The sequence below is a fragment of the Stegodyphus dumicola genome, chromosome 11 (genome assembly GCF_044657685.1).
Source record: "Stegodyphus dumicola isolate Sdum_Otavi_A_Nest chromosome 11, ASM4465768v1".
Lineage (NCBI taxonomy): Eukaryota > Metazoa > Arthropoda > Arachnida > Araneae > Eresidae > Stegodyphus > Stegodyphus dumicola.
This window is the reverse complement of record NC_140778.1, coordinates 70440716-70584894: the sequence shown is the minus strand read 5'-3', so window position 1 is coordinate 70584894 and position 144179 is coordinate 70440716. Positions and strand designations below refer to the sequence as shown.

Genomic DNA, 144179 nt, shown 5'->3' with positions numbered 1-144179 from the left:
TATAAGAATATTATAATTTTCAGTTAGTTTTTTTATTGAATAATAAATTCTGACAGTCCTATGCTATAAGACTAGGGTCTAAGTTTGCATAAAAATTCCTCTGTTAAATAAAAGAATTTAGGTAATTTCTGTAGCTTTTTTGTCAATTTTTTAACTAATTACACGTCCTCGCTTGCAATCATAATTAAATCCCTATTTTATCTAATCATTTCCTGAACATTATCATGCATATAGATTGACCGCGTCTTTGTAACTGATAATTATTACTTGCAAATTATTCTCTTGCTGGTGAACTATTAACAGCCCTTTCTATTGCTGAGTTGGGATTAACAACCTTCGCTCTCGCTACCGCCTGCCTTACGGAAATCAGCATAAAACCCTGGTACCTGCGCTGATTGTGCGTATGCGCTAACGTAGGTGATGTGAATAGCCTCTTAGCTATTCGCACCGTCGGGGCGATTAGCTACTACTATGCAAGTACTATGCAAGGTACATAAAAGACTACGCGCGTACTGAGGTACCTCTGACAGACGCTTTGAAGGGCAAAAATAAAAGAGAAGAAGTAATTTGGACAAAAGAGTTCTACGATGCTTTCAATCAAGTTGGCCAAACTAGTAAAAAGTCCGTTGCACCAGATTATTCTAAAGAATTTATTGTACACAAGCTTCTATGGTGCAGGTATTGTGTTGTCTCAAATCCAGGATGGGGAGGAACGCCCTATACTGTATCTTAGAAAAATGTTTTCTAAAGCGGAGCGAAATTATAGCACCATTGAAAGGGAACTAGCAGCCATTATTTATGGACTGAATAAACTAGATCATTACTTAGACGGACAAAAATTCAAGATTCAAACGGATCAGGAACAGTTGCGTGGTTTAGGTGGCATGTAGCAGCCTCCGCTTCTTTGACCACCGCTTTTGAGTAATTGCCCTAAGGCGTTGGTAAGATTATAAAATTACGCGTATATCGCCGCGCCTACTAGTCTAAGCTGGAAAATACATTAAGTATATGGAATGATGAAGCATTCGGAAGCCTTCGACATATTGATCCGAACAGTCTGATTGGCCGAGGCCTGTCACGTGGGTGGTCGACCACCCGGGTGCTGACCCGGAGATATGCAGCTTTAGTAGCGCGCTTTGAAAAAACTAAAATTAAGTCATTTGAAGAAGACGCAAGGTTTTTGAAACACGTTCATCTAAGATCATAAATACACTAGTTATAGATATTAAGTGGCACAGTGAGGAATTATCAGCTTAAAAACTAACTCATTTACACTTATATGTAGTTGAACATCACACTGAAAGTACGGTGGCAGTCACGTGGAGGTCACCCTCTCGTGAGCTAACCACGGCCGATGCTGCTTGAAAGGTAGGACTCTTATCAGAGAAGCGATGGAGTACACACAAAAATTTAAGAAAACTGTTTTTCAAGTACGCACACTGTTCTCACTATGTCAGTAAAAGTTCACACTTAAATCGGAGCACAAAGCTCGAGGGCGATGCACGCAATCACAGTTCACTTGCAAGGTGTTACTTAACGCACACTGAACAACGTAAGTCACATTTTGAAGTTAATGGTAACGGAATGGTGAAAACACACATAAAATCATTTCTACACACGTGTGACCAAAAAGAGGTTTTCAAGTCCAAGTCCGATATTAACAAAATCTCTTGTAAGGAAACACATAATACGAATACTAAATGAAAATAATAATATACTAAATGAACAAATTATAATAAATGAAGATAACCATGTGAGCTTTTAGAGTCCAAATCAAGTCCACATATAAAAACACAAAGTCTCTAGTGGTGCTATTTACAATATGTACGCTATATACACCGTTTTCACCATTTAGGGTTATGAAAAATGCTCCTGGGACGTTTAGCAGCATTTTCAACTGTTGGATCATAGTCAATCAGTTCTTTAATGTGATTGTACTGTGACTGTTCAATTTTCCTATAGAATTTATGGCATGTTGAAATAATCTGGTCAGCAATGGGTCGAATTTTTAGTTTCTTATGGTTTACAGATTTTTAACGAACCAAAGAGAATTAACAATTTCTCGCAGAATTTTGTTTTGGAAGACTTGAAGTTTATGTCTAGGTTTTAAACACCGTAGCCCATATTGGGATAGTATACAGCAGGGTCGATCTAATTAGCATTGTGTAAACTCTCTTCTTAATGTTGATATTTAATTTAGAATCTCTTTTGATTAGCGGATAAACGGCCATTTTTGCAGCAGTAGCTTTTCTCATAGTATATTTCGTACGGTCTTTAAAGAAGTTGTGAATCGAAAATAACACCCAGGTACTTCGTTCTATTGACGACAGGGAGTGGCTGATCATTTATCTTGATGTTAACGTTAACTGGGGTAAATTTTTTACCACTTCTAAAGAATAAAATTTGGCATTTAGCGGGGTTAACTTTGAGCTTCCAGGAATTATAGTAATGAACAATGATGTTAACTGCTTCCACTAGCTTGTCAACGGCGAGCTGCGGCTTTAAGGATCTTGTAACAATAGCAGTGTCATTTACATATTTCACAATTTTAGTATTTACAGGGATAGGCATATCATTAGTAAAAATGTTAAAGAGAAGCGGGCCAAGGACACTTGCCTGAGCAACGCCACTTTTGATTCTTTTTCTGGAGGAAAGAGTATTATTAATCTTGACATGAAAGGTACGGTGCTTTAAGTAGCTTTGCATGAGTTTGATAAAATTAATAGACAAGTAAGCAAAGTGCAGCTTACAGAGGAGACCCTCATGCCACACCTTGTAAAATGCCTTTTCTAAGTCCCAGGAAGCAGCTAGCTATGGTATTTTTCTTAGAAAAGGAGTTTGCTATGAATTCAGTAACTTTAAGTAGCTGATGCACTGTACTATGTTCTGGGCGGAAGCCGTTCTGCTCATTCCGAATTATCTCTTTCTCTTATAGATAAGTCTTTTTTGTAGAACACGCTCAAAAACGTTACTTAGGCTAGTTAGTAAACTTATTGGGCGATACGAGCTAGCATTTTTTTTTATCTTTACCCGGTTTAACAAAAGTTATGATGTGAGCATTCTTCCATTGCTGAGGAAAATAATTAAGTCTCATGCATGTGTTGATTATGTTGGTAATTAAATATATATAGCCTCTGGGTGAGAGATTTTAGTATCCTGTTAGTAATCCCATCGTAACCGGGGGGCTTTCTATCCTTTAATTTCTTGATAATACTGTCAATTTCCATGGGTGAAGTGGGGCTAAAGTGCTGGACTTCGGTTCTGACAGGAAGGTGGGTGATAAAGTTAAGTACCTCTTCTTCCGTGTCATCATTCTGGGAATTATTATTCGTAAAAGTGCTCTCTAAGTGCCTAGCTAGAGCATCGGCTCAGGCAGCATTGTAGCTTACATTGACGGGCACCAGCGTACGTAACGCAATCCCAGGATAACATTAAATAGCCGTTTTCGAACGCATAGTAGTTTCGAATGTACAGGAGAAAAGTTCGAACTTGAATTTTGCATAAAAGAAGACACATACGTACGAGTGAGAAAACATATAAGATACATCTACTCCTGCAGCGTGCAATAACTATTGAAGTCGAAGGCTAAGTGTGCAAACAAAAACCGTGATATAAAGAAATGCCAATAATGCAAGTAACTGTCAATTACAATTAATGTGCGGAAGAAGTTGCATGAGCACATAAGAAGACTGAGGGAATAATTAAAGTAAGTTAGGGATCAAGGACTTAGGAGTAGCTTATTGGATAAGGAATAAGGTGAATTGTGGAGTTAACTAGTGAGACTCATAATGAGTACAGTAGAAATAATGAACAAATTAAGGTGTATTGTTATCAAGCTGGTGTATCTCCTCTAATATGAGGTACAGGATTTGAATTCTGTTTAATATACTGTCACACTTCCTAAGTTCATCCATTTTGTTTTTAAAAATTGAAATAATTTTACTGATATTACGGCCAAACATATTTTCAACGTCTCTCATGATATTTAATAACTCAAAAATATTGGATTGCGTGCAATTAGGTGAAGCAGAGTGTATCACAGAAGCATAATTATTACTGGGTACTGCATTCCTACTGGTGTGTGGAAGATCGGCAGCAGCCACTTGACTACTGGTAGTTTCAGGTAAGTGGGTTTAGGTTGCAGTGCTTGCGCATAACTGGTGCCTAGTTTAACTGCGAGTATTTTTAGACTTTTCTTAGCCTTAGGAAACTTAGGGAAACCCCTATAGGAGGCCACGTGCGGGCCTTGGCAATTTACACAAATGGGTATATTTGTGACCCTTGTCACAATTGCCAGTCTTATGCAACCCTGCATACTTCACACACCGAGGTGCAAAGTGGCAGTTCTCGGATGAGTGATGCGTTTCTGGCAATTGTGACATTGGGGAACCTGTGTTTTAGACACATATTTTTCAATAGAAATATGAAAATGCATAAGATATTTTTTGAGATAAATATTTTCGATCTTCTCATTGGAAATTAATTGAGCCTGAAATAGAGGCATGGGAGCCTTGGTCTTGTATTTAGTTAACTGAACAACTTTATGGATATTATATCCAAGATTGCGAAGGGACTCTGAAATTCTATCAATGTTAGATTCTGAGAGCAGACCTTGTATTAAAACTTTAACATGCCTTTTGTGCCTAGGCTTAATTAGGTAATGCTCAATGGAATTATTATCAAAATAACTACTAAGAATGCGATGGTCATCTGGAGCTGCAGGTTAAATTTTTAGAAACCTTCCGCTAGTGCGGCCAAAGAACTTGTTTGCAGAGAATGTTTCCAACAATGGTTTTAAAAAGGTCATAATAAGTGGTGCCTTGCGGATATTTAACCATGATAGGAGGTAATTTACGAGGAGTAGCATCATTCTTATTAGCAGAGTTTACAGGAACATTATTATTAATCACGTTACCAGAATCAACATTATTACTAGGAATAGAACACTCATTAGGAGATACATTATTACAAATACTATTGTTAGGAGTATCGTCAACATTTACATTATTAATAAGATGAAGTATTATCAGCTAATTTAGCAAATCTATTATTCAGTGTAATATCAATTTTAGGAGGAGGACATTTAACAGCTTTACCAGTTTTGGTTGGTTTTTTTAAAAACAACATCTTCGATACTGGAATCACTGAGATTCCCATCATTTTTACGCTTATTAAGTTTAGGTTTAACACTGGCATTTGGCTTAATAGTACCAACTCTAGAGCAAAGAAGAAATGCACACTTACCAGTTAATGAAGAAATACAATTCTTGTAAAGCTTTTGTTTGCTATTAACTATTAGCTGTAGATCACTTATGCAATTTCCGATTTTCTTAATCACACGGTCGATGCGTGAGGGTTCGAGACGCTTGATCAAGGATGCATCGAGCTGGATTATTTTCTTGATAGTATCCACATCGGAAAGGTTTAATTTATAAATATGTTCGATTATATCCAACACTGTCTGAGCACAGGGTACGCAGCTTGAGCTAGCAGCAGAATTCGTGTCCGTATCATCGATCCGGTCCATAATTTAACCCCACGCGATAGGGCTAGTAACACCATTTTCACATGAGGCAGAAACATCAGACGCAGTATGACCGACAGTATCCAGGATAAATTCACACAATTTAGTTTTCTCCATAATAATCCACAGGTAGAACACAAATCACTCAAAGCAGTCGAAAAAACACAACTCCAAAAAAGTATAATTCAAGAAACGAAATAGCAGTTTCTTCTGACATTGTTAGGCTTATCAGGTTCAGTGTTCCTCCTTACTTGCTTGGGGAACATGCAGAGACCTGACTCAGAACAGGGAGCTCACTAAAGCTATGTTCAATAAATATGGGAAGTAGACAAGATACACAGGAAGGGTATATGAACCCCTTTACAAATGATTTCCGGACTTCGGAATACAGAGACCAACCACTTGTGGTCTGAACGTAAGAATATAAAAATATTAACTACACTTTAACTTAACTTTCGAATAACAAACAAGGGCCTACGCGGAAGATTGGCCGTATATTAACAGGAAGCCGTATGTAGTACAGAGAACTGTTAACACTACAATACGTTTAAAATTATCAAGAGGATTACACCTCTGGCCTGGAAGGCAACCAACAACCGAGTAAAACTGCTAAGGCAAGCGGCCTGCTTCTACTAACTCCTTCCTCTTCTCTCGCTTGGCAAAAAGCCACAACTTAAGTACTTGGCGTTCGCCAGACAAATTTGCATAAATAAGTTAAAGCTTTTAATTCTGGCCGGAAATACAAAATAAGAAGTGATAGTAAAGATTTAAAATAAAATAAACGTTAGTAAAATTTAAGATCCTTACATACTTCCCTCCAGAGTTAATTAGTTTGAAACTGAGGTCTAAAACGATCTTGTTGAAAACTTTTAGCTCTAGAATCTAACGCGAGGCCAATCTTTTACAAAAATTTCTCACTAGAAACTAGAAATTTTAAAAAAAAAATTGTTTTTACATTATCAGCTCCATGGACAATTACTTTTCATCTGTACTGCATCTAAACAGGAGCTTTTAGTTGAAATCTGGTTCCTTCCAGATCTCTGGAAGGAAAACTAGTTTAATGAAATGTTACACAATTAAATGGAAAGTCACATGAATATTTATATTTCTCCTAACATTCTTATTTCATTCATGACTTTTATTTAATTATCTCTCCCTGTGCTCTCTGACAAGTGTTGTAAAAGAAAACACCGAACACGAATGTGTTTATGTACTAGTGTTCAACACTGCCTCCTACAATCAAAACACTAACGTGTTAAAATTCAACATAACAAGACCTGGTAAAACACCCTATCTTCAACTCTGAGGTACTATTCTGAAAGTGGCTAACTCTGAAGTGTAGCGTCAGAGAGCCTAACTACATTCATTCAACCTTTAACACATATTCACAATACTTTTCTCTTTTTTTTTTCAGTCACACGAATAAGTTTAAAATTTTTGGCATTACTTTCACTTTTACCATATCACGGTATTTCTTAACATTTAAAATAACAGTTCACATTGTATATAAGAACATATTAACATGCCGTGAATTTTACGCAATTTAAAACATACATTAGTAGTACATTGTTAACTTCTATTCTTTTCCAAGCAAGTGCCAATTCTTCTACATTGAAATACTACATTTCAAAAGTCTTTCAGACTAAAACTTCTTTCTTGCCAGAATGTTTTAAATAAAATTTATACAATAACTTTTACAATATTCAAGTATTTCCACATTCCTATTATACATCAACTTTAGTTTTACTCGCGAGTAATTGAAAAACATAATACCAAAATAGGTAAAAACTCATTTCTCGCCTTTTTCGCGATAAAGGTAGACCTCACATGAGGTAAAACGTCTTGAAATCTGCCACTTGCAGTAAGAATGAAAGATTAACTTAAGTTTGCAAAGTAACATAAAATTTTACTTTTCTTTGTGATATTCGGACATTCTTTTCTCTGCCCAGTCCTGGAAGGTAGCTAAGATTCGTGTTTGATTTATCCTCCTTCTTGTGCGGGCTCGCCCTTCAGAACCTTCCTCTAGGAGCTTCTTTTCCCTCCAGTTCGGTCACCCTTGAATACCTTCTTTTTCGCCTCTGCCTGTGGTGTTGGCCGTTTGATGGCCGCTGGTCTTGGCAGAACCGGGACACTTCTCTCTCGTTCCTGCTTGGATCTCGTTGCTGGCCGTTCAAATTTTCCTTGTATCTTTTCCTCCGCCGCTGGTGGTCCTTCCGCAATTCGGCGACATTTGCTGCGTAGAGTCCTGTCCGATGAGTAGATCTTCCGTTTGGGAGCCGGGTTATAGTTGCTGTTATTTCTCCTGGCTCTCTTTGCATTCGTCGTACTTCTCCCTTCTTCATTCTGGGGGTGGTCCTGCGCTCTCTTTTGTGGTCGGTGGAACGGCTTCTTTTTCTTGTTACCTTCAATTTTCCAACGGGGAAACTTTCTTTTCAATTGCTCCTGCCTCCTCATGGCTTGTCCTTATGCTTGTCGTTGTTCCACCTCTGGAGCTTGTGCCTGCAGTGCCTGCCATACCGGATCCTGCAAAAGATCTTTAAATATTTGCATTTTATTACGGTCATAGTATGGTTTTATTTTGTCAATGTTTGCGGAGCATGTTTCACCATTCCTGGCTTTTAACACCACTACAGAGTGAGTTATTTTTTCTATGATATATGGTCCTTCAAATCGTGGAAAAAATTTGGCGGTTTTATCTTCTGGTGCTGAAGAAAGTCAATGCTTAATTTTTAATACTTCATCTCCTACTTTATAAGTTACTCCCCGTCGTTTCAAATCATAATAGAGCTTCTGTTTTCTTTGTGCTACTTCAGAGTTCTTTTTTGCTTCTTTAATTAATTTTTCTATATCACCCATTTTAAATTCTGGGGCTCTTTGTTGAACATAAAATAATTTATCCAACGGCGTTATAATCTTTCTGCCTAAAAATAACTCAGCAGAAGTTTTGCCCGTTGTATCATGTTTTGCGGTCCTAAGGGCGAAAGCAAATTCATTGACATAGTTATCCCAGCTTTTATGAAAATTTTTAACATAACTACGGATAATTTTCACTATATTTCTATTGACCCGTTCCGCTATATTTGATTGCGGCCGATACGGGACCATTTTTAAATGACGTATGCCCAGTTTTTGGCACATGTCTTCAAATATATTACTTACATATTGAGGACCATTATCCGATATAACTTTTAGGAGCGCCCCGTATTTTAAAATATATTTATTTAAAATAGAATCAGTAACTAATTTCGCGGAGGCTCGTTTTAAGGGAACAATTTCGGTCCATTTACTAAAATGATCGACCATAACAAGGAGATAGCGACTTTTATTTAACTGACTTTTTGGGAAAGGGCTCAATAAATCGATGCCAATTATTTCATTTGGAAATTCGGATTTAATACTATTTAGAAACCCGGCCGGGCGGAAATTAATATAATTAACTGCTTGACATGTTGGGCAGGACTGGACATACGCCCTTGTTAACTTTTGCAGTTCAAGAAAATAGACTGTCTCGCGTACGCGTTGGATAGTTTTTCGAATACCAGCATGAGAAGCTAAAGGACTGTCATGCAACTCCTGCAGGATATTTAATCTAAGACTAGCTGGGATAACAGGTCGAAATTCGTTGTTGCAATTTGTAGTTTTTGTATAAAATAATAGACCATCTATTAGTTCGTAATGCGCCGCCCTATTTCTTATCGCCACAATATCTTGGTGGCTAAAATTTTCAGGATCCTTTAAATACTCATAAATGTTTCCAAACTCAGGATCCTTACCCAGTTCGGTTATTACAGTTTCTCGGGAATTTATTGTACATGCTGTGAGCATTGCCACCTTTACATTATTACCTTCTTCATCTATTTTTATTCTGGATAGGGCCTCTGCTACGATATTTTCCCTTCCGGGAGTATGCTTGATTACCAGATTATATTCTTGTAGCTTGAGTGCCCATCTTATTAACCTTGGGGATAAGTTTTTCCCTGAGTACAATCTAGTTACCGCCGCATGATCAGAATACACTGTTATTGGCGACCTTCCTAAATAGACTCGGAACTTTAGCACTGCTAACAGAACTGTAAGTGCCTCTCTCTCGGTCGCGGAATAATTTCTTTGTGTTTGATTTAAAGTTCGACTAAAAAATGCTACGGGCTGCTGATTTTGCGAAAGTACCGCTCCTACCGCATAATCCGAAGCATCCGATGAAATTTCTAAATTCTCATCCTTTTCAGGAAATTTCAAAACAGGGGCTTGCGTTAATGCTTGCTTTAATTTTTCGAAAGCACTATTGGCTTCGGCCGTCCACGAGAATCTTGCCTTTTTCCTTTTTAATTTTAACAATGGTTCAGCAATAGCTGCAAAATCTTTTATAAAGGACCTATAATATGAACAAAATCCTAGAAAAGAAGAGAGCTTCTTCGCCGTATTTGGCGGCGGATACTTTTGTACAGCGATTATTTTTGATTCGTCTGTCTCGATTCCTTTCTGAGATGTTTTGTAACCTAAGTATTTTAATTCAGGGGCTGCAGATTTGCACTTTTCGACATTAACTTTTAGACTGGCCTCATTTAATAATGAAAACACCCGTCTTAAATCCTGTACATGTTGGTCCAGATTATCACTAGTAATAATGATATCGTCTAAATAGATAAATGTGGACTTTCCAAGATCAGGCCTTAGCACAATGTCCATACATCGCTGAAATATTGCAGGTGCCCTTGAAAGGCCAAACGGCATACGCAGGAATGCATAAGTGCCAGACATGGTTATAAAAGCAGTCTTAGGCACGTCCTCCGGTCTAACCCCTATTTGAAAATAACCAGTCGTTAAGTCTAAAGTCGTCATATATTTGGTCGATGTTATGTTCCTTAGAATTTCTTCAATAATAGGTAACGGATATACCGGATATTTAGTTATGGAGTTTAATTTACGATAGTCAATCGCGAAACTCCACCTTTTTGGATGTGTTAATGGATAGTCATTGTTTTTCTTACACAAAACCACCGGGCTAGCATAACTACTTGAGATGGGCGTTATGATCTTTTTACGTAGCATATCGCTAATGTGCCATTCTATAATTTTTTCTTTATTCTTATCATACCGGTATGCTTTGTGGCGAACTGGCAATGATTCTCCGGTGTCGATACTATGGTTAGTAACTTGAGTAAATCCTGGAATATCACTAAATAACGAAGCAAATTCACTTACCACTTGTCGGATTCTTTGTTGCTCTTCCTCAGGCAGGTGGTCAAGGTTTAACATTGGCGGTTCCGTTTTTTCTTCTCGAACTGGTTTCATCGTCAGCTTAAGGGACGCTTCATTAAAATCCAGCGTTGCTTCTGCCTCTGAAAGAAAATCTATTCCTAAGATGATATGTGCTTGCAGATTCTTTACTATAAAAAACATAACCTTTACTTGTTCGTCCTTGATACGAATGTATAGCGGTAATTTACCTATGCACTTACATCTTTCTTCTTGCGCAGCTAACACTGTCGTATTATCCGAATTATATATGCGATATTTACGAAAATACTTTCTAAAAAATCTTCTGCCACACAGGAACACTGCGCGCCTGTATCCAGGAGTGCAGTGGCGGGGATGTTATTCACCAACACTTCAATCTTCGGAAGAGTCAAATTTTTCACCATTACTGTATTTAACTTGAAGGAAGAGGGGATTTCTTGGCATTCGGATTTCCGCACCCTCCCGTCAGCAGAAATCCGTTTTAGTTTAAATCTTTTTTTCTTTCCATGCTTTCCTTCTTTTTCCACTGACCTTGAGACTTTTTTCCTAGATTGCTATTGAACTGTTGACGTTCGCCGGCTGTTTTTGGATGCTCGGGTTTCCTTGCCCACTGATTCGCTTTGCTTCCGTAGCCGTGTGCTTGACTTTGCTGTGGTCTTGGCTCATCAAATTGGTTTCGTTGTTGATATTGGCGTCTTCTTTCAATGTCCGCCGTTGTTCTACTTTCAAACTGGATTGCTAGCTCAAATAACTTTTCCAGTGTAGTCGGATTCCTTAATTCAATAAAGTCTTGCACTTGGGGAAGTAACCTAGGCAAAATCACTTGAATTATCTCAGGATCCGGACGATTTCCATACAAGAGTTTTAAGACATGAATTTTTCTTAAAATAAAGCTTGAGAGATTTTCAGTTGGTGTCTGGTATATGCTGAAAAGTTCCGCTTCTAATTTCGCACGATACCTTACGACAGGGAAGGCTTTTACTAAGGCAGTCTTGAAATATTCGTAATTATAGGTGGGACTTCCTGCTTGACCCAAGAGACTTCTGCCTATGCATTTGAACCAATTAAACGCTTGGCCCCTCAAAGCGCTGGTAGCTAAGGTGACTTTTTGGAACTCTTGCACGGGATACATCATGAAGTGGTCATCTAGTTTTTCCAAAAAACTGGTTACCGGTGAGTTTCCATTAAATGTTGCTTCTGGTTTCATCGCTGTGCGAATGGTCTGGACGATGTAACCAAATCCTTCCAGGGCGGCAGCTGGCATTTCTGGATTCTGAGCCGCTTCTGAAGGCAGCACAGGTTCTTGTTGAAACTCGGCCATGGTTATTCTTCTTCGTCGGGCGCCACTATCAGGTTCAGTGTTCCGCCTTACTTGCTTGGGGAACATGCAAAGACCTGACTCCGAACAGGGAGCTCACTAAAGCTATGTTCAATAAATGTGGGAAGTAGACAAGATACACAGGAAGGGTATATGAACCCCTTTACAAATGATTTCCGGACTTCGGAATACAGAGACCAACCACTTGTGGTCTGAACGTAAGAATATAAAAATATTAACTACACTTTAACTTAACTTTCGAATAACAAACAAGGGCCTACGCGGAAGATTGGCCGTATATTAACAGGAAGCCGTATGTAGTACAGAGAACTGTTAACACTACAATACGTTTAAAATTATCAAGAGGATTACACCTCTGGCCTGGAAGGCAACCAACAACCGAGTAAAACTGCTAAGGCAAGCGGCCTGCTTCTACTAACTCCTTCCTCTTCTCTCGCTTGGCAAAAAGCCACAACTTAAGTACTTGGCGTTCGCCAGACAAATTTGCATAAATAAGTTAAAGCTTTTAATTCTGGCCGGAAGTAGAAAATAAGAAGTGATAGTAAAGATTTAAAATAAAATAAACGTTAGTAAAACTTAAGATCCTTACAGGCTTACTCTCCGAACGAACGAACTAACTCTCCAAAAGTAAATATCGGAAAAAAAATCTGCCATGTCTTTTTCCGAATAAGCAATGCCTGTATCTGTGTAACGGACCGATATTATCATTATGGGTTTTTCTCAACGCTTTACGAATATTCCACATTGTGTCTCGGCTAAAATCCATTGAGTCTAAAAGGCTATCCCAGCAATCTGATCTGTACTCATTTAAAAGGTTTTTGATATATGTTCTTCCTATTTAAGTTTCTTTTAACTACTGGATCGGCAGTTCTGCGCCATATTTTTGCTGTGCGGTTCTTGTCCTTAATTTTGTTTATAATGTAGTCCGGAGATGTGGCAGGTATTAAGCCATCCCGATGTAAAGAATTATTATGCAGCAAAGGGCAGTCAATGGAGGTATATCATCGAAAGAGGAGCATGGTGGGGCGGATTTTACGAGAGACTTGTGCAATTCGTCAAAACAATATTAAGAAAAATTCTTGGTAGAACATCACTGATACCTGAGAATTGGAAACTGTACTGACTGAAATTGAGACTGTGACAAATCGTCGACCCTTGACTTACGTCTAAGATAATGAGCCCCAAATTCTGTCACCAGCTCATTTTCTGCTAGGGCAGAAACTTGCTAATTTGCCTCCTGTCAAATACACTCATGAAGTGTGCAGTACTAAAGAAATTCTCTTGAAAGCGCATCTATATCGTGAAAAATTATTAAGTAAATTTTGGAAAATCTTTTATAAAGATTATTTGTTGAATCTGAAATCTGCAAATTGTGTGAACAATCACCGTGCAAAGAACTACTTAAGTGTGAATGATATCGTGATTTTACAGGATGAACATTTGATCGTAATGCTACTAATGTTGTATCTATTTTATTTAATTGCTATTTAAAGTACTGTATATTTAATATTTGAATAGAATTTCATAACGTGCGCGATTAAGCAACTAAAACGGCCTTATTCAGCCCACAAGTCAGCTTTTGCCTACACTGGCTTAGATATCAGTTAAGTCAGCAAAATAATCTTTGATCCTGAGCAGCAATTTAAGTAGGAACTTTCAGTAAGAAAGAAATTTGCACTAAATAATTAACTATTAATAGAAGTGGCTCCTTTTAGAATCCTTTTAAAATCCTTTTAATCAAAATCCTTTTAGAATATATCTAACTTTAATCTAAAACCAGAATATATTAAAAAAACTACTTAAATTTATAAAATGGTAAAATAATTTTAAAAAATTAAAAATTATCAAAATATTTCGATACTTTTTAAATTAAAAATTTTATATCAAAATATGATATTTTTTTGTTTTAACATGTAGATAATATAAAGATACACGTATGATTCAATTTTCATGTATTTATCATATATAGTTTGAAAGCAATTATGCGCGCAGTCTTAAAATTTAACATTTTGAGAAAACTCAATTCAAAGTTTTAATATTAATTTTTCCTTATTTATATTTTAGTAACATTAATCAAAATGCTCCAGGTGCATAAACAACTCCTTCTTTTAGCTTATTCATTTCATCTTGTTTCTTTTTCTCCCTTCGCTTAGCTATACGAGCCTCTAAACTGTTAATCAGCGCTCGTTGCTTAGCAAATTTTAAGCGAAGTTCATCTGCGTTTTTAGCAAATGTTTTGCTTTCAGCACCAGATGTCAATTGTAATTAACTCATCAAAGATAAAATTGCACATTTTCCATGATTGAAGCTTGCTACAGCTAAATTTACTGCAATTTCCACAATGTTTTTGTAATTTGTTGTTTTCAGGCAAAATGTCCAAATCAATGAATTTAACGATTCATTCGCATTTTGGGCCAATATACCTTTTTAACAAGTCTGGGTGAGACAAATCTTTAAAAATAGGCTTTATGGCATCCATAACAGCCACAGGTACAGATATTTTATGTTTAAAATTTTTTAGTGCACCAATAAAAAGAGCTTTTTTGTATTGATACCAAGAATCTGCTCAATCTGGACAAAAATCGTGAATTGCTTCGTCATCATTCGAGCTTTTATGATACCATATAGCCCATATTGCTTTCTGCATATCACGATAGTTGTTACAGTGTTTTCGTATGGCATTACCATAATACGTAGTAAGTTGGTCGATCAAGACATCGGTAAGACGACCTTTACCACAAAGAGGTTTTCCGTCACTTAGCTTTTTTCCACGAAATTCACTTTTTAATTTTCTTAAACGTGTACCCATTCTTTTTTGAACATGACCAACACATTCTATTTTAGAAATGGGATCACTATATGTGTTATTATTCGAAAGTGCTAAATAAGTTTTACAGTCACCGTCACCAATATAGTTCACATAACGAACACCATATTTTTCTTCTGATCGAGAAAACATTTCAACCATCCCATTCACTTCCATCTTGGCAGATGATCCCGCATGATTTTTTGCACACACTTTCGCGTGAAGACGTTTCCATTCTAAATAGTTTTCTGTTGAACGAAAATCTTTCGCAGTTTTACAATCTTTACAATTCGCACTAGAAGTATATCTGTCTATAACTTTGCCTGTCTCACTGCCAATTATAGACGTCACACCGAAACGTGACGAATGGCCCCTAGTTTTCCAGGTGCCATCGCCACTAACTGTCAAATCCATGGAACCAGTCAACTGGACCTCTTCATCAGCTGCATTTTTCACACTTTTTTCTGCAACAGTATATGTAGCTGCATGTATATGATTTACAATCTTGTCATAAGATTTTTGTACGACAGGCGATGGTAAGTCCATAAGTCCACAAAAGGTTTTACACTCTGCTAGTCCTTTGCCAATGCATCTCATGGCCAGAATAAATCGTCTATTTAAGTCAGAAGCATTCTGCTTTTTCCAACCATCTTAGAGGTTTTGAAAGAGGAAATTATTCCACAAGAACTGATTTTTATCGTCAGCCCATAATTTATTTCTGAATTTATATGTATTTTATTATGGCATATCGAACAACATAAACGTTGTTCTAATGCTGAAAATAACAGTTTTTTATCGATAATAGCATAACCATCAAAATTATCATTCATGTTATCCACAAATTCAGCTGACGCAGATGAATCGTTACCGCTCTTTCTTGCTGATGCAGAAATGTTTAAGTCTATGTCAACGCACTCGCGCTTTGTATGTTGATTTCCATAATACTGATGCCTCTTCCGTATTTTTGGTCTTTGACCAGATGCCCTTTTAGATTAACAGCATTCATTTTGCTTTTAAAAAACCAGTTTTGTTTTGTGAAAACGGCAATTCAAACTTTCAAAATTGAAAGAAAACGATAATGCGTAATTCTAACACGAGGTAAACAAACAGCTAACGGAAACGAAGATATAAAGATGAGTAGTTACCTTCCTGTATCTCAAAAGAGGAGGGAAAATAAAAAATTGTGAGGCACCAATCATAAAGAAAACATTCGAAAGGAAAGAAATATCGCAGCTGCAGATATGGAACGTAAACAGTCACGTGGGCGTGTCCGCCCCTTTAAATGGCAATGGCTGCCCTTTTATCAGATTGTCTCTTGCATAAGGGTTTGCGTAAATGGTCATAACTAGAGAAATAATAGGAATTTTTCAATGCGGTTTTTTGCATAGTGCTCAGAAATGTTAATAGAATCGGAAAAATAAAAAAAATGATTTTTTTTGAATGCTTAAGGGTGCTGTGCCCCCTTAAGTCAGCAAAATAATCTTTGATCCTGAGCAGCAATTTAAGTAGGAACTTTCAGTAAGAAAGAAGTTTGCACTAAATAATTAACTAGTAATAGAAGTGGCTTATTTAAAAGAGATCTTAATTGTAAATCAGATTGGGTCTTAATTTCGAAGTGAGTGAAGGATGATTTTGTGACAGAATTCCTGTACTTCCCACTCTGTGGATCACTTGTTTGTTAAGACTATATTACGAGTTTCTGACAGCAAATATTTCATTGTTGGCTGATTAACCTTTTTTGGGCTGGTGGCTAGGATATGTAGCCATCTGATTTAGAAATTCTGATTTTAGAAGTTAAGAACATGCTTCTTCTGCCTCTATTACAAGATAACTAAGATAAATAAATTGAAGAATAAATTGTAACAACGCCAAGAAATTAAGAAAACAGGCTTAGCACATGAAGCTCCTCATTTCGCAAAAAAATTTTTGTTTTTTTCTGTCCGTGCTTAAAAGCTTATTACTTATTCCTGTTGTTTAAATATTTTTCTAATGTAAATGTAAAGCAATTTTAGTGAGTATCCTAAGTTTTCATAAAGAGCATGTCTGATGCAAATCACATTTTTTAAAATTTATATTAATGGACGGAAGTTAGAATTACGTGTATTCGAATGTTGGCTATAGTATTTGCGTATATATTGTTAAATATTTCCTAATTAATGAAATTCGTGTATTTACCAGATTTAAAGTCTTAATTTGATTCTGCTTGATTTATGCAAATCGCATTATATATATTTAAGTATAACCAGTTTGTAGTGTTCGTCTCTTCTATTCTACTAAACTAAGTGCTGAGGAACCTAGTGAACTACTAAGCAAATAATCGCTTAAGTCCAAGAGCAGAAACGTAAACTCAAGAAGGGTTCAATACCCTTTATTTATTTCAAATAAAGATGTACAGAAGGCTCCTTTCTTAGGACGGAAAACAAAGCCTCCACTTGGGCTTAACATAAAATGTAAGAAATAAGAACTAATTAATGACCAACTAAAGAGATTTAACCGAAGCTAACACACATTATAATCTACTTGTCCCGTAATATTAAACTAGCCAGCAATGCTTTCTACTTCTCATTTGCATTTAATGGGATTCTAAAAACTCATTCTAGTAAGGAATTGTATGCTGAAGCTAGAGGAGATAGGAAAAGATCATGAACTTAACTGTTATAAAATCAGGATATTCCTTACAAGTTAATAAATTAATTTAATCAATTATTAATTCATCCTAGTGCTAGATAAAAGCTGAACGCTGTTAATGCTGATATTGGCAAAATCAGTGACTCAGTTTCACTTATTATGTTGCGAATACTGTTGGTATTTATACATGCCAATGCCAATGATTAAAAATTACGGAGTGTCTATGGTTCAAAACCATGTACCTCCACATCATAATTAATAAATAGTGAGCAGAAATAGGAAAAATGCATAAGTGTTTAACTTGGTGCTCAATAGAGGGAGCCACAGGTGTTGCAACTTATGATCTTTTTTCTTATTCTTATTATTTACATTTAACAACATCGATAAGTGAAATTTTGCTTACCTTTCTTAATGAATATCCACAGGAACGCTTGGAATTCCTTTTGATTTTTATCACACAGAAGCTTTATTTATAGCTATGTACAAGAATCGTATGCTTACATTAGAACATTCATCATGTTTTTTTTGGTTGCCACTACATCTATCTCAAAAATCCGCAATGCGGTAAGAAAAATATAACAAGCTAAAAGTAAAAAACGCTGCGCCCTCTCGTGGCCAGCTACATAAACTGTAACATCCTCCCCTCGATGAACTCTTGGTTCATCAAAGGATTGGATTCTGAAGTTATCTTAAACACTAAATGTTTTTAATGTTCTACAAGTTTAAATGTTCATAGATGCAGTGTTCGCAATTTAAGTTAGTCATTTTTAATGGGTACAATAACTGCACAGGACGACGAAGATGAGTTCCATTATCTAAACGGACAGTGCAAGCCCTTATTTTCCCATCTCGTCCTGGATGACACTCCTGTACAACTCCCATCTTCCATAATAATCTTGGTAATTTTTCTTCATGTACTAGAACTACAGAGCCTTTCAAAAGATCTGTTACGGCATTACCTCTCTGAATTTGTTTTACGTTTATTTCAAGTAAGTATTCTCTTTTCCATCTTTTCCAAAACTCTTCTAATAACCTTAACCGGTATTTATATCGCCTTGTTAAATTTTCTTTAGTTGAATCAGGTTCAAGAATTTTGCCAGATGGTAAGGATGTCAGTCTTCGTCCAACTAGAAAATGAGCTGGCGTCAGCGGTTCTGGTTCTCCAACTTCACTATAAACATACGTCAGTGGATGCGAATTCAATATCGCCTCAATTTCAATTAAAACTGTTTCCAGCTCTTCAAATTTAAGTGAAGCCTTCATGAGTATTTTCTTCAAACATGTCTTGATAGATCTAACAAGCCTTTCCCAGAAACCGACCCACCAAGCCGCCTTCTCCACATTGAATTTCCACTCAATACCTTTATTACCAAAATAATTTTGAACTTCTGTGTCCTTGATGGTATTCCATAGTTTTTGTAAATCCTTGTCTGCTCTTTTGAAGGTTTTTGCATTGTCTGAATATATTATTTTGCATTGTCTGAATATAAATTTTCCTTACAATAATTAAGTATTTCCTTTCCTGGCATACCAATAACAGCTTGATTAATTTCTGGAGTTTCAAGAGCTTCAATTATTATTTTCCCAGGTCCACACATATCTTTAAGAATAAGCTTAACCTTTTTTAGCCTTTTAACTGTAGGCTCAGTAGAGCCGAAGGTGTAAATCTGAAGTTCTTCTTCCCCCACAACACTTAATTGTTTTGATAATTCTGTCAGGATGAAAGATTTATGAGAGGCAGAATCGAAAATGAGTCTTACATTTTTTCTTCTACTCTGACCTAAAGCTATTGCATTTGCAGTTTGTAAATAAACCCTATTTTTGTTATCTCTTTCCGAAATTGACGCCACTACTGTGTCTGTTTTAAGCTCACCATTATTTTCCCGTTTATTTTCAAATTTATTATCATGTAAAATAGTATTATGCCTTAATGAACATAAATCACAGCGTATATCCGAGCTGCAACAGGCAGATGTATGAGACTTACGAAAGCATAAATAGCATAGTTAGGCAATTTTAATTTTTTTCTTTTTCCCTCAATTGGAATTGCGCAATTTGAAGTAGAATGTTTCAAAGATTCATTTTCTATCTTCCCACAAAATATACAATCGGCTGTTGATGTATTCGTATTCAACGACGCAACTGCTGGAACAAAATGTTTGTTTTTGAAGGCAGTATGATATTTCTCACTTTTAATAAGGTCTCGCGAATGATGTTTATGTTGTTCGGTTCTAATGTTAAACTCGGAATAGTTTGGCGATGTTTGGAAAAACGTACGCTCTCTGTTTTCAACTTCCTTCTTCAGAAATTCCAAAATGTTAGTCACTGTGGTTTCTGTGTCAGGGGTTAAAGATCGATTAAACTCTAAAACCAATTCGCTAGGAAGTATCCTCATTAACAGTGGGCATAACAAATAACTGTAAGAATTCGAAGTAACGTTAAGGGAATCAAGGCTTCTAATTTCAATTTCTAAGCTATCATATAAGTTACGTAATGTTTTAATATCATCCATTTTTTAACTGGCTTTAAATTCAGCAGACGATTCATATGTGCATTTATTAAAATGTCCTTTCTACCAAACCTTTCTTTCAGAATATTTATTGCCTTAGCATAATTTTCGGCAACTAACGGTAATCCCTTTATTGACATTAAAGCTGTGTCCGTTAGTAAAGATTTGAGGTAATTAAATTTGTCTACATCCTTTAAAGCAGAGTTATTATGTATAGCAGATTCGTATTGAGCCCAAAATCTTTGAAATTCACATATTTCGCCTTTAAATTTATTTATGGTTAGTTTCGGAAGTTTAGCGCCATTTGTATTTGTGTTCTCTACCGTATCTATAGTAGTAGAATTAGATGGCATCTCATTTAATTTAACACATTTTCTATTTCTAAATATTCTACTGATCTTCGATTTACACAAGGTAATTTTATTTTTATATTCCAAGCTATCCTGTATTTCAGTTTCGTACTCTTTTTCATCTGTTAGGATAGATTCGATTTCAGAGTTCAATATTAGTATATCGTTTTCATTTTCATTTAAGATAGATAAATCATCTTCTAATAAATCAAATTTAATATTATCTGATTCTATTTCCTTTTCCATTTTAGCTATCAGTCTTGTTACTGATGCTCTTAACATTCCTCGCTTCTTTTTTAGTGCTTTTAACTTATTCATCTTAATAATCAATATTCAATCACTAATCGAAGAATAATAAATACTTAAATCACAATATATCTAAAGATCACTGTTATCCCGGGTTTCGGCACCATGTTGCAACTTATGATCTTTTTTCTTATTCTTATTATTTACATTTAACAACATCGATAAGTGAAATTTTGCTTACCTTTCTTAATGAATATCCACAGGAACGCTTGGAATTCCTTTTGATTTTTATCACACAGAAGCTTTATTTACAGCTATGTACAAGAATCGTATGCTTACATTAGAACATTCATCATGTTTTTTTGGTTGCCACTAAATCTATCTCAAAAATCCGCAATGCGGTAAGAAAAATATAACAAGCTAAAAGTAAAAAACGCTGCGCCCTCTCGTGGCCAGCTACATAAACTGTAACAACAGTCTCAAGAAAAACAAAACTTAAACATCGTTAGTATTTTTATAAGTTTTGAGGATTTTGTAATTTTTTTGTACTTTTATATTTTTGGTATTTATACATGGTATAAATTTACGAACAAATATATTTTCAGTTTCGAGGAAAAAGTAGAGAATATTCAACTCAAATAATTCGTAAGATTATTCTATAGAATTTTGGAAAAACTAATATTAAACAGATAAAATTTCTCTGAGCTCAGAAAGTACGTAAATAATTGTTAGAATGAATCTTTCCAAATATTTACTTGGATATGTTGCAATCTCACAATACAGGTAACTGATTTCACAATTTTCGATAACATTCTGTTCAGGGGAAAAATATCTCTTTTTCTTTTCCTTATATATTGTCTTTTTGTGATTTGCGACTGTGCTTTTCATTGAAATAAACTGATAAGTCGCTATTTCCTTAATAAAGTTTTCATATGATTTCTGAGTGAAATCTATAAAATCATTCCTAGCGATAAGAAATGCGATGCTAAATTTTGCCTACATGTTTTACTGTTAAAGTAATCAATTTTGTTTAATTTTATCTATTCGTGTAATCAGCAGACTGACCAAGACCTTAAAGACAGGTTCTTGTTTATATAGGCATGTATATCACTTACCAATCGATTTGATATTTTATTGCTTTTGTTACTGTATTTTTTTTTAAATACTTTGAAATATTTTCTTTTCTTATTTTACTGAAAATCTATTATTTATCGATGGTATGTTAAACATTCTAAACTTATTATTGCCAGGATTCAATTTTTAAAATTAGAAAGGCTGGAACTGTGTAGAATGCCGCTAAAAACGGAAACGAAAATAAATATTTTAAGTAATAGCTAAACAATAAATAACGAATAATTAAATAAAATATAAAAAGATAAAATAGCGTCTAAATAATTAAACAAATGAAAGATAATTATTAAGTTCATAATAACAAGACATGAAAGAGAGAATAAAAGGTAGTTTTCTTTCTCTCTTGTTTTCTCTAAATGGCTGGACAGTTATTTCTCTCTTATTTTCCCCAAATGGCTGGACAATTATTTCTTTCTCATTTCTCTTGAATATCCGAGCAGATCACTCTGCGCAACATTTTTAACACTAAGTTGTAAGTGCACTTTTTTGGCTTCTAATATATTTAAAGACCAAATGAGTATAGTCCATAAAAATCCTTCTTCCTCATAGGTTCCTGATTTTGACAAGAGAAAATTTTCTTCTCGTTAGCTGACATTTTCCCACATAATTTGCTCTTTCTAGAGAAATTGAGTCTTTCATTTGTATGTCTGGTAACAAAATCAGTTTTATTAACTGCTAAATAACATGGCTATAAAATATTATAATAACCGTCAAGAACTTCGAGTTATCCTGGTTCAAAAAACACTAATTCAATCGCACATAATATCAAGGTAAATTAACACTACGAATCATGTTTCAAAACTGCCAAGTTTATTCACGTCTAACACACTTTCAACTGGCGCTGCCAGATTCAAGAACAAGAAGTATGCATCATGAAAGATTTACGCCCTCTTTGGCGATTAAAATATATTTCCACATAAAATTTCTTACACGCTGGGCCCGGCTGAACTGTACTTCAGAACAATCAAGCTATTCAGCTAAAAAGTAATAATTCCTTTCTCACAGTTTCAGATTTATAAACATGATCACATATATCGCATGACCTAAGACTATGCCGCTGAGTAATGTGTTCTTACCTGAATTCATTATGTTAAGAAACATGAAATGATAACGAATTTAGTTTGATTTTTGAAAGTTTTTATAAGTGGTTATGTTGTTCTAACTATCCCGCATTTTGATCGCAGAAGATAACAGCCGTGATTTTCAGTTTGTGTTACTTTCCATTTCAAATATTAATCACATTCTTGTCAGAAAAAGAAGATAATTTGTATGGATATGTTCTTTGCAATAAACTAAAACTAAAATTCATCGCAAGCATTTTTACTGTATAAGAACTTGTAAATTACTTGTGTAAAAATTCTTTTGGATGCCAAGTGTAATTAAACTGTAAATTAAAGAATGTAACATAATAGTAAACCACGAAAACATATGAATAAAGGGCATTAAAACTGAAATAATCACACTAGAATTATTCTAAATTATTTTTTAAACCACGTCTTCAAACAAGTTGAGAAACATGATAAAACTGCCCAATTTTGAAAATAAATATCTCGGTCAGAATTTGTCATACAAGGGTTAACTTTAGTGTTTCATGTTTTACAATGAGGTTCGTTTTTATAAATATAGGGACCAAAAACCATACAAAAAGTTAAATTTCGCATTTCTCCAAAACTTAGTTTGAAATTTAACAGTAAAAAAGCAAGAATATTTGCTTTAATAAAATATCTTTGTAACTGCATAAAATATCTTTATATTAATAGTAATTGTGTTTTACAATTACTATTAATATAAAGATATTTTATGCAGTTACAAAGTGTATGTATGTATGTATTAATTGGAGTATGTGTTAATTGGAGTTTGTGCGGCTCCAGGGAGTTGTTGCATCTGGTTAGTGGAAGGCGTGGGACATATGCCTGCTTACCCCTGTTAAACACCAGGCGTCCCCGTCCTCCGTCACTAAAAACGTTCAAATGTATATACAGGGTGATCAGCAAATAAGCCCGGATTTCAAAATTAAATATATCTACAACAAAGATCGATAGAATTATGCGGTAAACTGTACGTTTATTAGCAAAACTTTAAAAATGGTGTACAAAAGTTTAAAAAATTTAGTTATAAAAATTGTTAACAGATGGCGCTTTAATCGCAATGACCTAACAATAGCCTTTAAAATGTGCTTCGAAGTCGAAAGTGATCAGTACAACTGTTGGCTAGTGAAAAGAGGCTAGCGTAGAAAGTGAAACAATGTATTCCATTGAACAACGTGTATTTTGGTTCTGGAAGTTCACCACTGAGAACATAGTCTTACGGCAACACGTCGCAGTTTTCAAAACCGATTCAATGTTCCAGTTAGACCCGATGCTGCATCTGGTTCACAGATGAGGCACGTTTTCATTTGAATGGAATCGTTAATAAACAAAACTGGAGATTTTGGGGTACCGAAAATCCTCATTTGTATGAAGAAAAAGCACTGCATTCGCCTAAAGTTATGGCATGGGCTGAGGTATGCGCCAGAGGCATTATCGGACCTTTTTTCGTACGAGAAACGATAACTACTGAACGTTACGTTACAATTTTGGAACAATTTGTCAGAACTCAACTAGCGTTGCAGGATCGACTGGTTCCTGCAAGATGGGGCTCGACCACATCGAACAAATAAAGTTTTTCACTTTCTTTATGAATACTTTGGGAATAGAGTAATTGCGTTAGATTATCCTCAATTTACTGACACAGGAATAGTTTGGCCTCCATATTCTCCCGATCTGAGTCCTTGTGACTTCTTTCTGTGGGGCACATTGAAAGACGCTGTTTATCGAAACAATCCTGCTACTCTAGATGAGCTTGAATCGTTGATTGGTGTTGAAAGTGATACCATTTCCGTCGAGTCATTGCAAGACGTGATGTCAAATTTCATTGTTCGTTTACGCCACCTCATTGTTTCGAACGGTGAACATTTTGAAAAAATTGTATTTTGATTGCAAACGCTGCTTCACTTAATTTTTTTAATTAATTTTTTTGACTACTTTCAGAGAAAGAATTTTTAGTGCAGAGCGCCATCTGTTAACGATTTTTGTAAATAAATTTCTGAACTTTTGTACCCCATTTTTACAGTTTTGCTAATAAATGTACAGTTTACCGCATAATTCTATCGATTTTTGTTGTAGAGATATTTAATTTTGAAATCAGGGCTTATTCGCTGATCACCCTGTATGTAATAGATGAGAGAGGAAATCCAAATTAATTAAACTTTAAAACTGTAAAAGGAATTAATCCTGATCTTGTATCCATTTCAAATGAAAAATGTTGATCCTTTTAAATCACATTTTAGATCTAGTAATTTTTCAATTTACTGAAGTGTTTGCTTAATCTGTAAATGTTACTTTACTGCGTGTTTCAGCAATAGCAATTCCACATTTGCAAAGAGAAATACTGTTCTGATTCTTCACTTTAATATGAATAATAAGTTCATTATTATTGAAATTTTATTAAGAATTAATGTAAATTAAATTCAATTTATGGGAAGCTTAGGATTTAAGTTAAGGGATTAATCCTTTGTACTTCTTCAGGGATCTCACTGTGGCCGAGTGGTTAGAACCGCTGAATACCGGCAGTTCGATCCTAAACGAATGGGCTGGTTGCATGGTCGATTTTTGTGGTTTTCCTCACGTATAATATGAATATGAGCTAGTTTCCCTTAAATTCCCCCGTGAAAGCATCCGTGCTCTCATAGAGAGCTCTTATGTGCTTTACCGTACTCGAATAATCTTACCTAACCTAACAGTACACCTTCAGTAACAATATTGATGAATAAAAATTAAACTATTAACAACAGTAAAAAAACTACAGTTACCAGAAATGAGAAATATAAGAAAGTGAAATCCTAAATAAGTAATATTAACCCAAATTTGCATTAGGTATAAGTTTGCAGCACTGTAAACTAAGACTAGACTTTAAGACTTAACATTTTGCCTCCAAAACGTTTAACATACGAATAAACTTATACGCTTCTCTTTTGATTCTTAGATCAGCTACCCTTCGGTTTCTTCCGCCTGTTAATCTTTGGTTAGGTGTGCTATGACCTACGTATAAATTAGCCAAAAACTGTACTTTTCATTTTCAATGACTATCTGGTTTAATTAGACATTTCTAAAAAACTTCTAAGTCAAAATGCAGAACTACTCATATAGGGTAATAACTGTGTAATGTTAATGAAAATTCTCTTCAGATCCTATAGGCTGACAAGCGAGTCATCGGTTCGTTTCTTTAAATGCGACAAATTCCTTCGAAAGCATTTTTATTAAACTATAATTCAAACACAAAGGACCACTTATCAGTACAAACAAAACTCCGCGCGTAGCAAGCAGTAAAACAAAATGACGCAACAATTTTAAAGTATCCATTGTACAATTCGGAAGTATCAAATTTATGTAGACCGAGAGTTTCTCTAGAACAACAGAGAAAGAAATACAAGATAACAAAAGCTTTCCCGTCATTAAATATTGTGCATATTAGTCTCTTCTTGTGTGTATAAATTACAACGAATGCCAGAAATTATATATGCTTTTCGATGAGCAATTTTTGAAAATAGTTATTACATTTTCTGATGGAATATGCGTTTCAAGTCAAGAACAATTCGAAATGTCTTTAGATATTATAATTTTATAAGTTGAAATAGTCATCTTTATTAAAAATTAAAGCATAACTGAGTATCAATTAAAAGGAATAATTGCTTTTTAAATCACCAAAATACACTGTATTTGATTAAATGTGTTTCATTTTTTTTAAACATTATACAACCCAATTCAAGTTAGTTCAATCCAATATATACCAAGACAAAACCAATTATAGTAATAAAACGCTTTTAAACAAGATTGAACTATCTCAGAAATGATTACTTTTAATTGTATTTAAAATTAATAATTCGAAGGTAATTCAAGAACTGGTGCAAGATAGCTTCTACTTAAATCCTTTTTTTTTTTTTTTTTTTAGGAATACCGGAGGGTGCAGAGGTTAAAGTATTTTCTTTAAGTGGCTGACTGCTTAGCGGAAGGTCCGATCTAATACTGAGTTTGAAACTTGCATCTTGAAATATTTTAAGCACATTTGAATTAAAAAGTAGTCATAGTTTATAAATCATTGATAAGCCAAGTAAAGTCTTTAACTAAGAGCGGAATAAAGCTGTCGATTTGAAAATCCTGTTAGGCCTACCAGCGGCCCAGCGATAAAGTCGCTGAACACTGGTAGCTCGGTGCCAGGTTCGAATGCCGCAAACTGGCTAGTTGCACGGTCGTTTTCAAGGTTTTCTCCAAGTGTAAGGTGTATTCGAGCCTCTTTCCATTAAAAAGTCCTCTACGAAGGCATCACTCCCTTTAGGCAGCTAGCCCTCGAAGCTTTGCCGTAATCACATAAATCAAACCAAACTAAAATTCTTCTTAAGTAGCTCTTGATTTGATAAGAGAGGTATAAGAATCTCGGAATACATTCCCTGGGGTATTCTCAAATGAAAATGGGACACAGTTCGTTTTGTCAACATAGGTAATAAGTACCCGGACCAACCTATTAATGATCATAACTTCTACTATTTCAGTATTCAGGATAATATTTGAATTAAAAATAATGTCATGAAATATAAAATTTTACTTGTTACGATATATATACTGAATTGAAATAAGTAAAGGCAATAAAAATATGACGAACACTAAAATGGAACTAAAAATATGTTTAAAAAATTAATCTGTTTTAAAATTTATAACTTTCGCTTTCGGAAATAAAAATATGCAAAAAGTGTAAATTTACAAATATTATGTCTTTGGATGCAACAAAATCCTATCATTAAAAGAATGATTACTGAAGTTCAGTCTTCGATGATTATACTGGTCATGAAAAGCAAACTTGAGATAAAAATATGCGCGAATGATGTCAAGCAGTTGTTTATTTTGGTTTATTTTTAATCTCACTAAAGACAATTCAGAATGGAGAAAGTGAATTAGCATGCTATTTGGACAACTATTCGTCATTGAGAGAACAAACATCACAGGCTAAATGCAGATAAACGCAGTAATGCAGTCAGCAGAACATTTTATCTGCCTAGTGTTTTCTTATGCGAAATTCAGTCATCGTATGATAATATAAGCCTGAATAAATCAAATAAAAATGAATTCAACAGATTTTTTTTCATTAACTATGAATAAACGTTCAGTTTAATGTTATTTCATTATGACTACAGATGATCTGAAAGTTTTTAATATCTGTTGCTATAATAATAAGTTATATTCAAAATAAAACATTGCTGTTCTTACGGTTGTTATTTGCGGCAAAAAGTTTTTAAAGCAAATAACGTAGACTTGTTATTCTATAAAATAGTATTAATGATTGCAGAAATATATATAATACGAAGTCGGGTGAAATTTTTATCGCAGTTTTTACTATTATAAAAGAAGGGCATTTTTTTATTCATTCAATTAATATTTTCAATACGAGATAATTAAATATAACAAATAGTAAGTGATTAAAGCAGAAAATTTTTACTAAACGCTAAACCTATAAAAAAAAATAAAATAAAATAAAATAGAGAGAGAGAGAGAGAGAAGCCAAGCAAAAAGATATAACGGAAGAATTCGTAAAATATCATATTTGTATTCACCAATATATTGTAGCGTTGCGCGCCTCCAACTTGCACGCAACCAAGAGGTGACTGTTGAAACTGGAAAAATAACAGACTCTTGCTAAGGGTTTAAGTCCCTTTTTATTCAACGTAATAAATTACAAGTGCGTGCTCTTGACGCTCACAAACTACACCAACTCGGCGGTAAAATAAAAATAATAACTTGAAAAGAAATTAATGACAAGACTCTAACTACGAGGCTCTCTAAAAGTAACTAACCTCACCGCGTTTTACAATACCGCTGCTAATTCAGCAAACTTGAAGATCACGTTGAACGATTAACAATTCTTCCAGGGAAGCACACAGGCCGAAACGCGGGGTTCTTCAATTTCTGGCTAACTATCTGCGCGCTCGTGAAGTAAGAACAGCACACCTCGAACTCGTTTCCTTTCTATTTAACTCAGAATACTTCCGCTGATAATTTGAATCCTTGCGCGTTCTACTAAAATTTACATACTCTGGCATTGGCAGTTCCAGGGGAAAGTAAGGCTTGACAGGAAAGATAGTTTAAACTTAAAATAAATGTTAGTTAAAATAAATATAAACCCTACATTTGCCGCTGCCAGAATTTGGAAAACTTGGAAGCAGGTCCTACAAACGACCTGTTGTAAGTTTCTATAATTCTGAACTAACTCTCGAGAACCTCGTTTACACAAAAAAAAAAATCTTATGTAACAAATTGTATACTAAATTTCTGTGGATACTTATAACTCTCTCTTCTTACAGCCACTTTTCCTGGACTTCATCAATCAATCTTGGTCTTTTCCTTCCAGCATCTGGAAGGAATAAGTATCAGTATCTTTCTAAATACATTATAATTTACACTTTCTTGACACTATAAATTTTTGTTTTTAAACGATTCGTTTTCCTTAGTTATTGCTTAATTCACATTCATTCAATTTTTCAAGCATTAATTTAACTTTACCCTGGCTCTCCACCATGTGTGGTCTCAAACGGGAATATTCGTGTTTTAGTCTTACAACACTTCCCCTAACCACCATGATTTGTTAGAATTCAACGACCAAATAGACACACCTTACTCGACATTCTACAAATCGATGAGCTACTTTAACATTCTTAAAAATTCAAGTGTAGGTGGAGAACCCTACAAAACACAGTCATTCTAACTTCCCCCTCATTCATCTTTAAACATGCAGGCTTTCGCTCTAAAGCATGACTTTATCTACAGTTTAATACTTAAATTTTAAATTCATTGCTTTTGAGCATTTTACTTTTAGCATCTAAAATTTTATGCTTCTAGACTAAATTTTACTTTTACATAACATTCAAGTATTTATGTACATTTACAAATTTTAATACATATGATTTTTGCAATTTGCCATAAAATGAATAAGAGAAAATAAATTTTTACTTTACTCATTCTTCGCCAAGCTGGCGGCACTGAAACTGAAATTCTTATTAATACAAGAATACGAAGTTATTTTTATCTTCGGCCAAATTTTTGGCTTTAACATAACAGAATTAGTCTTTCGACCAACAGAAGATGCTTGTTCTTAGCTTTTATACTTAAAGAATATAATACTTTTGCCTTAGCTAAATAAAGTAAAACAAAACTAAGTCTCAACCGAGACATATTGACTTTCGTCAAAACATAGAACTTCGTACTTATGCATAACAATTCGGAACAAAAGAGAAAAAAACTTTTTATAGAAAATTTTAACTTATCTTTGAGTTTTCGATGATTGAAACTCCGTCATTCTTTTCTGGCAATATTGTTCCCAAGTTATAGGTTTCATGGACGTCAATCTTCTCCTTACTGACCTCCGAGTGTCGTCCACATTAGTTTTTCTTTTGCGTCCTCTGCATGCTGGCCTCTTGGCGGAGTAATCGTCGGGTTGTTGTCGTTTCCGTTTTTCCATGGGACGGCTGGTCTTGACGTCCTCCGGTCTGGAGTCCTTCTCGAATTTCTTCTGTTGTTCCTAGTATTTTTGTTCCTCCTGCTGCCGTTTCAGTTTCCGGAACGGCGGCCTTGCTGGCACCTGACTCTCTGGCCCTGGGAGCATTCTCCATGATGTATAATTTCTCCTGCGATACGTTGTATGTGGTGTTTTGCTCTTTACCACGGTTTCTTTACGCGGTGCATCTGCCTTCTTGTTTTTCTTAAATGCTGGAGTTTGAAAGTTTTTATTTTTTCTTTTTGGTACCGTCGTCCGGGTTGTAGAAGGGCTAGGTCTCTCTTCAGTTCTCTGCTTCTTGGGTGGTGGAACAGTTGTTGTTATTTCTGGACCTTCTACTTCGTTTAGACTTGAGTCCTGCAAGAAACTTTTAAGGATTTCAAAATCATTTGGATTATAGTATTTTTTCACCTGGTCGGGACTTGTTTTACAGATCTCCCCTCTCTCGTTTTTAAGGTATAATACGACTCCTTTGATTTCCTGAATTACATAGGGCACTTCAAATTTTGGAGCTAGCTTTGCCGTAAAATTGTCTGGGGCACTTGATAAAGAAAATTTCCGCTTCAATACTTTATCCCCAACTTTAAAATCTGCTTCACGGCGTTTTCTATCATAATATGCTTTTTGCTTATTTCTTGCCGTATCCGAGCTTTTAAGCGCCTGATCAATAAGTTTTTGCACATCTTTCTGTTTAAACTCTTGCTCTCTTTGTTGCACAAAGAATAATTTATCTAAAGGCATAATTAACTTTCGGCCTAAAAATAATTCTGCTGGGGTTTTTCCCGTAGTATCGTGATTTGCCGTTCTTAAAGCATAAGCTAATTCATTTATGTAGCCATCCCAGCGCTTGTGATGTGTGCTCACGTAACTGCGAATTATTTTTACTATGTTTTTATTCACTCTTTCTGCTATGTTTGCCTGTGGTCTATACGGAACCATTTTGATATGGCGTATGCCAAGTCCATTGCATATGTTTTCAAATATTTGACTAATGAATTGTTTTCCGTTATCGCTAATGACTTTTATCGGTGCACCGTATTTTAAAATGTATCTGTGTAAGAATGCATCTGCGACTGTTTTGGCTGACGCGCGTTTAAGTGGAACAATTTCTGTCCATTTTGAAAAATGATCTACTATTACTAAAAGAAAACGATTTTTATTTAACTCGCTCTGGGGGAAGGGACCAAGAAGATCTATGCCTAAAATTTCATTCGGAAATGTAGCGCGAATGCTATTTAAGTACCCGGCCGGGCTGTAATTAATATCATTTATTAACTGACATTGGTTGCAGGACCTGACATACGCCGTTACTATTTTGTATAATTGCGGGAAATATACCGCCTCGCGTACCCTTTTTAAAGTCTTTCTGACCCCTAAATGACCCGCTGTTTTCGCGACGTGTAATTCCTTCAAAATGCTTAATCGAAGCGAGGCTGGTATGACTGGTTTGTACTCAAGATTTTCGTTTGTTGTTTTCGTATAAAATAATAAATTATCTATTATTTCATAGTTTTCTGCTCTATTTCTTATCGCATCGATATCTGTGTGCTCAAAGCTTTCGGGGTCTTTCAAATATGCATAGATATTTCCAAATTCAGGATCAGCTTTCAGTTCAGTGATAATCGTATCTCTAGAATCTAAAATTTTTAAAGTCAACACAGCGCATTTAAGTTCATTTCCTTCATCGTTCAATTTTATACGAGAAAGTGCGTCAGCTACATTGTTTTCCTTACCCAGTTTATATTTTATTCTGATATTATATTCTTGAAGTTTTAAAGCCCATCTTATTAACCTGGGCGTTAGGTTTTTCCCCGAGTAAAGTCTACCAACAGATCCGAAAAGACTGTTACTGGCGCTTTGCCGAAATAAACTCGAAATTTGTGTACAGCCATTAATACGGCTAATGTTTCTCTTTCTGTAGCTGTATAATTCCTTTGTGTCTGATTCAACGTTTTACTAAAAAATGCCAGAGGATGGCTATTTTGCATAAGAACCGCACCCACCGCATAGTCTGACGCATCTGCAGCAATTTCCAGGTTTTCGTCTCCCTCCGGGAATTTTAAAACAGGGGGGCATTCATGAGCGCTTCTTTTAATCTTTCAAATGCTGTATTTGCTTCCGCTGTCCACGTAAATTTACCTCTCTTTCTTTTGATTACTAAGAGTGGTTCAACAATATTAGCGAAATCTTTTATGAAAGACCGATATTAAGAACATAACCCAAGGAAAGAAGAAAGTTTCTTGGCGGTGTTGGGCGGTGGGAAATTCTTGATGGCTTTTATTTTTGAATCTTGCGTTTCTATACCCTTTTGCGAAATTTTATATCCGAGATATTTAAGTTCTTTAGTTGCGAACTTGCATTTTGAGGCGTTAATTGTAAGACCGACCTCTTTTAATAATTTAAAAACTTGTTCTAGATCATTAATGTGTTGTTCCAACGTACTACTCGTTATAATTATATCATCTAGATAAATTAAAGTTGATTTTCCTAGGACAGGCTTTAGAACAATGTCCATAGCTCTCTGGAATGTTGATGGGTCCCCACACAACGCAAAGGGCATGCGTAAAAATGCATAAGTGCCCGATTTTGTTATAAACGCGGTTTTATGTATGTCTTCGGGTCTCATAGCTATTTGATAGTAGCCAGACGTTAAGTCCAAAGTAGACATGTATCTTGTCGATTTGATCTGTCTAATAATTTCCTCTATAACCGGCAAAGGGTAAACTGGGAATTTAGTAATACTATTTAGTTTTCTGTAATCGATAGCCAACCTCCAAGCCCTTTTATCCGAAGGAGGAAACTCGTTCTTTTTCCTACATAGTACGACTGGACTCGCGTACTCACTATTTATGGACGTTATTATTTTATTCTTTAACATCTCCTGAATATGTTTTTCGATGATTACGTCTTTTTGTTTGTCGTACCGATAAAGTTTAGTCCTACAAGGTTTTCCGGCAGTTAATTGTATCTTATGCGTAACTATTTGACAATTACCCGGCTTTTCTGAAAACAAATTAGAAAATTTACTCACCACTTGCTGGATGGCTTGACTTTCATGGTCATTCAGATGGCTAAGGTCCACTTGCGGTTTCTCCACAGGTTCCACCACCCTCTGGTCCATCTCCAGCACCACGGAACTGTCTTGAAAATTCAGCATGGCCCTCGCGGCCCTTAAAAAGTCCATACCTAAAATAAGAGGATTTTGCAGATTCTTCACTACAAAAATTAATACTTTGAGGCTATCCTCTTTTACCTGTATGTTTAATGATAATTTCCCGATGCAGTGACATGTTTTTCCTTGCGCCGCTATAATTTCCGTATTTTGGGTTTTAAATAATCGTACCCTATAAAAATTCTTTTTGAAGAAATTTTCGCTCATAAAATTTCCTTCTGCTCCTGTATCGATGAGGGCTTCTACTGGTACATCGCCAACCAGGACTTGTATAATTGGTAGATGTGAGTTTTTTACGATGAGCGTATTTAAATGTCTTTTTGAGGGTTTTTTTAAAACTTCCGGGGTCTGGACCCTCCCTTTTACAGGCCCCTCTACTCGTTTAAAGCTTTCCTTTCAATTTGTGCCTTCTGGGTACGCGGATGTTTATTTTCGAATTTTCTTTTTGGGCCTTGACCTTCGAGGTTCGATGAATTAGCTTGATAGCTCTTTCCCCCATAAGAGCGATTTGCATTTCTGGTTTCCTCATTTGAAGATTTCCTTCGGGTACTTTGAGAATACGTTGCCCCTCTAGCTTTTTCCGCTATTCTGCGATTTTGAAACTTCACCGCCAATTCGAAGGGCTCCTGCAATGTGCTTGGGTTTCTAATTTCGAAGTAGTCTTGAACAGCGGGTAACAATCTTGGTAAGATTATTTCAATAATCTCCGCATCGGGTTTCTTCCCATACAGCATATCCGTCTGCTTAATTTTTCGTAGAATATAGTCCGTCAATTCTTCTATATCCCGTTGATAGAAACTATATAGTTCGGCTTCCAACCTTGCTCGATCTTTCACTATGGGGAAGGCCTTTACTAATGATTTTTTGAAATTTTCAAATGTATATGTCTGGCTTACAAATTCCCCTAATAAAAATTTGCCTATATTTTCCACCATAGCGCGGCCTGTCCTCTTAGTGCGGATGTGGCGATGGCAACTTTTTGTCTTTCAGGCACAGGGTAGAGCTGAAAGTGATTTTCTAGGCCTTCTAGAAATATCGCCACTGAATTTTTTCCGTCGAAATTGACGTTTGGTTTGATTGACGCTCTCAAAGTCTGGACCAGCTATCCAAATCCTTCCAATTGGTTTGTCAGTTCTTCGTGTTGTCCAGCGGCTTCCATCCCATTTTCGGCCATTTCAGTTCGACAAGTGCTCGGGCGCCAATGTAGCGTTGCGCCCCTCCAACTTGCACGCAACCAAGAGGTGACTGTTGAAACTGGAAAAGTAACAGAGTCTTGCTAAGGGTTTAAGTCCCTTTTTATTCAACGTAATAAATTACAAGTGCGTGCTCTTGACGCTCACAAACTACGCCAACTCGGCGGTAAAATAAAAATAGTAACCTGAAAAGAAACTAATGACAAGACTCTAACTACGAAGCTCTCTAAAAGTAACTAACCTCACCGCGTTTTACAATACCGCTGCTAATTCAGCAAACTTGAAGATCACGTTGAACGATTAACAATTCTTCCAGGCAAGCACACAGGCCGAAACGCGGGGTTCTTCAATTTCTGGCTAACTACCTCCGCGCTCGTGAAGTAAGAACAGCACACCTCGAACTCGTTTCCTTTCTATTTAACTCAGAATACTTCCGCTGATAATTTGAATCCTTGCGCGTTCTACTAAAATTTACATACTCTGGCATTGGCAGTTCCAGGGGAAAGTAAGGCTTGACAGGAAAGATAGTTTAAACTTAAAATAAATGTTAGTTAAAATAAATATAAACCCTACAATATTAAAAATTTAATCAATAAAGTATTTTCGTACTAATCTCCTCTAATCAAATTTAAATTGAGTAAAATCAGCTCTTTACGTCAAAATACAATGGAACTTTTCATACCGAACATCTCCTATAGGCGGTTCTCGCTAATAATGAAGAGTATTTCATCTGAGTATGTTAGTAAATATCAGTGCTGAACATCAAAATCAGTCATTTCCTTTAAGGGAATCTTGAAGAAAAGCGAAATCATTAGAACTTTAGAAAGATTTCCTTGTAACGTTTTGGAAGGGATTCCCTTATATAAATTTTTACTTTAAGCTCCGCCCAGATGATATAGTGAATAGAGGAGCCGACTGCGATACCATTATACCGTCTTTGCAGAACTATACCGTCTGAGCACGACACCAAAGGACTCGAGTTCATATCCCGGAGAAGGCATGGCTGTAACTGTCCATTTCTTCATAGGAGGCAAAGGTGGCCCACCTATTAGGTGCCGCCATAATAAAGTGACCACCACGTTTCGCCTTAGTAGTGGCCAAACCGAAGTCGGCTGAGGGTCCGCCATTGCGAAAACATTACATTTACAGTTTGCTTCAAATTCAAATATTTTTGTCTTTGGAAATACGTATTCATTCCTACCTATAATATAAAATCATGTAAGGATTGTAAGAATGCTTTATTCGAAACCTGTATTTTGAAACGTCTGTTAAAGACACTCATATATAACATAAGTTTCCCTATTTAAAGAAACATAATACCGGTTGTTACAATCTCAAAAAGCCAGGATCTTACTCAATTTCAATCGCAAGCTGTATATTGTTAAAGAATGTTGTTATTATTATTAGGTTTTATTTTGATACAGACAGTATTGCGTCGAAAGAAAAATTAGAAAAAAGTCTATAGTGTCGCTATAGGAACTTCTTTTTTTAACTGTACTAACGATGTTAATACTAGCAAAATAGCTTATGCTTACTAAATTCAGTTCCCTTTTTTATCCAATGGAATGATTGAAGCAAAGTCCAACTACATGAAGAGCAAAATATTCTATTAATTGGCTGCTACAGGCAACAGCTTAACGCTAAAAGAGATCTTCTCTTTGTGAAATGGCAACAGCATCCTGCTGATCCTCAATATTAGTTTTCGCAAAAAGAAAACAAAAACATCTATTGCTATTATCAACCTGCCTTTGCGAGTTCGGCTGATTTTTTCCGGTTTCATCCGGCTTTGGTGTCCACAAAATTATATGAGTGATTGACAGTAAAATGTTATAATCCAAAATTCTTCAGTTTTTTAGCTTTGTTGCCTTTACAACAGTGGGAATATATGGTACTACCATCAGCTATATGTTCCTCCATCGCGGGCATTTAAATGGTTGGTGTTCTATCTGAGAATTTAACAAGGAAATATTCTTTAGTTTCACGACATAATCCACCGAAAACCCAATAGGGTGGGAAAATGCTCCTGACCTTGTTTTTTCTTCGAATAAAAAGACTTTTGTCTATTTCAGCTATTCTATTGGCTCCTCCAATCTTTTGTTTTTTTCCGTAAAAACAAAGCGTTAGCACAAACCTCCCTCATATAGTTGTTTCTATTTACAGTCGTATTGTGGTTCATTTGAAGCTGAATCACGTAAATTGAAGTAATTGTAAATTGAAGTAAATTCATTGAAGTAAAATTCAGCCGATATTAACTCTTAACACCATACATACACAAATCGTAGAACAGTGAGAAAAGAAACATGTGATCCATCGAACCAGGTTTTATGTCAGCATTCCTTTCTTTTTCTGCATGATCGTAAACTATACCGCCATCTTAGTGATGAATCACCCGTGAGAAAAACCTCCTCGCATCGAAGATCGTCTTAATTGAATTTATATATTGAATATAATTAATACCGACATTTGAATACCGTCTTACTTTATGAAGAATTCCCTTCTATTGGAATAATTGGATGCTTGGCTTTTCGTCTTTAGGCAATTGCCAAATTGTGTAACATATCTTAAAGTTTTTAAAAACGATTATCTTTTCTAAAGAAACCGTATTTTTAAAAACACAGGTTGTTATAGGGTTTCTACAAACTATAAAGATAAACTCTTTAAAGGCTGCTACTAACAAATTCAAGATTATTAACTTAGTTCTAATTATCTATTTAAAAAATAAGTGTATCTATATAATACTTTATTAAAAGTTTAGTTCTAGTACACCAAGGGCAAATATTCTGGTACGGAGCTAAGGAAAAATAGTCCCCTTTTTTTCCTACACTCACACACTTTCTCCAAACCGATTTTTTCTTCAGTTTCTCATTTGGTGCATGAAGTCCTGCTTTGATCGTGGAGAACACAGAGTTCCGGAAATAATTTAAGGAAAATTCATAAATATTAAATGTGTAATCAAATATCATTAGAGTAAATTTTCGAGTCAAAACGCTGTGTATTTTCTCCTATGGCCTAAAAGCAATTATTTTTAGAATTTGTGATATATTTTATTTAGACAATTCTGTTTGATTTATTTTAGTTTGGGATCTCACTGGAATTAGTAAAAATTAGCATATAGGTTGAAAACAATTAAAAACATGTTTCTGTTATGAAAAACTACCTAATTTGTTTTCCTCCCATCAAAATATAGCAACAGGTTCACAATTAAAATATATTTTTGTTGTCATATGAAACAGCTGTCACAGAAATATTTAAAGAAATATTAAAATACCAAATTAATACATTCAATGTACAGGGTTATCCAAATTAAACTTCCCCAACTCAGAGGTCTGTGCAGAGTGTTGTATGGGTCATAATGTGATGAAATTTTAAAAACAGATACTTCAGATCATGCGCTTGAGATTTATTACACAAAAAAAATTAGTACAAGTTGCCGATAGGTGGCGCTGTAACACTAGTAATGTGCATATTGCAGCACCGTGATTTGCAGAAATAAAGCTTCTGAGCAACGTATCCAAAAGACGAGCCCTACAAAAGTGGAAGACAGGCCTTGCACAAGCAGTTGTTTCCAGCTCGCTGATGCACAATGGCGACTTTGAAAGACAAAGCTCTGTTAGTGAAACGTTTCTACCAGAAAGACGAGAACTCTTGTGCTGCGATAAGAGCATTCCTTCGGCTGAAGATCTTACGCCGAGGACTAATGACACCACGCGCTCTACAAGACATGATGAAGAAGTTCGAAAGAACGGGACAGCTGGGAATTTTACCAGGTAGAGGACGACAAGTTGTGGAATCTGCACGAGTAGAAGACATTGCTTTGGCGGTCGTGGACCCCACTAGACAATCGCCACATGGTGTTGTCAGTGTGCTAACTGTTTCTCGTGCTGCTGATATGCCCTATACGACCGTCTGGCGTGTGATGCGTCGAATCCTCGGTTATTTTCCTTCGAAAATCCATAGTCGTCATCAGCTGTCTGACGGGGATCCTGTAGTTCGGGAAACATTTGCGTTGCAGTTCCTTGCCAGAATGGAAGTCGATGTTGCTTAGCCGTGGAACATCCTTTAGACGGATGAGGCCCATTTTCACCTGAATGGTCAAGTGAATACGCGCAACTGCCGCATTTGGGCAAGTGGAAACCCGCGCGCAATCCATCAAGTGCCCTTGAACCTCCAAAGGTTACTGTATGGTGCGGTTTCACTGCAACATTCGTCATTGGGCCTTATTGTTTGAAGAGGTGACTCCAACAGGGTTCAAAATCTGCTTTGTCACAGGAAAACGGTATCAGGACATGTTGACAACGTTTGTGATCCCTGAACTGCAACAACGCGGCGACCTCCAGGACACGATATTTATGCAGGAGGGTGCACCACCCCATATTCTTCGTGGCGTTCAACAGGTGTTACGGGCAACTTTTACCGATGCACGTGTGATCAGCTGCTGTTTTCTTACAGCTTGGCCTTCCCGCTCGCCTGATCTCACGCCATACGACTTTTGGTTATGTGAATTCTTAAAGGATCGGGTCTACCGAGAACACCCAGCAAACTTGGCACATCTGAAATACGCAATTATTCGACATGTTCGTGGAATTAATGTGGACTTACTGCGTTCCGCTGAGAACACACTGCTTTGCGAATGGAAAGAGTTGTGGAGAACCACGGCACACATATAGAACATCTGTAGAATGTCTTGTTGATCTGCAGCGCCATCAATCGGCAACTTCTTGTACTATTTTTTTTTTTTTTTTTTTTTTTGTTTAATAAATCTCGAGCGCATGATTTGAAGTGTCTGTTTTTAAAATTTCATCACATTATGACCCATACAACACTCTGCTCAGGCCTCTGAGTGGGGGAAGTTTAATTTGGATAACCCTGTATATTACTCGCACTTTAAAGGAAATCGGATTTTTCTTACTGTAAATTTAATTATACTAATGGTGTTAACACTAGTAAAACAGCTTATTCTCACTAAATTCAGTTTCCTTTTTACTTTTCGCCATTACAATACTTCCTTTGTACGAAGTAAAAAGGAAGTATTGTAATCGCGAAAGGTTTCAGGCAGCATATTTCAACGAAAATATCCATTTTGACCGCTATCGAATGCAATTTAACGATGTTTTTGCGTGATATCTGTACGTAAGGACAGAATAAAATACTCTTTTCCTCCCAAAAAATTATAAAACTGCTTTAAAATGAATTCTGAAGAGAATTCTTCGGGGCGTCTGTACGAACGTATGTACGTACGTACGTCGTATCTCGCATAACTCAAAAACAAGTAGCCTCAGAACGTTGAAATTTTGTATACAGGACTGCTATAACATATAGATGTGCACCTCGTATTTTGGTTGCAATCGGCCGCACCAAACGTATATAAATATATTTATATATGTATCCACTCTGGCTCAGTGATCTCAGTTTCTTTACTCTTATATGTTTGTAAATTGTAATTTTTTGCTTTAAAAATGATTGAATTATGTTGTTCTTATCTTCCGGTTAAGGTTTTTATGCCTTTAGTAAATCTGTATACAATATTTTTAGAATTATCAACAATTTTTAAAGTTGTTTAAGTGCCGCTAAGCCTAATAATTTTTTTGATAGCGGCCATTGCTTGTTTACATTTGAAACAGCAGGATAGTGAATTTGTTGCCAATCTAGAGAAACTTAGCTTCGCAACAACAAAGATGGCGCCTTCATTTATTATTGCGAATTAAATCATGCTTAAACCTTTCTGGAATTTTTTCGAGGAAATAAGTTTTTAAGATTTACTTCATAATTTTTAATACAGATATTTTGAGTTTTGAATGCGTATAATTTAATATTCCGTACAAGGAAGTCATGTGGTGTACACATCAGAATTTTTTCTTCCAGTGAAATATTTGCAGAAAAACCTGAATAAATTAAGAGTAAAATATCCAGTTAACTGGTTGCTGCTGGTAAGAAATAACGTTAAAAAAGATCTGTGAAATCTGTGTGATTTGTGATCTCTGTGAAATCGGAACAGTCGTTTACTCTGATAGAACTAGACTGCAAAGAAATATTTTAGAGGTAACACAATTGACGGATATCTCGATATCGAGCAGTATGCTCTTTATTTATGAGTTTTGTGACTCCTCAAGTATGTCTACTTTTGTATAAAACAACAGTTTGGTCACTTTTATTGGTTTTAGAATCATAATAATTAATTTATAATGAATTTCAAGTAAGGCTTTTATTTCCCTCAATTAAAATTAGAATTGCATGAATTATTATTTAAATTAACATTAATCAAGTGATAAGTAATAATCTCTTTCAGTGTTTCTAAAATTTTGCTGAATTTAAATGCTTTTTATTAACAACACCGTTTTGGAAAACAGGAATTTAGAAAAATCTGAAATTTTAACATTGTAAAATTAGTAGTAATACTTTAAATCCTTTAAGAAGCGGAGCATTCCTTGCGACATGCGACATGTGATGGAGGACGTGGGCACCATCCCTCTACCAATACGGTTAAACGGTATAGCGCCACGTCCACCTTTATCTATTGACCAGATACATGATACATAAGAACATGCGGTGGCTACAGATAGACTGTGCAGAAGATACATATATATTCAGATGCCTAAATACATCTTATGTAGAAACATGGGTTGCATGATATGTATAAGGGGATATTAATAAGAACATATCTAAGATGACACACATTGGGTGATGTACACATACGTATGAATGTAAGATATATAGGAGCATAATCAGTTACATGTTACAGGATGTTGCGAGATATATGATACAAGATGTTGTGCATACAGATATATGCAGATGCCAAGATACATAATACGAGGTGCAGAGTGATATAAGTGCCAGGATACATGGTAGAAGGTGCGAAATAAGATGCGAGATATATGTTACAAATGCAGAAGATACAAATATTGGCAGATGCCAGGATGCGTGATACGTAGAACATAAGGTGCAGTAGATATGTAAGGTGACAGATATAAGGACATACATAAGGTGACATACACATACTTAAGAAAAGAAGGCTCAAAATAGGTTACATGTTAAAGGATGATACGGAACATATGATACCTATTACAGGAAGATACGAGAAATATGATATATATTACACAATGATACGAGATATTTGTTAAAACATACAGGATTATATTTTACAACATAGGTTACGTATTGCAGGATGTTACAAGATATATGATTACAAGGTGCAGAAGATACTAATATAGGCAGATACCAAGATCCAAGATACATGATACATGGTGCAGAATATGTTACATGCTACAGGATGATTATATATGCAGATGCCAGGATACATGATACTGGATCCAAAATAAGTTACATAACTAAGATTTTGCGAAATATATGATACTAGGTGCTGGAAATACAAATTTATGCTAATGCCGGGATACTTGATACAAAGCACATGATAAGTTGAATCAATAAGTTACATGATACAGGATGATACGAGATAATATATGCGGATGTCAGAATACATGATACAGAGTGTTGAATAGTTTGCATGATACAGGATGATACGAGATAAATGATATAAGGTACAGACGATATAAATATCTGCAGTTACATATAATGCTAATTCCATTGTACAGTTCAGTTAGTTAACATAATGCAGATAATTGGCATAATATAATTTCGTTAAATAATACTTGTATATGCATGCAATAGGACTATCAGTGTTGTACACACATTTAATATTATTCAAAGGTATTAGATACTGGTGTCAGTCACTAAATCGCTCTTTGTCTATTGTGGTAATCTGTGAGTTAGGTTAAGTTTGGCACAGGTCCATATTTAGTTCTGCCAGTTTGCCCAGAGCCCGATTTTTCTCACCAGGTGCCTTTGTTTTATTAAAAACTTACAGAAGGCTTGTCGATTTGTGGACGGGAAGTTGATGTGAAGCCCTTCTGTAAGGAGGCAGGATGTTAGGTAGTGCTCCGGAGAGCCAGTCTGTCCACAGGTGCACTGACTGGTATGGCTTATGCCGAATCTGTTGAAATATTCTGGAAATGGTCCGTGACCCGTTATGTACCCGATCAGTTGCGTGTTAGCGATGTTCCTGGTGGTATCCACGTAGCTGATGTGGTAATGAGGCCGTATTCCAGTTTCGCTATTGTCCCATGTCTGCTGCCATAGCTCGATTGCCTTTAAACGCAGAGTCCTCTTCAGGAATGAGACAGGCCATGGGATGTCAATTTGTAAACCGGTCGGTCCTGTAGCTGCTTCTTTGGCGAGATGGTCTGCCAATTCATTACCGTGGGGGCCGGTATGCGCTTTTATCCATTCCAATTTGGCACGGAGAGATAGATTTTTCCGCAAGTCTTCTCGGACACCTTGTATTATGCCGGAAGGATGGTCTGGATTTCCTATTGCATACAGGGATGAGAGGCTGTCGGTCTTGATAGTAGCGTTGCGGATGTTGTGGGATTGCAAGTAGCGAATTGCTTGCTCAATCTCCACTGCTTCTCCCTGAAATACGCTATTATTTTGCCGCAGCTGTCCCTTTCCTTGGTCTTTTACTGTACCTTGTTGCATAACTACAAACGCACTTCCCACTTTTTCGTCAATCTTCGAACCATCCGTGTAGATGGTGTGCTGTGCAGGATGGTGAGTCGTAGTGGGATTGATGGTAATAGTTACTCCCGTGCCTTTGACCGCTGGATGGACACTGAACTGGCAGCTGTTGGTTTCGTAATCCTCCGGATGGTAATTGACTTCATCAAAGGAAACTGGTCATTTCAGTTGCAATACGAATTGTCTTGCTGCCTCCTTTTCGACACGAATGTGTAGAGGAAGGAGGCCAAAGAGCACATTTCTATATGTGTGTGTCTAATGGCGTCTGCGGAGGTCGTACGGTAAGCTCTGGTGATGCTCAATGCAAAGGGTCTTTGTATAGTGTAAAGGAGCTTTACTTTCCTGCCTTGCATTGGGTGAGCCCAAACAGCACCTGCGTAAGTAAATATTTTTTCCACCACGGTAATGAAAAAAACCTTTTGAATGAGGGGATTTAGTTCCCATTTATGACCATAGAATTGCCGCATCTGTTTTGCTATGGACATTGTCCTGAGTTTGATGTCCTGGATGTGTGGAATCCAGGTCATCTTATAGTCGAAAGTTAGACGCAGATATTTCAGCTGATCAACTATCTGTATCTTTTGTCCATTGATCTTAATTGTGGGTTTCTTACAAAAGATACTCCCTTTTTTGGGATTAATAGAATCGTCGAACTGTGTTCTGCAATTTGAAGTTTTAAGTTATTGCATAGGACGTGGAATAGTTGACATACCTCGTTACAGTTGGTTTGTAACTCATCTCTAGTCCGACCTTCTACTATTAATGCCACGTCATAACCATATGCGTAAATCTGGGTGTGCGCTAGCCATGTTGCTGATAGAACTTCGTTAAAAGTCAAATTCGACAGATGTGAGCCCGAGTACGACCCCCGTGGGCATCCTCTTGTCTGCTCCTGCTCTAAAGTTCCCGCGTTATGGATTGCCAGGAGTCTTCTATCCTGTAGGTTGTTGCATATGATCTTATACAGGTTGCTCGGGCATTGTGCCTTTCGCAGAGCCTCTTTGATATCCGTCCACCATAGTGTATCGAACGCATTTTTAAAATCAATGGTTCTCTGATATCATAAAGCGCATGGACCGTAGACGTGCCTGTGACAGTGCATTTCTTGTTTGACTCCTGCAAAATAAAAGGATTTCTTCTAAATCAACGAAATCTTAATTTGAATTCTTACCTAATTTTATTTTCAGCTTCGGCATTTCGAAAACAAAATTGCGAAGAATTTAGGAAAAATGCTTTTGTTCCTTGAAATAGCAAAGCAGTCCTTTCCTCATTAGTAGCTGAGTGATTAAGACCTCTGAATGTTGGCAGCTGGATCCAGGTTCGAACCCTGGCGAAAACGTGGTCAGATATTTGTTTTTTGTGGTTCTCATGTGTAGCGTGAATACGAGCCAGTTTCCCTTTGAAAGTTCACCAAAAGGGGCTATCTTCTTAAGGCATCCCTCCCATTAGGTAGAGAGCTTTCGTGTGATTTACCATAATTAAATAACCTAATTTAATGTACCCTGATTGCAACATAATCTGAAGTTCTTCCCTTTATCTTTTAAATCGACCACAATCTCAGATGGTATTTTTGCTCAGTTTTGCTTTTGACTTTTGCCTGTGCCTTTTTTCTTATACAATAACTTGACTTCAGCCAAAAACTGGGCAGAAAAAAAAAGGAATTCGATTTGTTTGTTGATAAGAGTATAAATGAACGGAAACGAAAACTGTATTATTGATAGGTAATGGAGTTATCACACCTAATAACGTGTGAGGCTAAGAGAAACTTCCTAGAACTGAGCCTGTCCTCTTACCATTGGAAGGTTTCTAGCCGGAACATGTTTCTCTGGAACCGAAGCCCTGCCTAGCTACGCGAGACATATTTTACTATCGAGATAAAGATATTTCCTTCAAAGTTGTATTCCTCGTAGCTTTCTTCCAAAGAAATGGTTTTAGTGTAGTCAATTAATCGGAGTATCTCGAAAATGAAAATTCGCGGAAATGCTTCTTTCGACGCTCTGGTGAAAGTAGGTAATAGTTACAACACCAGTTTAATACATTAAAAAAATCTCTCGAAATTATGATCTCAATAAAGAAGTACAAAAAAATTTTCTTTTTTCTTCACATAATTCTTCTCTTACATCTGCCGCGTAAATATCATACCTATAGTCCATTTTTTTAAATAATCTACTTTTTTGGTTGAAGCTGAACTAAAAAACAAATAATATAACTTTCAATGGAAAATAATATCTTAAAAAAATTAAGGTTTTTTGAAAGGGACTTAATAAGATAAAATTATGTAGAAACTTATGATAGCAATATATTTAACTAAATACAGCTACAGAATATGTGTGCGTTGATTATTAGGAATCATTCTAAAAATAATGGTTATATGTTACCTAAGCATTGAGTCTTAGTTACAATTTGGTTTCAATGGAAATTAATAAAGTAATACTTAAATTAGTACTGATAATTTGTTGTTTAGCACTGATAATACTTTAGAAACATTCTATTGTCGGAATTATACATTACTGAACATAATTACAGAAATTAATTCTCTGTGCTTACTTACTCTGTTTCATGTCTTTCGACAAACCGCTTTATTGGTTTTGAAATAGACGTCCATGTATCGTTAACGACTCGATGAAGATGCGAACTTCGAAAGTCGAAAGCGTGAATGTTATCAAAACACATGGTTGTCTAAGTGGCATATGCTATGTAATTGCTCTTAAAATTTTTATATCATTTGCATCTGAGAAAATTTTCTATTGACATTTGTGAGATTTCTAAAGATTGGCAATGTTTTTAACCAAAGGATATTTGGGGGAAAGATTGAATCAAGTAAGAAGCATTATAGAGATACAGCTCATAAATAAAGTAAGGATCTGCTAAAAGTGTTCTTCAGCTGTCTAAGTTTGGGAACTATGCACAGTTGTTATCATTGTGCACGAAAACATTTCGTGAATAAAAAATCTTACCTACCTGTTATCATCGATTCTTCAATCTACTGTTCTTAGCACGTATACAGATATTAATTCTACTTTTTTCGCATTTTTCATTTAAAGCTCTAATAATCATACTTCTGTTAATTTAACTGCACATAAAACTGAAAATAAGTTTACAAATTATATATTTTAAAGAGATATATTGCTGTACCATTATTTGCAAAAATAAAAAGGTCTAACTGAGATTCTAAATGTTTTCCTTGAATAATTTACTTTCATAATTTCTAGTGTAATTACTAGTCTTTATTTCAATGCGATTAAATTCTAGTTCTATTACTTTTATCATAATTTGTAGTAATTTCTAGTTCAGTAACTAGAAGTTACCTTTCAAACTGGTATAAGTCAGCCTAAATTATTTTATAAGGTATTTTCTCCCTCCTTTCCGCATTACTTCGTGGTGTAACGAGAGGCACACTCGACGTTTGTTTCTGGGGTACCGGTTAAAATAATGAGCAGTCATTATGAAAATAAAGTTTTATTAATATTATAAATATTATGCTGCATGACAAAATATACAGCCATGAAGAGACATAATACATATGATCATTCTCTGTTTTCACTTGATTTAATACATAAATCTAGTAACAAAGCCTATGATGATTCTGTTTAATTTATGTCAAAGTATAGAGATGTTGGTGAGATTTTAAACCAAAGGATAAACTGCATGAGAAGCAATACCACGCTGATTGTGCTTGTTTCTTGACATTTTAATGTAGCCATTTTCTCCCCAGGAATTTCCCCAGCTAAAACAGTCAAGTTAAACTTCAAAAAATATGAAAAAAGCACGCACACACACACACACACACATATATATATATATATATGTATGTATATAATCTCCTAAGTTTATATACATAGTAAGAACAATATAAAATTTAATACATACTATGAAATTAAAAGAAGTTTGTTTATATTGCAATTTGAATCTATACTTCTGTTAATCTCAAGTTCAAAAATTTCTCTAAAAATTTGCATAAAAAGCGTGGCATTGTGTTTTAGTTTCTCAAACAAATGTCAACACTATCCTGTTTTGCTTCATTCTGCCATTAGATTCTCTCATTTCAAAATCTATGTAGATTTGAATGGCAAGAAGTTTTTATTTTAAAATTAGAATAATTGCGCATAGCTAACATGATAGTTCTGATATTCCCGCTGACTCTGCAGTCCTAGAGAATGGTTTTCTCCATTCGATTTCACAGCTTGTCGAGAGCTAGATAGAAAGGGTAAATATACATTTGATATGGAAAGTTAGAAGTCTAAAAAACTATTGTGGCCTCAAGTGAATCTTGTAGCCTCTGTTATAATGTTATAAGAAAGCAGATTGCTTATAATTAGAACAGTTTTCAGCCAGATCCAAGTGACTGGTAATTTTGTGTTGCATAATTTTAATTTATGTTTCACACAAGTGGTGAGGTAGAAGAAATCTAAAGTTGGATATTTGGATACCTAAATTATTCTAGATTCAGAACTAAAAATTTAGCGCTATTGCTAGCACCTTCAAATGACCTAGTTTTGTGAAACCTCATAGTACACAAATTCAGTGATGTGTTCCAGTGAGGAGACACAAAGGAAATACTGACGCTCTTGCCTCGATGATCAAGTTTGTAATAATTTGGAATGGGGAAATAAACATAAGTAAAAGCGAACAAGAGTACAAATACAGATGCAATGAATAATTCCAGGCTGAAAATGAATACATCAGATGGAAATATACCCTGACTGGCCAAAACATTATGACCATCCCCACATTTTTCAAGGAATTCGCCTGGATGACGTTGAGGGCACGTGATTAAATGGGAATGGTATTTAACTGCTGCTTGGAGAAAGTAAGGAATCATTGAAGAAGACAAGAATAAGAGGCCATTTGCAGCTTTATCGCTTAGCGCAAACACGCAGAAACAAGATCAACATAAGTAACCTTCGTATTAATTTTATTGCAATTTTTGAACTTAAAATCTTTCAGTAGCTCAGGAGTCATAGGACTGCCGCCACACCCCTCATAGGACAATGCTAGTCTTCTGTTATCGCATCGTCACCCGCCAGTAAGATTTCAGAGACAATGCGTTTCATTGTTTTCTTATTTTGACTATATTTTATCTTATCCGAGGTTCCTCGTTTGATTCTCTGATAAGCTCTGGCAAGAGCGGATTTAATTCCCGCTGTAAATCAGAATATGCAATCAAAGCATTATTAAGGAATCGTTCTCGCACTTGCTTTTTCGAATGTTGGGAAAAGCTGCTGATCTAACCAAATTTGATAAGCGGCACATTGCAATGGTCTGAATACTCGATAAGAGTGTCTTCGAAACTGTGCAACTGGTAGTTTGCTAACAATTTGTCGTTGTTAGTATTTATGCAATGTGGGTAAATAACGGTGAAACCAGCAGTAGATGTCAAAGTGCTAGACATCCACGCATCATCCCCCCCCGGAAAAAAAAAAAAAAAAAAAAAAAGAAGAAGAAGCTATAGTTTAAGTTTATTGAATATGTCTTGTATTTACATCAATGTGAAAAATAATCAGTGTCTGCATGCGATCAAAGATGCTTGAGGTAAGATTATGTGATTTTAACCTTTAAGATAAGATTATGTGATAATAACTGATAAATAATCTAATAAATATCATTTCAAAATCAATAATTAATAAATTGCAGGAACATCATAAAACCCAAGACTGCGCTTACTGAAGTTTTAAATAAATGTGCCTAATACGTAATATCAGCTTATTTTTATCAATAAATGAATATCTAGAAAAGAATTAAAACTAAAAAAAAATAGAACTTTTTATTATATTACAGTAAATGTCCGACTATCCGGCATTTAACTGATTTGAATCCTGTCCCCTCGATACGGCAGTCAAAGACATGACCATCTAGGCTACTGCACCGCTTTTATACAGCTCGTAATATTTTTAATAGGTGTATATTGCCGCGAAACAGTGTGATTTAGCGTCAGTAATGGTAAAACACGACGCGATAGCATAACATTAAGAAGTTCGTTTTGTTTGAATGCAAATTCGGTTAATTCTCGATAAACTGTTCTAATTTTTACAAAGAAGGATTTAAGTTATATTTTTCCTGCCTTTAAAACAATTATTAACATTTCAGGGTGCATGAAGTGGAGTATTTTCTAAGTTACTGGATCCAAGCGTCAAGAAAAGCCCGATACGTGACTTCAGGAACGAATAAACAATGAGTATTTAAAATTAAAAATTATAAATAAGTTAGGAGTTAAGTTAATAAATAAGTTATGCTATATCTGTAATTTTTAGCTCTTTTTTTATCTAACTAAATAAAGAAGATCTTTGCGTTCAAACATCTGTCGAAATGATTGGCGATACCTTCGCCTACACTTTCGTGTTCGGCGAGATTTCAAAGCAAATATTTTACTTTCAAATTCAAGGATTACGAGTAAGTCATCTGTTATGTCTGAAATGCATTTATTTATTTACTTATTTATTTTTATTCCCTTATAAGGTATAAAGATAGGCAGTTATGCGCCATATTTTTGCTGTGCGGTTCTTGTCTAAAAGTAGTGTCAAACCATAAAAACAATAGTAAGTAAGGAAATACTTTTATACACGGCCTGAGTTGGCGACAAATTTTTCGCCTGTTTGTCGAGAAACTCCATGGCGCCATAGTATTATTTAAATTTTTTGTTTACATTTACAACTTCAAGCTTAAAATGTCTGCAAAAACACGGTTTTCGCATGTGCAAAAACCACCTTTTTAACACACAACTTACGCCAAAAGTCTGAAACAAAAACACAAAATTTAGATATCAAAAACAAAGTTTATAACCAAAAATATTTGACAAGAATCCATGTACACAACGATCTGTTTTAACTTAAAAAAACATGAGAGAATTGCACAGTCTATGATGCAGTGTAGGAATCTAGGAATTATGCACACCTCACTAAAATAAACTAACATAACAGAAAATTTCAAACAATACCATGTACACAACGTTCTGTTTTAACTAAAAAAAAAAATCAGCGAATTGCACAATCTATGCATTGAGCACAAATCAACAAAATAAACTAAAATAAATTACAAACAATTCAAAAAACAACAATAACTACAGAAATTCATAGCAAAAAAATAATGGACATCACATTCTACAAAATAAGAACAACACTAAAATAAAATGCATTTACCATTGTGAATGCTTCTTCAAAGAGCAGAAATATCAATTTCAAGCATCAGCAAAACTCATCCATTTCCGCCACTTTATCCTTCCACCCTATCTTCTGAAACACAAAGCATAAAAAATCCGGCATTACATTCATGAATAAAATCCACATAAACACAGTCATGAACAAAAAACTTTTGAACAACTCCAACACCGTACCTTTTAATACTAAATTTACCTTGCACACAATCCAAAATACGCGACTGAAATTTTACCACCACGTCTTTCATTGCAACATAAGCCATTTCAAAATGCCCACCAAATAAACCAACCATTCCATAAAAATAATGTTTCAACGTAAAAAGGGTTGCCATACAAACAACATCGTGCCAAAAACCATTGCATAACACATAATCGCGCCAAAAACCAGCGCACAACACATATCGCCACATTTTGCACCAACATACATCCGAGGGCATATGTAAAAGTAGTACCGTAAATAACAAACAAAGAAGAATGGTTAATACCTCCATACATGAATTCGTAAGATTTGCACCTACAAACTGTTTCACTGTTTTTGACGGTGTTCAAAGCATTCTTTAACCACTTGCTAGTTTTGACCATACACCGTATGTTCACTTGTCATTTCCAACTCTTGATTTGGCGATACGTCATGCGTTCAGAATTATTCCACCGATTCCTTTTCTATTTCTCCTGTATTTTTTCTCTTTGAGTGCTTTTAGTTTAAAATTGAAAGATTTGTTAATAAATGGCAATAGTTGTCCATTATATTTATTTGAAAAACCACTTTTGGGTTAATTAGAAAATTATCCCTTGTATTATCGCGAAAGTGTTGTATCATTTATCGCGAAGTGGTGGTTTATTTATGGTAGTCGGAGTAGTTGAATGTTATGGAAACCGTATTATGACCTAATCGGTTGCATGATTGCGGTGATTTTGTAAAAGCTCGTTGCGTGTGTTGGTTAGGAAGTACATTGCTTGTTTTCTGGTTTAGACAGTTAAATGGCTGAATGCGGTAATATTAATTTGAAGTTTCTTTATGATTTGGAAAGAAAGGGGAAAAGAGCATTACTTGACTGGAGTGTAAATGAAGGTTTAATTCGTGGCCATGATTAAATGTCCTGTTTGTAGGAAGGAAATGCATATGATTGGATGATACGGTGCTACAGAGGATATTTTTGACTCTTATTTTGTGAATTTATGCGGCGACGCCAGTATACAGATTCCAGTTCAGATAATTTTAGAAGTTTTGGGATGCTGTTAAGGAATTTTGTTTGACTGAAGACATGTTAGTTCGTAAATAAGGTAAGCGGATATTTCTTTTGTGAAGTGCAAATATGAATTTCCTTTTTTATGGCATTTCATTGTTGGATTTAAAATGTAGTTTATTGAAATTATATATTTTTTGTTCGCTGCTCCTTTGACTTTTTAAATGAATATAGATGTGTACATGGATAAAGTCAAGGGAGTTCACAATGCTTAGTTTGTGCAATTCTCTGATGTTTTTTTAAGTGAAAATAGGTCAATGTGTACATGGATAAAGTCAAAGGAGTGTACAATGCCAAGTTTGTGCAAGTCTGGGTTGTTTTTTGAAATGAAAATAGGCTGATGTGCTCATGGATACCAAGGTTGTGCAATTCTTTATTTTGTTATTTTGGCTTTGTGTAACGGCGAAGGGTAAAACTATATTTAATGGGGTACCCGAAAAATATAGTTTTACCCTTGAACCCTGTTAAAAAGGTGACCTTTGCAAGGGTAGAGGGTACCAGGAAAAGAGAAAGACTTTGTATAAGATGGATAGACTATCTGGAGGAAGATCTCAGATGTCTAAAAATTAGTGATTGTCGGACCATTGTGACTAATCGGATGCATTGGAGGAAACTTGTTGAGATGGCCTGTGATAGGCTGTAGTGAAACTGAAGGAGGAGGAGAAGGGAAAATATGTGAATAACAGTTAATAGCTATGTGGTTGCAGTAAGAACATAATAAATAAGTAGACATGGAATAAACTACAAGTAACTCTCACAATATTATTTCTTTGAGAGAAATGTACATTCCAATAAAGAGCACAAAATAATATTGGCATTACAATATCTAGTGAAGTATCTTCATTTCTACTTTCCTGTGACTTGAATCTCCTTGTAAGTCTGCTACGGTTTAGGTGGCCTTTGCAAGGCCAGAGGTTACCAAGAATCATGTGTAAGTAATTTAAAAAGGCGAATTGGCAACTGGCTTTGTGGAATTGTATGCTGAATGTCATTGCTTTGCTGCAATTGGAGGGTTCTTGTATCAGGCTGGCATCAAGTTCCACATCTAGAAGGGCAAGTTTCCGCATAACCTTCACAAGTAGTTTGCAATGGCTTGTTAACTGCTTGCCTTACACCTTTTTTTTTTTGAAAAAATTGCAAAAAATCATTACATTTTTTTAAATTTTATTATTAAATACAAGGAAACAAAACAAAACAAAATATATAGGTTTTAAGTTAAATTTTTTAAATTTTTTACAGGTGTAAAAGCATTTAGTTTTAATATTAGTTTACTATCCCGAGTTATCTCGGGCAAATAAAAAAAAATAAATATTAGTCCTTGTATCAGAGTTTTTGAAACAAGGGACAACACAAAGTGATACCTGACATTCTATACACTGGTATCTGGTCTCTTTTATTACTGGCTTAACTCTGGAATTTCTTTTACAGGAGCACAGAGAAAATGGCTTGAGGTTATAATCGATATCTGAAAAACATCGCTTTTGATATCTTGCATTATCGCCATTATTTTACTTTTTTCAATGCAACTATCATTCTTTATACATTACTAATCCACAAGCCGACATATACTAGACAATAAGGAAAACAAGTGACCAGTCCCGCCAAAAGAATCGTGAAACCAACAAAACTTGGCAAACTGCCAATAAAAGCTGAATATTTCATTCCATTTCCTCCAGGCCGAGTAAAACCGTGATAAAACAAATCGTACTGACAAATACTGCTTTGCCCGAGTTTTCTCGGGACAATAATTAACTGCAATATACGAACCCAGGATAACTTGGGATAATCAGGCAAGCCGTTAATACGAAAACAATAACTACATGGACAAATCCATTTTAAAATTAAGGGAAGCCCATTTCTCGGAAGGCATTGAGGAAGAGGAAAATTATTTGAATATTTTTTAAATTTTCAGAACCTGGTGTTAAAAAGCTAATAGGGAAGTAATATTGGCATTATAAATCCTTTTAAATTTACGACAGTAAGAGTAGATGAGATCACAAGTTGTATTTCGTAAAAGAACATTTTTTATTTGGATATTTGGAGTAACACTGCTATTTTTTTTTATCAAATAAGATTTTGTATTTTATCTTTTAGAAGTAACCTAATAGTATGCTTTTATATATATTGTCATGTATCTGGCTGCGGTGAGCCAATCAGCTGCCTGGCAGAGCCCAGCAAGTGAGAGACGACAGTTGCATGTTAGCATGGGCCTTATAAGAGATAGACTAACCCAGTGGGCGGGGCACGCGTCACCGACATGTCGGCAAGAAAGAGTAGGGACGATCTGTTTTACTTTAACACTGAAACCTATGGCGTTTGTACCACATAACTCTTTTTTAATTATTAAATGGGATACGTTGTATAGTGATGAGATTATGAAAGCCACATTTTTTTCCAAACAGGATTTAATATATCTCATTAAAGCACTTTTTGCTGCATTTCGCGCATTTTTTTCACGCGTAATTCTTGTACAAACATCTTTACTTTGGTAAAACGGTAAAAACTCTAAGCACAAAATTTATGAATTTAATTTTGCGTACAAATAACGTAAAATTAAATAAGATTGATAGTACGTGATGCTTTGAAATAAATAAGGTAAAATTAAACAAGATCTCATAACTTTTTTTTTAATTTAATGACCATTTTCGGGCAGTGATTTTCAAAACCATAATAACATTACAAAACAATCATTTATTTGATTTATATCATCATTAACTTATTAACATTAAAGTGGAATATTTATTTTAGTAATTTATAAAATTTGGAGCATAAAATTTTCTGAGTGTAATGAAGGGGGAAAAAAGGTAAAATAAAATCTAGAAGCATTGAGATATTATATTACGCCCAAAAGGAACCTTTTTTTTAACGTTTTGTGTGTTACCTATATTTATTGAATATCATGTTCTTCGCCCGTAAACCACATACATTTGAAAACAGCATATCTTTAGAATTTCCGCACTGGAGATAAAACTGTTATTTTCCGTACAGAGCTCTCTCTAAACTCGTTGAGTTTGTTAATCAAAAATTCGTTAAAGTTTTACAGAATATGAAATACATTAAAATAAATTCGAAATTCAGCCGTCTAAATGCCCATGTTCGGGTGGAGGATTACATTATCCAAAATTTGATGGCTCTAGATACTGTCGTTTTTGTCACAGTGCGAGAAACATACAGATTCTTCATTATTTAATTTCTTTAAATATAATACAATAATAATTAAATATAATACAGGGCGATAATATTTGGTAACAACAATTTGCAAAGAGACACGGACATTTACAGTAAAACAGCGCAAAATGCCGTTTCGAAACTAACAGCCTTTCTAGGCTACCGCCCCTTTGGGCTAATAAATTAATTTAACAGTAAATAAAAAAAATCTTATGCAGAACTAAAAATAAATTTAAAAAATAATCACTATAAAATACAAGCAAAATTAATTATTACGGTTAAATACAATTTTAATATTAGAATTAAATGTATAAAAATTATTAAGAAGTCAAAAGTGTTTATCACTATGATGTATTATGAAATATAATTGAAATAAAATTCCTTTATAAAAATTGTGCTATAATATTCATCTATAATTTTAAAAAAGCAGCACAATTTAGAATTTTAAACAAAACTTTCAAAAATTCGTTTTTAAATATTTTAGTATTTTTTACTTATTTACACCAATAAAAAGTATAAAAATTGCAAGAGAAAATTGCTAGTTCAGATTTAAAATATTATTTTCTAAAAGAAGAAGTTACAAATTTCCTTACAGCATAGGAAAAGCTAAAAAAAATCTCCAGCCCTAAAAGCATGCAATAACTTTATAATTATTTGGAACGTTAGTTATATATAAATATGCTAAATTTTTTTTTATCAATCTCAATTTCAAAAATAAAAATATGGAGAAATCCTAATTTGTTAAATGAGGCGCTACAACCAGCTTTTTCTTGACAATTATACACGCTGCAACAGACAACCACTGTTAAATTTCTGCAAGTCGTCCCTACTCCTTCGGATGTGATCAAGGTGACAGCCGGGAACGCCTCAGATGAGGGAGAAAACCCATTTGGGTTAGTCTATTTCTTATAAGGTCCATGCATGCTAGCCTCAGAGGAGGCAGGTGGTAGACTAACTATGCTGTAGGAGCGAGGTAGTGCTCCGAGTTTACCATTATTCTTTAAACGTTAATTTTTTTACCATTATTCTTTGAACAATTATTTTTAATAAATGTTTGTTTCGTTTTCGTTATGGTGCTTTATTCATCCGTAAAGCCACCACAACACGCTCTCTTTCGAGAACCAGAGCGAACGAAGGTAACTGGATTTTGAGAAAAGGTGAGAAATTTTTGTTGTAACTTTAAGGAAAATTTCTTCTAAATATGTTTAAGGGAGTAGTTAAAAGTGATTTGATTTCGCTGTTGAAGGAACTCGGTGAAGAAGCCGATTCTAGTTTAAAAGTTGTAGAATTAAAAGATAAGCTTTTAAGTTCTAAAGAATATTTGAAAGATAAAGATTTTGTTATTGAATTCCTTAATACTACGGTTGAAGAAAGGAAAAAGTCAGAAGAAATTGTGAAATTGCGTTTGCTGCAAATCGAAAGTAGCAACGAATCTAGTAACAACGTAGAAAATACACTTCCATTAGATAAGCTTTTGAAAGCTGTACAGGCATTATCGATTTCTGTACCTAAAAAGGGTGAAGCATGGAACTTATTTTTTGATTCAATAGAAAGAGCTTTTAAGCATAAGAACGTACCAAATGAGTTTTTTGACGTACCAAATGAAATTTTACTTAAACTGATAGGTGATAAATCTTCTAATATTCTAGTATATATTAAAGATGATGATTTGAAAGATTATGAGAAAATTAAATCCTTAATCCTTAAGGAATATGAACCATCACCAATTATATGTTTAGAAAAGTTTCGCCAAGCTCAAAGGTTGACGGGGGAAACTCATTTGCAGTTCGCCTCTCGTTTAAGGTCATGTTGGATCCATTATTGTAAAAGTAGAAACGTCAATGATTTTGAGTCTTTAATTAATAATTTCCGAAAAACTTTTTCAAACATTGGATAGTGATTTAGCGTGCCATGTTGCAGTTCGACAAGGTGAAAGTTGGCTACGTCCAGAAGAACTAGCGAAGAAATGCGACACTTATTTCATCGCAAAAGGTGAATCTCTTGATGACATTAGAGGTGAAAAACGCACTAATTTTCGTAATTCATGCAACAAAAACTCTAAATATATTCCACCAGCGTTAAGAAAAGATTCAGTGGTAAATGAACAGAAACATTCGTTTAAACCGCGAGAATGTTACGTGTGTAGTAGCAGTTTACATTTGGCTAAGGATTGCCCGAACAGGCGAAATAAATTTGAGAGGTCCAATAAACATGTAATGTTGCGCGCTTTCAACCTGCACGCAACAATAGTGGTGACTGCTATGAACTGGAAAGTATACAAAGTCTTGAGAAGGGTTGAAATCCCTTTTTATTCAACTTTAGAAATTACAGATGCGTGCTCTTGACGCTCACAAACTACGCCGACCCGGCGGTAAAATAAAAATAAGAAACTCAAAATAATAATAATAATAATAATAATAATAATAATAACAAGTGACTAACTACGAGGCTCTCTAAACGTAACTAACCTAACCGCGTTCTAAGATACCGCTGATAATTCAGCAAGCTTCTGAATATTACGTTGAAAGATTAACAAACTACCGAGGCAAGCACACAAGCCGAAACGCGTGTTTCTTCAATTTCTAACTAGCCACCTCCACGCTAGTGAAGTAAGAAAGCACAATTTCGAACTCGTTTCCTTTCTATTTAACGCCCACCAGCGGCCGAGCGGTAAAGTCACTGAACACTGGTAGTTCGGTCTGAGGTTCGAATCCCGCGAACGGGCTGGCTGCATGGGTGTTTTCGTGGTTTTCCCCATGTGTAACGTGTATACGAGCCAGTTTCCCTTAGAAAGTCCTCCACGAAGGCATCCCTCCCCTTAGGCAGATAGCCCTAGTGTGCTTTGCCGTAATTAAATACACCACCACCTTTCTATTTAACTCAGATACTTCCGCTGACAATTTGAATCCTTGCGCGTTCTACTAAAATTTACATACTCTGGCATTGGCAATTCCAGGGGAAAGTAAGGCTTGACAGGAAAGATAGTTTAAACTTAAAATAAATGTTAGTTAAAATAAATATAAACCCTACAAACAGAACGATAATTTCCTGGTCAAACTGAAAGTTAACACTTCAAGTAAACCGAAGGACAATGCGGTTGTTACAAATGTAAATTCTAAACATTTACAAAAACGCGAGTTTTCCGACGGAAAACTTAATTTTTATTCCTTGGAAAAGATTACTATTTACATTGCAGGGAAGCAAGTAGAAGCTATAAAAGATTCAGGTACGGAAATACCAATTTTGAACACTACATTAATTCCTGATTTAAAAATAGAAAGTAAGGGTAAAATCATTTTAAGTTCTGCATTTGGCGACGTCATAGAGGCAACGTTAGCAACTATTCCCATTTATTACAAAAAAAACAAACAGTTGTCTATATTCGCGCGTAGAAGCTTTTCTCGCGTTGACAGATAAGCTCAATGTTCAATGTTTAATTACACCAGATGTATGGGATCGCATATTTGAAGACGAGAATGAATCAACAGTCTTTCCTGAAACGAAACCGGAAACTCATGAACAAAAACAACTTGAGGTTGGCGCCGTTGAACTGTCAAATGTAAATCATTTTTATAGCTCAGTTGCGAATCAGAATGATGAAAGACTAAGCAGTTGTTCGGAATCGAATAAATTTAAGGTGGATCAGAGAAACTGTCAAACATTAATAAATTCTTTTAAGGACGCAGAATTAGGGAAGAATAATTAATTTCTTTTTACAGAACGAATTATTATTTCATAAAGAAAAAATTTGTGGGGAAAACATACAACAGTTAGTTTTCTCGAGAATTATCGAAATAAAATCCTTCAATTAGCTCATGATTCCATATTCGGAAATCATTTAGGTATGAGGAAAACTAAAGAAAGAATTAAGCTTTCATTTTATTGGCCGAACATATCCAAAGATGTAGAAAATTATTGTAGAACATGCGAAAGATGTCAATTAAAAAGTCCGGAAAGACAATCGGATAAAATTCCGATTACTCCTATTGCTCGCGCGCCATATCCCTTTCATACAGTAAACATAGATATTATTGGTGAAATTTCACCGCCTTCAGGAAGGAAATTTAAATATTGTTTGTGTTTGATAGACAATTATTCAAAATGGCCAGAAGTCATACCTTTAAAAAGTCTTTCCGCTAAAGTTACTTGTGAGGATATTTTTATGAGAACCGGCATTCCAGAAATAAATTAATAATAAAAAAAAAAAAAATTCCAGAAATAGTGATCAAGGCACTAATTTTACCTCACGATTAGCTCAAGAATTCGAAAAAAGGTTACGAACTCATCCTCGTTTTTCGACACCTGGTTACCCAGCATCAAACGGCTGAGTGGAAAAATGGAATCGGGTATTTAAACAAATGTTACATCATGTAATTCGCACAGATCCTGTTAATTGGGACAAGCACACACCTTATTTACTTTTTGCGTATCGTGAAGTTCCAAATTGCACTACCGGTGTATCTCCATTTATGCTTATGTACGGTCGTGGAGCTAGAGGTCCCTTAGCTGTGTTAAAATCATCATGGTCCGGTGAAATACCATTACCACTTAATCTGAATAATTCAGCAGTTGATTATCTACAAGAATTAAAGATAAATTTAGAGAAAGCATCTGAGCTCGCTTCTTTATCTTCCGCGGGAAAACAAGAAGCTTATGCATATTATTTTAACCGTCGCAAAAGTTTGAAAGAATTTAAAAATGGTGATCTAGTATACTTATACCAGACTCTAGCAACAAGCTATATGTTAGGTGGACAGGTCCATGTGAAGTTGTTGAAAGAGTAAATCCTCATTCTTATAAAGTTAAATTACCAGATGGGAGTGTGCGGCATGTTCATGTAAACAAAATAAGAAAATTTTATGTTCGAGCACAAACTGTGGGAGTGATATTTGAAAGACGAAAACAAAGTGATTTTTGCAAAGCATATTGATGATATTGCTATCTTTTCACCAGATTGGAATTCTCATCTCAAACATTTAGATGCTGTGCTAACTACATTAAGTGATCTCAGGTTTACGGTGAACGTAAAGAAATGTGTTTTTGCACGTTCGGAGATAAAGTATTTAGGACATATAATAGGAGCTGGAAGACATCAACCTGATCCTGAAAAATTACAAGCCATTGAAATTATAAAAAGTCCTAAAACAAAGACTGCTCTAAAGAGTGCATTTATTCAACTATTAACGTGATTACATAAAGAATTATGCAGAAATAGCTCGCCCATTTTGACGGAGCTTACGAAAAAGAAAATTCCTGAGATAATTCCATGGGCTGCTGTTGAGGAATCAGCATTTCAAGATCTGAAACGTCGACTGTGTGAAGAACCAAAACTGTACACTCCAGAACCAGAAAAACCTTACACCATACAGTGTGATGCTAGTTCATATGTTGTTGGTGCTTGCTTGTCACAACGAGACAGGAAAGGCAGTTTGCATCCTATCAGCTTTGCCAGTCGAAAACTTTCGAAGACTCAGCAGAACTGGTCAACTATTGAACGCGAGGCTTATGCCGTTGTGTGGTCATTAAAAAAGTTCGAGTGTTGGGTGTTTGGATCAAATATCGAGCTGATCACAGACCATAATCCATTATTATATTTGTATAAGTCGGCACCGCATTCAGCCAAATTACAGAGGTGGGCAATGGCACTTCAGCGTTATAATATTCATATTTCTCATTGCCCTGGTGCACAATTAAAAAATGCAGATAGTCTTTCAAGACTAGTTGGTGAATGAAATAGATGTGAATTAAGTATGAACTAATACGTTTTAAAACTTTGCATTAGTTAGTTTCTTTTGTTCCGGAATTGTACGAGAGCTACTTCCCATCTGTTTTGAAAATCAATTTACTAGTTTCCATTTAATATTACATTATAATATCGTGTTTTGATATAGTATTGCATATATGTTTTGTCACAGAACTCCGGTATTGTATCAAGTCGTCTGTTCATCTGTTGTGAGATGAATGTTTATTGCACTTATTTTAAAGTATGTTATTACGTCATGTATACATGTTCATATATTTTGAATTAATTTGGTATGTGGAGTATACAATTTAAGTTTGTATTTGCAGGTTCAGTTTTCAGATTCTGCTTCGCTTTGGCGTAGCACAATTTTACCGGGCGGGTGTGTGGCTGCGGTGAACCAATCAGCTGCCCAGCAAGTGAGAGAGACGACAGTTGCATGTTAGCCTCAGAGGAGGTAGGTGGTAGATTAACTATGTTGTAGGAGCGAGGTAGTGCTCCGAATTTACCATTATTCTTTAAACGTTAATTTTTTTACCATTATTCTTTGAACGTTAATTTTTAATAAATGTTTGTTTCGTTTTCGTTATGGTGCCTTATTCATCCGTAAAGCCATCACACATATATATACATATATATTAAAATAAAATGTGGTATAATCTTAAATGCATTTAGTGAGAAAACAAGTTACTACTACTTGCGCAATTGCTGCAATATGTAATTGTCTTGAAAAGTAATCTATCATATTAATGCTGAAGGAAATATTTATGGTTTGTGTCCTCTACATTTCCTGATTAAGCTTTTTTTTTTCTGAAGCTTAGTCTCGTAACACAATTTTGCATTGTTTGGCTTTTCATTTGAGTCTCTTGCCATTAGAAAAAATATAAGTTATCATTCTTTCACATTATTTCTTCTGTCTTATTCATTAAAAAATTAAACTATTTAAAAGCACAGATTCAGTTCTTTAGAATATTATTTTTTTTATCAGACTGCTTTAAATAAAAGTACATTTATTTCATGATATGTCTAATTCTGCTTTAAATAAAAGTACATTTATTTCATGATATGTCTAATTAAAAGCATTAAATATTTTTATGGAATTACACATTTTAAATAGGCAAAAGACATATTATTTTACTATCCTATAAAATGTTTCACTATTCTATCTGGGTCACCTTTACAGATTATATCTTCTGACAAACATATCTAAAAGATCGTCCATTTTGGACAATCATTAAAATCTGAACCCTTTCAGTTTTTTTCAAATGCTCTTTTTTCCCTTTCGTCTTCTTTCTTTTCTTTCTTTTTTTTATGATGCTGTAATTAGCTATGGCAATTTAAGATTCCAGTATTTCAATCAAAAGTTATTATGTATCATTGCTTTGAAGTCGTTAGCTACCGTAGATTATACAGCATAGAGTTAAAAATAATTTAAAATTTTGATACTAATTTATTTTCCTCATTAAAATAACCTATTCTGCTATTACTTTCTCTTGCAAAAGAAAATTATTCACAAAAATACATCTATTAAATTTGATTGATTTATTATTTCAAAGTTGCAATATCTGCTTTTGACAAGGTTTTTCGTGAAACATTTTCATAGGTTCATTTTATTCTATTTATAGTCATGTTGTAACATCTGCTGATATGTCCATAGTTGAAGCCTCTGTAATAATTTGTTATTTAACAAATAACTACATTTATTATTGAAGTGGCAATGCCATATTTGTATGATGTAACCGTTGCTCAGCAACGTAAAAAATTGTTTAAATTCATGATTCTTAAGTTTGACCAGCTAGTAGTAGTCATATGAAAATTTTGCCACTAAAGAATTGTATTCAAATTATCTATCTCCTTAAATAAAATTTATGTTTTACTAAGAATATTATCTGTTATTTTGTCAATTACTGCAAAATACATTACAGTCTTATAAATTTGGCGGTTCCACCGAGATACTGGAAATTAGGGGAGCAGTTATCAATTTTGATGGTGCTGGTCTCCTAATCCCAGAAAGCTGCTGAATTTTTTAGAACAAGTTTGCTAGTACCAATAGTTAAGTAAGTTTGTTTCAAGGAGAAACGGATGTCAAAAGTCTGCCGTTTTAAAGCCAGATTTTGAAGCGGATAATTCAAAAGTTATCTTCTGTGTTAATATAACTTGTGTCCGAGGAAAGACTTATCAGATAAGGATACTGCTGATTTACAAAGATAAGATTAACTTTTGGTTTTCTTAAGAAGTGTTCATTGAATTTTAATATTTTACTTCAGAATTCTATTTAAATAGTGTAAGTTTTTGTGTAAAATAACTGATACTAAAAATATTAGGGGTACAGTTTAATTGATATTTGAGGTGAAGAAATATTTGAAAAATTATTATTTAGGCTTTACTGGTATTTGTATCGAATTTTTATGTTCATAATTGATATGTGTAAGCCATCCCAGAATTTATATATATATATATAAAAAAAAAAAAAAAAAAGAAAAAAGAAAAAAAAAGAGAGAGAGAGAGAGAACTGCTAGCTGTGTTTTTGAATTTGTTGCCAAGCAGGCACGTGGAAAATAAGTAGTAAGGTCAAACTGACGTACTATGTTTTGAATGTACTGCCAAATTGGCTAAAGTCTATTCTTAGTTCTCACCATACAGGCATGTGGTAGATAGTAACGTCATCCCGACGTATTACAGATTCTATATTGTAAAAACTGTATTGCCAAACTGGGAAAAAATTGTTTTTGTTATTGCCAAACAGGCGTGGAGAAAGATAGTAAAATCGTCAAACTGACGTGAGTAAAATTCCATTGCATTACCTAACTGGTGTTTATATAGTTATAGCTAACGAGACTTGTGAATAGTGAGTTAAAACGTCAACCCGGTATAATGTTATTTTATTTTGTGTCAAACTGGCAAAGTTGCTTAAATAATTTTCTCCAATTGGTTAGTGTGAATTTTGACAAATTAAGTCTCACTAGAAATTATACAATTTTAATACAAGTACGATCTTTTAGATTCAACTTTAAAAGAAAGCCTATTAAAGGTAACTTGTTAAACATGTCATTCTTAGCTAGGAGTAAAAAAACAGGATTTAAAAGTACTGGCAGAAGAGTTAGGTTTAACCGTGAAACATGAATTTAAGACTGTTCAGTTGCCAAAATTGATTATTGAAAGTCCCGGTTATGATGAGGAGTTTACTCGAGAACTACTGGCTTCAATTAGAGAAAAAAAGGGAAAGAAAATAAGAACACGAAAGAGAAGAAAGAAAAAAAAGAACGCGAAAAGGAAGGAAGAGAAAAGGAACGCGAAAGAGAAGAGCGAATTAGAGCCTTTGAACTACAGAAACTTCAGTTGGAAGCGATGGCTGCAACAGCACAGCCGGTAGAAACCACGCAGTTGCCGGAGCAGCCTTTAAAATTCAGAATTCACAATGTCATGCCACGTTTCAAACCTAAAGAAGATGAAATAAGTTTATTTCTGGTGTTATTTGAGCATCAAGCTAAAATGATGAATATACCTGCTGAAAATCAAGTGACTCAACTTATTTCATTGCTGTCTCCAGATATTGTTCAGCTTATTGCGAGAGAACCAGAAGAGGACGTGAAAAAGTATGAATATGTAAAAACTTTACTGTTACAACAATTTAAATTGAGTGGGGAAAAATTTTCGACAACTATTTAAAAAACACCAAAAATCTATTGAAAGTACTTGGTAAGATTTCTACTATGAATTAAAGAATTATTTAGAAGGATGGCTTAACGGATTAAGCATTAAAACTTTTGAACAGCTAAAAGATCTCATGCTGGTTGATCAATTAAAAAGCGTACTTCTCCTGATTTCAAAGAACATTTTATGGATCAATGGACAACCAGCATTTCACCTACTGAAATGGTTTAGAAAATTGAAGATTTTGAAAATGTGAGAAAAACAATAAAACCGAAATTTTCTGTCAATCAGACTGAGAAAATTAACAAAGAATCATTTAAACCTCGTTATGATAATTTTGTGAAAAAATAGAGCATCCTCCTCATTTTAAGCATTCTGATAAATGGGATGATTCAAAATACCAGAAAGATCACCGAAAAAGAAGTCAATTTGAAAACAAGAACCAAGAAAACTTATATGACAAAAGATATCGACCACCTTGTTTCGAGTGTGGGTCAAACGAAAATTTTAAGCCTCAGTGCCCTCGCTTAAAACCAAATGAAAAGGTAAATTGCGTATTTTCGTATGATTTGTTAAAGACACATACAATTAACGGTTTAGTTAATGGGTATGAAATGCCTATTCTTCGAGACACAGGAGCCACTTTTGATGTTATTTCTCAAAAATACATAGATAACGCAAAAGTAACTGTAGAACTAGTCTGGGTACAATATCTTTTAAATGACCATTTGGTGTGTCTAGTTGAAATTAACTGCGAACTTGGTCATATAAAGAAAAAGGCAGCTGTTGTTACAAATGATCCCGGCAGATATGTATTGGGTAACAAAACTGCCCAATTGTTCAAAAATAAATCATTCTTAAATTTAGAAAAAATAAATGCGGTTTTGACACGATCTCAAAAAGAAAGATCTCATGAAAAAGATCGAAATAGAGTAACTGGAATAGAGAAACTAGAAGAACTGACGTTTATTGAGACTGACGAAGATATTTTACTGCAAGCTGATGAGAAAGACAAGGAAATCAAGAAAGTGATTAATATTAATTCTAAGGATATAATTGAATCTCAGCATCAAAGCAGAGATCTAGCCTCATTGCTTAGTGAAGCTAAAAATGAAAATTCCACCAAGACAAATGATTTAAAAGTAAAGGAGAACGGGTTGTTGGTGAAAAAGAAATTAGATAAAAATGGAAATGAAAGGGAATTAATTGTTATTCCTGAAAAATCTACGGATCAAATGCAGAACTATACATCTTTGATACAGAACCAAACAAATACTAGTGCTACAACTCACAGTAATTTGGTCCCTTCTAACAGTCAAGCTTCTGTCAATGCTTCACAAAACTCTGATAAATAATCTAAACGTTCATCTTCTGATGAGAAAACTGAAGTTATTGATATGGAACTTGACTCAGCTTGTTTAACTGCTGATTCATCTTTTGTGGATAGTGTGTGTATGATTATTCCCCTACAAGTTCCCCAGTTCCTTCTTCTCCAAAAAGCAAAGATGCGTTTGACAGTTTGTTAACAGCAGATCAAACAACTTCTAGTAAAAGAACTCACGAAGTTGCTTCTAAAGCTAAGAAATTAAAAATACGTTCAGAATCTAAGCACACGTCAAAAAACTTAGCAAAGAGGCATTAACATGATAAAGGATACTCAAAGTTGCCGTATTCAATGAGAATGCAAGTAACAGATAAGAACAAAAGTTCATCTCGCAACGAGCAAAAACTATCTGAAAAGAAGGAACTGACAAATTTAGCCGATTCTCAGTTAAAAATTCTAGATGAATTGCCAAGTTCTGCAGTTCAGATGAAAGTCAAGGAGAAGCTTTTAAAGAAACTAAACAGACAAGAGGGAGAGTTGTTGAAGAAGTAAAACTGCCGCAAAAGCCTCTATTACACTCACCTGATTTCAGTAAAAAGTTTATTTTGCAAATTGATGTTTCAGACTCTGATATGGGTGTCATTTTATCTCAAAAAGATGAATGAGACAATGAACATCCAGTATTATACCTCAGTAAGAAGTTTACAGAAAGTGAAAAAAGTACTCTACCACAGAAAAGGAATGCGCCGCCATAATATTTGCTGTAAAGAAACTTAAATGTTATTTAGACGGGCATACTAAATTCCTCATCATGACTGAACATAATCCCCTAGTTTGGATAAAAAATAATGTGAGTCTAAATCCACGTCTTATGAAATGGGCACTAGTACTACAACCTTACAATTACACTGTCATACATTGAAGTGGTAAAAATCATAAAAATGTAGATGCATTAAGTCGTACTCCCTGGCCTGATTAAATAATTTATTTCCCTATATATATTTTAAGAAATTTTGTTTTTTCCTTCTTCCTTACTGTATATTATTATATTATATGTAATATTTCAGTTATGTATTGTGTTGATATTCTGTTGTTTCGAAAAAGAAAATTGTAAACTTTAATTTATAAAAATATAAATTAAAGTTTATTTGGAGGGGAGAGAGGTTGTAATATTTGTTATTTAACAAATAACTATATTTATTATTGAAGTGGCAATGCCATATTTGTATGATGTAACTGTTGCTCAGCAAAGTAAGAAATTGTTTAAAATAATTATTCTTAAGTTTGACCAGCTAGTAGTTCTATGAAAATTTTGCCACTAAAGAAATGTATTCAAATTATCTATCTCCTTAAAATAAAAATAAAATTTATGTTTTTATCTGTTATTTTGTCAATTACTGCAAAATACAATACACCCCCTCCAAAAGGATACATTCTTTTATCATAAATTAATGCTATGCGGTTCAATAATTTGATAAAGAAAAGGCTTAGTTATTCAAGGTTATGCTGTCTTTCACAGGATTATTTGTGGATGAGGCTTACTTCAAGTATTTCTTGCAAGTGAAAGTGGCAATAACTTCTGATTTGCTAATGAAATCCATCTAATTGGGAACAATTTCACCATCTTTGAGCTGTTGATAACTGAGGACTGTTATAAAAAAAAAGAGGAAAGTGCAGAATCACCCACTGCTTCGCATGTTTTCAAGAATTGCACATACTCGATATCCATGTACACGTCAACCTATTTTCACTTAAAAAAACATCCCATAATTGCACAAAAATGACATTACGCACACTCTTAACTTTATCGCCCACTGCTTCGCATGTTTTCAAGAATTGCACATACTCGGTATCCATGTACACGTCAACCTATTTTCACTTAAAAAAACATCCCATAATTGCACAAAAATGACATTACGCACACTCTTAACTTTATCCATGTATACATCGACCTAGTTTCACTTAAAAAGTCAAAAATCCAATTCTTCTTACTCTTGTAAAAAAGCGCTAAACAAATAAGTAGTGGGTAATTCTGCACTTTAGCCAGAATTAATTGAATTTTTTTTTTTAAAAATTTACGAGTTTTCTTCTAATTATTAACTATCAAACAGTTTTTATACGCTTTTAGACTAACATTTTTAACTGTATTGTGTTATGATTAAAGAATATTTTCAGTTTTGCATTTATTTATACATCCTTTGACTTTTTTTTCATATATATATATATGTTAGTGTGAAAGACCGAAATTGGAGAATGTCAACTTTCACCGGAGAATGTCAACATTCACCAAATACGTCGGTGAAAGATTGAATATTTCTTTACATTCTTGTACATTCAGACCCTCACCGGTGTATGTCGACAGTCACAGATATGCTCTGCTGTAGGTCAAAAAGAGAGGAGTATATGTACACGCTGCCATTCCAAAAGGAAGTGTTCCACAAATAAATGCAGTTGTAAAAGCAAGGGCCTCTTGTCCAATTCAAAGTGTCATAATAGTTTAAGTTGTTGCAATAAATAAGATTTGAATCACATAATTTGGTAAGTTTATAACTTCTATTATTTTCCTTTCTCATTTTGAATGTACTGTGTGTTTTAAGTTCTTAAGTTCTTATTCTGAGTCTCAAGTGCGTTTTTCCACGAATGAATTACGGAGAAGGAAATATAATATTCTTATATGTTCAACATTCACCATTAGTACATGGTGAATGTCGACATTCAACGGTGTAAGTCAGAAATAAGAGTATTTGGAAAATATTTCGGACATACACCAAGCGACTATGTGAATGTTGACATTCACCGGTGAAAGTCGACATTCTCCAGATTTCGGTGTTTCACCGTAACATATATATATATTTTTTTAAAACTTTTATAGGATTGTACATGCATTGGCTGCTGTCCTATTGTTCAATTGAATTTACTTTGGATGCAAGTGCACTAAAGAACAGACTCGTCATGTGACTACTGCAGATATGAAGTCAAGTGACATGAGAGCTTGTGTATGTGTTAATTAGGAAGTATATTGCTTGTTTTGTGGTTTAAACGGTAAAATGGCTGAATGTGGTAAGATTAATTTGAAGTTTCTGTACGATTTGGAAAGAAAGGGTAAAAGAACATTACTTGACTGGTGTGTAAATGAAATTTTACTTAGTAGACATTATTAAGTGTCCTGTTTGTAGGAAGGAAATGTGTTTGGTCAGACCATAGTGTTCGAGATTTGCAAGAACTACCCGTTCTCCTTTTTCCTAATACACTTAAAATAAAATAACTTTATATATATAATTCCAAAGCGTCATATTTATTTTCAAAATCCATAGAACTACAAGAAACTACAACAAAGATCAGCTGGTTGCCACTCGTGCAGTGACAAACTATGAAAAGAAAAATAACAAATGAGGCTGGGTTCTAACAGATAGGCGCTATGGAGGATATTTTTTACTCTTATTTTGTGAATTTATGTGGCAACACCAGTATACAGATTCTAAATCAGATAATTTTAGGAAGTTTTGGGATGCTGTTAAGGAAGTTTGTTTGACTGAAGACATGTTTATTTGTAAATAAGGTAAATGGATATTTTCTTTATGTAGTGCAAAGATAATTTTTTCATAATATTTCATTGTTTGATTTAAAATGCAGTTTATTGAGATTAAATATTTTTTTGATGGCTGCTCCTTTGACATTTTAAGTGAATATAGTTCAATGTGTACATGGACAAATTCAAGTGAGTGGCCAATGCCTAGTTTGTGCAATTCACTGATGTTTGTTTAAGTGAAAATAGATCGATGTGTACATGGATAAAGTGCAGGGAATGCGCAATGCCAAGTTTATGCAATTCTGGAACTTTTTTTTAAGTGAAAATAGGTCATTGTGTACATGGATACTGAACATACACAAAGAAAAAATAACAAGTCAAAGAATTGCACAAACTCTGTACCCATGTACCACTAAAAAATTGCCTAGGGGTATCTGTAAATATACTTTTACCAAAAATATTACAGAAGAGAAATGAAACTAATCTTATGATAATTACAGTGACATTTTTACTTTTGCACTTCCATCCTTTCCGAAGCGCCTAGCAAAACCATGGCATTTATTAACTTCTTTATTTTTAAAAAATATATGCTTTATAGTATTTAATATTTTAATTTTCAGAGATAAAATATTCCTAAAATCTCAAAATGGAAAATAATTTCATCTTATAGTATAATAGCAGAAAATAAAAATGAATTCTTTTAGCTTTCATTAACTATTACATGAAAAAATATAAAGGAGTTTTCAAAATAAATATCTATTATACATAGATTTCTTACCTGCACAGAAATTATGTTTCCCAAATTTCTTCTTATATCCTTTACACACCTGGGATTGTTCAACTTGTTATGTCCAAAATTTGACTAAAAATGTAGGAGATTTCATTTCGCCTTCCTAACATTACTATGGAACACTGAACTGATTTTCAAAATTTTACATACTGGCACATTTCCTACTGGAGCGAGATAGGCTTGCTCTTCAGTACTTGTTCATGACAAATGGAAATACATAATACATTTTTCATGACAGGCACCAAGAATGGCATTTCTATCTGCAATGGCACACTAATTCATAACTACTTGAAATTCAGAAACCGTTAAATCTTTTGCATCGAAGTCGCCCCAAACGCCCAAACATTCAGACATCGGCTGGACGCCCGAATAATTTCCTACCCAGTGCTTTCCCCCATCACGTTACTGCATTACTCATTCCTTTCAGGTGTTGTTAAATCACATGTCAATCATTCTTTTGAAGCTACTAAAAGTAGCTTCCTTGTTTCCTTTGTTCCTTCCTTTCCTTTGTTTACTGTCAGTGTTTAGCTTTTGATGCCCGAAATTGCAATCCCGTCCCAAGGGGGAACTTCACACAGTGTCAAAGCGTCGAAGAAAGAAGTTCTCGCTTTACTTAAGTAAGGCTATTGTTAGCGCTGTAGTATTCAACTTGTCATGGGGAAAGGAAAAGCATTCCAGGAGAAATTCTTAGATACGGGCGTTTTCGATGTTTGGGGAATTGAGATTTTGCCCTCTCTTGATGCGAAAGAGTTAAATTTCACACAACACACATATATAATTTACAGGATAAATATCAGATGTTACATTTTGCCACCTTTTAGAATTACAGTTTTTGAAATTCTTATCCACACATCATTATGGAGCAGATATAAATACTCAATGCTTATATGAATATTAAATACTCAATGCTTATATAAATATATCTTGAAAAATATTTCATATTGTGGAAACAAATACAGTACAAAGTCCGTAATCCGGACGTTCATTATCCAAACCTCAAAGCCACAAACTTACGCATGCGCACTTAATGCGCGCATGCGTTTACCCAGGCATCCTTCCAATAGTGAAGAAAGTGACAGAGAGGTTATTAAAAACAAAAAAATTTCGATTGACAAGTTAGTCGGTATTCTTGACACAGCAATTACAGGACTTGAACAGTGGAACTTTGTAACTGAACAAGAAATTATGTCTGTTTATAGAATTAAAGAGAAAGTATTAGCACAAAAACTGAAGTAACTTAAACAACTTACATTGGAAGAAATGTTTAATACAGTAAACAAATAAATATTAAGGTTTTATTTTGTAAATTTTGATACTCTTTAGATCGTAATTGCTCTTTATTTCATAAATTATGGTTTCATATTTTTTTAATTGTATAATTTCTGCATGCTATCTTACCAGATTTAAATTGATGATCTATAATCCGGAATCACCGAAGTCCCGATGAGTCCGGATTACGAACTTTGTACTGTAAATGGTTTATAATTTATTTTCATCCAATGAGAATTTATGTTTCTCCCACAGGATCGCCAGTAGGCTGTATGCAATTCAGATTTCCCCCTTTAAATTCTAAGAATTTTGTTGTATTTAAATTATGTCGACCCATGAGAAACATTCAGACTTGACCTCAAATATTGAGGTTTTCTAGCTACACAGACTATTGCTTACTGCAAAGGTTAAGTAAAAGTTGTTTCCAATATATATTCAAAACACAGTAGGTTTCTTAACTGTGTAGATAATAGATACGTTTCTTCAACTTTTCTCGCCTTAAATGCCTTGTTACATACATAACTCATAATATTAGTCTCTTAGGATGATATCCATATTTAAAGCCTCCTTATGAATATGAATTAATATTTATGTATCACAGACACACATTTTCTCTCCAATGTCAATAGCCATATGCCTGTTTAAATTGCCCTTTTTACTAAACATCTTCTTACATACTTCACACATATAAGGATCCTGTCTTGTGTGAATATGCATATCCTTGTTTAAATTAGTTTTCTGATTAAATGATTCATTACCTACATCACACATATAAGGTTTCTCACATGGTTGAATATGCATATGCTTGTTTAAATGATTTTTTTGATTAAATGACTTCTTAAATATTTCACAAATATAAGATTTCTCATCAGTATGAATAAGCATATGCTTCTTTAAATTACTATTTTCACTAGACATCTTCTTCCACACTTCACACATATAAGGTTTCTCACCAGTGTGAATAAGCATATGCTTGTTTAAATTACCCTTATGAGTAAATGTCTTTTTATATACTTCACACATATAAGATTTCTCACCTGTGTGAATAAGCATATAACTGTCTAATATAGCCTTCATACGAAATGTCTTCTTACATACTTTACAAATATAAGGTTTCTCACCAGAGTGAATACGCATATGGTTGTTTAAATTAAGCTTTACATTAAATGCCTTCTTACATACATCATACATATATGCTTTCTCACCTCTGTGTATACACATATGCACGTTTAAACTACCCTTTTCTCTTAACGTCTTCTTACATACTTCACAAAGAGATGGTTTCTCTTCTGTGTGACTACACATATGCATGTTTAAATGAGACTTTTGATTAAATGATTTCTTACAGACTTCACACATATAAGGTTTCTCTTCTGTGTGATTACACACGTGTATTCTTAAATGAGCTTTTTGATTAAATGATTTCTTACATACTTTACACATACAGTCAAAAGTCTTTAATCCGGACTCGTCGGGACTTCGGCGATTCCGGATTATAGATCATCAGTTTAAATCTGGTAAGATGGCATGCAGAAATTATAAAATTAAAAATATGAAATTGTAATTTATGAAATAAAGAACAATTATGATCTAAAGGGTATCAAAATTTACAGAAAAAAAGCTTAATATTTATTTGTTTACTTTATTAAAAATTTCGGAACTACTCTGATATGCGCCCTCAAGGCACCAAATTTCTCGCCAAATATTTTTGGTGAGAAACTCCACGCTGCCATATTGCTATCTAAATTTTTTGTCTACATTTCCAACTTTAAGCCTAAAATGTCTCCAAAAACACGGTTTTCGCGAATGCAAAAACCACGTTTTGAACACACAATTTAAGCTAAAAATCCGAAACAAAAACAAAAAATTTAGATAGGAAAACCGTGAAGTTTCTAACCAAAATTATTTTACAAGAGTCCATGTACACAGCGATATGTTTTAATTTAAAAAAACATCTACGAATGGCACAATCTAGGCAACGAACGAATTTACGAACTACGCACACCTCGCTTTAATAAATTAACATAACAATAAATTTCAAAGAATACTATGTACACAGCATCCTGTTTCAACTTAAAAAAACATCTACGAATTGCACAATTCAGATGGTACGCACTAATCAACAAAATAAATAAAATAAATTTCAAACAATTCAAAAAAACAACAATAACGACAGAAATTCATACTAAAAAAAATAATGAACATTACATTCTACAAAATAAGAATAAAATAAAATCCACTTACCATTAATGCTTTTCGAAGAGCAGATATACCAATTTCATACCGCCTTTAACATGCCACCACGTAATCACTAGTATCGTATTTATATGACAGCCAGACACACTATCCAGAAAATTCCTACTATGGTTCACAAATAAATAAAATAACAAATAATCACAAATCCCTACTTCTATCACGCACAACCACTAAAAATAATCTCCCATACCTTCTTTCCACACCTCCAAATACCCATTGCCCCTCAACAGGATGACCACGATGATATTTCCTTATGCCGAACTTCAATTCAACAACTTTCACCATTAAATCTTTTCCCCTTAGCTTCTCAGACACAAAGCATGACGGGAACCAACGAACTCCAGCGAAAGACTTTTCAACGTCAACAGGGTTGCCAATCGTGCCAAAAACCAGCGCAGAACACATATCGCCACATTTGGTGAAATTAGGACGTATATCAGAGTTGTACCAAAATTTCTTTCAATGTGCGCATGCGAAAAGCATACATTACGCATAGTTGAAATTAGAAAATTGCAACCAGAAAACTATTTGATGTGTATTCAAACTATTTATAATTACGAGGAATTTGATTTAAACCGTATCAAAGACAGAGTACATCGAGATGAAATACTACATTTAATAAGGAATCATAAGCGGAATAAAATAAAAACATCTGCCCTGAAGATAAGGATAGTGCTGACAGATCAACTTCCAGTTCATTGTGCGCCGCCCCCCCCCCCACACAGAGCAATGTGAAATTGATAAACTTCGGAATGGTTAGAGAATCAAAGGATATGCCTTTATCCATTTTTTGCAGCAATTCCACTTTTTGTTTGATGGACATCAAAACATGCTTTTGCTTTGTAGATCCTTTGGTAGCTCCAGAATCGGAAATTCTTTTTGACATAATCACAAGTTCAAGCTTACTTTTATAAAATTGCTCTAACAGTCTACAAAAAATAATGGCTAATCTTTGGAATATGGTAACATGTAGCTTGGCGACATTTTGGTAAGGCGATAAAGGTTACTAGCTAGGACTTTATTAGTGTACATGGATAAAGTCAAGAGTATGTGCAATGCCATTTTTGTGCAGTTCTGGGATGTTTTTTTAAGTGAAAATAAGTCGACGTGTACATGGATGATACCGTGTATGTGCATTTCTTAAAAACACAGTAAGCAGTTTGCGATTCTGCACTTTCTCCCAATTTCGCAACTAATCTTCGTCATGATTAAGCATTTTTGTTCCATGAAAGTTCTAGTATAAGCGTAATTCGGCTAGCAGATTATTGGAAAAAATGTTGAGTAAAAAAAAAAAAACCTTTACTTCGTGAAAACAAAATGGCATCCAAAACAAAACTAGCAGATTGCTGTAGCAGGGTTGGATGCAAAATTTTCGCCAAAAAATCGCCAAGTTACCATAATCCAAAGATTAACCAAGCCGGATTCAGATAGAAGATTAAGGAACAACGCATTCTGCAATATTATCTGAAATAGATTATTAGAGCTTAGTTTATACCGTCCGTTATACATTAAATGCACATGTGTAGACGCAGATGCGCATGCGTTAATGCATTATGCGTTGACGCATGCGCAGAAAGTTTGTAGCTTCAAGGTCCGGATTATGGACGTCTGGATTAAAGACTTTTAACTGTATAAGGTTTCTTACCTGTGTAAATAAACATAGACTTCTTTAAACTATGATTTGCACAAAACATCTTCTAACATACTTCACAAATATAAGATTTCTCACCTGTCTGAATAAGCATATGATTGTTTAAATTACTCTTTTGACTAAATGTTTTCTTACATACTTCACACATATAAGGTTTCTCACCTGCGTGAATAAGCATATGACTGTCTGAAATACCCTTCAAACGAAACATTTTCTTACATACTTTACACATACATGGTTTCTCACCAGTGTGATACGCATATGCTCCGTTAAAGTAAACTTTTCACTAAATGTTTTCTTACCTACTTCACACATATAAGGTATCTCTTCTGTGTGAATACGCATATGCTTGTTTAAATAATTGTTTGTACTAAAGATCTTTTTACATAGTTCACACATATAAGGTTTCCAACCTGTGTGAATACGCATATGCATATTTAAATAAGGTTTTTGATTAAATGACTTCCTACATACTTCACACATATGAGGTTTCTCGTCCATGGGAATAAGCATATGTTTGCCTAAATTACCCTTTTCTCTAAACGTCTTTTTACAGATGACTAATATTGTGCGTTCTTACATACTTACTCGTATCAGTGTTAACTAAAAGTTGTTTCCAATACATATTCAAAACACAGTAGGTTTCTTCCCTGTGTAGATAATAGATATGTTTCTTCAACTTTTCTGGCCTTAAATACCTTGTTACACACATAACTCATAATATTAGTCTCTTAGGATGATATCGATATTTAAAGCCTCTTTATAAAAATGAATTAATATTTATGTATCACAGACACATATTTTCTCTTCAATGTGAATAACCGTATGTCTGTTTAAATTGCCCCTTTCACTAAACAGTGAATATGCATATGCTCGTTTAAATGGTCTGTTTGATTAAATGACTTCTTACATATTTTACAGATATAAGATTTCTCATCAGTATGAATCAGCATATGCTTCTTTAAACTACTTTTTGCACTAAACGCCTTCTTAAATACTTCACAAATAAAGGATTTTTCACCTCTGTGAATAAGTATATGCTTGTTTAAATTACCCTTATGACTAAACATCTTCTTACATACTTCACACATATAAGGTTTCTCACCAGTGTGAATACGCATATGGTTCTTTAAATTACACTTTACCCTAAACGTCTTTTTACAGACTTCACACATATAAGGTTTCTTATCAGTGTGAGTAAGCATATGCTTCTTTAAACTACAATCTGCTCTAAATGTCTTCGTACATACTTCACACATATAAGGTTTCTCACCAGTGTGAATAAGCATATGCTTTTTTAAACTACTATTTGCACTAAATGTCTTTTTACATACTTGACACATATAAGGTTTCTCACCAGTGTGAATAAGCATATGGTTCCTTAAATTACTATTTGAACTAACCGTCTTCTTACATACTTCACAAATATAAGATTTCTCACCTGTGTGAATAAGCATATGCTTCTTTAAATTACCTTTATGACTAAATGTCTTCTTACATACTTCACACATATAAGGTTTCTCACCTATGTGAATAAGCATATGATTGTCTAAAGTACCCTTTATACGAAACAGCTTCTTACATACTTTACACATATAAGGTTTCTCACCAGTGTGAATACGCATATGCTTGTTTAAATTACTCTTTACATTAAATGTCTTCTTACATACTTCACACATATATGGTTTCTCACCTGTGTGAATACACATATGCACCTTTAAATTATCCTTTTCTCTAAATGTCTTCTTACATACTTCACACATATATGGTTTCTCTCCAGAGTGAGTACGCATATGCATGTTTAAATTAGGTTTTTGATTAAATGATTTCTTACATACTTCACACATATAAGGTTTCTCTCCTGTGAGACCATGGATGTGTCTTTTTAAATGAGCTTTTTGATTAAATGATTTCTTACATACTTCACACATATAAGGTATCTTACCAGTGTGAATAAGCATATGCCTCTTTAAACTACAATTTGCACTAAATGTCTTCTTACATACTTCACACATATAAGGCTTCTCTCCTGTGTGACTAAGCATGTGTATTTTTAAATGAACTTTTTGATTACATGTTGGTTTCTCTCCTGTGTGACTATGCATATGGGAATTCGTTGTTGACAGGTTCTCTTTACGAGAGACAAGAGGCAAAAAATGGGAGGAGTTACGAGATTCTCTGGGTTGTATGAAGATCTACTAACAACTTTCTTGTAAAGTGATTCGTAGTCATCGGCTCATTCTTATTTCTGGAACTGTGGTTGAAGAGTGGCGTCTTTTGGAACCGTAAGTATGTTATAATTCTTCCATAAATTTTTACTACCTGGTTTTCCAAATTTACACATTTTGCTTGATTAATTAGAAGTTGTTTTAGATGTGCGCAATGACAAATTTCAGGTTGTTCGTCGAGTTTGTCAACCAAGTTTTTTAATTCTCTGGCAAGTGTTTGCTTTATATCTTACATTTATTATTAAATATGAAAAGTAATTTCTGCATGCGCATTTTTTTCATGCTCATTTTCTGTTTTATGTGCTGGCAGATTCCTAGCCGATTACTATGTTTTTAGATAAATGTGTGTTAGCTTCCTTTAGCAGTTAAATTAATCACTCATAAAACGATTGTAAAAGACAAACATTTATTTAAAGATAAATCGTACTCGTTATTTAATAACCTACACGTAAAGTATATAACATAATAGACGTTCTTACTGCATCGTACCAATATACATTAGAGCTGCAGCAAACCCCATGTATTCGTTACCGAGTAACGGGTACATCGGTTGACTCGAAGTGCCGATTCGGTACTCACAAATTCATTTCGTTACTGGCATCTCTGTTCGGTACTTGCGGTTGCTATTCGAATACGTACGATGCGGTTGCTTTGCGAATACGAATGACAAAAAGACAAAGTAGACAGATGTCTTGTTTTGCACCCGCTAAGATTTTTAATCCCGATGGGCGAAAAATCAAGTTTAGGTGTGAAGGAAAGGTATATAGAAAGGAGGCGCAATTTTGGTTTCCAGAGGAGAGTAAAAAGAACTTCGTATTGTTTTATACGAGTTCAAAAGGCCTGGAAGAAACTTCAAAAACCAAAAATGGACCAATTTCTTAAATAACCTTGCTATAGAGGACAATTCCCTATTTGACATTTTCCGCAAATTCAAGAAACCTTATAAACCTATTCCACCTATCCATGGACCTAGTGGAACTTCATATACAGAAGAAGATAAAGCTAAATCTTTTGCGGACTATATGGAAAATACATTCACTCTTAATCCCACTCCGTACGACAGTAACCATATTGAACGGGTCAACCAGGTGGTCAATAACTTCCTTAACACCCCTGCTCCGTACAACTTCACTTTCCTCACTACCCCAACAATACTAAAAGCAAACTGAATTAGCTGGATGATGACTACGAGTTTCTTGACATATTTAAAAGTAAAATATTGCATCTACATTCATTTTGAATAAATTGTTATTACTATAGTCTGCAATCATTGAGTTCATTTTAAGATTATTTGTTCTTTTTTTGTTTGTGGAATAGGAGGCTGTATTTTTTAGATTTTCTGTTTATTTAGCCAGTTTTCTATATAATGGCTAACATAAAATATAATTTATGTTAGCCATTATATAGAAATTTATGTGCCCTGTTTTAAAAATTATGTATATCTTAATTTAAGTTTGTCTCATGTCAGATGAACAATGCTGCTAGTCTGGTTGAGAAATTAAGAAAGTCTGACCATTCCATGAAAAATCTTTTAGAACAGCTCACTGATTAAAATACATATACACACCAATTAACTGTGCTCATCAAAAGTGCTGTATTATTTAATGCTTCTTCTGATGAGCAAAATTCAAAGCATTATTTCTCTTGTTTTCTGTGTATGAAGTTTGTAGCAAAATGGAATTATTATTTTTTTTTATTTCATTCACTGATATCACTATTTTTATATGTCTGATAATGATCTACTGCATAAGTAATATCTATATGCAAACATAAACCAAAATCTTGCTTTAGAAGAATTCCACCGGTTTCGGTTCTCGAATAGATAAGACCACAGAATAGTGGTGATACAATTTAGGTTTGAATTCTATCTAATGGGTTAGCTACATCTCTGTTTTTACAGTTTTCCCTATGTTTAATACGAATACAAGTCAGTTTCATTCAAAAAGTGCTCAAAGAAGGGCATCTCTTCTTTTAAGCAGACAGCCCTCAGGACCTTTGCCATAAAAATTCAACAGCTGAGCTATATACAAGACATAAACTATATACTAAAAGATAACATAGTATACAGATGTCCATTTTATAACTTTCAAATGAAGTGGTCGATTTAAATTTCACATCTGGTGCTATAGCAATATATGTGACTTGGGTAAACAGCCAGTTGATATGGTCTAAGGAACAGGGTTTTTAATTTTATTTTCTTTTCGTATAGCAAACTAGCTTGCCTATGCATATAGGCAAGTCTAATTTATTTTTTATAAAAGATTCATATTAAAATACATACACATATGACAAAGAAATGTATGCACATAAACTATAATAAATCAATTGAGCAATATGTGAACATAGATGCTAATGGTTCAAGTGTCGTGTAGCAGGGTATGACTGCAAACCCTATAGTGGTGCTGCTAACAAAAATTAGTGTCTGATTCAAAGCAGGCATAAAAACTAGTATACAGTTTGTCCCCATATGACACAAAACAAAAAGTATGTAATCAGAAAAAATATCATGTAGAGATTGATTTACCCAACTTATAAGCTTCGGTAAAGGCCTTATCATTCGCCTTAAATCTGTAGAATGATCAGCACCCTTCTGCTTTGGAAACAGCTCCAGAAAGACATGTTAACCTAATCCACACTACAGTAGAACATGTGCCTCTGAACCATTACCATCGAAACTGCAATTTCAGAGTCACTATGTACACTAATCTCGATATTAAAGCACTGGTAGCTCTATTTGCGATTGTGCTACTATAGATGAGTGTAGAGCACCATAGGATGGTGATATATAATATTAGGTTTATTTAGGAGCAAAAAAAAAAATTAGAAATGACCTATCCTGGATTCGAAATCTGGGCTTAAAAACTGCCATTCAGAAGTGCTTCTAATTACATCATGAAAGCATGCGTTGAGAAAAAAGAAAATTCCGTACACTCTTCCCCATTTAAAAGGCAGTTGGGGAGGTGGTAACCTAATCGCCACCTGCTGGTGGTGAAGAATTTTCGTCTACCACATTTTAGTTTGGGAACCACTTGGTTAGTTGGTTGAGCCTTTAGGTATTTATTTGAAATAGAAAATATCAGCGAATGACCGCCCCAGGATTTGCATTCTGGACTTCCCTATTGCCAGCCGAACGTGCTTCTAATTAGAACACGAAGCCAAGCGGTAAGGAAAGAGAAAATTAGTGACTTAGTATCTTATTTTATTTTGGCTGCACACAGTTCCCATCTGTAGCTAAGTGAATTTCCCGGTGAGTAGCATTAATCCCAACCTTCCTAGTGGACAGCGTGCTTCCGCTCCTGTAAAATATTGCGATTTAAGAAGTCATCCACGATAGCTGATCAGTTCTACAATTATATAAATATTAAAAATTAAGAATGAAATGGAGAAATTAATGTAACGTTAGTACAAACAAGAAGATGCAACAAAAAGATCAATTAGGAGATCACTTAGGGTCCGGTATTGTACAGCATGCACATACGTAGCATGACATCTATGGGGTGTAGGAGAGGGTATAAAGCATGGTGTATGTTCAAAACATGAACGGAAGCTACTGAACGGTACATTTGGTTTTAACAACATCGATTTGTAGTCTCAGCGTGACAGTTCTATAGACAATATCTGGACGACTTTGTCTGGAAGTTTGAAAGAAGGCCAAAGTGCGACTATACACATCATGTTAATAGTTTGGATTACATTTCGAACAAAGGGAGGAGCTATCTGAAGGTTTAGTAATGCTCATTGCCAAATTAGACTTTTATATGCCCGTAGCACTTCAAAGATTTTGCTGCCTCCACATACCCATCTATAGTATAACGCCTCTTTCTCATCATTCCCTCTTTTTCGGGCTTGGATTAACTGCACTATGTATTCCCTTCTAAAATCTGCAGTGAGAATTTTATTTTTGTGGAGCCTTTGCACTCTTTCTTTGAATCTTTAAGCACCTTCTTGTAACGCCGCCTTTACCTGATGCCCTAAGCACGTGAATACTTTCCTTAATGGCTAATCCAACTCTGGTAGTGGTTTTCCACAAACAACCATGCCAGGATATGAAGAACTGATATCTTCTCTTACAGATGATGAGTTGGGTTCAGTTTATTTAGTTATGGCGAAACATTCGAGGGCTACCTGTCTAAGGGAAGGTATGGCTTCGTGAAAGACATTCTAAGGAAAATTGGACTGTATATAGGTTACACATATGGAAACCATGAAAACGCTTAGTTAGCAGCCAATCTGCTCGCCGGGATTCGAGCCCCGGCCCGAGTTTATCGGCTTTACCGCTCGGCCACTGGAGAGCCGTCTTTAGATGATGCGATATCTATGCTAATGACTCCCATCATCTGGTGGTGGTGACAGTGGGTGACATCCTAAGATGCATGCAATCTATTACTGGACATCCAATATGGCTAAAGACTTGCTATACTTTTCAGCGCCTAAAGACAACTTCAGATTTCGTACACTCTTCTGTTTTCTAAGTATGGAAACTGTTTCATTCTAAAACTTCGTCAGTTTGGCATTTCCGTGACACTACGCCCAGGGACAGTTGTCCACCCTCGCCCGTCTCTAGCTATAACACTGATATCACTACGAAATAATCTGATGGTGTTTTGATCGCTTTGCGGGCCTTGATGCCTTCTCGTCGGAGGCAGTGTCTTCTGTAGTGTTGCAAACAAAAGATCTGAGTGGCTCCAGTAGAGTGGCGAGCATAACTGGCGCCCGGGGCAAAATACCTTTTAGGCGCCCCCCCTTCCCGAAAAAAACACAGTGATATGATGAAAATCTTGTTTGGAGACCATTTGGCGCCCCTCTGCGACCGGCGTATCATACACCCCCTTTACGCCACTGAGTAGCTCAGCAATGGAGTTGAGCTTTAAGAATAGCAACAGTCGCTGGCAAGACTAAACAGGGAAAGGGGGTGTCATCCAGATTTCTAGGACAATAGAGCAGCCGCTGCAATATTATATGAGGGGGTTATCATCCAGGTTGAAGAATAAGATAACAGCTTTAATCTTCCGATATTTAGATTATCTAGCCATTCTGGAAGTCTAAATATCTAGATAAAGCAGAGATTACGCAGTCGTCCCTCTACGATCATCGAAAGGAAACAGTTTGCAAGTGCTCACATTTTCGTTTGTGGAAGTGAAATGCTTGATCGCTATATGTAGCTCCATACATCTGAAGAAGATTAATTCACTACTGACTGCAGTTGTGCTAATGTTCTTCTCCTCACGTGCATCTTTTCCAAGGTTCTTCGCGAACAATAGTGCTACACTTCATGGTATACCAACTGTCGCTAGCTTGTTAAGGAGTGAAGATGTAGCACCTGTCTTAGCGTAGGCATTCTGAAGGCTGTCGTATGCTCCAACTTAATATATGATGTATGGTCTGGGGACTTTTGACAGCCCGTCGCTAGTGTCTTTCAATGCTTTCATAGATGTAATCAGCCCTGCAAGAAGAATTGAACATAATTTCTCAGAAATTCGTGGACGATCTCGTACAGAGCATGAATATATAGTAGAGAGACTGCATCACAATTAAGTAGGATTATATCCCCTAGTGATAATTGCGTTTGTGTTACCCTTATCATATGGGCATTCACCTTCTAATTTGAGTAGAATACAGATGTATTTCGAATCTGCTTTTGTATCCTTTCCATTCCTTTCTTAGTCAGGGTTGTCACATTTCTCACTGTCTAATACGTTGACGATGTTGTACTATGCTTTGCACCATTCTAATTACTGCTTGCACATGAGACATAACATGCGAAAATTTGTCTGTCGCAACCAATATACACCAATACCTGACAAAGAATCCAAGCACGATATTTCAGTAGAATAATGAACGCCACTCATAGCTTCTTGCCCAAGACTGGCTACGTCATTTACTGACACTTACACAACCTACCTGCTCCAAAAATATGTCCCTTGTTGAGCATAAACCTACCAGTAAATTTGGTGAATACTGTTAGTTCGACTGGTTTGAAATCCCAGCGAACGGACTGGTCGCATGGGAGTTTTTGATGTTTTCTCTTGCGAAATGTGAATGCCAGCTAGTTTTCTTCGAAAAGTCCATCATGAAGCCATCAAGAATCTTTGCTCTTCTTAGACAAATAGCCCTCAAGTGCTTTTCTAAAATCAAACAAACCAAATCGAACCTTTAAAAAGTGCTCCACAAAAGCATCCCTGCTCTTAGGCAGAAAGCCCTTGCGTGCTTTGCCGTGATCAAAATAATGTGACTTAAGCTGTATCTGGCCTGCGTAGGCTCAGTGCTTCGATGTCCTCAATGTGAAACACATTATCTAGCAAGTGTGGAATGTTTGCCATAGGATTATACGAGTGCCTGTTCAATTTTATGCCTCAATGCATTGTGGTCAGTACTTAATTTCTAAAAGAAGAAGGACTATGAAAGGTCGTCAACAAAGATAAAAATAAAGAAAAAAATAAAAATAAAATGTAAATTAATAAATAAAATTAGATAATTCAATTTAATTAATGAAAATAGTTCAGTAGAAAATTGAAATACCGGAGCTCATCTTAATTTGACTCCAACAGGAATTATACTTTTGCTCAAAGAGTGAAAAGTACTGGGACTGGATTTTAGGTGGATTAAAGACGTGACTATGACTTGAGATCGTACTGAAGATGATTGCACTGCATGCATACCCTTCTTTAATTGACCTGCTGCTCTGTTTTGATGAGCAGATCTCAAAACAAAAGAATAGATAAACAAGAGCTAAGTTCAGAATCCAGAAAGCAAACAGAATTAACATTTTTTATGAAGAGCATTGCTTATAGATTATAGGTCACATAATATCATGATAAAAGTTTATTACGCTAACCTGTTGACTTAACTTGTACTAGGCCCACCAGCGGACGAGAGGTAAATCCGCTGAATGCTAGTAATTCGCTCAGAGTTTTATCTTGACGAATAGGCTGGCTCCAGAGGAGATTTTGCTGTTTTCCTCATGTATAAAGTGAATCAGAGCCAGTTTTTCCTTATATTGTTCCTTTGAAAAGGCATATCTTCTCTTAGACAGATAGTTCTCACATTTTTTTGACGTAATAATCCAATACAATTCCTATTAACTATAAAACTGTGTAGCAAACTTAGCAGTAAAATTCCACTATGCATAAAAACGCTGCAGCACACAAGACTAAAATTTGCCAGTTTGCTGTTCCAGGAATGATAATTTCAGCTTATACCCTATGCACAATGTTCACTAGACCTTGTCATCAAATGATTTCTTTTTTGTTTCAAAAACAGAAGAAGTATTTGTATATTTCATACTGCAGTCTGATGATGATTTGAATGATGTTCAGGAATGATCTGAAGGCTGTGATAAAAAATATTTTTATATTGGAATTCAATGCGTAATTGATTGCTATACTAAATGCATTTAAGTCTACATAGGAAGCTCAGAATGGAATTTTAGACATTTATCTTCTACAAATTTATTATGCTTAAACTTACTGAATATCTCTATATATGGAATAAAATTAAGCAGAGAGAAGGAATATTTCACAAATGGCATGACATGACAAAACTAAAATGTACATAGGCTGTACAATGAAATTTTCTACCATTATGAAGATGTAAGACACAGAGCTCTTAAGTTGTCTGAATAATTTAAAAATAATACACTTGTTATGAATCCAGGTAAACATTGAAATTTAAAATGGAAGTTAGATTTTGAATGTTGATAATAAGTTTCAAGGCTATTAAGTTAAACTGCAGAAAACTTTTCAAAAGAGAAATTAAAAACTGAAAACAACAAATTACAGAATTAATGTATTCACAAAAAAAAAAAAAAAAATTCACATGAGTTCACCAGACAAACCAGTTAAAAAAAAATAATAATTGAACTAAGGAAGTAGCTGTTATTTTGGAAACAAATGAACAAAAACTTTTCATTTGAATAATAATAAAAAAAATATAGAGAGATTTTAAATCATTAGTGAAAAGATCATTAAAATTGCCAGTGTGGTAACTGTATTCGAAATCTCAGCTCTTCTACATATAAATCCATTAGTAACTTTAAATAAATAAATAAAGGTAATACAAGACATTCTGATGGTTCTGATGAAGTCATACATGTGTGCTGATTCATTGCAGTTAGCAATATTTCTTGAAATGTGTTGGTCCTGAAATCAGTTTCTCATGTATTTCAAGGTTTTGAAAAGAAGTAAAAAAAGTATCGAATTGGTTAAAATTTATTCGAAGGGGTTAAAAAAAAGAGTGGCATTTATCTCATGTACATATTTTAATTCTTTTAGAACTTGTATTTTAGACCATCAAAAATTGTTTTCAGATTTTTTCATTAAATAGCTTCACAAAACTCACTTCATTCTCTGACGACTGAAAGTATTAAATTATATTGCTTGTATTATTTGTTACTGTACTAAAAATGGTCTGCCTTAATAGATGTTGTGTATTATTTATTTTTAGATTATTATATTAGACTAAGTTTATTCTTATATGAAAAAAAGTAATAATGTATATATGTGCAAGATAAGTTGATAAAAAGGTTAATTTTTTTGATTGTTTACTTAAAACATCCAACAGAAGTCATACACTTAAAATTTATATGTATAAATTGATTCACATATTTGCATTAAACTGAATATTTTTAAATACATTATCTTAGAATAATAATGTACTTATGTAGAATTTACTAATATTTTACTCTATATACATACAAATATATTGCATTATTTCAGACTTCCATATTTAGATATTTGGATAAAAAAGGCCAAGCATTTTTAGATGTCATCTGTAAATAGTATAAAGCAAAACTCTTACAGAAAAAAAAAAAAAAAAAAAAAAAAAAGGGGGAAAAGAAAAGGACATTTGAAGTACAGTTCTTATACTAGAAATTAGGTGCTTTGAACCTATAAGTTCTTTTGATAAAGTTAATGACAAGACATAGTGCTGCCATTTATTTCTTAAATAGAATATATAAATATGTCATCGATTACTTGAATATAATATATATATATTAATATATAAATATGCTTGAATATAATGTATAATTATTTTCAGGAAAATATTCATAACATTATAATTTTTCTAACAAAAATAATCATCTGTTATCATACTTCAATACCATAAAATATATTTGGAGGTAAAATGACTTTCCTGTATAAATTTTTATTTTTGAGCTTATGAGGGCAGGATATGATAATAAAACAAATACTGCATAAGTCATTTGTAAGCGATTATTTTTTCTATATTCAGAGTGTGTAATCAGTCACATATATTTATAAAAACCTTAGAATTATCTTTATTATAATTTTGTACATATCCCCCTCCTTCTTTTTAATATTAAATATAAGAGAGTCAATTGTGTTTTTAATAAATCATCAGGTACACTATCAAAAGGTAAAAAATTTTCACGTCTTTATATTAAAATTTGAGTTCTTCTAAGAGTTTAAAACAAACCCACACACAAAAGTTTGCTGTAGAAACCAAAATTATGATAAAAAATTTCTAAACTTTTTTTTTTTCAAAGGAGTTGGGTGGTTTGTTTACATTCTTTTTCAGCAAGACATTTTTCGAGACCAGACTCAAAAATGTATGTATGCATGTATATCTGTGCACACACACACAAACGCATGTACACACATATACATATGCTACATGAACACCTACATCCGTACATACAAGCATATGCACATACATTTCTGAATTAATCTCCCAAACACACTCTTTATGTATATAAATGCTTCTGTATGCAATTTTATAGAAATATTTAGCTACGCATGACAGAAAAATTACACAAGGTTTTAAGACGATTTTTGAATTTCGTTTCATAAGAATGTGATTTTACTGCTTGCATGCATGATTTATCTAAATCTGTTGATAAGAATTTCAAGAAATTTTGATTATTTGTGTAAACTCCACATCAGTATAAACTGATCAAACATTAGCAATTTAAAACAAGAATAATATTCAGATATATTCAAAGTTCTTTATTTTATATAATGTTTTAGATATCTATCAAAGAATGATAGTAATTAGTCATCAAACGAAATAAAAAATAACTTTTTCTTGACATTCTAGCACTACACGGTAAAGCAATTCACCCTTCCGATAATCAAGGAGGTTAGAATAGAAGGAGGGAGGGTTCGCAGTTTCCTCCACTATCGGGGAATGAAACCCCACGGAACAAGCGGCGTCCATGTTTGTTACTTCAAAACATTGCAATACGGTAGTGAAACGTACGTGTTTGTAAGCTGTTCTATGCATGAATTTTCCAGTAAAAATATGTTAAATTTATAATGAAATGCTTCGCTATTGTTAGTTTTTTATTTTAAAGTTATAAAGGTGATATCTGTAATTTACTAAGTACAGAAAATCATTAAGAAATATTTCGAAATCTAAATGCATGTGCATAACATTAAAGCCTTTACAAATTATGTTTCTGCATAAGTTCAAGAATTTGTTTAGGTTTTATTAGCAACTTCTCTGGTATACTTTCCAATTTTTTCTTTAAGAAGTGATATTTCTGATTTATTCGCAATATTATTATAATTTATTAAAGAATCATTTTTACCTGAAATTAATAGCAGATAATTATCTAAAAAAATGGTAACATGTTGCTTTTTTTTTAAATGAAAGTTTTAAATAGATTCTTTTCACAATCAACAACCTTATATCAACAAGAAAATAAATCTTAATAAAATAAAACAGATTTATGTGAATTCAATGATTTCAGTTTATGCGCGTTTCATATTTATGAATTTCAAAGAAATACCTTGAATTAAACTGAATTACAGAAATATACCTATATAAATTTTTGGATATATCTTTTCACATGTTCAATTGTGTAAATATTTTACTTACGTTTATCGCTATACTGCCCAGAAATTTGTAAGCTTATGCAAAAACATTTTAACAACAGAACAGTTTATCTTGATCAAATGCACAAATTATATTCGTAACAGTTCACAAAACTTAAGAATGAATAATAATTAATACATAAAGAAAAGCGTTGCTTTATTTAACACCTTTACAATTCATAAAAATAGTAACAATTGATTTTTTACTTTTCATGAAAATTATAAAACGAATTATCTAAGCGTTCAAATTATACAGCAAGCATATAATCCTAGCATATATCATTGTATGTTAAGGAACGAAGATACCAGCTGTAAGCAAAAGCATTAAAATGTATTGTATTTAACATGTTTCGATTATTATTAAGTCTTTTTTGTCACATCTGGAAAGAAAACAACATGACATTGTGACATTTTTTTAACATATTTATGAAATTACATAAAAAAAAAAGAAAATACTTACGAGTGAACAGTAATCCCAGGAATATTTTTCGAAAATCTATTTGTGCATCCATATGCAATATAAGCAGACATGCTTCAAAAAGAAAAGGAAAAAAAATGTTACAATTACAGACTTCCTTGCACAAGTCACAGTGATAACAGTAACATGGCCGCCAAGCTTCACCGTTTGAGTTGAACCTTTCCTCCTTCTATTCTAACCTCCTTGCCGATAACCAACACAAATGTAAACAAACATCTCTTTACGACTGGTCGGAATGCGCAGAAATCACGAAAGTGTCTCTGCGCAACTAGTCGTACGTTTAGCATTTTTACCATGTTTCAGCTAAACGTCCGACGTCGTACGGGTAGACACAGCCCCTATCGTTAATAAAAGAAAAGCCTGGGCCATCTGAAAATGCGGCGACCTTGTAAACATCGCAAAGTGTAGCAGAATTGTAGCGCCATCTTGCGGTCAGTAGGAATATCACGCAGGCAACCGAAAACACAAAAGAATATTTTCACACTGGCAGGCTTTGAGTATAAGTTGGCCTTGTGTCACATGAACATACAAGCGCCTAGATATTGCGTTCTCATCTATCCCAGAGTTCCACACTCTCTTCGCTCGCAGTATGTCATTTCCAGTTGTGGGGAGGGATCTCAAATGATAGAATAGCTAGTGAACGGAAATCCTCGTATTGCAATTTTCATAGACGAGTGTTTACAAGCTAATTTGATCAAACATCTCTGATCATTTTAAAACAAAACGGTCCTTTTCAGGACCAAATGATCACTTTAATAAAGGGCCCTTTTCAGAGCCAAATGTTCAATGAAATGATGAAATGATGATGTTCAATGATGAAAAAAATCAAACTAATTCGGATATTTCTACGGATATGATTACATCAAACAAGTTTCCATGCGGACGTGGGAAATTCTTTTTTTCCAAATTTAATTTGAAACGGCATATAATAAAATGCCATCCAACGGATGAACACATATTGCAGTCTCTAAATTTAAAAGTATGTGAAACATCCAAACTCAAAATATGTGACTCTAGTTGTAATGGTGATCACATTTCAACTAAGAGACAGTATAAATGTCCTTTGTGTAAAGGGGATTTTGAAAATGAGTTGATAAATGAACACTTTTTACAAGTTCATGATGTAAAACTTGAAACATCAGAATTAAAATTTGAATCCTATGAAAGTTTTCTTGAATAGAAAGATGATTTAGAAAATAAAGTCGAAATTTATAATACAGGTATCTGAAAACCAAATGCCACTCGTACAGTTACATATTTTACATGTCACCTTTCAGGGCATTTTCATTCACAGAGTTCTGGAAAGCGACACATAAAGCTACTGGGCAGTAAAAAAATTAATGCTTATTGTCATGCGAAAATAAAATTGGTCAAATCAAAACGAGAGGAATACTATGCATATTTCCACTAAACACATGTAGGCCATGAAAATGATATGGGTCATCTTTTCCTTTCAAGTAAGGATAGAACCTTTATTGCATCAAAAATAGCTGCTAAAGTACCATTTGATGCAATTTTGGATGAAATTCACGATTCCATATCTGATTCTGGCCTCGAATGATTGCATCTAATAACAAAAAAAGATCTGCAAAACATTGAACGAAGTTTTGAGTTAGCTTCCAGTGCAGTAAAGCATAGTAATGGTGTTGGTGTATTTAATTATGGCAAAGCACACGAGGGCTATCTGTCTAAGAGGAGGGTTGCCTTCGTGGAGGACTTTCTAAGGGAAACTGGCTCATATACACGTTACACATGGGGAAAACCACGAAAACGCCCATGCAGCCGGCTCATTTTCGGGATTCGAACCTCGGACCGAACTACCAGTGTTCAGCGACTTTACTGCTCGACCGCTGGTCGGCTAAAGCATAGTAATTAATGACTATGTGAGGGTTGACATGTGGGTGAATGAAATGCTTAGTTCACAGATTTCGTGCGTGTTATATTATAAGGCACAAGGTGTAATATCCCCAACACATACAAGTAGTGTATATATGCCGGAGCTGGCGCAGAGCCATTTACCCTCCCATAAAAATCCCACCCACTTTTAGAAATGTAATGGCTCTGTTTCACCCATATAATTTTTTAAAACAATGGCTCTCAAAGCCTCCATTAAAATCGAACCCACTTTTAGAAAACAATGGCTCTCAAAGCCCCCATTAAAATCGAACCCACTTTTAGAAAACAATGGCTCTCAAAGCCTCCATTAAAATCGAACCCACTTTTAGAAAACAATGGCTCTCAAAGCCCCCATTAAAATCGAACCCACTTTTAGAAAACAATGGCTCTCAAAGCCCCCATTAAAATCGAACCCACTTTTAGAAAACAATGGCTCTCCAACCCTCCATTAAAAATCCCACCCACTTTTCCAAAACGCCGCTTTTACAAACGCCACTTTTCCTCTTCATCGCATGCTTCTTTTGCAAGGGGGCATTCGTCCCCCACATAATCCACTGGCATTCGTCCTCTGCAGTCTTCACGTATGTTTCATATTTATCGGGGACGATCACTGTCATCATATCTGCCTTCACTGTCTGGCAGAGGACACGCACTACAACAACATGTAAAACCGAAACATAAAACAACTCTGGCTCAAATAATAGAGCAAAAGTTGGACACTGAATTGATGTCCAACTTTTGCTCTGAACCTCTATCTTACCACGATGGTAAACAGGTGATGATCTATGAGCCCGGCCTTTACTCTTTGGCTATGCACAGTAGATTACCCCCATCAGTGCACCATTATGTATGGCTTCTAGAGCGTCAAAGGAGAGACAATGGGTAATTGATTAATAATACCTAGTGAATAATAAAAGCATTTAAAGAGATGGATTCTATATGTAAAGATGGAATTGTTACAAGAATTAAACACATTTAGTTCTCTCAATGAGTTCAAGAAAATGAGCGAACTTAATATCAATGAAAAGTATCCGGTTACAGAAATTAGAGAAATAAACACAAAGTATGGTAAAAAAATAATAGTCCATTTACCTGAGTGTGTTGTATCTTTACCGAAGCGATGTGATAACAAAGCATCTGATTATTTAAAGCTCAATGGCATTAAACCTCTTTATTTTGTTTATTTAGGAAGTAAAGATGTCGGGAAAGCCCAACCTGGAAACATGTTTAAATTTGAGCAATAACTTTTTTTTAATGGTTTTAGAGTCATTAAAAAATAAAGTAGGCTTAGTTACACAAAAGAAATCTGGTCATTTTTGATAGAGTGTCATAACCCATATTCTGTACCTTACTATTCTTTTCTTCGTGTAGTATTTGATACATTTGAATAATATATTTTAAAATTAGCGAATGAATTTCAGGATAATTATTATTCATATCTGTTTCTTCTTCAACAGCAGTCAGTAAATGCTGACACATTCTAGCAAGGCCGCACATTCTGCTGTTATTACCTGAGCTATATAAAGCTCTAATATCACCGAATAAGTCATAAATATTTGCCATCTTTACATATAGAATGCATCTCTTTAAATGCTTTTAATATTCACTAGGTTTCATAAGACCCCTCGAAATTTTACGAAACCTTCGTTTGAAATGACTCTGAGATCAGTATATTCATAAGCTGTAGTAATTAACTATGATGACACTCACCAACGATACCAAGGACTCGCTCGCCGAGGTACCGAGAACAAAGCCAGGAAGGCCCCGCAAGCATGACCGAAGGACCCCGCGGACACTCTGCCCCATTGGACTAAACTTTGAGCGAACAGCCATTACAACACGCACATACACAGTAAATATAGACGGCCTTACCATCATGATAAGATAAGCTATCATACTTTTTCCCAATGTAGAGGTTGGAGGGCGCAGCGCCCTCCAACTTTTTCTCAGTCGCCTGGAGTTGTGGTCTGACTGGACTCACAGGGCTCACAGGCCACCTCTCGCACAACATATATAGGACATACATATATACAACATATATAGGACATACATATATACAACATATATAGGACATATATACAACATATATAGGACAACATAGAGGACATACACTGTAAGACTCTGACGCTTTAGCGTCGGGGATCCCACTTATGAATAACGGTGAATGCTACTCTATTGGTTCAACGGCGAGAGTAAGCTGGAATAACGGTGAATGCTACTCTATTGGTTCAACGGCGAGAGTAAGCTGACATGTCTTTTTGGCTAGGTTAAGACCATCAATCCGGATTGAATGACATCAATCCGGGAGAGGTCGGGGTTTGAACTTGGGACTTTGATGTTAGTAGTCCTGCGCGCTAACCGTTCAGCCAGGGTACCCGTATTCAATAATTGCTAACTGTCTTATAAATGTAACATATCAAACATGTTTTGTGAGGTGCTGCCATCTGTTGTCACTTTCTAATACTACGCATTTAGACGCAGTCAAGGTCGTGACGTATACGATAGAATAAAAAAAAAGCACTTATCATTTCCTCAAGCTAGGAACACGTTTCACTCCAAGGTCATTTCATCAGCGTTCGCTTCGATTTTTTTTTTCCCCACGCGGGACGTTGAAAACGGAAACACGATCATAACAAATTGCGGGTAGTTATTTTATTTTTAATGCTACACAGCATTAAAAAATTACTAGGTTTAAGGTTCATTTTCGCTGCTATATCTATATAAATTTCTGTTGCATATGTTAGTTAGAAGGATGCAAATTTGTTTTTTATAGTGCATCTCGTAAAAGGCATTCGATAGTAAATGGTGTTTATAAGTCATCAGATGACAAAAGTCTATCTTATCCTGGTGTTCTAAGATAAACTCTTCGCTAAAGGTTTGATATCTGACAATTCGTTCCCATTCCAGCTGTTCTGCGAATTCCCTCATGAAATCTTCAGTGAGTGTTTGTTGGGAAGAGATAAGAACCATATCGATATAGTCTTTGTGCTTCCGCATGAAGTCTATGCTCAGTACTTGGTAGTGGGAAACTGTTATCCAATGCACTTTTGTTATATGTTTATCGAGGAAAGGTTCTGTCATCTTTTGGTACCTGCAAGCTTGTTCCCAGTCTAAACTATAGGCATATTTGTCCATGAAGGGTTCCGACAATTTCTGGTATTTGGAGATTTCATACCATTCAACTAAACCTTCATGTTTTTCTATAAATGGTTCTGATAACGTCTGATACTGACAAATGACCTTCCAGTTCACCTGATTTGAGAATTCTTCGATGAACTCCTCCGAAAGAGTCGAGTATCGACTCACGAGCGACCAACTTATATTCTGTTGTAATGCCCTGATTTGTCCTTCCAACAAACCGGTCTTCGAAATATCGTTCCAATTTACGTCAGCCATTTATTATAAACACAAAAGAATTTCTACTTTCAAGTATACATAAGTTTTTAGGTCCTTAGTCTTAACGAATACTTGTATCTCTTTATCTTTCTTAATATAGTTTATAAATGATACCTGTTCGGTGTTATAATTGAACTCCCGCAGCATCTTATTACCGTTAAAAATTTGAGCTTCAACCACACTTTCAAGATAAGTACCATTATTATCTATGAGTGCGAAGAAGGTTATTTTAGCCTTTACACTTTCATTCAATGTCATGAGTGCTCCATTCAGTAAATTATTACTGAACGAAGTAAATGTCACCTTCTGAAATTTTGAGCTGCTGTACCCGCTTTCAGGAGGATCTGCGCATATATAAACACTTTGAGTATATTCCTGTAATTTTTCTTCAGTATGCTTGAATCCTATTTCCAAGCTTTTAAGCTTCTTCGAAGTCTCTGACGAATAATTTTTAAAGCTGTTTACCATAGCATCATTACTTCTCCTAGCTTCCAGCTTTAATTCCTCTATTCTGTTGGTCATAACATCATAAAGTGTCCTAATTTCCAGCTTTAAATCCTCCAATTCTCCGGAAACGAAGGACTTCGTGGTGACATCGTTGGCGTCTACTGGATCTTTACAGTTTTTCAGCACCTTGTATTCCATATCATAATTCCCATCGTTTGTGAGTTTAAACCCTATTCCAGGTGGACCGCGAAGACCCACCGCTTTTCTGGGATAGTATATTCCAAAAGGATACCAAGCCATCTTTATTATTATATAAATAAGTTTTTAATAGATTACAATCTATTAAAATCTAAAAATAATCTCTAAATATTACATCCTTAAAGTATTCAACACTATGATCTTCTTTTCTGCCATATTGAGTTTGCATCTCTTTCTCTCATTCAAAACAAAGTAAAATACATACTTATCATCAGGGCTGCTCTTCAGTCTCCAGTGAAATTCAATCATCAGGTTGCTAACATTTACGTACGGCTCGTGAAAAGATAAGTTGAAGCATATGATTGGATAGAGACTTCTAAAGGTTTCATAGTTGATCAGACATCCGGCTTCGGAAGTGATATTGTTAAGCCCTGCATCTAAGAGAGCGGCGTAGAGTCTCGAATAATCTTTTTTCTCAAAGTCCATAGTATAATTGATGTTTGGCACCCTCACGTTATTGACCATAAGCCAGCAATCAATCATGTTTAAGTTATCGAACAGCATGTTGTTTTGAGAAAAGTTTTCGTTTCTTTTATCATATTGGGGCACAACGTAAAGGCTCATCACTTCATCAGTAGTGGCGGGTATGTTGCATGATCCGCTGCTATTTTCTAAAATGTTGGACTTGACTACTCTAGGTTGCCTCCAGTTAATGTCGATGGATTGGTCCGACAGAATCAGTTTTGTAAACTGACCATCAACAGAAGAATTGAATTTAACATAAGGTAGCCAAAGCGAAAGTTTCTTGACTTGTACTTTATATTTAGGATTAGGTACATTTGTATACAACATGTTCCTATGACTGTTTCTTTGAAACTGAAATTTTACATCAAAGCCTGTAATGACTTTTTCATAATCATTGAGGAAGCCGAAAATGTATTTGAGCGGTATAAATATGTGCACAGACTGACTATCTCGGGTATACATCCATCTTTTGGTAAAACCTTCGTTATGGTCATCATTCACTCTTAAGTTAGTGAAAAAATTTGTCATTGTTGTAGCGTCGGTAAGGGCACCGTTAAACTTGAACGATCCTCTCTCGGTAGAATCGGAGGTATCTATATAGTAAAACATATTGGTCGCTTCCGAAGTTGCATAATCAGGTGTGAAGTTAATTAAACCCATAACCTGTAACATCAAGGATGTGTCATGCACATCTGAATCTATCTCATAGGCACCGATGGTCATGATACTTCTCCTGAGTAAACCTCCACCATTCACCAATGTCACGTTCTCTTCCCCTACAGAATCTCCATTTGCTTTTAGGACTCTGAGTTCTTGGTGAATATATCCTTTGGAGTAGAGAATTTTAGCGTTTGTATCGAGTATGTGAAAGTTATACGTGGCATCTTCACTCGTATCTTGAGTGTTGTGCGTTTCTTTGATTTCTCTATACTCAAAACTTTCTATATCTCTGATAACGTCTTCTGACGTTTGTTTCAACTCCCAAATATTGTTCATCTTTATTATATGCAGTAAAATTATTTTCGCTTCATATTCTTTCCAAGGATAGCTTCTAATTTAGCTTCGTTCACTACTTTTAAACCTGTGCCTCTTTTAATCGTTTTATTAAGGATTGACTCCAATTTACTATTCACTGCTTGCTGCACCTCTTGTTCAACCTCTTTCTTAGCTAGGTTCAAAAGCTTTCTCCCAAAGAAACCTCGCCCTTGTATCCTCTTGCTTGCTCCGTAAAGTCTATGTCTGTTCATTTATTGTAAGTACAAAAATTTTCTTCACTCCACCAGCAACCTGTAAAGTACCCTTTGATTATTGAGCTCAATAGGTTCACCATCCTGATTGGTCAGACGCATCCTGATCCTATATATGTGGTTACTCTTTGTCTTAAAAAAGATAGGTCTGTCAAAATCTTTAGAGAGCAAACTGCCTGGCTCTTGAGCCGGTGTGAAAGAATGGATAACTTCTGATGCAAATTGGTTCAAATAAGCTCCCTCTATTATATCACAATGGATATGAATATCATCGATGCTTCGAGAAATATTAGCCACATACTTGGCTTCTTGTTTCACTTCTTCGTAAATCTTTGGTTCAAATCCTAAAATCTCATGAAGCTTACTCTTTGATAAATCAAGCTTGTAGTGTTCTTTCAGTTTTATCACAAATCTCTGTCGAGCGAATATCACGCCAAACTGTATGGGAGGACTTTCGTCCTTGAAGTACTGCATCATGTAATCGTTTAGCTCCCCCAGAGTATAATTTCCATCCGGAATAGTTAGATCATACCAAAGGCTTCCATCATAGAATGAAAGCATGTTGTTCTCATAGGCCTTGCAAATGTTGTACCATGAAACCCATAAGGAAAATGATTGCAAAGCAACCCTCTTGATTCTCAGAGGCGTAGCGTATTCGACAGTAAAGTCTTCTGACTTCGGGTAGTCTTTTGAGTTTAATATAAGCAGAGTCATTTTATTATAAGCATTTTATTTTTTTTATTTTAATGGGCTTTTACCTATTAAAATAACACACATGTTTCATTAAAGTAGCACTTTCTTCTCATTATGATCACTTGGTTCTTGAGTTAGGGAGTATAAGATGTCCCAAGGAGGGTGTCCTCTATTTCTCTTTTTTATGTATGTCATACTGAAGTAGCCACAACGCTCAGATGTGGGTTTCTGCAGGAAGCTTGAATTGTACCGAACTTCTTTGTTTGATGTTCTCAGGTAATGAAATATGTTTGCCGGGATAGTGTCATCCTTTAAAGTAGTACCTTTATATTTGTAGTCTCCGAATGAATCAAAATATTCTACAAAATTATTTTTTGGATCGTTGTAGTAAGCCACCCAATGTGTTCCAGGCCCTGTCGACAAGTCTAAATTAATAATTCCACTTTCAAACTTTCTCATCTTTTTGGGTAGCAAGTCTGATGTGAAGACGCCACGAAATCCTCTCTCACCATTCATGCATTCCTCAATCATTTTGTTCGAGATTCCCAGTTTTGTAGAACGCCTTTCCCCTTTTTTTTCTTTCCCCCGCAACCGGATCCGCTTACTTTATCCATAATCTTTTTGGCTCCCCATCCAGCTGCCCCCGAAAGAGCACCGGTAGCTAAAGTAGTAAGAATGGGAAGAAGAAAAGGCAAGAATCCACCATTTGTCTCCAGTTGTGTTTTGCTGATCTTTATGCGTTTGCCCTTCTTTAGTTGCTCGATCTGTGTTTGTGTAAGATATAGATCATGATTTGGCGCCTTGGAGGTATTGATCTGTAGAGTGACCTCCTCTTTTTTCTTGTGTGCAGTCTTTAACTTGTTGATCTGATGATCAGTCAGATGCACTTTTGTTTTAATGTAGTTACTCATTTATTATATGTAGAGAAAATTTTAGTTAGCTCAAAAACTTTGCGTAGTAGCTTTTTACAAAATCATTAGTTAGCTCACCCTTTTTCAAAAGCGCATCCAACAGAGTAACGATTTTATTGTAGAGCGTTTTACTTTTATTCCCTCCACATCTTTTATCCGTCAGTCGCGAAAGCAGCTCCACCCTATCGATACCCTCGCCTGAATAATAATTTCCATCCCTGAGTGTTTTGAGTGCTTTTGTATAGTTCCTCATCATTTGAATTTTGTAGTCGAACTTGTCCAACTCTTTTCTTAAATAGTTTTTCCTATCTTCATTATCTTCTGCACTGTTCTTCCATTCTTTTTTCATAGGCCCTTTTCTAGTTCCGAATTCTTTATTTCTGTCGTTGGCGCGTTTTATGATTTCATTCAGCTCGCCCTCACTTTTGTTCACTAATTCCGATGGTAGTTCAAAACCCTCTTCCCGAATGAAAGACTCGTCGATATCCTTATTTAAGTTTAAATTATAAATCCTGCGCTCCAAATCTTTTATTCCATAATCCAATTCTGGAATTGTTGTGGACTCTAACGATGGAGAGGATATTTCCTGTATTGCATCCTGAACAGCTTTAAGGTGTTTGTTTCTAGATACTTCCTGCTTAGTCATCTCTTCTGTCACAGGCTTATGAAACTCTGTTAACATTTCTCGAACACCTAATTTTTCTTGAAGCTGCTGCTCGTTTTTTCTTCTAAGATCTTTTTGTAACTCACCCAATCTTTTTTGGGCTAGTATCTGCCCCTTTATCTTTTCAATGCGTTCCTTTTCTAATTGATTCATCTTTATTACTTAGCAAATAAAGTTTTGCCTTAAAGTAAATGTTTTTGCCTTAAAGTAAATATTTTTTGCCTTAAAGCAAATATTTTCACCTTAAATAAAGATATGATTCGAATAAAGAATTACACGCAACCTGAAGAGTTTGCATATGCTGATCAGCATCCTTTGCTACCCAAACATCCCTTCAGACTTTTAATCACCGGACCTTCAGGGTGTGGTAAGACGAACTTGCTTCTTAACTTCATCTACGATTGGTTGAAGTTTGACAATCTCTACGTATGTGCTAAAGACATCTTCGAGCCCAAGTATTCATCTCTACAAGAAACATACACGCAGTTTAATGATATAGAGGAAGATGATATTCATAACCTTAAAAAAATTAAGAAGGTTGATAAAGAAAGGTTTCTAAAAATGTTTCACAAGTTCAAGAAGGATACATTATTCACGTCAGAGTTGGGCGATTTTATTACAGTGGATGACCTTGATCCTAACATTAAGAATCTAGTGGTATTCGATGACTGCGTGACTGAAAAGAAGCAAAAAGTCATTGAGGACCTATTCATAAGAGGTAGAAAGAAAAATGCCTCCATCATCTATATATCGCAATCATATTACTCAACACCCATCAACATACGCAAGAACTGTAACTACTTTATCTTCTTCCGACTCCAGCCAAGAGAGGTTAAACAAATCCTGCGGGAAATCGATGGTAGTCTCACCAGCGAGGAGTTCAATAGTATGTACAAAAAGTGTGTCACGAAACCTCATGATTTTTTCATGCTTGATTTAGTGAACCCTGAGATGAGGTATAGAAAATGTTTTGATTCTTTAAATAAAGTATGGAACAAAAATTAGAGTCGTGGTTGTACGTATACAGGAAGAGTTACAAATTCTACAGTGATGTTAGTCTGTCTCTGACAGTTGCGAAGTTTCTGTTTGGTACTTCGAGTTTGACTGCTTTCGCTCTGCTTCCCTTAGCATCCTTGAGCATCGTGGCCAGTGTCATAGAGATTATTGATAAATCCTTGCATATCTCTGAACGGAAAGAAGAATACAAGTTTGCCTACAAGTTTTATAAGTCTTTACTAAATGGCTTGAGAGCAAAGACTATTTCGGAGGAGGAAGCATTGATTAAAGAGCAAGAATTTATTAAGGACTTAAAGTACTTCCCCATGGAAAAATATTTGAAGGAGAAAGGCTTGAACGGGTACGGAAAATAATTTTACATTCTTAATAAATGAGTAAGCAAGATAGGAAAAAGAAGGGTGGAGATTTAGTCGGTTGGATGCAAGACAAGCTCAAACCACCAGAAATGCATCTTCCTGGGTATCAATACTGTGGACCTTTTACGAAGCTTTCTAAAAGATTGACTAGGGGGGATCCAGGAGTCAACAGAGTAGATAAAGCATGCAAGAAGCATGACATATCATACAGTCAAACAAAAGACACCAAACAGAGACATGTTGCAGATGAAGAGCTTTTAAAGGATTTAGCCGCCATTGAAAACCCAAACAGTGGTTTTTATCCACTCGGGGAAAAACAAGCAAGGGCTGTTATCCGACCTATCATAAAAGCAAAAAGAGTTTTTGGACTAGGTGCTATTGTGACATATTGCTTGATTTGTAAAAAGAAGACAGGTACACTAAATGTTGAAAATTCGGTAACAAGCAACGGAAGGCCTATTATGAAAGGAAAGTGTGAAAAGTGTGGATCAAGGAAAAGTTCTTTTTTAAAGTTGACGGGGTAACTCAGAACACCCCTAGACTGAGAGATGTGTACTATGATCCTGAAACTGGATATTGCGGCATCAAGGAGCTTCAGAGGAAGGTGCATGTTCCTAGAAAGGATATCGAAGAGTTCTTACACCAGCAAGATGTTTATACCAAACACAAACCACTTATCCGTAAATTCAAAAGAAGGAGAACTTACGTATCACACATTGACGACCAATGGCAAGCAGACTTGCTATTTTTAAAACCATTATCAAGTTCTAATGATGGTAACAACTACTTACTAACAGTCATAGACATTTTTAGCAAATATGCTTGGGCTATACCAGTTCGCAGAAAAACGGGAGAAGAAGTTACTATAGCGTTTAAAAAGATCTTTAAGGAAAGAATTCCTCAAAAAATTCAGACAGACAAGGGTACCGAGTTCATTAACAAAGAGACGCAGCGACTGTTTAAAGAGAATAATATTCACTGGTTTACTACTGAAAACGTCGAAATCAAGTGTTCCATAGTGGAACGGTTCAACAGAACTTTAAACGGCAAAATCAGAAAATATTTAGCAGCTAACAATACAAAAAGATACATAGATGCATTGGATCAATTAGTGAAGAATTACAACTCATACCACAGAAGTATCAGAATGACACCTGCTGAAGCCAGTCTAGAAGAAAACAGTGGTGAAGTCTACCACAATTTGTTTAAAGAAAAGGTCATACGTAAACCTAAATACCAGGTAGGAGATAAAGTAAGAATATCAATATATAAGTCTACCTTCAGAAGGGGTTATCAAGCAACTTTTACAGAAGAAATATTCGTCATTTCTGAAGTGTTAGAAACCGACCCAATCACTTATAGAGTTAAGGATTTAAATAATGATGAAGTTAAAGGCACTTTTTATGAAAATGAACTAGTAAAGTATGATAAGAAAGACGATGTGTATATGATCGAAAAAGTCATCAAAAAGAAAGGGAACAAGTATCTAGTAAAATGGTTAGGTTATCCTGAGACCAGCTGGATTGATAAGAAAGATTTAGTTTATTTTTAATAGCTGACAAAGGCTATTAAAAATTATCGTTCACTTATTGGGGAAAAACTCCAGTTTAATGTTTCGAAGATAGTTCTGCAGATTTCTTCATTCTGAATCAGCGTCTTCTTGAGTTTAGGTAACTTTAATGGAAGCCCCAAAATATGGATGTCGTAGCCTCTTTTCCGTAACATATGGTATAAGATATAGTCTTTGCTGATTAAGTTTTTACGGTCCGGATACAATTCAACGTATTTATTGATAAAGGATGAAAAATCAACCCCTAGCGCATCATCGAAAAGAAGATTATTCTTATCTAACCATTTAGAAAGGTTCTTCATTCTACTATCCTTCTTAGCTGTCTGCGCCTTTCCACGGTACAAATCTGCTATTTTGATAGGGGGTTTATTGGGGTCATACCTCAGCTCTTCACTACATGCCTGGCAAACGTACCAGCCAACATCATTTTGAATCACATATTTATGCCCACATTCTTGAGATTCAGTTCCTACAGATCCTTTGTCTGAAGAAACTTTCATATCTAGACCTAGCATTCTTATTACTTCGAACACTTCCTCTATATCCATGTTTATTTTAGCAAGTCTTCCTTTTAAATGCTTTTAAATTTGATTGTACCCCTTCAACATTTTAAGCATTTAAAGAAAAGGTTTCTAGTATATAGAAAGACAAAAATGAATCTAGAATCGAAAACCGTCCGACAGTTGAAAGATTACTGTCGGCAACATAATATTCGAGGATACTCGAACCTTAAAAAAGTGGAACTGATCACCCTCATTCAATATCATAACGGTCTTTCCACTTTTCCTTTCCACAATGACTTGTTCAGCATGCCAAAGAAGACCAGAGTGCGTAAGATCAGGTGTTGCGAAAAGTTAATCAAGGAATCAAGCATAAATAAACACGTGCAAACTAAAGCTCACCAAAACTATATGAAAAAGGGGGACTCTGGTTCGAAGGCGGAGAAACCAAAGAAGGCAGCCACCTCCCAGGTGGAACACAGAGATGATTTTGAATATATGCAGGCGCTGCATCACATGACCATCAGCCAACTCCGTGAATTTTGTCGAACGCATGGTATTGCGGGCTATTCCAAGCTAGGAAGGAAGGCGGACATCATAGCATACATAGAAAGCGTATTGTTTAACCGTCACTTCGCATTTGACTCCGACCTGTTTTCAGATTCACGAGAGAGAAGGCTATATACCCCCCATGAAGTTGACACAGCCTATGAATCTCGTTTGAAGACGTATGATATCCAAAACGAACACAATCTGATGCTTCCCAAAGACTTTCTGAACGATGTTTCATCACAGGTCCGGGGTCTGATCGCTAAACATCTGAAAAGACTGCATGGTCTCAAGGTTAATTTCCAGTTCCTCTGCGACTATCAAAAAGGGGAAGACGGAATGAGGGAAGAAATGGAGATGAACTTTAAAACAACAAATGAAGTCATCTTAGAGTCAACTGATTTGGTAGCTTATTACAGATCGGTTATCCAAAAGTTATTGACACAAATGGAGGAGTTTGTTGCAAGGGGTTCAGGCTGGACGCTTGCCAGAATTAAAAGCCTTGAGGTGAGGATCAATAAATACAACCCACTGAGAGGCTCATCCTACATTGATTTACCGAAAAGAATTAAAGCTAAAAAAGCCGTCATAAACGTACAAAATGAGGATAATAAGTGTTTCATGTGGGCAATACTCTCTGCACTGCACCCTATGGAAAAAGATGCCCAAAGAGTCACCAAATATAAACCGTATGAGAATGAGCTAAAGTTCGAAGGCATTGAGTTCCCAGTGCAGATGGAAGACAGAGTATTTAACAGGTTCGAGAAGTTGAATGACATATCGGTGAGCATATACTCATACGAAGGTAATGACATTTACCCATTGAGAATCACTAAAAATAAGGAAGACAAACACGTCAATTTGCTGTACACAAGGAATAAAGAAGGAAACAGTCATTACTGTTGGATAAAAGACATGTCGAAATTAATAAGTGCTCAATTAACTAAACATGAGAAAAGAGTATATCCCTGTGAAAGGTGCCTGTTATTTTATCACTCTGAGGAGGACCTTCAAGTTCATGTAACGGATTGTAGGAAGAACACGCCAGTAAAGATTGTAATGCCTAAGGAAGACGAATCTCTGAGGTTCAAAAACTACCAAAGGTCATTGCGAGTACCCTTTGTGATGTATGGAGACTTCGAGTGCTTGACAAACAAGATAAACAGCTGTCATCCCAATGAAGACGCATCCTTCTTGCATAAGTATCAAAAGCACGAGCCTATGAGCTTCACTGTCTACATCAAGTATAAACATGCAGACTACAAGGCACCAATCACGTACAGAGGACCCAATGCCACCAAACTGTTCTTTGATACAGTGAAGGCTGAGGCGCTAGCGATAAAGAACATTTATGATAAGAAGCAACCCATTAAAATGACCACCGAAGATGAAGAGCACTTCCAAAGGACCCATGTTTGCCATATCTGTGGCGGAGACATCAGGAAGAAACCCTCCCCCTATTCACCCAAGGATGAACCAGACTTCCGAAAGGTCAGAGATCATGACCATCTTCTTGATCCGGCGAAATGTGAATCGAACTACAGAGGGCCTGCTCACAGCCTTTGCAGCCTAAAGTACCAAGAGCCTTCGTTCATTCCGGTGTTTATCCACAACCTCTCTGGCTACGACGCCCATCTCTTCATAAAGGAGCTCGGTGGGGAGAAAGGAGACATTGATGTCATTCCGAACAACGAGGAGAGGTACATTTCATTCAGCAAGGAGGTCGGGGCAAAGATGTTAGATGTAGGCGATGGGAAGAAAGTAAAGTTGCCTGGCATAAAGTTGAGGTTTGTCGACTCGTTCAAGTTCATGGCTGCTAGCCTAGACATTCTTGCGAAGAACGTAAAGGAGTTCAGGGAGACAGCCAAGTACTTCCCCAAGGACAAGCTAGACCTCGTCACCCGAAAAGGCGTCTATCCATACGATTACATGGACTCGTGGGACAAATGCGAAGAGACCAAGCTGCCCCCACAAGAAGACTTTTACAACCAATTGAATGAGTCTCACATAAAGGATGAGGACTACGAGCACGCCAAAAGGGTATGGAGGGCCTTCAACATTAGGACATTGGGTGGATATTCCGATTTGTATGTGAAGACTGATGTACTCATCCTTGCCGACATCATGGAGCACTTTCGAGATGTCTGTCTAAAGACCTATAAGTTGGATCCTGCATGGTACTTCACCGCACCTGGACTCTCCTGGGATGCCATGCTCAAAACCACAGAGGTCGAGTTAGAGCTGTTGACAGACTATGACATGATACTCATGCTAGAAAAGGGGACCAGAGGAGGTGTCTCTCAGTGTTGTAACCGATATGGGAGGGCGAACAACAAGTACATGAAGGACTATGACGAGAACAAGAAGTCCAATTACCTGATGTACCTTGACGCCAACAACCTTTACGGGTGGGCCATGAGTCAATACCTACCGCATGGTGGCTTCAAGTGGAGCACTGTGTCAGATGTGACCCAAGTAGCGGATGACTCAGACACAGGATACATCGTCGATTGCGACCTACAGTACCCAGCCCATCTGCACAACCTCCATTCAGACCTACCTCTAGCACCTGAGAGCAGGATGCCCGATGGCTCAAAACAACCAAAACTACTGACGACCCTCTATGACAAAGAACATTATGTGGTTCATTACAGGGTTTTGAAGCAACTGTTGCAGTTGGGGATGAAGCTCAAAGAGGTGCACAAAGTGTTGGAGTTTCAGCAGTCTCCCTGGTTGAAGAGATACATAGACCTGAACACTGAAATGAGGACCAAGGCAACCAATAACTTTGAGAAAGACTTCTTCAAACTCATGAACAACTCGGTCTTTGGCAAGACGATGGAAAATATCAGGAAGCGACTCGATATCAGACTAGTATGTGATCCCAAGAAAGCGGAGAAGCTCATTGCTAAGCCCAACTTCAAGGGGAGGACCATTTTCGACGAAAGGTTAGCCGCCGTGCATATGAACAAGACGAAAGTGATCTTTAATAAGCCAATATACGTCGGCATGAGTATATTAGATCTATCGAAGCATCTGATGTACGACTTCCATTATAATCTTATGAAGCCTAAATACGGGGACGATATCAAGCTATTGTACATGGACACTGACAGTTACATCTATGACATACAGACCGAGGACTTTTATGAGGATATGAAAGGAATGATTGACTACTTTGATACATCTGACTATGCAGAAGGTAACAGGTATGGAATACCGCGAGTCAATAAAAAGGTATTGGGGAAGATGAAGGATGAAAATGCAGGGAAGATCTTGGAAGAGTTCGTTGGCTTAAGATCTAAGATGTATGCTTGTAAAACTGAAAAAGAGCTAATTAAAAACTCTAAGGGTGTTAAGAAATGTGTAGTGAAAAATAGGATATCTTTCGGGGACTATAAAAGCTGTTTGTTCTCACAGGAAGTACAGTACAGGACCATGAATCTCATCAGGAGCACAAAGCATGAGATTCATTCCATACAAGTGAATAAGATTGCCCTATCAGGAAAAGATGACAAGCGACACATATTGGAGGATGGTGTTCATACTTTGGCCTTAGGACATTATGCAATAAAAAAATAAACAAATGTAAACTATGGGTGGTATATATTATACATTTTTTTAATAGTTTTCGAACTATTAAAAGAAAAAGGGGGTGCTCGCCGAATGGGGTACCCTTCCGTGTCAGCGACTTTTGCATGTTCGTCCTAAAAGTGGGTTCGATTTTAATGGGGGCTTTGAGAGCCATTGTTTTCTAAAAGTGGGTTCGATTTTAATGGAGGGTTGGAGAGCCATTGTTTTCTAAAAGTGGGTTCGATTTTAATGGGGGCTTTGAGAGCCATTGTTTTCTAAAAGTGGGTTCGATTTTAATGGAGGGTTGGAGAGCCATTGTTTTAAAAAATTATATGGGTGAAACAGAGCCATTACATTTCTAAAAGTGGGTGGGATTTTTATGGGAGGGTAAATGGCTCTGCGCCAGCTCCGGCATATATACACTACTCATACATTCCTTAACGATGAAGATTTTATTCTCATCATAATGACAAATATGATGACAATAATCACAAAGTGAAATGCTAAAAAAATTTAGTTCAGACTGCATACAGTTAGCTACAAAAGTGTACAGACTAAATTTTAAATTAAAAAAAAAACATTTAAAGCATAGAAAAATGTTTTTTAATCATTGCATATTTTTCTTCTATTAGCTAAAATTGTAAGCTTAAATAAAATGTAAATAATATCAGTGTAATACTTTTTAAATTTTTTCAAAAACTCATAAATTCCATCCAATAAGTCTGCGTACACTCTCAAAAAAAAAAAAGTAAAATATAAGTTTTTTACATTACTTCAATACTTTGTAGGATATCCTTTATTCTTCAAAACAGCCTGCAGACGTCTGGGCATTGACTGAACTAGTTTTTAAGTGTCATCCGACATAAATTTCGCCCATTCTTTCTGCAATTTACTAATTAGCTCATTTTGCGATGTAATATTGTGTTTTCGAATTCGTTTCTCCAATTTTGCCCACAAATGTTCGATTGGATTGAGGTCTGGTGACTGTGGAGGAGTACGCAATTGTCTTGGAGTGTGATAGAGGAGATATTCCTTCACAATTTTAGCTCTATGTTTCGAGTCGTTGTCTTGTTGGAAAATAAAGGTATTAGAAAGGTTTAAATTTCGGGCACTGTCTCGTAGATTTTTCTTCAGAATATCCAGATAAACATACTTATCCATGACTTTATCAATAATGTGAAAATTTCCATCTCCTTTCGACGACATACACCCCCATACCATTACACCGCCAGCTCCATGTTTGACAGTTGGATTTAAATTTCTCAGATTCAGTTCTGTTCCTGGTTTTCTCCATACAATAGGGTGGCCATTAACTTTAAATATTGTAAATTTACTTTCATGTGACCAAATTACATTGTTCTAGAAGTCCTGCGAAGAGTTTAAATATGTTTTGGCAAAAGCAATTCTTTTCCTTCTATTTGTCTCGGAAATGTATGGCTTAGACCTAGGTTTGCGTCCATGATAATCGGCCTTTCGCAGCACTTTTCGTACAGTTTCAGGAGAAATTTCCTTGCTGCTAGTTTAAAAAATGTCTTTTGCAATGCTTGCAGCAGAAAGTTTAGGATTTTATTTAATTCGTAAAAGAATTTTTCTTTTTTCCCTATGCGTTAGCTTCTTCGGTCTCCCACATCTTATTTTTACAGCAAGACTATCAATGTCAAGATAGTTTTGAATAACTCTTTGCCCACTAGAAAATGGTTTTCCAATGGTTTTACCAATATAACGAAGAGTTTTATCTTCATCTCTCAATTTGATAATTAGTTGTCTCGTAACTAAAGGAATTTCTTTATTGGTTGTCATTTTCGTCAAAGAAAATAGAAATAACAACTTCCAATCAACGTGAAATTTGCTTCGGAAGTCAATGACCTTGAAAGTGTAACCATCTTTGCATTCTCAAGTTTGAAGTTTAAAAGTTAGATAAGAAATACCCGCCTCCTTCGCGTTGTACGCAAACTTTATTGGCTTTGATTTCTGACCAGTTATCTTTTAAAATTTAGTGTGCATAAATTATTAGATATGAAAATATTACAGTTAAATAATTTCAAAGTCCCTTATTGAAACTAAATATTAAAAAAAAAACTTTAAGAAACTACCCTTTTCGCACCATAAATTTGGATTTGATATTACTTTTCTTGATGTACGCAGACTTTATTGACTAACTGTATGTATAGATGGCACTCATGGCATGAATGCATATGGCTTTGAGCTTATAGTTTTATTAACTGTCAGCAATTTAAGAGAAGGATTTCCTTGTGCGTTTTTAATTTCGAATCGAAGTGACCAACCAGTTTTGTCTATATTCTTCTCAATAATCAAGCAAAGCATTGGCACATTACAACCAAAAGTTTTCATGTCAGATATGTCTGATTCTTTTTTTAATGTATAGGTTTCAGAGATGGGCACACATGAAAAACGCCTCTTTTGTGCATGGCATGTTGACCGTGCATGGCGAAAGAATTTTAAAAAAATCAGTGGTAGAGAAAAGCAAGGCCAAGAGTATCAAGTTCTCCGCACTTCTTTACAAGAATGTGTATACAGAGTTTTAATACTGCAGCAGAAGCTGTGTTAAATTACTTGAAAACTGATCCCGATACACTTAATTTTGCTAATTATTTTTCGACACATTATTTAAAAGATGCAACTACTTGGGCTTATTGTCACAGAGTTCATTGTGGATTAAATACAAATATACATATTGAAAGAATGCATCGAATATTAAAGTACATATATTTATTTACATGGAAAAAATGTTAAAAGATAAGGCTGTACATGCAATTATGAAATTTATTAGGGATAAAATGTTTGATAGAATCATTACATCAAATAAAGGAAAATTGACAAGTAAAATTAGAGACTTGAGAAACAGATATAAAACCAGCTTAACACTGTCATCACAAATTATACAAAATGAAAGTGGCTGGATTATTTCATCAGAAAACAATTTAGATTTGTATACCATACAAAAAGTGATCAGTGAGGGTAACTGTGAATTGAAGTGCACTGAATGTAATGTATGCATACACACATATATGTGCACATGTATAGATTCTTCAATTAAATGGAATATGTGTAAGCATATTCATTATTTATGCCAGATGCAGGAAAACAGTCCAGCAGATACAGTTCATGATTCCTGTAATGATCCTTCATTGATAATAGACGACACAAATGATATAATAATAGTAAATGAATTAATGCAAAGTACATCACAAACTTTGACATTAGCAGAAAGAAAAATAGCACTGCTGAATAAATTTACAAGCTTACTAAACTCAATAACAACACCTAATGAAGTAACTAAAATGGAGAAAATTTATAAATCTGCAATAAATACGAGTATACCACACTTTGAACCTCCAACTGTAAACATACCAGCTAATAAAAAAATTGTACAGCAAAGAACCTTTAAACAAACAAAAAGAAGAAAAATAATGAAAAATTTAATTCGGACATCAGTACAAAATTTTCCTCTCACAGTTATGATAAATAACAAGACAAATATTCAGGGGCAACATTCTTCTTAAAATTTTCATTGTTTAAAAATTACATTATATTGAAAATTCATTTGATGACCTATGTCTTGGTAAAATTAACTTATATTAATTTTACTATTACTTTACATGTACAGGACTCTGGTATTGTTTTCTCTTTATAGAACTCATATTCAGTAAATTTCCAGCTATATACATTTTAAACAATTTTAGAGATTTTAAATGTTCTCACTCTGCGGGTAACTGTTTACACAATATGAATGAATTAACTACACAAACATCAAGGAAATGAAAAAAATTCTGTGCCACCATTTGACACTTTTTCTCTCAGTCTGATATAGACATTTTTAAGTGGTCAAATTAATCAACATATCTCATGATTATTATAGTTTGTGATACCTTAGAAATAACCATAAACCTACCAAAAAAATTTCAGAATATTAAACCGAAAGTACAAAATCACAATGGAACAAATGTTCGGAAAACATTTTCGATAGTCCTGTCCCCTAGTAGCAGTATTTCCTACATGCATGATGGGACAAATTTGTCCCACCTTTTCATTTCAACCATTTTTAATTAATATATATATATGAATTCAAATAATACTTTTTATCTGCAAGAAAAAAAATATTCATTCTAATACCAAAAGTTGTCCAAATGATTTAAATTGCATAAGAAATTAAAACAAAAAATGCTTCAAAAATTAGACCTGCAAAGAATTTTTTCCTACATGATTTCTGTGAATTACTAGTGCCACCATCTGTTATATATTTAGGAAACTGAAAGTTATTATTGCATGTATTTTAAACAGAATTTTGCAGCTGTCATCTTGGAGATAAAAACTGATAAAAAAAAGCCGTCCCGCCGCCCATCAAAGGGTTAAAGGCTTTATGGACCTCTTTTTTTTTTACCTTCTTATTTTAAAATTTTGATTTCAATGCTGTGTCCAAGAAATCAAACAGTAGCACAAAAAAAAAAAAAAAAAAAAAAAAGGAGTATGTGTGTATTGTAGAAAAAAAAATAGGTGGTACTGGATCCATTATTAAAATTGACACAAAAGTACTCAAATAAACATCTCTCTCCAAAGTTGGCAACAAATTTATAATTTTTGGTGGTGGTGGGGTGTGATAATTAGAAATTACCTAAAAAATAAATGGATGAAATGCTCCTTTTCAGGAAGGTTATTGTTGGCGAACTTAGCAGCATGAATGCCAGAGTGATGACTAAATTCTGTCAAAATTTCTTCTCTCAGTTTCATTTGTTTCTTTGCTTTGCCTTATATGCTATACTGCCAAGCTTAAGAAAGAGCTTTCAATGATAGGGAAAATGAACAATTTTTCAAAAGAATTTGGAATGGACACTTTTATTGATACATAAGCACCAGAAAAACCACTTAGTGCTCAAAAATTTTATTTTGTAGCATAGCATAAACATACAATTAAGAGGAAGTGTAATGCCAATGAAACAACAAAACATTTACTAGTGTTTACAGCTGCATGTCATGTCATAAGTAGTTCATGAATGATTTGAATTGAATGACATTTTGGAAAGTTAAAAGTCCATCTGCAAAAAGATATTTTGTAAGTGATAAATTCCCTATAAATCTATTTTAAGAAGAACATATTTACATACTGCTTACATTGGTGCAGTTTAGGATATTCAAAGTGTGATTTTGGACAGCAATTCATTTTCATGAATGAATGCTGTGGAAAAATTCATATGTAACATTGCAACTAAAACCTTACACCCTAAAATATCAGATATATTCCTCCTGATAGCAGATGTAGAAAGAAATCAACAGTTTCGGTATATCTCAAGTTTCATCAATAGAATTTATTTTGTCTTAATAGAAGTAAACATGACTATGACATTCGTTTCCTGAATGATGAGATACATAAAAAACGTGAGGCATTTACAGGTTCGTTTCTCAAAATACTGTATCTAAAATGCACACCCTGTACACCTTGCCGAAAAGTTTCATGAATTGTTCACAGACAATTGCAAACTTATTTCTAATGTAAAAAGGATGTTTTTAGAATTACCTGCTAGAGCAAAAGTCTTTAGAGAGATTGCAGTTGATATATTATTGCCTTTAAATCCAGTTTTGAAAAAGTGATTCTCCTTTTCTTTAGCTATTTTGGCGAGTAGTAGCGGTTTTTAAGAGGTGGAGGTAGGGTGATTGCACAGAATGCCAAATATTGAAGTTTTCTTATAGATTTCTTTGTGAAATGTTCTATCTTTATTCAGTTATTTCTGGTTTCAGTGAAGGGTGATTAACAGATTTTTACTTTCTGTATGCTTTCGTAGGCAGAAAATACAGTAAGGTTGGCCCTAATGACTAGTATTTTTTCAAAACCACAGATGCTGTCAATATTTTTTATGTTCTTCGATTAAAATGCTTAGGCGTTATTTAAAAAGGCATCTCTAAATAAGAGTCTCACATTTATAGCTTCACATTTCTCTCAAATACAAGCTTCCCTGGAGAAACAGAATCTAAATTTAGTAGCCTCTTTGTATGCATTTGATGTGATGAAAAATGTATCTCAATATTTACGTTGAAAAAGGTGTAGGTTCAAGCATTGTTAAAACATGTTTGATATCGTTACGAATCCTGTGAATCTCTATGTTTTAAATATGCACCTGTCCCATCAGCAGATGATTGTTTTCCTGCCTCAGGGGCATTTTAACAGATACAACTTGTCAATGCAGAATCTGAAGAAAGTGCCTGTGATATTGACACAAGTGAACAATGTGTTACATGATGATATTCTTTTCTTATGTATCAAGGTAGGGAATCTTTTTTTTTTTTTTTTTTGCTGTTTGTTTAGGTAATTCTTGACCATGGTATTTATTATTCATTAGCATATTTTCTCTGGAATTCATGAAAAATACTAATATTTTAATGATATGTAGGAATATGTTTTTATGTACTTTGTTTATCGATATTAAGAAAAATTTATCTTTATCAGTGCTAGTTATAGTACATGAAGTGCGTTAATGAATTCACAACTTAACACAGTTAACATATTCATTTTTCCCAAACTATATTTTAAAGACATTTTTCTTTATCTATTTACCTACCACTTTCAGCATTTTAGTTTGACACAACTGCCTGTCCTTATTCATAACATACTTAACAATACCACAGATTTTAAATAGCATTTAAATTCCTTAGACCATCATTATAAATAAAATAGAAAAATTATACATTTTGTTATTTTTATGCAGTTTGAAGTCATTTGAATTTAGATTACACCACACCAGTTTGTTAATTTTGGTGACTTTGGGAGTGTATAAAACTTCTCAGTCATCTCACAGAGCCAATAAAATGATAATGATCTTTATTTTACTGAAATCATTTATTGGATGTAACACCTAACATCTTCCGAAAGGTAACTATTAAAAAAAATACATTCGAAATATATTATTTCATTATAATGTTACTCATAAAAACTTATCTGCTTAATATTATAGGTAACATAACAACAGAAGTAAAAAACACTACTTCATTAAATATTTAAAAATGTATATTTTGAGGGCACACGATATATAAGAGCTGCATGGAATAATACGGCTCTGAGAAAGACGACAGCCACGTTAGCTTTGGTTCAACCCCCCTCCCAACTTATTTACATCTTCTCAAACGGAAGTGACGTCTGGCGAGCAACCGAGAGTGGGGAGCTCTGGGATAGATGAGAACCCAATATCTAGGCGCTTGTCATGAACATGAACCTTCTTTGGTACAAGTCGAAGAAAACTCGTAAATTGAGAATAGAACGAATATTTACGTGAACGAAGCGAACAAGAAATTTTTATTTTATCTGTGTGACACACTGGCATATAAAGTAATAAATGAGCTGTATGTGTTGCAAATTAAAATGAAGTTTTGTTTCTCCCTAATCATACACTTAGCAATGTGGAATCTGGATTTCGCAGTGCCGTGAAATGTGCTCATTATTCAGCATTTATAAGCAACTGTTAAGCACTAACTAAGAAATGTAGAAGAATCAAAACCTCATGTCATAATAATAAGGCATATATGATGAATTGCTTAAATTAACACCCAATTACGTAAAATTTTCGTACCATTTGCAGCAAAGAGTTCTAATTTTGAGATGTTTTTTTTATCTGCAGGCAAGGGAGGAATGACAGAAATTTCTGCCCCAGTATCTATTAAAAATTGTGTAGCCGATTCTTTGTCGCTGATGAAAAGACGACTCAGCTGCACCCCTTGTCCCTCCGTCGTCAATGAGAGACGGGGAGCTGGTTTTCCGGACTATTTGTCTGTGATGTTGATGAGTAGTTGCAGGGTTGTTTACAATTAAATGACTTATCACCGAATTTTTTATGATAGTAACAAATATCACTAGATCTGTTACCACTGTAACTCCTATCTCGTGATTTGGATCGGTTACGACAATAGGGACGACTGTGGCGTTGCTTGTTTAAAGCAGAAACTTGTAAGCTAAGTTCACTAACCTGTTTTTGTAAACTTTCAATCATTTCCGTTTTTACCGTTATGGATAATGCAGCAGCTATTTGGGGAGTAACAGGGTTTAATTCCCAAATCTTATCGGCCATTGTAGCCACTTTTGACAAATCTTCACTACTAACAGATATAATGCTACGCATATTAACGGGTGAACCCGTTGGCGCTTCAGGAAAGAACCCGTTGCATTTTTACTCGCCAAGCTCCGATGAGCCGAGCCGTAAACGTGGTTTTTAGTGTATGTAAATTCAAGTTAGCAGACAATGGTAGTAAAAATTCACAGATAATAAGTGTGTAGATGTAAAACTAACAGGTTAAATGTGATATACGAAAATAAATTTGTATTAAATTCAAGTTAGCACAGAAAACAGTGTATTAAGCATAACGGGAAATAGAAATTCATTTAAAAAATAAAAATGAGTATTCTTATACTTACGTTTACGTTATACTTATATGTATTTTCTCTAATTCATATAGAATACTAATATTTCTTTTACAAGTGTCATTTTTCATTATTAAGTACTTGGCCTGTTGATTGATGTATTTCGGTAAGAGCCATGCCCATGTAATAAATTAATGAATGCATGACCTTTAATACATCCATTTTACATAGTTTTCAGTATTTTTTTTTCAAGTTACTTGCATACAGCTTAAAGCATTTTACGTTGCAACAAATACCTGTCCTTTTTCATGATATATTTCACAATACAAATAACCTTCAACAGTAATGAAATTTTCTTCAGTAGCATTGTTAAGTTAATAAAACTAGAACTTTATACATTTTAAAATTATTTTAGGATTTGGAAACTTCATGGTTCTGCATGCTTACAACTGTTAATAATTAAGAACATAACGTGAACAGCATGTTACAAATTAGCATTCACCCCTCCCGCCATATTTTCTTCCTTTGATCCCGAACTGATGAGCCGAGAACCGGCATCTTTCGACGAAAACTTCTTTAATTATGCGAAAATATTTCTATCTATTCGTTGTTAAAAAATTCAGAAAAAATAACAATAAATAAGAGAAGAATAATATAAATCTCCAAATGCGAACAACGACAACCTTCGCACAAGCGAATAGGATGAATTAGCTAGGTTACCAGGTTTGAACTGTTATCGCCAAAGTTGGCGATTTTTACATTTACCGGGTTCTCTGCGGAAGTGCTTCCAAAGTATCTGTTACTTTATCGCCAGCCAAATTTCGCATCTCACATAGCAATTGAGATGGCTTTTTGTCACCCATTTCTAACTTACTCAGTAATTTTTGGGTTTTTTGAGTCTCTGAATCAGCATATAATGAAATTAGTCTATTTTTAACTGCCTCATATTTATTATTGTGTTGTATTTTATATGTGTTGGGTACGTGCTCAGTGATGATTACAAGATGTACACAAACATCGTTTATTCTACATTACTCATCTACTATTCTATATTACAGTTATGATTAAAGATAATAATAGATACAGTTACAGTTACATATATAACATCTCCCTTTTTTATAAAAAATAATAATAATAGTAAAATTAAACATATTCTTTTAAATAATAAGGTTTCTTAACAGTCCTACCAGATCGAGTGACGTAGTTATGTCCATTTGAAAAATTTGATGATACTATACATCTTTCACTATTTAGTGACACAACACTTCTGTTAGGTTTTAAAGGTCTTACAGGCACATCTAAATCACATCTAAATTTGTAGTGCTCCTACTATTTTCATGTATCTCGGGTTCATCTATAACTTCATTCTCATAGTTGTTTTGTATTGCAAACTCTTCCTGATTAGTTCCTTTAAGAAGGTCTCTTCTGTTCCTTTCTACAATTCTTCCATCTGTTCTTATAATCCTATATGAATGTGGTCTTTCTGCTTCTTCTATAATTTTCTTTCTTTCATTTAGTTTTTTCCCTTTCTCTTTTATGTAAACATGATCTCCTGTTTTCAGTGGTTTTAATGGTCTTGCATTCCTATCATAAAAACTTTTTTGTAAGGTTTGTCTCTTCAGTAAATGTTGTTTATGGTCTTCATATCGTTTAGCTTGGACGAAATTCTCTTTTATAGGCATCAATCCATTTACTTTTCTTCCAAACATCAATTCTGAAGGTGACTTAATTTCATCTGTAATAGGAGAGTTACGATATTCCAGTAAAACTAAATATGGATCCTTGTTGTCAACTACAGCTTTTTCTAACATTCGCTTGACAGTTTGAATATGTCTTTCAACCATTCCATTAGACTGTGGGTATTTTGGACTTGAAGTTCTGGTTTCAAAATTCCATCTTCTTGCAAAATCTTTATATTTCCTGCAATTATATTGTGGACCATTATCCGAATATACTATTTTCGGAATACCATGTCTTGCAAAAATTGATTTCAATTGCTTTATCACTGCTACACTTGACAAATCTTCCAAGTGTCCAATTTCAACATATTTGCTAAAATAATCTATAACTATTAGATAATCCCTTCCTTGAAAGTAAAAGAGGTCTGTTCCCAATACTTCCCATGGACCATTAGGTATTTCTCTAGATATCATTGGTTCTTTAGTATTAGCTTTTTGTAAACTTAAACATGTTTGACAATTCAGTACCAAATCTTCAATTTCTTTGGACATTCATGGCCAATATAATATTTCTCTTGCTTTGATCTTGCATTTTACTACTCCTAAATGACCATAATGAATTCTGCTTAACATATCTTTTCGTAAACTTCTTGGTACAACAACACAGGAATTTTTAAATATTAATCCATTTGCTTCTGATAGTTCTTCTCTGAAGTTAAAATAAGGTTTTGCCAGTTCTGGAACCATACATTTTTCATCTGGCCATCCAGTTTAAATTAATTTTCTTAAAACTTGTAGTTCTTCATCTTTTTCTGTTTCCAGTTGAAAAATTTCCATTTTACCATTAGACATTGGTATACATTCTACAACCAGTGCCACATGAGCTTCTATATCTCCTTCAAAGAAATCAGATTCTTCATCAGTAAATGATCTTGATAATGCATCCACTATAAAAAGTTCTTTTCCTGGTTTATATTTTATCTCAAACTGATATGGCTGTAATCTTATACGCATTCTTTGTAGTCTTACAGGACATTTATTTAATGGCTTTTTAAAAATTGATTCCAGTGGTTTATGGTCACTTTCCACATTAATATTTTTTCCAAATATATACTGGTGAAATTTCTCACACGCAAATACAATAGCTAAAGTTTCCTTTTTCAATTTGAGCATAATTCTTCTGTGTATCTGTTAATGCCTTAGATGCATATGCCACTGGTAAATTATTCTGCAGTAAGACTGCTCCTAGTCCTTCTTGAGATGCATCTACAGATAAAACTACATGAATAGGCATGTTTATATCATAATACTGTAAAACTGGTTTATTTACCAAGACATATTTTAGTCTTCTAAATGCTTTTTCATGTGTTGCATTCCAGTTCCAGATAACTTGTTTTTTCAACAAATCTCTTAAACATAATGTCAATTCTGATACATTAGGTATAAATCTAGAAACATATGTAATCATTCCTAGGAAAGTTTCTAATTCTTTCACATTTTTTGGTGGTTTTATATCTAGAATAGCCTTAATTTTGTCTTCATCTGGTTTTAAACCATCTTTAGAAAATATATGTCCCATATATTTCACTTCATTCAGCCCAAATTTACATTTATTTAAATTAAATTTAACATTCTTTTCTCTGGCTCTGTCCAACAACTTCTTTAATCTTGAATCATGTTCTTTTTTATCTTTACCCCAAACTAATAAGTCATCTATATATATTTTAACTCCTTCTAAATCACTAAAAATTTCAGAAAAACTTCTGTGGAAAACTTCTGGTGATGAACTCAGTCCATATGGACCATTAAATAAACCTTAAAAAACAATATCTACCAAACGGAGTGTTAAATGTAGTAAATTCACAACTTGAATCTGACAGTTTAATTTGCCAAAATGCTTTGTTTGCATCTAAAATACTAAAGACCTTTGCATTTGTCATTTGAGATGAAATTTCTTCAAAGGTTGGTATGTGATAATGTTCTCTCAGTATATTTTGATTAAGGTGCTGAGGATCTAAACACACTCTTGAATTTCCATCCTTTTTCCTCACTACCACTAATGAATTCACGAATTCTGTTGGTTGGTTAACTTTCTTTATAATACCATCTTTTTCCATTCTTGCTAATTCTTTTTTTAATGGATTTAATAAGCTAAGTGGAATTTTCCTACAGGGTTCTATTTTACCAATAGCTCCTGGTTTTAATTTAATATGATATGTATATCCAGTTAAATTCCCAGTTCCTTTAAACAAATCTTGATATCCTTTTAAAAGTTCTGGTAACTTTTCATTAGAATCAGGATTTACTGTACAAATCCTTTGTATTAGGTTTAATTTTTGCAATGTAGGTAAACCTAAAATAGCTGGAACAGTTTTATCACATGCTACAACTTGAAATTCTATTTCATCCTTGCCCCCTTTCGATGTTTCACATAATAATTTACATTTTCCAACTACCATCAATCGTAGTACCATTGTAATTATTTAAAGTGACTTTTGATTCAGTCAAACATTTCTCTCTTAAATTTAATTGTTTAAATTTAGGCAATGGTAGCACATTACACTGAGCTCCAGTATCCAACTTAACAAATAAATATTTAGATATGTTTATTTTTAGTTTTTCAAACCATTCGGTTTTATTTTTAGAAAATGGATTTATATCTTCTACTGACCCTAAAATATATTCATTACCATTATTATGTAACTCATGCTCTAAATTATTCTGTACAACATTAATATTTTTAAAAGTGCACATTTTAGAAAAGTGATTTTTCTTTTTACAGTACAAGCAAATCTTATTATAAGCAGGACAGTTGTATAACTTATGAAAAGTTCCACATTTTCTACATGGTTTTGGATTATTGTACTTATTTCCTTGATAGTTTGAAGAAGATTTAGTACTTTGTTGCTTTTGTTTTACATGAAAGTCTTTCTTACAAGGCTGACGTTTTTCCTCTGAAGGTCGAAATTTATTACGTTTGATAGCTTCTATTTTATTTTCTTCAGTTAAAGTTTTCAGCTGAAGTTCTGCTAATTCAGAAGCTTTACACATTTTAATACATTTCTCCAATGTTAACTGATCTTCCCTTAATAATCTATCTTTGAGATTTTTATTTAGAATTCCACTTACTATTCTATCCCTTATTAAACTATCTTTTAATTCTGCAAACCCACAGTTGCTACTTAATTTCTTTAAATCGGTTAAGAAATCATCAAACGATTCACCTACATGTTGTGCTCGAAAGAAAAATATATGTCTATCAACACTTTTGTTTGCTTTCGGTATGCAAAAATTTTCGAAAGCTTCAATTACTTTCTCAACATCCTTCTTATCTTCTTCACTTAAATTAAAAGTATTAAATTTTTCAAGTGCTTCTTCACCAATTATATGCAATAAAATAGCTACTTTAATTTCAGGTGATTTAGTAATACCACCAGACGCTAACATATAAATTTGGAATTTTTGTTTCCATTTCTTCCAATTTTCGCTTAAATTTCCTTCGAAACTTAGATTACTTGGTGGCTTTAATCCATCCATATTTAATTTAGGACTTTAAATAGTTTATATATACGTATTTTTAGCCACTTCCAATAAAAATAAACAACTCACTTACCAGCGATATAAGTTTCGATTTCACAGTAAACAACTTCCCATGATGTTTTTATTTAGAACATCTTTACCGAGGCTGCATGGTTCTTCAAAAAAGATTTTCTTTTTTAATCAACGACGAGCTGCGCCATGTGTTGTATTTTATATGTGTTGGGTACGTGCTCAGTGATGATTACAAGATGTACACAGACAGACAGACAGACAAAGTAGACAGATGTCTTGTTTTGCACCCGCTAAGTCTTTCTGCACCGATGGGCGAAAAATCAAGCATAGGTGCGAAGGAAAGGTATATAGAAAGGGGGGCAATTTCGTATTTGAGGAGAGTAAAAAGGAACTCGTACATTTTTTACGAGTTCAAAAGGCCAGAAAGAAAAGATGGGACAAAATAAAATTTAAAATAAATGGCCCAAAAATAATAGAGGGGAAAAAAAAAGAAAGGGCCTAAAGAAAGAAAAGGAAAAGAAGTAGAAAATATCCTAAAATACGATTGTGTCCATGAGTGTAGTTAAGGAGTTCATCTGCAAAAATTAGCGTCTTTAAGAAGCAAACTTTAGCTAAGTTAAAAAAAAATAAATGAATGAATTCCTACATGGTAATGTGCATGCCCTTATCTTGAGACCTAACTAGAAAAGACATATATCATCACAGACATGTACATAATATTTTAACTAAAGTAACATTAACTATTGCCGTTCCCAAAAAATTCATGTATATTTCAGAAAAACAGTAATTGACAAAATCATAAATCCATACACAGTGTGAGAGCATATCAACAAAAATACATTATACAGTTTATTTTTCTTAAATATTAGTTAAATATAAAATTAATTTATTAATTTAACAGTTGTAATTTATTATAGTACAAGTTTAATAAATTCCGTCACCCTGTATTTTTATTTGATCATAATTCCAAGTTTGATACCTGAAAAAAAAAAAAAAGGTCGGGGATCATAGTTACAAAAATCACAATCTATACTCATCGATGGTCAAGAGATCCCCATTTTTTCCCTCTCAAGAAATTCCTAAGCACGAAGAGGGGGGCCTCCGAAGGGTGTGAATTGCTGATAAGAACGGACTACTGATAAGGAATGTGGCGTCTCTACGGAATAGTTACGAAGAAAAGAACCACATGACTTGCTACTATTACTAACTATTGTATAATGCTAGATTCTTATGAAAAATAATAAATAAAGAAATTTAATTTCACTCTAGTGATAGAGAAACATATATTGTATAAAGAACAGAATGTTACTTATCTGAATATTCCGTGTCAGGGCCTCTTTTGGATTTCTCGTGTTGATAGTAAACAGCTAACAAAACATCCGAAGTTTCGAAGAAGCGAAGTTTCCTTTTTCAATTTGATGAATGAGACATTGCATAGGAAAGGTGAATTAAACTTTTTTAGAGAGTTGAAAATATTTACTGAAACAGTTATTTAAAAAATTTCGGAGCTATGTTTAGACACTGCCTCCAGCTTTCGTGATCGCAGCGCCCGTACCCTCCTAACTTCGCCGTAATAATCAGTATATCACAAGATGTACACATACATTACTCATCTACTATTCATGATTAAAGATAATAATAAATACAGTTACATTTACATATATAACAATTATCTTGTGGTGGACTTAGCAAAATATCAGATACCTGTGACAAAATATCGGGTTCACTGGAACTTATAACATAATCATATTTTGTTTCATCTGCACTAATTTTTGCATTTCTAAATTGTGCTTCTAGTTGAATAAACCATATTTTAGGATCTGGCTTCCAAAAAGGAGGAACTTTAACGCTTACCTTGGCGACAGATGGAGTTCTTGCTTTAATTTCGGTTTCGTCTTCGTCAGCCATTGTAGAATTCGATCACGCCGGGATGCATATAAGCAAAATGTACACTGCTAGGACAACGGCTTAAATTTGGCCAGTGACAGTCCAGATGAGGGTTTCACTAACTCCGCCCACATGAGTGACGTCATATTTCTGACGTTTGTTTACATTCTACCGTTCAGAGTTACGAAGTGCGTTTTTTGAATGTACATTTAGTTTTTCGGAATAAAAGAGTATATAATCTGTATACAGTCAAAAGTCTTTAATCCGGACTCGTCGGGACTTCGGCGATTCCGGATTATCGATTTTTCCGGATTATAGATCAACAGTTTAAATCTGGTAAGATGGCATGCAGAAATTATAAAATTAAAAATATGAAACCGTAATTTATAAAATAATGAGCAATTATGATCTAAAGGGTATCAAAATTTACCAAAAAAGAAGCCTAATATTTATTTGTTTACTTTATTAAACATTTCTTTCAACGCGCGGATGCGTAAAGCATACCTTACGCATAGCCGAAATTAGAAAATTGCAACCAGAAATCTATTTGATTTGTATTCGTGATATTTATAATGACGAGGAATTTGATTTAAATCATATCAAAGACGGAGTACATCGAAATTAAATACTACATTTAGTAAGGCATTATAAGCCGAATAAAATAAAAACATCTGCCCTGAAGATAACGATAGTGTTGACAGATCAACTTCCAGCTCATTGCGCGCCGCGACGCCCCCCCCTCGCGCAGAGCAGCGTGAAATTGATAAACAGATTTCGGAACGGTTAGATAAACAAAGGATATGCTTTTATCCATTTTTTGTAGCAATTCGTTTTTTGTTTGATGGACATCGAAACATACTTTCGTTTTCTAGATCCTTTGGGAGCTCCAGCATCGGAAATTCTATTTGACATAATCGAAAGTTCAAGCTTACTTTTAGAAAATTGCTCTTACAGTCTGCAAAAAATAATAAGCCTGATCCAATTCGAAGATTAAGGAACAACGCAATTATCAACATTAACTGAAATAGATAATTAGATAATTTTAGCTTATACCGTCTGTTATACATTAAACGCGCACGCGAAAACGTATTCTGCACTTGCGCAGACGCATATGCGCAGTCGTGAATGTCTTGCGCGCACGAGTAAAACGCCTTTGCGCATGCGTCAATGCGGCGCATGCGCAGAAAGATTTTAGCTTTGAGGTCCGGATTATAGATCATTCCGGATTACGGGTGTCCGAATTAACGATTTTTGACTGTATAACCGATTTAATGTTTGTTTCGGAATATTAAGGATTATTCTACTGTTCCAATACAAAATTAGGTCTAGTCAGATAGAAGTTACTGATGGCTGGAAGATGCATGTAAAGTGTGGTTTACAAATTATTCTGCATATTGATAGTAAAAAAATTTTAAGTGATAATGACTTAAATCATCTACTATATAAAATGTACCTGCGGGAATTAAACCAAGTGAAGTTAATGTTAAGTTAGTGAATCCAAGTGCTATTTTGTGTCAGTAATTAATGCAGTAAATATTTTGAATCAAAATGCCACCAGTAACTATTGCAATGAATTGACATAGTGTGTGTCAAGAAATCCTTAAAATACATTTCACATATATCTATCTGAATATTTACAACATTAATTGTGCTTTGATTAAGAAATCAATATGCTTTACAGGATTCAATATGCTTTCTTAGAAATAAACTTCATTTCATTATTAGAATGTAAAGAGTATAAAAGATGTAAAAGTGTGTCCACTCTAATGAACATATTGGAATGTAATTTAGCTGTGAAACTACTAGTTAAATGATGAACATGTTATTTAATAAGAACTGAATATATTTAAGATATGCTACCAGCTCTGATATTTCAAGACTGTTGGATATGCTTATCTACGAAGATTAAATCACTATTAACTGACAAATTATGGTTCTGGTAAAGCATATATCATATTTGGAATCGTAGAAAGGAAGTTCATTGTTTTTCTGAAATGTAAAGAAAATAATACTGAATAACTGTAAGTGCTTAGTGTAATAGACCTACTGAAATCTAATTTAGCTATAAAACTGCAAATGCTAAATGATGCTGAACAAAATTTAGTAAGATATACTACCAGTAATGATATTTCAAGACTATTGAAAATGCCTAACAATGAGGTATCATTACCTGTTCTAAGGTGTAACGCTGAATTGAATAAGTATACTTTTATTTCCAGGAAACATACCTTCAAGTGAATTGCTTGAATTAATCAAATTCAATTTAAAAAAATCACTATTAACTGACATTATAGTTCTGATAAAGGTATAATATATAATATATATAATATTTGGAATTTTCATTGTTCAGTATGCATTCTTAGAAAGGAAGTTCATTGTTTTGTTGAAATGTTAAGAAAATAATAGTGAATAACTGTAAGTGCTTAGTGTAATAGACCTACTGAAATCTAATTTAGTTATAAAACTGCAAATGCTAAATAATGCTGAACATAATTTAACAAGAACTGAATTTAGAAAGATATGTTATGCTATTTCAAGAACATCGAAAATGCCTAACAATGAGGTATCATTACGTGTTCTAAGGTGTAATGTTGAATTGATTCCAATAAGTATACTTTTATTTCCTGGAAACATACCTTCAAGTGAATTGTGTGAATGTGTGTTTACAGTTCTTTACATCTAGTTAAATACAGTGAAACTTACATAAGCCAAAACTGAATGGATTAAAAAAAATAACTTAGAGTTGTATTTCAAACTTTACATTTTGTCGTATTAAAGACTGATTACCTGGGTTTGCACTGATGGTTGGACTTGATAAAATATGTCTTGAACAAGCAAAATTGTTTTTTTTTTTTCTTTTGAGAAAAAGCATTTAATATTGATTTTCTTACATTAGTATGTATTTTTAACTGTGAAGTTTGTGCATTTGAAAATTGTAATGACATGCAGATTATTATATTTTCATTTATTTCCAATTTCATTAAAAGTATTTTTTTACAATTTATTGCCTGATTTTATACATTACATGTATGAGTGATAAATAATTATTGTAAATATGCTATGTAACTTATATTGTGATCTTGATATTGAAACAACTTATATATTATATATGTACGAGTCATGCATTAACTCATGGCAACTGAAAATGAATTGTTAGTAAGAAATTAATGATAATAAGATGCATTGATGTACCTAATAAGATGTATTATTGATGACAGTACATAAAATTAATTAAAACTGTAAGATATATGGTTAAAAGGTACTATTTTATTTTTGGAACCAGATTTTGTATGGATGGATGGATGTATTTATGTTACGTGTGTGTATGCACATACACTTATACACACGTGCATAGGCCCACCAGTGGCAGAGTGGTAAAATCTTTGAACACTGAATTCGAATCCAGGCAAATTCTTTGGCTTCATACGCGTTTTCGTGGTTTTCTCCATTTGTAAAGTGTATACCAGCCAGTTTCCTTTAGAAAGTCCTCCACAAAGGCATCCCTTCCCACAGGCAAATAGACCTAGTGTACTTTGCCATACTAAACTAAAATGAAACCCAAACCACTCATGGATACATACATTACATGTCTGAATCCTGTCCCGATAACAGAAAAGTACCGGTTAAAATTGGGCTTTTAAAGATTGTGAAAAGAGTTTTGAATTAAAATCCAGACTATAATTTCATTATCTTGGAATAAATACATTGGACTTAAGATTGCACTGTAACTATTTAATATGAGTTCCACTAAGCTGTCAATAATGCTTTACATTAAGTACTGAAATCAAGATCAGAATGTTATGAATTAGTATTATTGTTCGCATAAGTGCTTCACATTTAGAAGTCCATTCTATTATCAATAATTTAATATCCATTCTTAATAAATAAGAACAATATGATACTAATTATTACATTTATTCATTTACAAGTTCTATGAATTGCAATAATTTCCTTTTCCAATATCTTCTTTTACAAAATACTTTCAGTCTATAATTCCTTTTTTAAATGTTAATTTCTCTTCATCATAAGTAAAATATATGCACACATTATTCATGAAAAATTATTTAATTAAAATGTTCAAAGTATATGTTACAAAAAACAAACATATTGACGTCTATAACACATTTATTAAAACTTATTTATTTACTACACTGAAATAATCAAATTCTCAGATTAATAGATAAAGTTTGAAAAGCAGGGGGTCTAAGAAATCGTGTAACATTTATTTTACATAAGAATGACTGTATATATGTTACGGTGAAACACCGAAATCTGGAGAATGTCGACATTCACCGGTGAATGTCAACATTCACATAGTCGCTTGGTGTATGTCCGAAATATTTTGCAAATACTCTTATTTCTGACTTACACCGGTAAATGTCGACATTCACCATGTGCCAATGGTGAATATTGAACATATAAGAATATTATATTCTCTTCCGTAATTCAGTCTCGGAAAAACGCACTTGAGACTTAAAATAAGAACTTAAAACACACAGTACATTCAAAATGAGAAAGGAAAATAATAGAAGTTAAAAACTTTATAAATTATGTGATTCCAATCTTATTTATTGCAACAACATAAACTATTATTACCCTTTGAATTGCAAAAGAGGTCCTTGCTTTTACAACTGCATTTATTTATGGAACACTTCCTTTTGCAATGACAGCATGTACTTTTATTACTCCTCTCTTTTTGACCTACACCAGAGCATATCTGTGATTGTCGACATACACCGGTGAGGGTCTGAAAGTACAAGAATGTACTGCAATATTCGATCTTTCACCAACGCATTTGGTGAATGTTGACATTCTCCGTTGAAAGTCAACATTCTCCAATTTCGGTCTTTCATGGTAACATATACATAACGATAACAAGTTATCTTTTATTCAGACATTTCATGCTAACCTGTTTTTATTGCATTCGAGTTTTAAAACTATATTTTTAATGATTTTTCTACTACTGTTTCAAAATTTTGATTTTTATGCCAGTCAGAAATGATTTTCTTCGAGTATACAGAATTAAATTATTTATTTCTGGATTAGTCATCGAGTAATTTAAAATATAATACTTAGTACTATTACAAAATTTAAGAACTCCAACTTTTATCATGCTGCTTTTTATCACATAAAAAAATTAACCAAAATGTAAACTTGTAATAATGAAAAATTTCTCTCTTAAGTAAAATTATTGCCACTACATAATTTCAGCACGAACTAAATATTACAGTATATAAAAGAATACAGTGTATTGCCTGTAAAATTAATGATACTTACAGATTAACACAACCACCTTAGCTCAATTTGGATTTAACACATGAAAATGTAAAAATTATTCATTGGGTGCAAGTTGATGGTTTTCACAACTTTTCTTAAATAGATACCCAAATTATTGATATCTATCATAAGTTGGCTAAGATTATCAAATTATGAAAAGAAAACATACTTTAGAATTTGAAATATAAATTTTAATTATTAAATTAGGAAATAAAGCACGTTCATCTCCAAATCTTTCTGTAATTGGTTTGCCCTATTCTTTTCCTCAAGCGGTAAAAAAAATTAAATAATTTTCTGAGACTCGGCATTACATAAACTTCAGCAGCATCGGCTATCTACCAAATGCATTTCCTTTTTCTTTCTTTTAGAAATTTTGTATTCCTGTAGAGTTTCCACTGTAGTTTTTTCCATTGTTGATAAATTCCAAAGAGCATATTTTAAAATTAAGGCAAAAAATATCACAATTTGTTCATAAAAAATGTTGAAACTTGAAATACAACACAAAGAATGTATACAAAAATGGCAACATTGTTCTATTAAAGGATTGTTATGAGCATGGTTGCTAGAGTTTGGCACATTTTAAAAATTTGACGAGTTTTACTGAGGTGGTTGCAAGTAATAAATTAATTGCATTGTAATATGTGCATTTTTACTGTTAAGAATATAAAATTTTTGCTTATAATAAATATCTGAATATGCTAATTATTTATTTGCCCTCTTATGTAATTTTGATAAATTAGACACTATTCATTTTACATCAGTAATCTTCAGACTAATTTTAAATTTAGTTTCAGTGTGAATTTCTTTTCTTCTCTGCTTTCTTATGTTTAAATTGACGTCATGTAAAGCAACATAAAAATAAAACTATTAAAAAATATATGAAAAGCAAACAAATGAACAGATATGAAAATTTATCAGTTCAGTTTCATAGATATTCCGTACAATAAATACCTAAGCTAATTAATAGGTGAAACTAATGAAACGTACAACTTCACATACAGGATCTGTCAGAAAAATACATAGAAACTTTAATAGATGATATCTATATATTGGTTTCTAAGTTGAATTATCTTTTAATTTGTAATATGTAGTATGATATTTCCTTAACATGTTCGTACTCTCGCATATATGTAATACATGACAGTGAATCAAAATGGATTTGGAGGACTCTGAGGGATGTTGTGTAGTACAAGAAATCGGTTAGGCTAGAGTTCCTTCATCAAAAAATTATGGCAGAATGTGCAGCAGTCGCCTCAGACACATCGACTAAACATTGTTCAAATAGCTGCTCAGTATTGTGCTATAACTCTAGCTGTTAATGGCTACCGCTGTGACTGAGCAATCCAAGTAACTGTACAGGTACATATTCATAAATATTTTTTTAAACCTAGCATAGCCTCTGATATGTATGATTTAATTATAATTAAGTTCAATACTAAAGGACAAGAATTTTCGGCTAATCTTTGGAATATGGTAACAGGTAGTTTGGCGACATTTTGGTAAGGTGATAAATGTTACTAGCTAGGACTTTAGCAGTGTAAATGGATAAAGTCAAGAGTGTGTGCAATGCCATTTTTGTGTAATTCTGGGATTTTTTTTAAGTGAAAATAGGTCGACGTGTACATGGATACCGTGTAGGTACAATTCTTAAAAACGTGGCAAGCGATTCTGCACTTTTTTCCAATTTCGCACCTAATCTTCGTCATGATTAAGCACTTTTGTTCCATAAAAGTTCTAGCATAAGTGTAATTCGGCTAGCAGATTGTTGGAAAAAATGTTGAGTTTAAAAAAAAAAAAAAAAAAAACTAGCAGGTTGCTGTAGCAGAGTTGGTCGCCAAATTTTCACCAAGTTACCATAATCTGAAGATTAACCAAATTTTCTTTTATTATTAAAGTGTGTGCATTTTTTTGACAGGCCGTTTATAAATATAGATGAATTTTAGTTTAATAGAACCGAGGCCAGACCACCAGCACCTGAGTGGTAAAGTCACTGAATACTAGATATTTAGCCCAGGGTTCCAATTTTGCCGAATGCATGGGTGCTTTCATGGTTTTCCTCAAGTGTAATGTGTTTAAGAGCCAGTTTCCCTTTGAAAGTCTTCCATACAAGCATCCCTCCTGTTAAGCAGATAGCACTCGAGTGCTTTGCATAATTAAATAAACCAAACCAAACCGAGGGCAAAAAAATCACTAAATCATGCTACTTGGCCGGTCAAAGGGATGATGTAAGAACCTAAAACAGTATTAAAATTAATGCACTGCAATTTTGTGGATGCCAATTGCCTCATATTTAGCACACATTTCTAATTAGCATCTATATTCCCCAAAGCCTTTTATCATTTGAGCAAAGGATCTTTTATCAAACTTGTGACTATCATACATTTTTCTTTAAACTTTATTTTAAAACTGTGTAACTTCACGTTCCCTTAAGTCAAGGATGAATATTCCATAACATGTGAAGAAAACATATATTTATTTTCTCATATGTCGAACCTTTTTCAGTATTATACTCAAATATAAGACTTTATACTATATTTAAAGTTTATATATATATATCAATAAACCAGAGCCTGATCTTTACATTAAAAAAAAATCACATCACAGGAAACGAAATTTGAAATTAACACTACATGATATTCAAATTTATATAATTTTAATTTCAGCTTCAACATTATTCATTTCCTAGATTAAATCTTAACATGGACTATTTAGATATGTTATGTCCTACACTTCCTTCCCTACAAAAAAAGGGGCCCACCAGCGTCAAGAGGTTAAGTCGCTGAACACTGGTAGTTCGGTTTGAGGTTCGAATCCCGCGAACAGGCTGGCTGCATGGATGTTTTCATGGTTTTCCCCATGTGTAATGTGTATACAAGCCAGTTTCCCTTAGAAAGTCCTCCATGAAGGCATCCCTCTGCTTAGGCAGATAGCCCTCAAGCTATAAATCACATAAACCAAATCAAACCCCGGAAAAAGTTAGGAACAGATTATCATTTTAACACAATAAACTTTTTCTTTGTGATCACTTCTGAAACACTACTTCTCCTCAATATACAAATTCTGGTACTGAACATCTTCTTTTTGAAATGACAAGATTTACACAAAATTAAACTCATGTAGAACTGCTGGTGGTCATCGTAGAGAGGATTCACTGTATTTATTAAAGGTCAGAAATTTATTCAACTATTTCTAAAAATGCAAATTAATCAACAAAATCTGGTATTAAGTACTTTGTAAGCATAATTAATAACAACTTCCAAGTTTGATTTAGTATGTATGATTACAGTTTATTACATTAACGAATGTCATTTGCTTGACAGATTTGAAGAATTTCTTTTGAGGAGCTGTTTTTCTTGGAGGGTTGGTTTAGTTTGTTTGAAAAGCATACAAGGTCTATGTGGGAGAGATGTCTTTGTGGAAGATTTTCTAAGGGAAAATTCTCATATCCATGTTATGCATGTGGAAAACCAGGTAAGTGCTCATGTAGCCAGCCTGTCCAACTGAAATCAAACTATCAGCGTTCCAGTCACTTTACCACTCAGCCGCTGTTGGGCTGCGTGGGGAGGGCCATGAAGGTTAGGTTATTTAATTACGGGAAAGCCTCGAAGGCTAACTGCCAAAGGGGGGGGGATGCCTTCGTGGAGGACTTTCTAAGGGAAACTGGCTCATATACATGTTACACATGGGGAAAACCACGAAAACGCCCATGCTGCCAGCCCACTCATGGGATTCAAACCTCAGACCGAACTACCAATTTTCAGCGACTTTACCGCTCGCGCTGTTGGGCTCGAGGGCCATGAAGGAAAATAATTACATGCACTGAAAACTGAATTTTAAACTAAATGTATAAAGAAAGCAATGGAAATTCACTTATCAACAGTAGTTCTTATTAAATTAAAATACTGCTTAAAATAAATTTAGGTTGATCTTTACAATATGGTAACTGGTAGTTTGGCGACATTTTGGAGGCGATAAAGGTTACTACCTGGGACTTTGGTAATAATGTGAGCAGTACTCAGTTCCGATTACGCATTATTTTGTGTGAGGGAAATGAGAGATCATGGGATATGTCATGTGATATTAATGGACGAATTACGGTTCTTTAATCGGAAAAGGGGGGAAATCGGAAAAAAATCTGGAAATTTTGTATTTGTTTATTCTGTGTTGTGTGAAACAGTGTTCGTGAATTTTTGGATCCCATGGCCGTAACTAAAGAAAAGTTTATCGGACACGCAATCGAGATTCTGAAGAAGATGAGGTAAGTTAGTATTTTTAATTATTTGAGGATATTATTTTTATGCATTGTTCTAAATGTAAGGTGCAAGTAAAGGAATTTGGTATTATTGGGAAAATTGTTATTAGCAATGATTTAGTTTAAAGTAATTAGGATTGTAAGGTAATTTTTATTAATTTAATGTATGTGCTCATTTATATTTTAAGTAGTGTTTTTGAATTTAATTATATTTTAATTAAATGATAGTTATTTTGTGAATTTTATGTTTGTAGGAATTTGGTATACGTTTAAGTTGAAGTAAACGTGCATGGAAATAATTTAAATATTTGATACTAAGTATTTGTAATGCTTGCGGTATGAATTCGTTGGTGACGTATATAATGTAATAGATGATTTAGAGGTAAAAGTTTTTGGATATTTTATTTATTTTATATGTGGAAATGTTCATATTTGGAAAGGGTAAATACTTTTTCGCGATCAGGTAATTTCATATATGTTCTTTTTACCGGGTTTAAAGATTGAGAAAATTGTCATGTATTTTTGTGAAATTTTTCTAATTTATGAGAAAAAAGCAGTGTACATGGATATAGTGAAGAGTGTGCGCAATGCCATTTTTGTGCAATTCTGGGATGTTTTTTTAAGTAAAAATAAGTCGGCGTGTACATGGTTTATGTGTATGTGTTATTTTGAAAAACGCGTAAGGAGTATGGTATTGTGCACTTTTTCCCAATTTTGCAGTGAATATTTGTCATGATTAAGCAGTTTTGTTAGATAAAATTTCTAGCAGAAGTGTAATTCGGCTAGTAGATTGTTGGAAGAAGTGTTCAGTAGATAAAAAGAAAAGAAACATGTCTTTACTTCGTGAAGACAAAATGGCGGCGGGAAAAAAAAAATAGAGGGTTGCTGTAGGAGAGTTGGTCGCCAAATTTTCGCCAAAAAAACGCCAAGTTACCATAATGTAAAGATTAACCTAAATTTATAAAGCTATTGAATGAAAATTTTCTGTGAACATATATCAGACATGTGTAAGGAGTAACATATTAATTATTTCTAATATTATTAAGTAATTTTCTTATAAAGGAATTAAAAAATAAAAACAAACAAAAGCTTCTTTAGAGAAATTATTCTACTATTAAAAATCATATACTACTGGAATTAACATCTCACTTTATCGAAAATTAAATAAATGCATTTTTAATTGATAAATCAAGTTGTGCAGAAATATTAAATATGAATACATTAATCTTAATTATTTAAAAAAACTGAATGTGAAGATGGGAAAAATTAAGAGAAAAAAGCTTTGTAGACTATTTGCTAGGAAATCTGACATTCTGAAAAATGAATACACGCATACACACACACTCACTCATATTTATATGCATAAAACACACACATATTAATAGATATAATTCACATATGATTAATTACATATTGAAAATATATGTGTGTGAGCATGCATGTGTATACACACTCACGCATATAGTGAGAAATTTTGTAATGTTTGAGACATAAATTTTTATTCTTTCTGGAACAGCAAGGAAATAATACTTTAAAGAAAATTTAAAAAATAGTGTCACCAGAACAAATTTACGTTGCAAAGTAAAAATGTTTTTCATTCACACAACGCACTTCGTAACGCCGAATAACAGAATGTAAACAAACGTCAGAAATATGACATCACTCATGTGGGCGGAGTTAATAGTGACCCTTATCTGGATTGTCATTGGCCAAACTTAAGCTGTTGTCCTAGCAGTGTACATTTTGCTTATATGCTGCCGGAATACACCAGTGATGTGTCTGGTGTGCAAATATAGAAAAATAACACTTCTCTGACTCCAATGGAACCAATATTTTATTCCTTATTAGTTATAGATTCTTATTCATAAGATTTATTTACATTTTACATGCACGTTCAATCGCGTGACAGAAAACCGAAGTTTGTTTACTTCGTTCTTCGCGGAGACTAGAAGGTGTTGCCATTCCGCTTTAACTACATTTAATTAGAAAGTTGACGGAACTGAAGCGACACTACAATTCTTGAGCAGAAATCGTATTTCTGTGTAATGTAACAAATTCATTTTTACTAAAGTTTTCCTGGAAATCAATACAAGCTTATACAATACGTTAGATAAGTCTCATGAACAATATGTAATAATATTTTGATCAAGATAATTACGAGTGTAATTACGAAAGCCACTGAAAATAATTGTGCAATATCCAGAAATAGTTTGGGGTGAAATTCAGTTAATTACCCTATTTTGCATGTATTCAAAGCATAAACACCATCCTGATTTATGTAACAAGCATATAGTTCTTAGTATTAAGAAGAACCTTCCTATCTAGATGTATGCAACCCATCTTTTGCAAGAAGCAATATGTAATAGCATATGGATACCAATAGAAAGGACAGATTTCATGTGTATGAGGAATTTAATCAGTCATTCAAATAAAACTATAGCTTAAATAAGCACATGCTTATTCACACAGGAAAGAAGAATCAAGGTCTGAAGTATCTTTTCATTTAAATCAATCAAAAATCATTTAAAGGAAAAGTTCATTTAAATATGCATATGTTTATTCACCTAGGAAACTATATTAATGTGCAATATATCTAAGAAATCGTTTAATTGAAAACCTCATTCAAACATGCATATGTAAATTCAAACAGGAGAAAAACCTTGCATGTGTGAAGAATGTTAAAAAACACTTATTGAAAATAGTAGTTTAAAGAAGCATATGCTTATTCACACTGGTGAGAAACCTTATACTTGTGAAGTATGTAAGAAGTCATTTAATCGCAAACCTCATTTAAACATGCATATGCGAAGTCACGCTTTAGAGAAACCTTATATGTGTCAAGTATGTAAGAAGATGTTTAATGAAAAGAATACTTTAAAGAAGCATATACTTATTCACACTAGTGAGAAGCTTTATATATGTGAAGTATGTCAGAAATCATTTACTCGAAAAGATCATTTAAACATACATATGCAAACACAGGAGAGAAACCTTATATGTGTCAAGAATGTAATAAGATGTTTAGTCAAACGTGTAGTTTAAACAATCATGTACTTATTCACACAGGTGAGAAACCTTATATGTGTGAAGTATGTAATAAGTCCTTTAATAAAAAAGCTTATTTAAACATGCATATGCGTATTCACGCAGGTGAGAAACCTTACATATGTGAAGTATGTAAGAAGACGTTTAGTCAGAAGGGCACTTTAAAAAGGCATATGCTTAATCACACAGGAAAGAAGCCTTATATGTGTGAAGTATGTAATAAGTCATTTAATCAAAAAGCTTTTTTAAACTTGCATATGCGTATTCACACTGGAGAGAAGCCTTACATTTGTGAAGTATGTAAGAAGGCGTTTAATGAAAAAACTTTTTTAAACATGCATATGCGTATTCACACAGGTGAGAAACCTTACATATGTGAAGTATGTAAGAAGACATTTAGTCAGAAGGGCACTTTAAAAAGGCATATGCTTATTCACACCGGAGAGAAGCCTTATATGTGTGAAGTATGTAATAAGTCATATAATCAAAAGGTTATTTAAACATGCATATGCGTATTCACACAGGAGAGAAGCCTTATATGTGTGAAGTATGTAAGAAGACGTTTAATCATAAGGGCACTTTAAACATGCATATGCGTATTCACACAGGTGAGAAACCTTACATATGTGAAGTATGTAATAAGTCATTTAATCAAAAGGCTTATTTAAACATGCATATGCATATTCACACAGGTGAGAAGCCTTATGTATGTGAAGTATGTAATAAGTCATTTAATGAAAAAGCTTCTTTAAACATACATATGCATATTCACACAGGAGAAAAGCCTTATATGTGTGAAGTATGTAAGAAGACGTTTAATCGTAAGGGCACTTTAAACATGCATATGCGTATTCACACAGGTGAGAAACCTTATATGTGTGAAGTATGTAAGAAGACGTTTAGTGAAAAGGGTACTTTAAAGAAGCACATGCTTATTCACACAAGTGAGAAACCTTACATATGTGAAGTATGTAAGAAGACCTTTAATCATAAGGGAGATTTAAACAGGCATATGCGTATTCACACAGGGGAGAAACCTTACATATGTGAAGTATATAAGAAGACGTTTAGTCAAGAGGGCATTTTAAAAAGGCATATGCTTATTCACACAGGTGAGAAACCTTACATATGTGAAGTATGTAATAAGTCATTTAATGAAAAGGCTTATTTAAACATGCATATGTATATTCACACAGGTGAGAAGCCTTATATATGTGAAATATGTAATAAGTCATTTAATCAAAAGGCTTATTTAAATGTGCATATGCGTATTCACACAGGTGAGAAGCCTTATATGTGTGAAGTATGTAATAAGTCATTTAATGAAAAAGCTTTTTTAAACATACATATGCGTATTCACACAGGAGAGAAACCTTATATGTGTAAAGTATGTAAGAAGACGTTTAGTGAAAAGGGTACTTTAAAGAAGCATATGCTTATTCACACAGGTGAGAAACCTTACATATGTGAAGTATGTAAGAACACCTTTAATCATAAGGGCAGTTTAATCAGGCATATGCTTATTCACACAGGTGAGAAACCGTACATATGTGAAGTATGTAAGAAGGCCTTTAATCATAAGGGCATTTTAAACAGGCATATGCTTTTTCACACAGGAGAGAAGCCTTATATGTGTGAAGTATGTAATAAGTCATTTAGTGAAAAGGGTAATTTAAAGAAGCACATGCATAGACACACTGGTGAGAAACCTTATATGTGTTAAGTATGTAATAAGTCATTTAACTAACAGGCTTATTTAAACATGCATATGCATATTCACACAGGAGAGAAGCCATATATGTGTGAAGTATGTAAGAAGACGTTTAGTGAAAAGGGTTCTTTAAAGAAGTATATGCGTATTCATACTGGTGAGAAACTTTATACGTGTGAAGTATGTCAGAAATCATTTAATGAAAAAGATCATTTGAACAAGCCTTTTTAAACTTCATATGCATATTCACAGAAGTGATAAACTTTATATGTGTGAAATATGTAAGAAGACGATTAGTGAAAAAGGTACTTAAATAAGCATATGCGTAGTCACACTGGTGAGAAACCTTATATATGTGGAGTTTGTAAGAAACCATTTAATGAAAAAACTTTTTTAAACATACATATGCATGTTCACACAGGAGAGAACACTTATTCCTGTAAATTATGTCAGAACACGTTAAGTGAAAAGTGTAAATTGAACAAGCATATGCATATTCACACAGGTGAGTGTATGTAAAAAGTCTAAGTAAAAAGGATACTTTAAAGAAGCCCATGCATATTCACATGGGTGAGAAACCTTATATGTGTGGAGTATGTAAACAGTCATATAATCAAAAAAATTTCTTTAAACATACATATGGGTATTCACACAGGAGACAAACCTTATATGTGTGAAGTATGTAAGAAGATGTTTTGTGAAAAGAGTAATTTGAACAAGCATATAGTTATTCATACTGGTGAGAAACTTTTTATGTAAGTTTAAGTAAGTAAGAGATCGTTTAATCAAAAAGATCATTTGTACAAGCATATGCATACTCACACCGATGAGAACCTTTCATGTGTAAAGTATGTTGGAAATTATTTAATCAAAATCTCATTTAAACATACATATGTATAGTCACACAGGAGAGAAATCTTATATGTGTGAAGGATGTAAGAAATCATTTAATAAAAAAGCTCAACCTGCATATGCGTATTCACACAGGTAAGGAGCTTTATCTAATCTTTGGAATATGGTAACAGGTAGTTTGGCGACATTTTGGTAAGGTGATAAAGGTTACTAGCTAGAACTTTAGCAATGTACATGTATAAAGTCAAGAGTGTGCGAAATGCCAATTTTGTGCAATTCTGGGATGTTTTATTAAGTGAAAATAGGTCGACGTGTACATGGATGATGCTGTGTATGTGCAATTCTGAAAGATGCGACAAGCAGTTTGCGATTCTGCACTTTCTCGCAATTTCGCACCTAATCTAAGTCCTGATTAAGCACTTTTGTTCCATAAAATTTCTAGCATAAGCGTAATTCGGCTAACAGTTTGTTGGAAAAAAATGTTGAGTAAAATTTAAAAAAAAACATGCCGTTACTTTGTGAAAACAAAATGGCATCCAAACAAAAACTAGCAGGTTGCTGTAGCAGGGTTGGTCGCCAAAAAGTCGCCAAGTTACCATAATCCAAAGATTAACCGAAGCTTTATATCTGTTAAGTAGGTAAGAAGAAGTTTAGTGAAGACGGTAGTTTGAACATGCATACACGTATTCACAAGGTTATGTGTGTGAAGAATGTAAGAAATCATTTAATTAAAAAGCTCATTTAAATGTGCATATACATATTCACAGAAGTGAAGAACGTTATATGTGTGAAGTATGTAAGAAGGCGTTTATGGTAAAGAAACATAGGCGTATTCACACTGGTCAGAAACCTTACATGTGTGAAGTATGTAAAATTATTTAATCAGAAACCTCATTAAACATGCATATGCATAGTCACACAGGAGAGAAGCCTTATATCTGTGAAATATGAAAGAAGATGTGTAGTGAAAAGGTTATTTTTAAGAAGCATAAGTGTATTCCTTATACAGTCAAAAGTCGTTAATTCGGACACCCATAATCCGGAACTCAAAGCTACAAACTTATATGTGTGAAGTATGTAAGAAGACATTTAGTGAAAAGGGTACTTTAAAGAAGCATATGCTTATTCACACAGGTGAGTAACTTTACATATGTGAAGTATGTAAGAAAACGTTTAATCATAAGGGCACTTTAAACAGGCATATGCTTATTCACACAGGAGAGAAGCCTTATATGTGTGAAGTATGTAATAAGTCATTTAATGAAAAAGCTTTTTTTAACATACATATGCGTATTTACACAGGAGAGAAGCCTTATATGTGTGAAGTATTTAAGAAGACGTTTAGTGAAAAGGGTACTTTAAAGAAGCATATGCTCATTCACACTGGTGAGAAGCCTTACATATGTGAAGTAAAAGCTTTATGGCCGCGAATATGCATGTGCGCATGCACAAAATACGTTTACGCATGCGCATTTAATGTATAACGGACGGTAAAAGCTAAGCTAAAATTACCTAATTCAGTTAATGTTGCAGATTGCATTGTTCCTTAATCTTCGAATTGGATCCAGCTTATTATTTTTTGCAGACTGTTAGAGCAATTTTAAAAAAGTATGCTTGAACTTTCGATTTTGTCAAATAGAATTTCCGATATATATTTACTAATATGTCAAGGATCTACAAAGCGAAAGTATAATTTGAAGGCCAATAAACAAAAAAGGAAGTGCTGCAAAAAAATGACCTAACCATTCCGAAATCTGTTTATCAATTTCACGCTGCTCTGCGGCGGGGGGAGGGGGGAAACGCCGCGGCACGCAATGAATTTGAAGTTGATCTGTCAGCACTATCCTTAACTTTAGATCAGACGTTTTTATTTTAATTTGGCTTATAATTCCTTACTAAATGTAGTATTTCATCTCGATGTATTCCGTCTTTGATATGATTTAAATCAAATTCCTCTCGACACAGCAATTATAGAACTTAAAAAGTGGAACTTTGTAACTGAAAATGAAATTATGTCCGTTTATATAATTAAAGTGAAAGTATTATCACATGAAACGAAGCAACTTAAACAACTTGCATTGAAAGAAATGTTTAATAAAGTAAACAAATAAATATTAAGCTTTTGTTTTTGTAAATTTTGATACCTTTTAGATCATAATTGTTCTTTATTTCATAAATTATGCTTTCATATTTTTAATTTTATAATTTCTGCATGCCATCTTACTAGATTTAAACTGATGATCTATAATCCGGAATTGCGGAAGTCCCGACGAGTCCGGATTAACGACTTTTGACTTATATACGAGAAACCTTATATATGTGAAATATGTAAGATATCATTAAATCAAAAAGATCATTTGAACAAGCATATGCATATTCACACAGGTGAAAAACCGTGTATGTGTGAGGTACGTAAGAAATCGTTTAATCAGAAAACTAATATAAGGAAGGACGTGCATATTCACACAGGAAAGGATCCTTATATGTGTGAAGTATGTAAGACAATGTTTATTGAAAACGGCAATTTAAACAGGCATATGGTTATTTATACTGGAGAGAAAATTTGTGTGTGTGTTACGTAATTATTCATTCGATTTCATAAAGAGGCTTTAAATGTGGATATCTTAAGAGACTAATCTTATGAGTTATGTATGTAACAAGTCGTTCAAGGTGATAAATGTTGAAGAAACGTATGTGTTATGTTCACAGAGGTGTGTTTGAATATATATTGGAAACAACTTTTACTTAACCGTTACAGTAAGCAATAGTCTGTATAGCTAGGAAACCTCAATATCTGAGGTCAAGTCTGTATCGCATGTAGTTACGAATTATTGTGCCATTACATATAGAAATGGCATTCTTTGTGCTTGTCATGAAAAATGTATTATGTATTTCCAATCGTCATGAACAAGTGTAAATACAAAAACTAAATTTTCTTTTTTTTTTTTTCTCTTTTAAAAGAATTTTAATTTCGAGTATCGTCAATGAAAAGTTCTAGCATTAGATTGTACCAGTGGTCTTTAAATTAAGTTCTGCGGAAGTTCCTTAGTATTTGTCTAGACTATGAATTTCCAGTGAAGTGAGTATTCATGCCTTGGGGGGAACAAGAAAATATTAAATGGTTTCAATGATGATCGAGGGATTGCCTGAAGTGCCGGTATTCGAATATGCAATTGATCAGTATAATCAGGATCCCATTGATTACAAAACATTTATTAATAAATTAGTAAGTAGTTGTTTATTAATATAAAGTTATACCGTTTAGTTAGAAAATATAGCTATATGTGTAATACGTTCGAAGCACAGTCGAGATAGCCGAGTGGTAGGGAGAGGAAGAAGTTCATAGTAAACTAAGTTCAGCCAATTATAATCTTTATTTTCAGATTGCCAGGCATACTAGAATAATTCCTCATAATACCTTTTATTCATACAATTACGATAATTTCTTATGCACATTGGTTTTTTAAAAAAAATGATGCTGGGATTTTAAACAAGAGATGCAAGAAGATATTAGCAATGTAGAAAGAAGCTAGCAGAATAATAATGATGTAATTAGCTCACCAGAGGTTTTTATACCAGAATAGGTGCAATTAAAGAAAAAAGCTGCGATTTCTTAATTTGGTGAATCTTTACATTATGGTAACTTGGCGATTTTTTGGTGAAAATTTGGCGATTAACCCTGCTACAGCAACCTGCTAGTTTTGTTTTGGACGCCATTTTGTTTTCACGAAGTAAAGGCATTTTTTTTTTTTCTCAACATTCTTTCCAACAATCTGCTAGACGAATTACGCTTATACTAGAACTCTTTATGGAACAAAAATGCTTAATCATGACGAAGATTAGGTGCGAAATTGGAGAGAAAGTGCAGAATCGCAAACTGCTTACCGCGTTTTTAAGAATTGCACATACATGTTATCCATGTACACGTCGACCTATTTTCACTTAAAAAATCATCCCAGAATTGCACAAAAATGGCATTGCGCACACTCTTGACTTCATCTATGTACACATCGACCTATTTTCACTTAGAAAGTCAAAGAAAATTGACAAAAATCCAATTCTTCTTACTCTTGTAAAAAGCGGCAAACAAATAAGTGGGCGATTCTGCACTTTAGCAGAGAAATAGTTTGTAAGTGCTTATTAGCTAAAATCACGATCGGAATTTTTCGGAAAATGTCACATGACATGTCTCATGATCTCTCATTTCTCTCAGACAAAATAATCTGCGATTCGAACTGTGTACTTCTCGGATTATTGCTAAAGTCCTAGCTAGTAACCTTTAAAGCCTTATCAAAATGTCGCCAAACGACCTGTTATCATATTCTAAAGATTAACCCTTAATTTTAGTTTTGGTTACCTTCTTCCAGCTGTGTTATGTAATGTCGAAAGATCTCAAATTTGGGATAAGGTTCGGAGAACAGCCTTGGTTGCGCCAACTTGGCTCCTTTAAGGATTTGGGCGAAATTTCATTATGCCAACGGAAGAAAAATATCATGTGGGGAATAGGTGCTAGGGAGAAAAGGAAAAAATACATGAGGAAAAACGGGATTAAGATGTGTTTATATTTGCTTGGTATCTGCTAATTTTGTTCTGTTATGTTGCTAAATTAGCATTAAAAGTCGAGTAATGTGCGTCTATTGCGAAAACGCAGGGCAATTACTTTTCAATCCGATTTTATATATGTATTAATATATCACATTCCTGCTCATATGATCTACATATGTATCAGATAACTAGCTACTTTTGACACTTATTTCTGGATGTGTATTATTTTACAACTTTTTCTGCTTTGAAAACCCAAGTATTGAATCATTATGTGTAGGCTTGTGAAAATATTATTTCAGATATTCTTGTGTAACTATACTATAATCTCATATTATTCAGTTCTCATATAACTACGATAGAAATATGCTTCTATTATTTACTTTAAAAATGCAGTATTTGATAGCCTTCCACATAGTAGCCATTCTAGAATTAGTTCTGTAATATTATATAATGTTAATTGTATTATGCATTATTTTGTCTAAATATTAATTTTCATAAAGAATATATAATCAATGTAGAGAATGCAAGTTCAATATATTTTAAAGACAGAGATAATAAACAAAAAATAAAAGGGAGACTACACATGCAACCAGATAAAAGTGACTATATTCTAAAGAAAGTTAATAAACTCAAAATGATGTGAAAGTATAGCCCATGCCATAAAATTCACTTAAGTATTATTTCTAAGTGGTAAAGCAGAACATATATATCTGAGTGTATTTTTTATATATAAAATACAATCTGTTATTAGTTAATGATGAAAAAGTAAGAAAACAATTTTTATGGATAGAAATTTATGTAGCTGAGTATTGAAAGTCTGATACTTCATCGGCACTGAAATAGCAATTCATATATTGTATGAAAGTGAAAAAAAAAAAGTGTTGTTTTTTTAAAACTTCAAAAATCTGAATAATTCTCGGAACATATTCTTAAAACAAATTAAGAATATACTGTTTATTAGAAGTTATTTTTTTATAATTATATGCCATATATTTTATGTACAGATCAAGCATGGCCAAACTGAGAATTGGAATTCACAATTTACTCACGTAATTTACTCATGTAATAAGCAACTCACGTTGTTTTGCTTTTGAAACATAATTGTCATTTGAAACAGAATTTGTGTGTCTTTTTAATAATTACTAATTAAATTTTTTGAAATCGCATTGTGTGTATAATAATTTTAAACTATGCCTTATTTGCTAATCTCTGATAAGTAAAAACAAAAATCAAACAGTGCCATATCTGTAACTACCATGTTGATATTACTCTTGAACTGTGTAGTGGTCATCAGTGTAGCAGAAAAGATAAATGTTTTTATCCTGGTAGCACCTGCATTCATAATGTACCTGAAATCATACTGAATGCCCTATAAATATCTGTACTGTGATTTGCATTAGGAAATACAAAACATATCTAATGATCCAAATTTCCAACGAATTAGTTGTTATGTGATGCAGTAGTGAAGTTTGATCCCTATATTGATCCTGAAGTGGGCTGAAGGCCCATGCAACAGCAAAAAACTAATTATACTTTTCTATAACCCCAATAGTTTGACAGCTTACAGTCTCATTCCCCTCATTTTTTTCCATGCTTTTTACCATTGCCATGAGGAGATTGTATAGCTAAAGAGTCAAGTAAAAATCCATAGTTGTGTATTTTCAAATTACTGCTTTATTTTTACATTATTGTAAACAGCAGTACGTCGCTTCTCTTATTTTCAGTTTACTGCTATTAAGATCTGTTTTTAATTATAACCGAAAAAGAAAAATTGAAAATCTGAAGGAAAAGCTTTATTTATTAGCTATAAAAAGTATAGAAAAGTTTATAATTTGTACATCCAAGGAATATGCTTCCTCGGATACTGAGCAAAAGCAGTAACAGTTATTTTGGTACTGTTCTATTATCAAGGGACCGGATTCAGAAATGTATGAACAAGTGTTGGTATGTATGTGCTTATATGTGTATTTGTATGCACACATATATTTGTACTTATGCATACAGTGAACACATACATGCATACATAAACGCATAGATACATTTCTGAACTCGATCCCGATATTTCTTTGTTCGTGTAAGTAAGCATTATTGTTGAAATAAGAAACCCTTGGTAATTTACTTAAAATATTTCTTTTTTATTGAAAAGCTTTGCTAATTTTGAAACATGATAAACACCTAATTGTGTTTCTTAAATATTTCTGAATTGTAACATGCAGTTCTTACTGACATGATGTCTGATGACTTTGAAACAGAATTAGCTAATACAGGAGTATAACTGCCTATGCAAATATTCTTAAATCTTTGTGAAACTTGCCCAGTCTTTATGAACCAACATGTGCTAAAGATCATTAAAACTACTTGGTGGTTTCTGGAGTTGGTTGCATAGTATGATTTTTACTGTTTTCAACTCTTCTTAATTTTTAGTATCTACTCAACATTTTGTGAACTTATAAGTTCTGCACAAAAAAACATTTGTGAATTTATTTTTCTTTTTAGTCAAACTAAAGTTGTAACCTGGAAAATGATAATATAGTGCACAGGTTTTGAGAACATAAATGTTACAGTAGCATGACTAATCTGAGAATACAAAGGAAGTACAGCACTTTATGGCCTTCCCTTTCGCGAAAAACACAAAAATACTTCCTACGTACATATTTTAGATGAATATTTATGATGATAATGTGTTTTTGAATGAAGATTAAAAGGATATTACTTTGATTCATCAATTATAAAAGTATCTGAAAGGCGTGGCTTTAATTATAATAAATACTATAACATAGATGTATTAAAAATTATAAAACAACCTATTCTGCCCCATGCATCTCTTGCACCATTCCTAGAAAATCCTTCCCCCCTCTCCAACTCT

The 144179-nt window shown here is 34.2% G+C and overlaps 2 protein-coding genes and 1 long non-coding RNA gene across 6 annotated transcripts; 2 read left to right on the top strand and 1 right to left on the bottom strand.

The window, feature by feature from the left end:
• Positions 1-43428: 43428 nt before the first annotated feature.
• On the bottom strand, positions 43429-122053 carry LOC146994083 (uncharacterized). 4 transcript variants are annotated; one of them, XM_085826817.1, is made up of 3 exons: positions 73406-77201; positions 50424-50516; positions 43429-44403 (listed from the first exon to the last, which is right to left on the bottom strand). In XM_085826817.1, exon 1 carries the CDS (start codon positions 77171-77173, stop codon positions 75902-75904), a length of 1272 nt encoding a protein of 423 aa, XP_085682943.1. In that variant the 5' UTR covers positions 77174-77201; the 3' UTR covers positions 43429-44403; positions 50424-50516; positions 73406-75901. The 4 variants fall into 4 exon arrangements, 2 of the variants coding, with proteins under 2 accessions (XP_085682943.1, XP_085682941.1); XR_015044003.1 differs by lacking the exons at positions 43429-44403; positions 73406-77201 and adding exons at positions 46731-47014; positions 121599-122053; XR_015044004.1 differs by lacking the exons at positions 43429-44403; positions 73406-77201 and adding exons at positions 46731-47014; positions 67116-67260.
• Positions 48424-77334, top strand: LOC146994084 (uncharacterized). Its single transcript, XR_015044005.1, has 4 exons — positions 48424-48819; positions 60925-61052; positions 68446-68569; positions 77195-77334. It is a non-coding gene; the product is annotated as an uncharacterized LOC146994084 (long non-coding RNA).
• An 11767-nt stretch (positions 122054-133820) lies between the features above and the next one.
• Positions 133821-136312, top strand: LOC146994082 (uncharacterized). Its single transcript, XM_085826459.1, is given in 3 exon segments — positions 133821-134062; positions 134146-134696; positions 134780-136312. Coding segments are annotated over 3 exon segments (2103 nt in total). The 5' UTR covers positions 133821-133878; the 3' UTR covers positions 136148-136312.
• The last annotated feature ends 7867 nt before the right edge of the window (positions 136313-144179 follow it).

Excerpts from the sequence above, each read along its gene's own strand:
- LOC146994083 (XM_085826817.1), bottom strand. The coding sequence starts at position 77,173 with ATGCATAGTCACACAGGAGAGAAACCAACATGTAATCAAAAAGTTCAT.